The sequence below is a fragment of the Camelus ferus genome, chromosome 8, assembly GCF_009834535.1.
Source record: "Camelus ferus isolate YT-003-E chromosome 8, BCGSAC_Cfer_1.0, whole genome shotgun sequence".
Classification (NCBI taxonomy): domain Eukaryota; kingdom Metazoa; phylum Chordata; class Mammalia; order Artiodactyla; family Camelidae; genus Camelus; species Camelus ferus.
Genome location: NC_045703.1, coordinates 48,782,525 through 48,926,703, shown reverse-complemented (window position 1 = coordinate 48,926,703; position 144,179 = coordinate 48,782,525). Strand labels below are relative to the sequence as shown.

General features: G+C 40.2%; 1 protein-coding gene and 1 long non-coding RNA gene across 4 annotated transcripts; one reads left to right on the top strand and one right to left on the bottom strand.

Moving 5' to 3' along the window:
• Positions 1-24,116: 24,116 nt before the first annotated feature.
• LOC102517476 (spindlin-1) lies at positions 24,117-26,495 on the bottom strand. 3 transcript variants are annotated; one of them, XM_032484973.1, is made up of 2 exons: positions 26,131-26,495; positions 24,117-25,343 (listed from the first exon to the last, which is right to left on the bottom strand). In XM_032484973.1, exon 2 carries the CDS (start codon positions 25,311-25,313, stop codon positions 24,528-24,530), a length of 786 nt encoding a protein of 261 aa, XP_032340864.1. In that variant the 5' UTR covers positions 25,314-25,343; positions 26,131-26,495; the 3' UTR covers positions 24,117-24,527. The 3 variants fall into 3 exon arrangements, with proteins under 3 accessions (XP_032340864.1, XP_006188523.1, XP_014417880.1); XM_006188461.3 differs by having other exon boundaries at positions 24,117-25,340; positions 26,135-26,494; XM_014562394.2 differs by having other exon boundaries at positions 26,135-26,493.
• On the top strand, positions 25,414-117,426 carry LOC106730096. The gene is made up of 14 exons (XR_004322009.1): positions 25,414-25,870; positions 26,679-26,859; positions 27,265-30,254; positions 30,490-30,647; positions 52,204-52,354; positions 62,468-62,623; positions 87,610-87,732; positions 105,837-106,068; positions 111,216-111,395; positions 113,829-114,001; positions 114,613-114,753; positions 114,955-115,110; positions 116,636-116,728; positions 117,045-117,426. It is a non-coding gene; the product is annotated as an uncharacterized LOC106730096 (long non-coding RNA).
• Positions 117,427-144,179: the final 26,753 nt, after the last annotated feature.

Here is a 144,179-nt window from a genome sequence, read left to right as displayed (position 1 = left end):
CTTGTAACTGTCAAAAATGATGAGTAGTAAAAACATTGCCTCAGGCCAGACTTCTCACTCTCCGTGAACCTTTGCACCATATTGTTTATAAAAAGAATATGACACCCCCTGGCATGATAAGGTGAGCGTTGCTATTTCTGCCTTTTGACTGTTTTTTTGTGCTTTGTTTTCTATGACAAGCACCCAGATGGCTCCAGGACCCTCAGTAAATGCCGTGATGACTCGGGACTGTTCAACACGCTCTCCCACTTTTTCATCTTTCCTTCATTACAGGAAACACCTCCTTTTGTCTTAACCAGCCCATTTCAGAAAAATTATTTAACTCATTTCTTTTGTTTGACAACAAAAAAAAGCTTTGTATATCCTACTTTGATTGCCTTAGAGGTCAACCATCCAGAAAACAACATTTCATTTTCAAGCGTTGAAGAATCTTAAGGTGGTCTGGCTCTGCTTTCCTATTTTTTATGATATATATGTATATATAGAAACGTATGTAAGTATCGTCTCTAGGCTTCACACGCAGTGCTCTGAAGATGAGTTTCAACACCCTTCCATTCTCCACAGAGTGCGAACTCCTGGAAGGCAGGGCTCTTGTTTTACATTAGGTACATGTCAGGATTTCTTTTTTCCCCACAGATCCTAGATCAGTGCTTTTGACAGAGTGGAGACTGAATACAAGTTTACTGTACTGAATTTAATAAAAATAAAAATCACGGTATTGAGACGGGAAGGAAGGAGACAGGGCACAGCCTTTCAAGAAATAACACAGCAATTAACACCAAGGTGGCGGAAAATTCAACTCCCAACAGGCCTTGAGGCCCAAGATGGCCAGAGATTTGACTTCCAGGAGACCTTGAGCTTTCTTATGCGCTCGTTGTAATATACTTACATGCTAAGTGGCACTCCCACAGGCGCTATGACAGTTCCCAGGCTGGCCATAAAAGATCAGAAAGTGGGTGGTGGCCCAGTTCCTGAAAATCCCGGTCCCTTTCCCAAAACATGTGAAATTACTGAGCCCCTGAAAACCAACAGCCCCGCACCTGGTGGCTGCTCTCCCTTCTGAGTAAGACAACCCGCACTCTAGCGACAGTGTGTCACTACTTTTACTTTAAACTCAGCACCCAACCCTCGCACCTCGTGGCCTTTCTCTTGCCGTCTGAGACAGCCTGCACTCTATGGAGTATGTATCTCTCTATAAATCTACCTTTACTCAATTGTGGCTCACTCTTCTGTTCTTTCCTGTGTGAAGCCAATTACACACATTTGGCAGGACAGGTCCCAGGGGCTCAACCGCGACCTGGGACATAGCCATCTTCTCGCCCCACGTTCATTTTCCTGTATCAGTATGACTATACGAACGGTCTTGTGTTCTGGAGAAAGAACACACTATCTGTGATGAGGCTGAATGAAACCAAGTTGTAATGATTAAGTTCGTCTTTAGTGATTTCTGGGCAGGCTTATTTATCTCACAAACAAGAACACAGAGGCCAGGCACCCTGGCCCCTCAGACGGCACAAAATGCTGGGTGCTTGTTTCTTGGCAGAGGGTTGTAGGCCAAGCAGTGGGGAACGGAGCCAGGACCCTCAGACCACTCAGGCAGGTGTGGCCTGGCCCAGCCCATTGTTCAAGTGTACTGTATTCAGAGAGTTCATTAAATGTGACACCCCTGACCCCCCTTCAAGGGCCTAGGCTCCATTGTGTGGCTGAAAGGCAGTGGTTGGGCCAGCACTGCCTTAGTTCTCCGAGAATGAATCACAGAATTTCTGTAATGCTCTCCAAAGTGTGTGCCTGGGTTCTGGAGGAGAAAGAAACACTTTGTACTTGAAAATTTAAGAGAGAGTGTAGGTATTAATAAATCAACCTAATAACAAAAAAGTCAAGTTGGCAGCATGAACTAACATTTTTGTGGGAATTTAAAATCAGAAATGCATTGACTCCAGTGTTCCAGACTAAATTAACTAAAGCAATAAATTCATACCTTATAAAATGGAGCCTTCTAGTGGGATGACCTGGCTATTCAACAGAAGGTGACCTCATGGGCCAGAAAAGTCCCTGGGGCCAGAGCTTGGACGTGTCATTCTCAGTTTCAACTTTCAGCTCCTAAAGCCATTTTCCCCCCTTTCCCCACCCTTTATTTCTGTAATAGTTCTGTTAGCACGGCAAATAGAAAGTTCTGAATTCAGTCCATGCCTGCAAAACAAAAACTTTCATCTTATTTCTGTAGGAGAGAAAAAACTTTTCCTCTGTCTTCATAGGTTTGTGCCCGGAGCCTGTAAATTAACCTAACCAAAGAGCAACAAGAAAAAAGGCATAACAATTATATTTTTAATTTATTGTGTATGAGGACTCCAGAGAAAAGAAATAAAACCCCCCAAAGCAGCTATATTTGGGGAAAGGGGCTTATATACCATTTTAACAAAGGGCAATAAATTACGGAGAAGTGACCAAGCGAAGGAAAAGGGTTAGGGCTTTCTAGGGATGGTAAGTTGTGGGCAGGTAAACACATGGGGGAAACCAGTGATGGATAAGGAAGGGTATTTGTTTACTCAGACTCATCTGCGTGCTGCTTCCACCTCTAGTGATAAAGGCGGTCCTCTTCCTGGTGTGGGAGAAGGCAGGGGCCCCTCACAAGGGGAATTTATGCCCTGCTTTTTGATAGGTATTTTGTTTTTTGTTCAAAATAATAATTATGCCAAAATGGTGTATTTGAGGATGGCATATGCCAATATATACTGATCCCCTTAGTTTCATGTATTTCCCACCTTTTAAAGAAAAAAATGCCCACGATGGTCTAAGTGAAGAAATATTTGGATGTTATGCTTGGATGAGAATGCTCTGGGAAACATGCTCGGGTGGAGGGCAAGTAATGTGGATGCTGCGAGTAACTGGGATTTTTAAACACAGGGTTTTCAAGACCCTTTGTTCTCAGAGAGCAGCATGTGAACCAGGATAAAATGCAGGTGCCAGTACAAATTCTGGGTTCCAGGCTTATTCTAGAACAGACATGAAAAAGGTGAGCTCCAGTGGGTAGAATCATCATTCTCAGAAGGTCTGTTAAAAAGAAAGAGTTGAACTAAACCACAAGGACTTTACCAAGTTTCACTTTTATTAGTCTGTTGTGGTAAAGTGGACAGGAAGTCCTGGTCATAAGTGTGGACTGGAAGTGGGCATTTTTCATATTTTTCTCAAGCTTTAGTGTCTGAAAGGAATCTTTTCAGTAATAACTTAGAACAGAAGTTTCTATTTTTATTTTTGCTTCTGCTTTTTTGGGAGGAGAGGGAGGTAATTAGGTTTATGTATTTCATTACTTTTGGAGGCAGTACTGGGGATTGAGCCTAGGACCTTGTGTATGCTAAGCATATGCTCTACCACTTGAGTTATACCCTCCCCTCAAGAGTTATGTTTTTAATGTGTGGTACTTTCAATACTCAATGGGAATGTGTTGAAGCCCCTGTTTATTTATAGGATCATACAGCGGAACAGAAAAAGGAGAGCAGATTCTGAGTCCATTGCTTCCCAGAGCTTCTCAGTGAGGGAGAATGGAAAAAAATGACTAAGGAATAGAAATAACATTAATAAAACAAGCTCATGTAAATCAATAAAATATAATGCAAGATGGAAATTATCACAAGGCGGTATTTTCCTCCTGAGAAACCGTCAGGAAGGTCTGGATAAGCATAGCGTTTAGCTGATGGGTGGGACACTGGAATGTTAGAAAAGGAAATGAATTTACAAGCCTGGGGACAGTTTGAGTAAAACATTATTGTGATCATGTTACCCTTTTCTAGAGGATGATTCCATTCTTCAGGAATTGGTGAGTTTTGTGGCTTTTGCAAAAGAGGATTGCTTCTAAACAGACACCTCATCTATTTCTTTGCCTAGCTGGAGGTAACTGTGAGTGAATTGTGTCCAGTGCGAGTTTCCTTAAAGAAGCCGGGCCCTCTGAGGGAGGATAACTAAAGAAATGCATTCTGGTCCGTGGCGTCTCTCTTTAATCTGGGGACACTCACTGTCTTCTGGGGAGGTATTTGGTTCACGATGAATTTCACAGACTCATTTCATGTCCTCCAGGAATTTCTGATCCCCTGTTAACCTTTGCTTTGCCTGTTAGATATTTATTTTATAGTATCCCCACTTGGATATTTATTCTTGACCAGATTTTTTTAACTGAATGTATATTTCCTGAATTAAATAATCATGACCTGGAAGCATATGTTTTGTAAGGAAAACTTCCTTGCTTTTAACAACTCCTCTAGTCTTTTATAGCCTGAGTGTGCGAACAGTTACATTTCTCTAGCAGGGTTTACTTTAAAAATGTTAGCGTGTGATTTTAAAATGCAAATGTGTCTATACCTACCAAATGGTATTGAAGCTGTGAAATGATGTCCATATTGGAACTGGCCAGATTCAACTCGCCTCAATCCTATTTAACCTTATTCAGTTGATTCCCGCTTGGCTCTTTCCGATTATGGTGGATGGAAAATACCAACGCTGAGAGGCTCCCTGCAGACCTGCGACCGGCTGGGAGGGGGTTCATTTACCATGCTGAGGGGATTGGCAAGTGGCTTTAAACTAAGGGGAAGAGACTCCAGAGGTGGACTAGTTCTCCACAATCCCAAATCCTCATTGGGAATAACATCAACGAACTGCGTCTCACAACTGCCATGGGAGGGCGGGACGTGGGATGGGGGTGGGGGCATCGGGACCACAGCGCTCACCTTCGTTTGCTTTCAGAGCCTCAATGTATTGGGACAAAATTGTCCGTTTTCCCATCCTGGTGACATCTGTCCACTAAAGTTGAGGAGGCAGGGATTGCTTCTCTGACAAACATCATTAAACCCTCTCTATAGGATCAGACAGGGGTTTGCCGTGTTAACTGCCTTGGAGTGTGTGATGCCTGTGTGGCCTCCTCAACTGGGAGTGCGGATGTGAACACCTTGTTCTTTTTTACATTTTATTTTGGTTACAGAGTAATTTTATTTGTGTGCCAGTCTCTGGAATTTTTTTTAAATATCTGCATCATTAAACATTCTCCACCCCCTCCAACTCCCCCACCCTTAGGTATTTCTCAGATACGGTCGGAACAGCCTGTGCTCAAAGCTCAAATCATGGGGCTACCCGGTGATCTGCGCACACATTTCTGTCACTGAGTATTGCTAAATAAGATGAAGTGTTAAGATTATGGGGATTTGTATTAGGTTACAGATTCTTGAGACATCATGTGAGGTGGCGTGACAACGAATGTTCCCTGGTACATTTTTCTGCAACCTGTGCAGTTTTCAAGGAAACAGCTGAGTGGTTTTGTTCTGGTCGAGTGGCAGGGAATGGGGACAGATAAGGAGACACATCTTATCTCCAAATTGTGCCAAAGAGGAGGAACAGAGAAAAAGAAAAGTGCAGCCTGGCTAGTTGCCCTTGGCATTAGCCTTGTGTTTGAGCTGTTGTACTCTGAGGTCCCCTTCTGCTATGGCAGGATGCTGGGGAAATATGGGCTTCTTTTGAGCTGGCTGTTTTCCTGCACAGGGCTGCTCTGTATTGGGAAGAGTTGATGCTTTTTATTTCTCTACTGCCTTGAGGGCCCTGGGGTGGGAGAGCCCTGAGGTGGGAGTGTCTTGGGGTGGAGACCTGGGTGGGAATTGCACCCATTTGTAGCCTTTCCCCACAGGAATCCCGGCGGACCTCAGGGAAGGGAAGTGAGTGAGATCTGGTGGTATCTGTTTGTATACCCTGATCTAATTATCACGGATCCCAACCATTTGATTTATGACTCATGGTCTCTGTCAACCTGTGCACAATGTGAGGTTCATCAGGCTGAAGATGGCTTCGTTATGAATGTTTCTTCACCAGTGGAGGAAGTACACACTGAGGATGACAGTGCTCCTTAAGTAATGAAAAGAAAATCCCTCTCTAATCATGAGTTATTCTTTACATCTGAATCAGAATTCACAAACCCAATTAACACAGTTAGATTTATGTACTAGTTATAGGAGTTGGATGGAGTGAGAAGAGTCCTGGCTCTGAGGGTAAGAAGAGGTGGCTCTGCTGTATAGTTCAGCCCAGGGTCTGGTGCGGCTGCCACATGGCCTGATTAATTGTTGAAGACTAGAAGACCCTGCCCTGGATGTCCCCAAAGGGGTGGAGCACGTACTGAAGGGCTAGATGCCTAGCAGAGGTGGGGTAGGAAATGAGAGCACAATTGTTGGCCACTAGGGGGCAGTCACTGCAAACAGCTGGAAGCCGAAGGGCGCCTGTCCTACCAGGGGCAGACATCACAATGGCAAGTACAGAGCAGCAGAGGTTACCAAACTCTGGCAAGCAGAGCTGGCCTCAGGAAATGTGGCTGTAGACAGAAAGGCTCTGCTGGACTTCAGGGCTGGGCTCTGATTCCCAGAAGGGAGACAGGAAAATGCAAGCCAGAACCCTAATGCTAGACAGTAACACCAGCACCAGGAAGGTTAACCAGAGGAGGAGCTGTCGCTAGTGCCGCATTAGGGACTTGGTTGTGAGAACTGAGGCAGAAGGTCGGGGTTAAGCCAGCTTCCACGTTGGCTTGAGCCTGGTGCTTTCTTGACCCCTTCTTTCCCAGCCCAGAGGATGCTCAGCCCAGTGGAGCTGAACCTGTGTGTGAAGTTCAAGTGGATGGTGTGTGTGTGGAAGAAGGAAAGGAAGTGGACCGAGAAACAGACGCAGACGCTGGGACCGAGCCCAAACCTGATCGTTCTCGGTCTAGCAGAGCTGTTGTGAGTTCTGCCAAACCCCTTTCTCCCTCAGCCTCCAACTGGTTCACTTAAGTAACTCCTACCCTGTCTACTTTTCTTTTAAAACTCATTGCAATCATCCTTTCTAGGGGATTGAAGCCTTTTCTGTATCCCTGGCTGGGTGACCTCCTCCTTCAAAGTTGCTCAGAGCACTTAGCTGAGTTAGAATTTTACATAATTTTGCCTGATTATTTAATTACTTTGGGTCTTTCCCCCAGGAAAGTAAGTTTCATGAGGACAGAGAGCGTGTCTGTCCTGTTGGCTGCTGGGTGTCTAGAAGCTACACAAGTTCTTGGTGTATTTCAGGTGTTTAATAATTATTTGTGGACTGAATGAATATCTTGAGAGAAAAGGGACTTATTTTTGTGGGTGAAAGGAGGGTGACTGTCGGCATTTGGTACTGCAGAGAGCTTATGAGAATAGATCATTCTGCAAACACATTTCAAAGACCACCAACACATTTGGGGAGACCAGATGGGAGGGAGTTATAAAGCCTCTGAATGCTGACAATTAAGTCCTTATACAGTAGGTCCAGGTTTAACATAAAAATAAGCAAAAGTGAAGATGAGTAGGTTCTTTAAGGAAATTCAAGTTCACTTCAGAGCAACTAGATGCCAACAAACTTCAATTTTTCCTTCTCCCTACCCACTGCATGCTGGATCCTGTCCAGACATATCTATACAGATAAATAATATAAAAATAGACATTGAATACATTCTTTAAGGAGGCCATATGACATGCTTGTAACTAGAACACAGGCTGTGGAAGTGGGGTTCCACATTCATCAAACCCCTCATTTGGTTTTGATGAATGTTAGAGTTCTTTGGTTTCTAGTAACAGAACCTACTGTTGGCTATGGTGTGAGTCACATAATCAAAGGGAAGGCTGGGAGACCAGGCTTGGGAATTAATAAAAACTGGAACATCTCTATATATCCCAAACTACTACTCAGTCTTACCTGGTTAGGGCTGTATTTTTTAACCCTCTTCCAATTTCATTCTATTTATCATGTTGCTTGGGTTTCAAATTCTAGAAGAGAGCAGCTTCTTGGGTTGTTTCCAGACCAGAGCATCTTAATCAGTACTTCTACCAATAGGCAGAGGTAATTTCTTAAAAATAACTGAAGTCTTATTTCCCAAGGAAGGAGGTGAGAATTCAGGGCACCTTGAACAAACGAATAAATAAACAAAATGTAGTGTACACATACAATGAAATATTATTCAACCTTAAAAATGATTGACATTCTGATCATTGCTACTGTATGGATGAACCTTGAAAACTTTATGTAAAGTGAAATCAGCCAGACGTACAAGGGACAATAGTGTGTGATTCCACTTATATGATGGGCCTAGAATAATCCGATTTATAGAGACAGAAAGTAGATCAGTGGTTACTAGGGAATGGGGAGGAGGAAATGGAGAATTGTTGTTTAATGTGTACAGAATTTTCAGTTTGGGATGAGGAAAAAGTTCTGGAGGTGGATGTTGGTTGCACAACAGTGTGAATGTACTTAATACCACTGCACTGTACACTGAAAAGTGGTTAAAATGGTAAATGTTATATTATGCATATATTTTACCACAATAAAAAGAGAGTGAAGGATAGATAGCCAAAGTCAGTCAGTGTCAAGAGAGGGCTGATAGAAGGTCTCGGTCATTGGAAGGAGAAGGAAGCCCCCGGGCCCCAGATGCAGGGGACCAGAAACCTCCACCCAAGCCCAGCTCTTCTGTGAACTCTGAGCAAGTCACCAAACCTTCCTGAACTTCTTTTTCTCATTTGCAGTTGGAAACCACGACCCCACATCCTACGTCACAGTAACGGGTTGTCTGTGAAAGTATTCTGTAAACTTATAAAATTCTACACAAAAGCGCTGCTACCTGAGGGAATGAAAAAGACTGTTGGAAACCCATATCTCAGTGACCTGGAGGTGAGTGGAGACCACCTCTTCCTTAGGCTGGTATTCTGGAGGTGGTTGTCCCAGAGAGATGGAAAGGGTTAGAATACAAATAAGAGCAGGACAGGAGACAATCATTCACAGACACACTGCAAAATTGAAATGCGCCTGGACCACCCTACGGTGCTGCTTCCCCATTAAGACTTACAGTGTCAGCGGGGCGTGGACACATCCCCAGTGTCAGTGAAGCCGCCGCTCTTTCCAGCTGAGTGTCTCTAAAGTGACTGCCAACAATGAAGCTGTTAATTAACATCCATAAAAACCAGTGAGGTGTGCCTGTTGGATACACCTGACCTATGTCTGGTACAGGGGTTGGACAAATACAAGAATGATTGATTCCAAGCAAAATTCCAAAGACTGGGCTTTAGAAACCAATGGCCTGTTTCTGTGCTAAGTGCTTATTTGCTAATGTGAGATGCAAAATACAGAATTAAAGCAGGTTTCATTGCAAGGTTTCTCTGGTTCTGTCATCCGCATAGATTAAAACCTTCAGCGAGGGCTGTTATTAGAGTTAAGGTTTGATCAGCTTCAAAGGTTATTGGAAGAAATGCTAGCAGCTTTATAACGTTAGGGTTGAATTTTCTGGTCACTCATCAGGGGAGACACTTGGCTTTTTCACTCTTGGCTTTACATAGGGAGCCCAGTTCCAACCACCTGTTCAGTAGCGGTTTGGGGCTTCAACTTTAGAGCTCCGGTTTACAGACACATTGCTCCTCCCAAAACACCTGAGAGCTACCTGGCCCAAATGCCTTCTCCCAGCTGGCCCTTGGAGGTCTTATTCTCAAGATGTCATTTCTTTTTTTGAATTTGAATTTGACTGTATTTTATATTGTATAATGCATATACATGTATTATTTACAGCATATATATATATATGTTTTATCTACTACTTCTACCTCATCTATATATTGGTAGTAGAAGAGGTTTTCCCTATGTATGTCCAATTTAACATATCAATTAAGGATGGAGCTTGGGCATCCATATTATTAAATTCTGTAGATTTTGCTACTTGGCCATCCCGGCAACTGGGGAACCAGGATGGTGCTGCCTTTTTGGAGCTTGGTGTGTCCTCCTTGGGCTGGTGATCCCTGCGCTCATGGTGGCCAATCTGTCACCATTTGGACTCACTGCAGCCTTTCAGGAGGAAAGGGCAGACCCTACTTATTACCATAAAACTGGTCTTTTTATGAGACTGAAATTATTGATTTATATTGATTGAGAGTGACTTTATTTCTATGTATCCAGCAATAGACAGACCAGGGCTGGAGTTGAAGATTAGGGGGCAGAGGGATGGTAAAGGGGGAAAAGAAAGAGAAAAAGGATCAGAGAAGGAGGAATAAGAATGAGGACAAAGAAAAGGGAAGAAAGGGAAAGTGGATGGTCCCAGACAGAGAGGAGAGTAAGTGAGGAAAAGAGACGGGGGTGGGGAGAGGGGCTACTGCCTTCCTCTCTCCTGCTCTCTGGAAGGAATAAACTACCTGCTCTACAGCGGGCAGCTTCCAGCAGCAGCCGAGTCTCGGTCTGTGATTCCATCTGGAGGTGGCAGCTGGCAGGCGGATGCACCCTCAGCCGCATCCTTTCTTGTCCCCTCCCTTCATTTGTCAGACACCCTCACAGTCAAGCTCAGATCCGGGAACCCGCCTTGGTTTAGCTGAGGGACGCCCTTTTTCCGTGGACACATTACCCAGCAGAGCCATCAGTTGCTGTTTTTCACAATTTCCAGATACTGATTTTAGGCCAAGGCTGCTGTCACCACATTTGTTTTCCTTTTTGAACTGGGGTGGGGTGCGTTGGGGAAAATTTTTAACCAACCCAACTACTGTGTCTCAGGGAACATCAGTGAAAATTGCACCTGCAAACATTTGTAATGAAAGGATTTTGACAGTGTTCTTGAGTTCTTGAAGATCTGAAGACGCAGTCCGTCTGACCCACCTGCATTCACATAACCTGCCATACACGTTTTGCGCCAATGCACAAAATTAATGTGAGACATCTGAATCGTGAAATTGATGGATTCCAATTAGTTCTCTCTTTAAATAGCTACGTTTGGTGTGTGGTGCTATTTAGAAACTTCTCGCATCCCCATGCTATTTATAAACTGCTTTTATAAAGCATGGGCTTTAAAGGCTGAAAGAGACCTTAGAAATGCTGTAATGAAAAGAGCACTTTCCAGCTTCAGCTCTGAAACCCAATTGTTTGTGACCTTGAATAAACCACTGATCTCCTCTGTCTGATTTTTCCCCTCCGTGAAATAAACTGCTTGAACTGACTGTGAGGTTACTTCAGTTCCCACACTCCTTTGTGTATTGCTTCACGGTTGTTTCTCGCTGTGAAACGGAGGCTGGGGTGTTCAGTGTCCTGGCCAGGGCTGCCCCCTAGTTAGGAACAGGCCACCGTGATACAGGAAAAATGAATGTGGGGTGAGAGGAGGGCGAGTCCCAGGTCTCGGTTGAGCCCCTGGGACGTGCCCCGGCAAGTGTGGGTCCTTGGCTTCCCACAGGAAAGAATTCAAGAGTGAGCCACAGTTGAGTAAAGATAGATTTATTTAGAGAGATGCATACTGCATAGAGTGTAGGCTGTTTCAGAAGGCAAGAGAAAGGCCACGAGGTGTAGGGGGTGGGTGCTCAGGTTAAGGTAAAAGTAGACACACACTCCACAGACAGAGTGCAGGCCGTCTCCGAAGATGAGGGAGCAAGAGAGGTGGCCATGAGTCACATGTTGCCAGTTTTTATGGGGTTGTTAGCTTCACATGCCAACAAGTGGGAGGACCATTCCAACTACCCTGGGGAAGGGGCTGGGATTCCCAGGAATTCGGCCACTGCCCACTCTTTGACCATTTTTGGTCAGCCTTGAAGCTGTCATGGCACCTGTGGGCATGTTGTTTATCATATTAATATATTCCAGTGAGCATATAACGAAGCTACTAGAAGTCAAATCTCCTGCCATCTTGAGCTTCAAGGTCTACTGGGAGTTGAATCTTCCACCATTTTGGTGTTAATTGCTGTGACATTCCTTGAATGGCTGCTTCCTGCCCGCTTCCCTCCTGACTCCCCGGACATATCAGATACTGAACTCATTACTCGTGCCTGCCCAGCCCCGCTGCTCCCCCTTGTGTGCCTTCTGTACCCGTCATCACTGGCATCTGCCCAGTGGCCCAAGCCAGGCATATGGAGGTCATCTCTCATCCCTTCCTCTTCTCGACCACACATCAGTTGGCCTCTGCATTAGTTTTCCAAGCCTGCCCTGACAAAGTACCACAGATGAGGTGGCTTAACACAACAGAGATTTATTCTCTCCTAGTTCTGGAGTCTGGGAGTCCAAAATCAAGGTGTCAGCAGGGCCATGCTCTCCCTGAAGGCTCTAGGGGAGAATCTGTTCCATGCCTTTCTCGTGGTTTCTGGTCACCTGGCATTCCTTGGATGGCAGATGTATCACTTCAATGTCTGCCTCAGTTACCAAGTGGCATCTCCTGTAGGGGAGGGGCAACTTCCCCTATTTCCCTTCTTTGTTCTTCTGCTGGCAATTAAAATGACATAAAGCAGATTAATGGAAGAAAGTCAAATTTATTACACATACAGGGCAATTCACATAAATACGAAGAATTCCAAAGATTGCCAGGTAAGGTGAAGTATATATTCTGAACTAAGGAGAAAAAGGTAGGGGTCTGAGGCTTTAAGAGGAAATACGATAATTTGCAGGAAATAGAGTTAGTGTTTGGTAAAGGAATGCTTGCTGGGCCCTCCAAAGACAATGGGACACAGAAAGGATGTGGATCAAATGGACTTTGCTGGGTTCCTCCCTGGCCATCTCATCTAATGCTTTACATGGTTATCTGTGGTGATAGCTCCTTCCCGGGACAGACCTCCTATCTTACTTTCTTCTAGGCAGTGAGGGGGAAGTTCAAAGGTTCTTCCTGAGTCTTTTGGGTCTCTATTGTTTTCAGCTTGAAATAATCTGCAGGCCAGTGTGGTACATCTTGGGGCGGCCTGCCCTGAGCCCCATCAGTCCCCTGGGTTTCTGGGTCTTTTCTCCTCTTCTCAGAAGGACACCAGCCAAATTGGATTAAGGACCTGCCCTGACTTACTATGACCTTATCCACTACTTGGATGTCTCCCTTTCTCCTTCCACGAACCTGACCTTCTGCTTCTCGGGGATGGATGGGGCAATGGGGTGAGGGTCAAGGGTCACTTTGTCCAGCCCTTTACAAGGCTGAAGGGAGTTGGGGCAGCTCTTTGGCACTGTATGTACAACGTGCGGCTTTGCTGAGACTACTGGCTTCAGCTCTGGAACTTTAGCCAGGATCTCAAGGCTAAGCAAGAAGACTCCGGCAACTTTTTGCTCCATATATAGTTTTAGATGTACAAAAATTTAAACATTAATAGCTCACCTTTGGGAATCTCCCTTTTACTAGGCTGTAGAAAGCAAAGGTATCAAAACGGTGAAAGATTTTTCCTTTCAAAAGAAAAGTACTAATTTTTCAATTATTTTCTAAATGCATGTCCTATGCACACCTTTGGAGCAAGGTCTATTGTCTTTCTTTTTTCTTTTTTGAAGTTCTACAAGACCTTGTATAGGTATTTCCAGATAGGAGGTGCTCAAGGGAGAAAGCAAGGAGGGAACGAAGAAACGAAGGAAGGGAGGGAGGGAGGATGGGAGGGACTGACTAACCAATGACAATGGGACCCTGAGGACTGTACAGAAGTGAGCTGGGCTGTCTCATTCTCAAGACTCCTTAACTTTACATAAAAGAGTTCATTGTTATTTAAATTTATCTTGCAAAGATTCTATTGCAAGTTGGATTCTTAGCTCAATAGGGAGGAACTAATCTGATCACAGTCTGCAAGGTCTCAGAGATTTTTTTTTCTCCTCAGAGTGGCACAGAGAGCTCTTTGAAGTTTTTTCATTAAGTTATGTATCCCAGGGCTATCTGTATCCAGAAATCTACTGTGCTTCAAGAGTTGGGCGAGTGCTTGATTTGCAAATTTAAACAATGGATATAATTTGCCACCTATCATTCTAACAGATTTAAAAAAGGACAATATCCAATGAGGAAGGAATCAAGCACTATGGTATACAGCTGCTAAGGGTTAATTGGAACAAAATTTTTAGAGTGTAATCTTTGTCTGTTCACATATGTGCATAAATTTGAACCAGCAACAACACCTTTAGGAGTTTATTTCAGAAAATATCTTAAATATGCACAATGGTTTAGCTACATGTTGCTTACTACAGCCTTATTTAGAGAATTGGGGAGGGGGAAAGGTATGGTTCAGGGGTAGAGTGCATGCTTAGCATGCGTGAGGTCCTGGGTTCAATCCCCAGTACCTCCATTAAAAATAAAAATAAAAAATAAATTGATAAAATAAGCGAAGGTTTAAAAAAATGACTAAACAAAAAACAAAAAGAATGAAAACCTGGACATAAACAATATTTCCTACAAAAGAAATACTCTTGAAAATTTATGGTTCATGTTTTGGGACATATGGGGAGGCAGGTTGGTGAGCCAGTGACATGCGGATTGGTAAAAGATTTTTACCAGAGATAAAGCATGGAAATAGAAAAGAGTTTATTAGGGTACACAGTCACAGACAAAAGCAGACCACATAGACAAGAGGAGCCTGTGTGAGTGCCAAGGGCCAGTTGCTGGGTTGTTTTATAAGACTGGTTCACAAAGTGCCTGATTGGTTGTGGGTGAGGTGAGAGGTTTAGGGTCTGTGAAAGGCGGTGGGGTTTAACTCTGGTCAAGATGGGCTGGAGCAAGCCAGACTGAGCATTACCTAGGGCTATTAGTTTGTTAGGGGAAACATACCCAGTAAAGAATGTATTTATCTATTGAGGAATAACAGGCAGACATCTGAGAGCCCAGAAAGGGGGAGTCACTGGGCTTTGAAGGACATCAGTTGGCCCAACAGTTCATCCATCAATAAAATGCAGCTCAACCGTTAAGATGGATGTTGGCATCACCACCCCTCCAACTGTACTCTGTAGGGCCCAGGGGTCTCATGCAATGATCTTGGGAAGGCTGAGGGTGGGGGGCTCCAAGCCTCTCACACCCCTCTCCAACCAGAATAGCAAAATGGGGGGAATACTAGATGTGAGAGCTACTGCCAGCACAAACCAGGAATTTTGATACAGTGAAACATGCTTCCGGTATTCCGGTATATGAAAAAGGAAAAAGGCAGCAGAGCAGGGTAAACACCATTAAAGAGAAAACCACAGGCCCCAAGTGGGGTCACTTGTGCTGAAGCCCATGATCTCAAACTCTCACTGCAGATTCCATCTTCCTGAGAAATATAGTCTTAATCAACCAGTCTAGAATGCTCTGGTCATTCTAGAGGTGATCTGTCACACAGGTCCTCTCCACCCACCCCATCTCCCACTCCACAGAGAAGAAGAGCCAAGGGGTGGGGTAAAACCCTTGCTGTTCCCTTCTCCCACCCCAAGACGTCCTGACCTAAAAATAATCCTTTCCTTTCTTTTGCTAATAGCTCCCTCGCCCCACCCTTCTTCCTATAAAAACGTCCCATTTTGTACAGCCCCTCCGAAAGCCCTTCTGATTGCTTGATGGACTGCTGCCCCACTCGTGAATTGCTGAATAGAGCCAATTTGATTTTCAAATTTACCCGGTTGCATTTTGTTTTTAACAGCACCCTAAGTCTGCTTTTTTGCTGGCCTCATGGTTTTGGGTTTTCCTTCCCAATTTTCCCTTCCAGAAGCATATCTGTCTCAGGGGAGGCAGGGCATATACAAAGCATATCAGAAGGGAGTCCCTCAAATGGAACTCAAAGAGGAAATGAGAGAGAGAAAGAGAGAGACAGGCTTGCAAACACACTAATGAGCAAGAGTTGTGCTAAGAAGTAATCACACTGGCAGAGGGAAAGGTCTGTTTTTATTGTCCTTTTTTGTTTATTTGTTTTTGGGACTGTTGCACTTGCCTTCCATCATAATTAGTCGGACTCTATGTCTCTCATTCCTCTGGAACCCACAGGATTAAAATCGGCTACAGAATCCAAGTGGTGTGCTTGTGGGAAGGTCTGTGGTGGGGGAGGGCACAGGGCTAGTGAAGACAATGCCTTTATAGTTTTTTGTCAATGCTGGCGCTGGAAATTTCAATCTAGGTACAATGACGGGTCCACTGAAGATTTATCTGGAGGGTAATGTGCTCTTCAAGTGTGGCTATGCTCTCTGTACTCAGAACCTGCTCTGCCGATTCAGATGTCTGTCTCCTTGGGACTTCATGCAGATAGGTGCTGCTCCTTCTTAATGCTGACAAACTTCCAGACACCTAAATCGACTTAAAATCCATGATTAGGGCTTATTTTGCATAGTATATAATATACCCTTTCAAGTGATTTTTTAACTAAATTTTCCCAGTTGGGCAAGCATCACTATAAATCTGTTTTAGAATATTTTCATCCCTCTAACGTGCATATTTACTGCTAATCTCCCTTTCCCCTCCCTCGCCGCTGCCACCAGCAACCAGGAATCTACTTTTTGTCTTTAGAGAAGGAGGACGAAAGCAAGTAAGGTAAGGAGGATGGATCTGGAAAGAAAGAAGGAAACTTGGTTCCCAATAGCATCACTGAGCAGCAGCTCAAGCTTCGGCTGCCTACTTCCAGATTTCTCATTACACAAGAACAATAAAGCTTATTTGTTTATCTCTGTGCATGAATTTTTCTGTTTGTTTTCTGTGCTGCCAAATGCATTTCTAGCTGATATAATAAGCTTGTCAGATTCTTGGATGTTTGGATATTAAGATGAAGGGTAAATACATTTGATGGCAATTTAAAATTTAAAGGTACATTCATTTATTTATTCCTCCACAAGGTATTTATGAAATATTTACCAGGTATTAGATCTAGTGCTAGGTGGTGGGCTGAAATGCTCTCAAAAAGATAAAACTCCATAGGGAGTAACAGATAAAATATGCCATCTTTAGGTTCAGCACATTCAAGTGTGCAAAACAGGACTGAAGGGACTTTGCTCAGCTGAGTATCTAATAAAGGGTCTCAGCCATGAGTCCAGCCTGGACCCAAGCTGAGGACCACCACAGGCTCTCCTCTGTGAACCAAGGCAGGAAGGCACTATCTCCTGTTGAATGCTCTGATTTTTAGGGCACTTCTAGGGCAACGTGCTTACGGAGCTGGTCCCTCAGTTTTAGAAAGACATTGGCAAAATAAACAATCTGGAATGATTCTGGTGATCCAGCCTTGGTGAAAAGAATGGGTGTTGGAAGGTGTGGGAGTGAGATTCAGTGCCTGCCTCTGGGTGTGCAGAGACCTCTGGATGGTCCACCTGGCACAGCATTGAGCTCATGCCATTGGACATGACACTGAAATTGGAAAGCTCATGTGGATGTTGCTTAAATTGTCACTGTTCAGAGGGAGATGACTTCTGTTTCTTTCCTACTGAAACCTCCGTAATGAAAACATATTAAACAATTAACCAATTAGTTCGTTCCTTCGTTATTTATGCATTATCTACAATGTGCCACCATGTCTAACCGACTCTCTATTCTTATAAATCTAGATGTCTCTGGGGCCTCAACACTTATTCCCTCCCTCAGGCTTTGAGTCAGGATCGCTCTGTATTGTAGCTTCCTCCTCCTCCTCTTCTCCTTCTCCTTCTCCTTCTCCTTCTCCTTCTCCTTCTCCTTCTCCTTCTCCTTCTCCTTCTCCTTCTTCTTCTTCTTCTTCTTCTTCTTCTTCTTCTTCTTCTTCTTCTTCTTCTTCTTCTTCTTCTTCTTCTTCTTCTTCTTCTTCTTCTTCTTCTCCTTCTCCTTCTCCTTCTTCTTCTTCTTCTTCCCCTTCCCCTTTTTTTTTCTTTAAGGGGGGGTTAGTGGGGGCTCACTTTTCTCTCCTTCCTGTATAATGGGCCTCCCCTCGGTTTAATATTCAGAATTATTTTGTTACTACATATTCCTTGATTCAGAGGAGTATTGCAGTCAGATTCCTTTTCTGCTTTTATGCACACATTTGTGATCTCGAAAACCCTTTTTTTTACTTCTGTGTCTTTTACACATTCAGGGTATCTTTTTATATCTTAGAATCATTTCATCCTGTATCTGATGGTCAGGTGAGTCATCTTAAAGCACAGTTCTGATCATTTTATTTTCCTTCCCAGAAATCTTCAATGTTTTTCGACTGCTTACAGGAATAAGCTCAAACTCCTTATTTTTGCATTTACGAAATCACCTAATCATGTCTCAACTTCCCTTTCCTGCCTTATCTCATGCTATTCTCCTAAAAAGTCTTACTCAGGTTAATTTGATCTTCCTGGTGTTTATCAAACACATTGCATTTCATTTTTCTTAACAAAAAAAATCAACTTTTAACATGTTTTCTGCCTCCATTTTTTTGTTTGCTCCGTTTTTTTCCCCCATCATCTTTGAACGTTATCCAAATCCTAGTAATTTTGCGGATGCAACTCAAGAAACTCTTCCTCCATAAAACCCTTTCTGGCCCCTGCCTGGCCCCTGCCTGAAGTCCTGGATCTCAAGGTGGTTAGGTTCATTCTACTCTGGGACATACTTTATTTTTTGATTGGCCTAGTTATTTACTTTTTATAATTGCTATTTATGTTTGTATTGTTTCATGCCAGTTCTCTGCAATGAGAGATCAGGAATGTGTTTTATACTGTATAAAGCCTTTAATATAGAAAATGCCCTGAGTGTAATGGAACTCATCAGATAACACGATTTTTCTTTATGAGGCAGAATTCTAGAGCTGGAGGGAGACTTGGAGATCTGACAAGTTGGTTGGTTGATTAGTGGAGTCTGAACTAAGAAAACTTTAAACCTTTGAACCTGGCTATATACTCAAAATAACCGATTTTGAGTAAGTGGCATATTATTTTGAATTAGTACATATTATTGAGGCTGATCTAGAAAGAAAGATGTATAGCATACATGAACAGTTTGAAAAAGTAAACCTAAAACATGGCTAAAATTAACCTGAGGAGAAATCTTTCCACAGTCTGATGATTTCTTCAAAGTTTAAAGTCTCAGCTTTTGATTAAGACTAATGCTCCCGATTCTGTATTCAGTGAAACCTCAGACTGGCGACTCATCATGATTTATACTTACCACGTGCAGCACCACAGTGTCCCAGCAGGTGGCGCTGCTTATCTGCAGAAATTTTTCATGATCCGTTCAACAGCCTCGCTCTCATTCACACTGCTGCTGCAAGGGGACTGACCCCGAAGAGCAATTTGAATATTTTACATTAGTGGAAATAAGAACTGCTTACATTTATTATGTATTCCTTGATAAACAAGGATTTCAAAAATCATACTGGTTTCTTCCAAGGACTTTTATTTTAGCATTTCTGACCTTGAAAGTCTAGGTTCCTCATTATTATCCCTGAACCGTTTCAGATCTTTCAGATTTTATAATCAGTTGAGGAGACAGAGGTCTTGAGTAGGTATCCAGGCCCACCTTTCATTTCTTCAGGCGAGGAACTTACAGCCCAGATACCTGGGCGAGGTCATTCATAAAGTCAAAGGCAGAGCCGGAGTCAAATCCAGATCTCTTACTATCCTGTCTCAGCCGTTAGTTTGCATCAGGTGTGCCTACACTTGTGCAGTGTAACGTGACAAAAGCCAACATCCCCCTCATTCTGAGAAGCTGCTGGGGTTGTCCCCAAATAGGAGGGCGTGTGTGTGTGTGTGTGTGTGTGTGTGTGTGTAGAACAGAGATTCTGTACCAGGGTCTGTCTCATTCTTCTTTGCAGCATGTGACCCGGGGTAAGCCCTTCACAAGTATTTTTTGAGTGAATGGAGGGTGGAAGGAACTGAAGAAAGGACGGAAGAAGAGCAGGAGGAGAGGGAAGGAAGGAAGGAAGAAAAGAAGGGAAAGAGGACAGAAAGGGAGGAGGAGAGGGAGGCAGGAAGCCCAGCGACTCGTAGCACTGCTAACCACCACCGACATCCGGTAGATGCTGCGATGATTCACGCTGGTTGAGAGCGCTCTGAGAAATAGGATGTAGAACACTGTCTGGCCAACTGGGCTATTTTATTAGCTCTTATTTCATCCTATTTTGACGTAGGCAATAAATTCAAAGGTGGCTGCAGCGGCTTGTCCATCTCAGTGAGGATAAATCTCCACCTGCCGCTCGTGTCCGGCAGCGGAGACCTGGCGTCAGGCGGCTCCCCACGCCCAGTCTGCAGACATCCTGGAAACCGGCCATTCATGAGGGCAGAGGGGACGTGGAAGATTTTGGGAACAAGTCCATTTTCAGAGTAAGAAAAATTCCAGGAAATCCAAACACATGGTTTTATTAGCTTCATGTCCAGAATGAGAATTATTGCTCTAAGTGGAAGCAGAGCATCGAAGCTGTGACCCAAGACAGGAAGTACACCCTCTCCCGTTTCTTTCTCTTTTCTTTCTTTTTCCCCCCAGCCTCTACTTATGACTCAAATATAAAGTGTTGGCTTTTCTCTCTTATGATGGATCTCATTCTACAGGCAAGGCCTAAATGCCCTGAGTTTTATTTCTGTGAATCTCTCTTTAGACCCAGTCCCTCCGTGGGATTTTATGTTTTAATGCCACGGATCTCACTTGACCTAATCAGCCCTCAAAACTCACCTATCCTAGGCCCCATTCAGAACCTTGCTAGTTGACCAAATGAATTAATCGGAAGTGATAATTCTTATCTTAGAGGATATATTTGATTTCTTTTAATATAGTAGTTAGTATCTGCAAATCTTGAACCCCCAATTTCTCTCTCTCAATACCTCACCCCCACCTTTCCCCGCTGGTAACCGTAAGTTTGATTTCTAGAGGACATACTTGATTTTTAACACAGGCCTCCTGGAAACAAAATGCTTTACCCCAGGAGTCAAATCTACTCTGCCCGTGGAGATTTCTGGCATTGTATCACATCAGGAGGAAGGTGGGTTTGAATCACTTCCGTACTCTGGACGCCTGACAGTCAGACCACCTGGGCAGCCATATGTTCTTGCAAATGCATGAAGAGGTTGTATAAGAAAATCATTTATTTAGCAAACATGATTGAGGACCTGCTGGGAGCCAGGCCCTATGCTGTCAGGGCTGAGAAGGTAGGTGGGTGGGTGGGTGCCTTTAGGGAGGAGACAGGTAGGTGCCTTTGGGGATGACATGCAGAGAGGTGCTGCTGGGAGAGACCTGCGGGGGGTCGGAGAGAAGGGGATGGCATTCAGGGTTCGTAAAAAGGTAGACTGCAGCATGAGGCAGCTGCCCAGTGCTGATGGGCAGAGGGAAGGAAGAACCAAGAATGACTTCTAGTTTTGTTTAAGAACCTGGCAGGTAGGATGAAGAGGACTACGGACTGTAGTCATGTGAGGGGCCACAGTTACACAAAAGTGCCTGTGTGTGTGTGTGTGTGTGTGTGTGTGTGTGTGTTTAAGCATGTGTATGAGAGAATCTGAGGATGTTGAGGAAGGAGGTTGGTATATTTTCAGTTTAGGGAACAGAAGACTTTCAGCCTAAAGACAAGCAAGCCTCAGGTGAATACAACCTATGTTACAACTTAAAAAAAATTATTTTTTGGCACACATAGGGTTTATTTTAAATGTTTTAAGGATAGTTACATCATAATTATGAAAACTGCTTACAGAATTAAGATTTATTTTGTTTACACCTCTAAAGGCAGAGAACTGTCTATTGTCTAAAATAAAATTAAAATTAAAAAATATATTCGAGCTTGAAAGAAGAGGCCATTTACCTAATTTTAAAATGCAAACATGAAGACCTCTTAAACTGTACATTTGTTCAAACCGCACTCATGATGGAAAATACAAATGTGCGGCATTTCCAAAAAAACCACAGGCATGTTGGCCATAATTATTTTCTGTTCTAATAATTGTTCCTGTCTTTGGAGAGATTTATTTTTTTTAAAGACAATTAGCTTAAGGATGTTTTCAGGCACTACAATTTGTGACAATCAAAACAGTCTTTTAATGGACCACAGCATTCAGAGCTCTAAGCCCAGGGCACTTGGGTGTATGGCCTGTAAAATAGTAATAGAAATGAAGTCTGGTTGAGAAGTAACTATAATTGTTTTCAGAATGCACAGTCCCTTCAAATGCAGCATGACAACTGAAAAATCAGCTTTGGCTGGCACTGCATTTGCCTCACCAGGGCATTTTTATCCTACGACCCCTGAAACAGCACAGTAAGCAAATACACAAAAAACTGAAGACAAATAAAAACAAAGAAAACAAAAAACCCCAAGTATCTTTCACATGCAATTTTAGTTGGTTACCTTGAACATTCTACTTAGAATATCATGTAAAAAAGATGGCCTGTTTTTAAGGTTTTCCTTTGAAGCCTTCCAGGCACCTGGATGTCACACACGCACACACATGATACAATAATGGTCATGGAGAATGGCCAATACATTTTATACAGAGATTCACGTCTTGTGTTATCACAAATCCCACTGTAATGCTGGAAATTAACGTTGAATTTCTAGAACAAGGAACCAATATTCAGATACCAAGAAAATGCAAGCCAGGCACAGAGATCTGAAACACAAGAGGCTAAATGAAGCTTGAAATATTTGACTGGGGTGCAGAGCTAGTCTCAGCATCAGAAAGTGTGGTTTAAGCCACTGAAAGAACAAAGAATGGGAGGGGGATGGAAAAACAACAGCCCTGGCCCCTTCCCCTTCCTTAACCCTAAAGGCAATAAATGGAACAATAATTAAAATAATGATCATAACAATCACGTGTCACATTCATCTAGAGTGTGGCAGATAATGTGGTGGTAAAGTTGCTAATGGTACTTGCAGAAAAACCACAGTGTGAGTCATTAAGTGATGCTAGAAATGTTTCAACTGACTCAACCGTCAGTCTACTTCTAAAGGACTTTATTTTTCAGTCTGAAGTCACTGCTGTGTTTGTGCTGTGGGAGCAGGACACACTGACTCTCTGGGCTGCACGTGTCTGCTTGGGCTCAGGGAGCCAGGCTGGGCTTTGAGATTCACACACAGGGATTCTTAGGAGAGCTACTAGGAAAACTGGTGACAGATTTGCTGCATGGGAGAAACATCTCAGATCTGAGCACTCACTACCTGGAAAAGCTCGTCCCTGGTTGCCCTTGTGGGCACACTGCAGAAAACGGAGGTGCTGTGTTTATGAGGTGCTCGGGGTTACCAGCCAAGAGCAGAAGGCACAGCCTTCCTGAACTGGGCATCCTGCAAACTGCTCACGGGAGGCCTTGAAACTGCAGGATCTCTAACATCAAGAATAGCCACGATGGAGCTTTCAGGGACCTCTGGTGTTTGACTGACAGCATATGCATTTAGACTTCTGCCCAAATCGAAGGTCAGATTTCCAAACTCCACAAGAGACTGGTTCTGCATACTGCCTTTCCCCTAGCTTTCAAAAAGCCAGGGCTCATTCAGAACAAAGTGACAGATGGCCATTTCACTGCTAAACCAATCACTTTTGCAGTTCTATTTTGGTTAAAACAATCTTGCAGGAATAAGCCACAAAAGGATTCTGTGGCTCAAGGCTGCTATCAGTCACATCCACAAGCCAGTGCAGGTGACAGACCCTGATGGGATGGGGAACACTCAACAGGATGAATCCACATAAATAGCAAGAAGACACAGCACCACAAAAAGATTTCGGAAGTTCTTTGTCCAAACACTCTTCGTGGGGAAAAATCAGGGAGAAAAAGCCTTCTGACCATAATCATAGTCTCAGTAACAATAGGAATAAAAATAAAAGTGTCCTAGAGAACTGGTTAGAAAGCAACAACTTGCATTCTTAAACTTACACTTCTTACATAAAAGCACTATATTCTCCCAGGAACTTACCACATACACCCAAGCCACTGGTGTACTGTTTCCTTTTACATCGTGTACTAAAATCCAGATTGCTGATTTATACAAATAATAGACCAAAAGCACTGTCCAAAACACACCTACATTACACTGTGTGGACCAGGCACCTGGGCTTTGCTAAAAAAAAAAAACCCAGAAACAGTATTTACGATAAAAATGTAAACAAAAAAATTTATAAACTGAGAATCAGAGGCAGTCTTTCACCCAGATTTCTAACTGTTTGGTAAAAGTCTAACATGGGTCATTAATGGTTCAAAAGTGATTCATGTTTGAACTTCCAGACTGAAGTGATGCTCTACACTTCTGACTTTCAAAGCAAACGGAATGTCCTGGTGTGCTTTCTGTGTTCAAATTTAATTTTAAATAAACAGCAGTGATATAGTCAGTATGATTGACTTGGGTCAAGCTTTCCTGTTGAACTGGAGACAATTACTTAACCCCCGTTTCAAGCCACAAAGAAAGGATTGCAGATGAAGTGTGTGTGTGTGTGTGTGTGTGTGAGTGTGTGTGTGAGTGTGTGTGTATAAAATACATATATATAAAATAAATGTAAATCCACAGATACAGACAAATAGGTAGCTATAGATACACGTTTATCTCCAAAAAGGCAATAACAAAAATACCAAACTATGCTTGCATTGTGGCGGCAGAATAAGAGAATGTTAAAAATGAAGGGGAAAACTGATAAAATCTATTACAGTTTTAAACAACTATGATAATAGCTTAATTTTTTTTTTTTTTACCAAACTTGCCTGTAACTCCCCTCCAAACAGACAGACTTCTTTTAAGAGGAAGGAGTTCCTTACACAAAATGCTTTTGTATTCACATAAATCTATACTATTCAGAACAAAACCAGTTCTGTTGGCAGAGACTGTGGATTCGCAGGGACATTTAAGCTCTCATGAAAATGGAAAGCAATCAAGTCTTTATGTCTACAAATTACACATTTAACAGTCGTAGAAATTTGGCAAAGTTCGTGATGACATCTAGGATTTCACCAAATCGTAGACATAAATATGGAAATCATTATCAAACTTGATGAAACAGACAGACAGTCTGGCCTCTACTTGGTGGATGATCGTCCCAATTCTTTTAGAGCCATCTTCTTTAGCATATTCCACCTGTTTGCCTATCAGGCTCTCCATGGTTTTTCCTTGTTCCCCTTCTGCTGGAGGTGAATCAGTATAATCAGACATAATGTGAAGGTTGCCTTCTTTATAATCATCTAAGAGCTGGTACATATACAAGACAGGATCTTTCTCATAGGTGATGTAAAACCACGTGCTCATTATAGGGACGCGTGCTAGGACCATTCCGCTCCACTCGTCTTTAGAGCCATCCTCGCTGTCAAACACGTGCTTCACTGCTTTGCCAATTATCATGTCGGCTAGGTGTGAATCACTGATTTGAGATGTTGCAATTCTATCAGGGAGGACTTCAAGCTCAAAAATTCTTTCATCTTTATTAAGTTCCAGTCCATAAACACAGTCAAACCCATCGTATTTTACAAGATACAAAGAAGGATTTACAGGCACCTGATCCAGAATGGTTCCTTTCCACTGGGTGACAAGGCCGTTCCCCTCTTTCCACCCATGCCGAATCCTGCAGCCTATCATGCTCCGCCGGGGCCGGGAAACAGGTGTGCTGGGCCCCACACCGCTCCGATGTTTTTTGTGGGACGTCTTCTTCTTCATCATGCTTACAGATACACCGGCGTGGCCTGCATCAGCTCTGGACCGCTGGCCAGGTGTCTTCCTGAATAGAGTCGTCATTCATCTGTATTTTGGTGGGCAGCAGAACTGCTGGAAGAGGGTGGAAAAGTCAATATTCTCCAATTTGAAACTTTTTACGGAATTTCAGTGTTCTTATTAATCCAGCATTCAAGTGCCTCTTCTACAAGTTCAGCAAAAACTCGAAGCCTTCAGGTCTCTGCGGGGCTGCGGAGGCCAACGTCCGCAGCCCCGCGGGCCCCGCCTTCCAGCGTCGCGCTCCAGCCGGGCGACCCGGTCGGACAGCGCCGCCTCGCCCCCGCTCGGCCCCAAGGCCGCCGCTCGAGCGGTCGCCCCGCTCCGGGCCCCGCCCCCGGCCGCAGGGCGCACGCGCGCTGCGCCGGCCCATTGCGTCGGCCCCGGCTGCTTGGACCCCGCAATCTTTATCATCGTTTAAAAATTTTAGTTATTAAAAGGGCATGCTTGGTTTTCTCTTCACCCTATAAGAGGTCAGGTGTACAGAGTTCTTATATTTGAAGCTCTTATGATTAAGGACTACTGTACAGATAAGGATCATGGGACAAATGAGCCCGAACTCCGAGTGACAGGAAACAAGAGAGGTCGGGGAGCGGGGAGCGGGAGCGGGGAGCTGGCAGCGGGGAGCGGGGAGCGGGGAGCGGGCAGCGGGGAGCGGGGAGCGGGGAGCGGGGAGGCCTTCCTCAGGCCTTGGCATCAGCCGGCACTAGGCCGGGGCTCGCAGACAGGCTTTCGTGCTGCGCACGTAATTCACCCACCCACGCTTCTCAGTGGTTAGAGAATGAAGTCACTTGCTTTGTCCTCCGCAAACATTTATAAACAAAACTTTTTCGCAGACCCTTACTTACGGTCGTTGGGGAGGTGATAGACCTGTGCTTGTAGATGTCTCCAGCACCGTCAAAACTTCCTTCTGACTCCATTCGACCTTCTCTGTGCCTTATATGTAGGGGCTGTAAACTCCTGTATGATAGATACCCAAATCTGGAAGAAAAAAAAAAAAAAAAAAAAAAAAGAATGAGCAGGAAAATTGAGATCGCGATGTGTCTCAATGACTTTCTATTTGGCTGTGGGCGGGGCAGAGAAGTGGGAGTTTTTCAGTTGTTCTGTAACGGCTCACGATGAACATGAGTCAGTGATAAGACTCAAGGGTCTCTCCAGAAACTTGTTCTGAGACTTCTCTTTTTAAAAAAAAATAATTATTTTTAATGGATTACTGGGGGATTGAACCCAGGACCTCGCGCGTGCTAAGCACACGCCTTACCAAGACTTCTTGATGATAAAGAAGCCAAAGTAAAATGCTCCTTTTTCAATCAGAGTCCATAATTTTAGGAAAGAAGCCTATTACTTGGAGGTAGTTTATAGTAACGATATTTATAGTTGACTCACCTTTAGGGAAATCCCATGCCTTTGAAGCTACTCCATGAAAAAAACTCAAATGATTTCATAAGTTTGGGAAACCAACCCTTCCCTTCCTTATGGAGCGTCATTGACATCTGAAGGGTTCTGAGAACTTCTGCAGCAAAGAACCCTGGAAGACTTCAGGCTAAACAAACAAACAAACAAATGTCTAATGGTGAGTATTTCAGTTGTCTGCTGTGTGAGTGCGTATTATAATCGTTCCCTTCTAGCTCCTCTACAAAATCTTTAGTAAAAAATTGAGGTGAAGAGGGTGAGTTCATGTTTTGGGTGAATGTGAAGAGTTGTTGGGGGTATGGTAAAAGGAAAGGATGGCTTTGGGGGATGGCTGACCTATGGGTTCCATGGACAATGCAGAGTGGGGTAAATCAGGGTGCTGTGGTAATTCAGAGGAGGGACTTGCAAGGCAGATTTGACTAAATCAGAGAAGGCTTCCTAGATGTGATGGTTAAATTTAAACTGGCCGATGAATGGGAGTGATCCATGTGTTCCAGTTATCATTGCTGTGTAACAAGTTACCTCTTAAAAACTTAAAGCCTTAACCATTTCGTTTTGCTCACAGTTGGAAGGGTCAAGAAACTGGGAATCGGATGAGTCTCACCTGGAGTCTCTCCTGTGTTTGCAGTCATCTGAGGGCTACTGCATTGGCTTTCCAGAGCTGTTGTAAAAAAGAGTCACAAACGGAGTTCTTTAAAACAACAGAGATGTTATTTCTTGAGATCTGGAAGCTAGAAGTCCACAATCATGGTGGTCAAGGTGTTGGCAGGGCCATGCTCTCTCTGAAGACTCTAAGGGAGGATCATCCTGGCTTTTTCCTAGCTTCTAGTGGTTGCCAGCAATCCTTGCCTTATAGATGGAGCCCGTCCATCTCTGCTTCATTGCTACATGGTGTTCTCCCTGTCTGTCTCTTCACAGAGCTGTCTTCTTGTGTGTGTCACTGTGTCCAAATTTCCCTCTTCTAGTAAGGACACCAGTCACTAGATTAAGGACCACTTTAGTCTTAAATGACTTCATCTTAATTTGGTTATCTCTCCAAAGACCATATTTCCAAATAAGGTCATATTCACAAGTTCCAGAGGTTAGGACTCAACATGCCTTTTGGGGGGACACAAATCAACTAGAATAGTTAGTCAGAACTGAATATCTAAGATGTCTCACTCACATGACTGGCTGTTGAGGCTGATTGTCAGCTAGGAGCTCAGCTGGGCTATTGACCAGAGTGCCTAAGTGTGGTGATCTGAGAGAAACTGAACTTCTTACGTGGTGGTTGACACCCCCAGCCCCAACTCCCTCCCTCTGCAAACATCCTGAGAACTAGGAGGTCATTGCCTTTTCTAGCCTTGCCTCAGAAATCACAGAGCATCACTCTTGTCTTACTTTATTGGTTGCAGCAGTGACAAGGCTGCCCAGATTCAAGGAGAGGGGACACGGTCCACATCTCCCAATAGAAGGAGTGTCAAAAAATTTGCGGGTGTGTTTGACAGTTGCCACACCAAGGAGAAGGGAATAGTGATGGAGCTGGTGCTGGTGAGAACCAAAATGGAAGGTCTAGGAGGACGCCAGATCAAGGGTACTTTGCAGTTCTTGTGCAGTTGTTTCCAAATGGTTGCTCAAAGGCTAACTAGTATGAGACCTTAAAGAGAGTACACAGAAAATGAGATGGACATGCAATTTTCTGTAAAGATATGATTAAACTCAGGAAAAATAACTCCTCCCTCCTCTTCTCTCTTTATTCTCTCCCCCTCTCCCTCCCACTTTTTCTTTTACTTCCCCAAGCATGTAGTAGAAGCATTGACATTTATTTTATAATACAGAATCAAGCTGAGGCACTACATATGTGTCCAGCCATGATCCTTACTTATAATACAAGTAAATAGTGTCTTAATTCATGAATTAATAAATTGATATTCTCTAATATATATTGTAGTACCAAACAAATGTGCATATTTTAGAGTTAGGCCAATCTAATCACAGGCTAGTTGTGTTGCTTCAGTTTAAATAACAAAGCTATATAGAAAAAAATCAACGAAGGCAAGACATCAAATATTAAAGGTAGTAATTTGAGAGTGATGGCATTCTGATTTTTTAGTTCCTTCTTTACACTTTTCTATAGTTTCTACAATCACCTCAGTAGACACATATCACTTTTAGAACATAATCAACTATTAAAATGTAATGACTCTGTTGCTTAAATTTTTGCTTCAGAGTTAGAAACAATATATTATTTTTCAAAAGCTAGTCAGCTCTGCCTTTGTAGGGAGAAACAGCCACAGTATGTAGATATATGAGCCTGGTTCTGTTTCAATACAATTTGTTTCTTGCTTTGTAATTTTAATATCGTGTAATTCTCACATGCCATGAAACGTCCTTTTGATTTTTTTCAACTACTTAAAAATGCAAAATTCGTTCTTGTGTTATGAACTATACAAAAACAGGTGGTAGGCCAACTCTGGCCCATGGGCTGTCATCTGTTGACTCCTGCTCTAAGACCATTTGTAGAAAAATGTTAAGGGATGTGGAGAAGCTCTTTGTCATCATTTCATTCATACTTTTACAGAATTACTTTGGAGACTGTATGGAGAGCAAGTGTAGTGCAGGGGGCTGTGAATGTCAACGGAGAGGCATGTGAGGATGCTGGAGCAGCGGTCCAGCAGGATGGTGAGCTGGACGAGGGTGGCTGTGAGATGTCTGGACAGCTATCTCTGTGTATAAGAAAACTAATGAGAATTCAGATGCTGTGGTGTACCAGGCCCTGCACTGGGACCTTCCATAATCTCCTCTCGATTTGAAGCCAAGTGCAAATCTCCCCTTTCCATTAAACGTTCCTATTTCCAGCTCTAAAAGAGATGCCTGAAATTCTTGCCATTCTAGTCCCCCATTTCAGTCACGGCTTTGTCCCCAGAAAGCTCTTGTTACCTGGGAGATTGATATACTCAAAGATATACTTGAAGGAACCAAATATTGTAGTTTTTAATTTGTCTGATAATTTGCCTGTAGTATTTGAAAATAGAAAGCCTGGACTAGAAGCAAGGAGTGATGCATTTTGAGTGGGTGAAGTCAGGGAAGGCTAGAGCACAGTGTCCTTCCTTGAGGAAACTAGGGTGTGGGTGGTACCAAGGAAAGGCAGTTCACATTAACTGTTATGTGTCCCTGTACATTGAAGTCCTAACCACCTCAGAATGTGACTGTATTTGGGGATAGATACCCCCCACCCATTTTCCCTTTGGCTGGGAGATAATTGGCCTTATTTATTTGATGGAGGTACTGGGGATTGAGCCCAGGGCCTTGTGCATGCTGGGCATGGCACTCTGCCACTGAGCTATACATCCCCCCACCCTCACCCCGGAGACAGGGTCCTTAAAGAGGTAATTCGGTTAAAATTAGTTCATTCAGGGCCCTAATCTAGTGACTGCTGTCTTTGTAAGAAGAGGGGATTAGGACACAGACAAGCACAAAGGGAAAACCACATGAAGACTCAGGAAGGTCCTTCTACAAGCCACGCAGAGAGGCCTCAGAAGAGACCTTGACCTTGGACTTCGGCCCTTTGGAACTGTGAGGAAAATAATTATCTGTTGTTTAAGTCATCCAGTGTGTGGCATTTTGTTACGGTGGCTGTAACAAATAAAAACACTCACCAAAGGCAGGAGCGGAAGTGTTGCTTATTTTGCAGAGATTCTTTGGGCCAGTGTTGGTTACGACTGTAATTTTGCTGAATGCTCTTAGGGCTAGGACATTGTAACATCTTTTATGACTTTAAGATGCATTTTCTTTAACTCTGTGCCTGTAGGAGGCACATGAAAGCTGGAGGGCCCGTTGAGGAGGCGCCGTGGAGTGCTGGACTCAAAGAGTATCCTGAACACGCTCACGCTAAGAGACTCCGAGTCTCCATTTGTCAGGCTGGGCAAAATGGCTGGAATGACACTGCTGTTCTATGTCAAAAGAAGGGTATGTCTTAGCTTCGTTTCACCGTTCAAGTTGATTCTAGAATTCATTTACACCATCCTTCTATTCTGCACTTTTAAGTCTCTGTGGCTTTTCTAAGTAAAATATGAAAAATCCTTTGCAATTTAAGTTCTGTTGAAAATTACAGCTACAGCAAGCTCACCTCCTCCAAATCTTTTCTTTCTCTCTGAGTCCTCTCATAGGATTAAAAAAAAAAAATTTCTTTCTTTTTTTCAAAACCTATGACTGTGGGGGAGGGAAATAGCTCAGTGATAGTGTGCTTAGCCTGCACAAAATTCTGGGTTCAATTTCCAGTACTTCCATCAAAAAAAAATGAAACAAAACAAAACAAGAAACTCGGTAAAAACAAAAACCAAAAAACATGTCACTGCGATGTGAGATTATCATATTAAATGAAGTGAGGCAGACAGAGAAAGACAAATATCATATGGTATCACTTATACGGAGCCTAAAAGAAATGATATAAATGAACTTATTCATAAGCTGGAAATAGACTCAGACATAGAAAACAAATTATAGTTACCAAAAGGGAACAGGGTGGAGGGAGGGATAAATTAGGAGTTTGGGATTAACATATGCACACTACTATTTATGAAATAGATAAACAACAAGGACCTGTAGAGCACAGGGAACTATATTCAATATCTTGTAATAACCCATAATGGAAAAGAAGCTGAAAAAGAAAAAAAAAATATATATGTATATGTATAACAGAATCACTTTGTTCTACACCTAAAACTAACACAGCATTGTAAATCAACAATACTTCAAAAAAAAAATCCTCCAAATAACAACAACAAAACCCCCTACATATGACTGTGCAGCTAAGTGGTTCAGTTCCCTACTCGCTCTTGGGGCTGCATGGAGGTAGAAAAAGGAATTTGAAATAAGGGAAAGGACAGCCTCAGAGCCCGGGCGGATTATTCGCCTTTACCTCTGTGTCCCAGCTCCGTCCTCTGCCCCTGCATGTCTTATGTTGCTCCCTGAGAGTTGACCTCAATGGACCACATCACTTAAACTCTTACCCTCTGCTTTCTGGTTGGCTGGTCAATGCCAGGCACTAGCAGGGAGGGAGGGAAGCACCGAGAGAGGTCTGGATATTTGTCCCCTATCCCCCCAGCTTCTGCATGCCTTGCTTTAGTTCTGGAAGTTTCTCTGCCTGCGGCTAGAGCTCCAGTTGGTTGGTTCCAGGAAGAGCATTTTCTCCCTTTTTCTCTTCAGACCTAGGAGTAGTATCAGCTCTGATCTCTTCAGTTGCTAGTCCCTGGGTACTTCCCCATTCCTTGTTATTTTCTTCAACTCTACCTGGCCTTCTGCAAACAGTCTTTCCATTAAACTATTCTCAGTTAAATGTTTGAGAATGCCAATGCTAGGACCCTGACTGATACAGACTCATGGCTCAGAGGACATTTATTTTCTTATATTAGATATTTAAAGCAGTATCATGTATTCTGGCAAACTTCACTGTCCTTTTTCCTTCTGCATACCTTACTGAGAGGGAATATAGCCTAGGTCTCCCTCACTGATCTCTAGGTGAATGCATGTTCCTTTTGAATAATTCATTCATATAAACCATTATGTCATTCATACATAAATCATTCATGCTTATAAATTCATGTATATGCATTCTTGTGGTTTTCATCAGGCACATGTCAGCCAGGCTGGGAAAGAATGGGGATGAAGTTACTTGTGTGAGTAGTAACAGTTGTGTATATAGCCAGTGGTGTGCTGGTAAATGTTTAAAAACCAGCTTTCTTGGTGGGGGAAGCCCTGATTTGTAGCATTTGCCATTTTCTGTGGTGTAAATATTTCCACTGTGGCCGATTTCAAACCACCAGCGTGACATCATTGAACATAAACTGGGAAGAGATGCTACCTAACATCAGCTCTTGCGTCAGCTGGTACAAGGCGGCCCCAGCATCCCACTGTTTATATCCAGCTGTAGTCAGACTGGGATGAATACATTTATACTACAGCGGGAATTTAATAGTTTAAAACATTATGGTAAAGCAATTTGTTGGGAAAGTCATTGAGAGTCAAGATGGGGTTATTAATTAGCAGGTGAACACAAATAAGAAGCACAGGTGTGTTTGTGTTCTTGGTGGAAGGTACCACTGCTGTTTGATCATTCCAGGTTTCAAATGCAAATTAAAGGCAGCCTCATGATTCCAGAATCCTGGTACACTGTCACGGTCTCTAAACTACTGAATGTGCTGGCTTATTGCTGCAAATCAAACTTCAGTTATTGCTGGAGGGTTTACTTTTCCCCTTTCTCAAATCAGTTTTATGTCTGATTAGCAACGTGAGGTGGGAGGGTGAAAAATTACTTGAAAATGATAGAACAACCCACATGGTTTCATTTGACGTTCTCTGAATATATACCCGAAATGTGACCAAAATTATGTAATCAGATTTTGGAATCCAGAACCCAAGATACAGCCCTTAAAGCTTAAAAGAACAAACTTTGGAGAGAATACATAGATATAGTAAATAGCAAACATTAAAGCCATAGTACTTACAAGTCCCTAACATGGCCCATAATGAAAATATAAATAGGTTCCAAAAGTGTTCAGAAAAATTCTAGGATGAAAGGAGTAACAGAAGTTATTATGGAAAACTGGTTATATTTCAAGTTAATACCAAACTTCTTGAAGTGAAAGACGTGCCAGTCGTGATCTCCCGCATGTTCTATATCATATAAAGAAACTGTCAAAAATCCAATGACGGAACATTGGGAATTCATTCCGGTATTTTTAAACTTGTGTGTAAATTCAGTTTCTGCAATTACATACTGTTGTAGAGTCTTTATTAGAAGTCGGTGGTGTTCTGAGGGTGGGGCGCTAGGAACAGTTTGCCCTCTGTGCGGCAGTATGGAAGGGCATTGTCTGTAGGGAATTTAAAAACAGTAATTAACGTGGCTATGGGTTAGTCTGCTTTTTATCATCACCATGTGCTAGTAATTCTAAACAATGGCAGTGATGAAATGCTCCTTGAAAAAGTTCTGTTGTTGGTTTAAGTTCCAATTTTTATGGTTAGTACTGAATTTTAACAGTATATATATATCTCTAACTTTGTATGTATTTATTACTTGTCCTTTAAGAAACATTGTATTCTACATAGAATTCAATTCTACATAGAAGTCAATGTGGAGAATTCTCAACTATCTTGTTGGCTCCAGCACATGCGGATTTAGCTACAAATGCCTGTGTCTAGAATAAGTTCGTAATGGCTTGGAATTGTTCTAGCCTGCTTCTGACTGAGTTTGTGTCTCCAATTCCTGGGGTACTGCGTACTCCTGCTTTTAAGCAGTAGAGTTGATATAAATAATGATAATAGAGAGATTATAAAGAGGAAGAAACAGAACTTGAGTTCTTTCAATTCTTTGTTTTTTCTCATTTTGTTTTTAATTTGTGTTTAAATTAGAAACAGCAAAACAGTGCCAGCTATGCAGTGTAATATTTTTGTTTGGTTACCACAAGTTTAATTCCTGTAGGAAATATTTTTCTGAATTTGACTAATACTTTAAAAATAGAATTTTATTCTTTTAAATTGTTAATTTTCTTAAAACTGAAAGAAAAAAAGAAAAGAAAACATTACATTAATGGTAGGATTTAGAATTAAAGTAAATTTTAACTTTTGTGGCTGTTTCAGCTTTATTAAAATCACTCATTAATTTTATTGGCAAGATATACAGAATTCAGTAAAAGAAAATGGTAACTGTCTGCATTTACTTTCTGTCCATTATTATTTATTTCATTTCATATTTGTATTAAAAGTAATTTTACCTCCAAAGAGGAAGAAAGTGAAAAACGCTGTGTCTGGTGTGTTAAATACACTAAGGTATGTACGCAAAGTAAATATGAGTCTTGTATAAGTTATAGAATCATCCCCTATTATGCTTGCCTATGTTATTGTAATTGTAATGTTTTATACATTCTTTTAAAGAAAATCATCCATAGAGGGAGTGTCTAGCTCAGTGGTTGAGCTCATGCTTAGCACAGATGAGCTTCTGGGTTCAATCCCCAGTAACTCCATTAAAATAAATAAGCAAATAAATAATTTAATTCCCTCCCCCAAAAACAAAGCAAAGAATTAAACAAAAATAAAATATGTATATTAAAAAAAAGAAAATCATCCATAGTAAGCATTAAGATCCTACTCTAACCAGAAATTAACACAACATTGTAAATCAACTATACTTCAATCAATCAATCAATCAATCAATTAATAGATCCTACTCTAAAGGATGCCAGGTATAATAGACCCCAGTGACTCAGACATAGAGACAATATCTTTCCCCAGGAGCCTGCAGGAGAGGAGCCCCGAGCACATTCAGTTCTTCTCTCTCACATAGTGGTCACCATGGGCTTAGAGGCTGAATGTCCCTGAAGGACTGTGAACTTAAAACTCTGTGCTCAGAGGCTAAGAGAAAAAGAAGCAGATGAAAATGTCCATTTAGGCCACCTGCTTTGCACAGGCATGTACACACATAATCATAGTTTGGTAAAAGAGCATCTTTTCCTCCTTTGACAGCACTGTCACCCCATGTGACCTCTGCCCATCTGTAATTCCCAAATGAGTGATATGAGGAATCAGAATGTCCCATCACCAAAACTACTGATCAAACCTCCAGTCTGTTGCTTCCTGCAAAATATCACACCTGAAGAAGGAGTTGATCCTTGGAATCTCTTACTAGAAATCAGTAAAATGAAACTGCTGCTACTATCATATTTAAATATATATTATGTGTATATATATATATGTGTGTGTGTGTGTCATACACACACACACACACACACACACACAATGGAATACTACTCAGCGATAAAAAAGAATGAAATTTTGCCTTTTGCAGCAACATGGATGGACTTGGAAGGCATTAAGCTAAGTGAAATAAGTCAGATAGAGAAAGACAAATACTGTATAATATCACTTGTATGTGCAATGTAAAAAATACAAAATATTAGTGAATAAAACAAAAAAGAAGCAGACTCACAGATATAGAGAACAAACTAGTGGTTACCAGTGGGGAGAGGGAAGAGGGAGGGACAATATAGGGGTGGGGGGAAAAGTCTTATTATGGGATTATATGAAATTGTGTGTGAAACTTTTAAAAATTGTAAAGCACTATAGAATTTAAAGAATTTTTCATTCAATTAAAAAAAAGCATTTTTCATAACAAAAAAGTGCACATTCAGAAAAGTTTACAATCAGGACTTTGTTTAAATTTTTAATTTGTCCTTTCTTTTGAAGAACATTTGTTCCTAGGACAGTGTGTCGAATTCCTAGTACTAGTTGAGGCAGGTTAGTTAGTTCCTTGAGTTCCTAATTTAATGTGCTTTAATTTAATCACACACGGAATCAATATTCTTTCTTTCTTTTTTTTTTTTAACATTTTTATTGATTTATAATAATTTTACAATGTTGTGTCAAATTCCAGTGTTCAGCACAACTTTTCAGTCATACATGGATATATACACACTCATTGTCACATTTTTTTCTCTGTGAGCTACCATAACATTTTGTGTATATTTCCCTGTGCTATACAGTATAATCTTGTTTATCTATTCTACAATTTTGAAATCCCAGTCTATCCCTTCCCACCCTCCACCCCCCTGGCAACCACAAGTCTGTATTCTCTGTCTATGAGTCTATTTCTGTCCTGTATTTACGCTTTGTTTTTGTTTGTTTGTTTTTGTTTTTGTTTTTTAGATTCCACATATGAGCGATCTCATATGGTATTTTTCTTTCTCTTTCTGGCTTACTTCACTTAGAATGACATTCTCCAGGAGCATCCATGTTGCTGCAAATGGTGTTATGTTGTCAGTTTTTATGGCTAAGTAGTATTCCATTGTATAAATATACCACATCTTGTTTATATTCTTTCTTTCTGAAAATTTAATCTATCAGAGGCTGGCAACCTCTTTTGAATGATGGAGCATATGAAAAAAATAACTCCTTGATGTGTCAGGTTATTTTTTAAAACAGAGAGACAGGAACATTTCCCATAAGCTTCAGAGAACGTAATCTCTATTTCTCTAGTTTCTTTCTTAAGCAGTCTCTGAAGGTAAATTTAGAAGTTCAGGACTAAACTAAGTAATTTTTTTTTTAATTTAAAAATTATTTATTTTTTGGTGTATTTATTTTTTTAGTTTTCTTTTGTTGTTGTTGTTGTTTTTCTTTTGTACTAAGTAATCTTTTTTTTAAAGTACACTATAAAAGGAAGTATCCAAAGTCAAACCACTCAACCTCAAGTATATCAGTCATGTTGATCTGAACAAATATGCCTTTCTGGTTCCAAGTTAGTTCCTTTGTGTCTTTTATGGCTACTGATGATAATGGGCTGGACATGGCTGAGGTTTGGGACAACCTGATACACTGGCTCCAGTAATAAAGCAGCATTCACTGAGCAGGTCGGTGTCTGTGGTGGGATAATAAACTTGAGAATCAACCTGGATATTCTTTTCTTCTTTTTGCAACCATATCCCAGCTGGGCTGGGAGATTTGGGGAGTTTGTTGGACTGTCCTTGAGAACAAAGACAGCAAGCTTTTAATCTTCTAAACTTAAATGCTACATGTCCAAGTGCAAGAGAGAAAGATACCCGAAATAGACTATGGTGCTGATGTTCCAGAATTGTTTCTTTGCCCTTGACTCCCCAGACAGGAGAAATCCATCTTAAGCTGGGACGGGAGTGAGAAGGGAGTTTGGAAATGAAAAGGGTGGGAACTGACATACCATGGAATATTCTTCTATTTGGGGGTTCTGACAGTTGAGTGGATCTGTTTGTTACTTCCTGGTTAAATCCTGGGCACTGCGGACCTTGTGGAGAACTCCTCCCTGCCCCCTAAAGTGGCTGTCATTCATAGAACTGGTGGCAGGGGTATTCTAAGCTGGAGATGCTACGGAGGTTCCCGGACCCCAGAGTGGGTGAGAAGACATTTGGAAGTTTCTGGGGCACTCGGGTAGCTCCATAGACATGAATGAAAGCACAGTTCAAACCCAGGTTCTTGATCCTTGTGTTATAAATTTGACATAATAAGTGATTGATAGAATTGTGATCAAACTTCTGTCTTCTGCTTCATTTTCCAGGGCTCATCAGTACATGTGAACTTTTAGTGCCTCTCTGAGAGACTTAACTAGCACAAATGATGGAGCAATAGTCAGAAAAATAGAATATGTTTCTTTTTGATGTAATAAACCCTCATTGAGCACACAGTGTCAGAAGATTGCTCTCTGTTTATCATAGATAAATCCTTGTTATCTGAAGGCCTTGTGGAAAGTTTGTGGTGTTTTTGGGCTGTCACCATCCAGTATTGCCCGTGTATGAAAACGACAGGCTTAAAACTTTCCTTTTCAAGGTGTGTAAGAGTAAAACCTAAAATATTCTGTGTAATTTATAGCTTTAATAATTCCAAATGGGAAATTTTTGCCTTTTGTGATTTTTTTGCTTGCTGTTTTCCACTCATATAAATTAGAGGATTTAAATCAGCATTGTCCAATAGAATTTTCTGCGCTGATGGACGAGTTCTATATCTACAATGTCCAGTTTAGTAAATCACTAGCTACATGTCATTATTAAGCACTTGAAATGTGGCTAGTGGAACTGAAGAATGAAATTTTTAGTATAACTTATTTTACTTTAATTAAATTTTAATTTAATAGCCACACATGGCTAGCATCTACCATAGTTGGTCAGTGCAGATCTAAACCCTTTATTTTCCCTCCAAAGTCTATGTAGAAAATAATTTATGAAATATCTATAACAGGAGTAAAATCTGCATAACTTTTATATAATGTGTACTGTCTCCATCATGCAGTCAACACTGGCTTTCTCCTGACCTCACTGGTTATCATTTTATATAAAAATGGTCTGACTTCCCAATAATCTATACAGTCCTGGAGGGAAGCTGTTATGAATTACATTTTTTGCATTCTTTAAGCATCTGCCATAGGACCCTGCAGCGAGAAGTAGGCATCAATAAATATTGACTGAATCATAATCTAACTATACTGACATCGATTTTGTAAATATAAATATATAGAAACACACACACACATATGTATTTAATCCTCATTAGTCACAGATTTTATATTTGTGAATTCACCCACTGGCTAAAATTTATTTGTAGCCCCCAAGTCAACACTCACAGTGCTTTCACTGTCATTTATGGACATGCACAGAATAGTGACAAATTTGAGTTTCCCATCATGCACGTTGAGAGTAAACTCTGCCTTCTCGTTTCAGCTCTCACGCTATATACAAGCGTCCTTTGCTTGGCTTATTCAGTGCCACGTTTTTCACATTTTTGTGGTTTTCATTGGTGATTTCCCTGTTTAAAACAGCCCCTAAGCTGAGTGCTGAAGTACTTAGTGTTGTAAAATGCAAGAAGGCTGATGTGCCTTACAGAGAAAATACATATGTTAGATAAACTTCAGTCATGAGTTGCAGTGCTTTGGGCTGTGAGTTCAATGTTAATGAGTCAACAATATATATGAAATGAGGCACCTTTAAACAGATACACTCATAAAACAAGGTTCTATATTGATTGGTTGATGAAAATTTGACCTGAGATTTGCAGAAACCCAACTCTGTATACCCTGTATTTCTCCTTAGGAGCAATGCTTCAGTATTTGCTAATTCAGTGTTCACAATGACTTTATAGAATGTAACTACCATGAATGATGAGAATCGGTGGCATATGCTTGCATGCGTATGTGTATATATAAAATCTGAAAATGTGTTTACACAAATATGTGGGGTATATGGAGCAAGTTCATTACTTTACAAGTCCACCATGCACATTATTCTGAGACAGGGAAGGGCTGATTTTAGTGGGTGATTTGTGATGACACTGGAGCGAAGAGAGATTCTAATAGAAGATTGTCACCGCTTCTGTTGGCCTTGTGATTGATCACTGCTATAAATTTCATTTGTATCTTTCTTCCTTCCTTCCTGTTCCTGGAGATCTAGCTCTGCCCACCCGTTCCTTTCCCTGAGGCTCTCTGATAGTGAACAAGATGAAAGTACGCCTGAGATAGCACTTACTAAATACAGAAGCATGGCCAGCCTTCTATAGTTTAGGTTGATCCCAGGGAGATTTATAACAAGGCTAAACACATCACTCCTCAATGGTATCACCTTTCTCAACAGAGTGCCGCCACTTTTACATCCCCCTGGGGAGAAGGTAGGACTTGCCTGCTCTCCTTTCGGTAATTGCAGTTGTGCAGGTCGATAGCAGAGGAGCTGGAGACCCAACGATCCTGTTCTGCGATAGCTCAGCAGCCAGGACAGAGAAACTGGGTCCCTTGTAATAAGCCATGTTGTCATTTCTCTCTGCCCCAGAACACCTTGTCTTTGAAAGGAATGAAGGCACGAGCCATGACTGGCTTTGGCTGTTGTGAATGTTTCATTCATAAATTAAGATTCTGAAGATGGAAATGATAATCATATAATCTGTATGACTGTGGCAGAGGACAAAATAGCTATTGTCCCATCACGCTGTTAAGGAAGCTGTGTTAAGTTACAAAGAAATTTGGATGGAAGCTTGCTGCTCCTTAAAGAGGTACAATCGGTGTAAACCAAAATTAATTCCCAGTCTCAGTAAAACAAACTTTAAAACTGTCTTTCCTTTGTATGAGCATGAAATTTATTAGCCCTGAAGACTTTTTAGAAAACCAACCCATTCTCTTAATTGCAAGCATTAAAAACAAAAAGCTAGCATTTCCCCCCACCGCCCCCTGCAGCTTGCATTTATCAACACCAGTGAGCATGAAGGATTGTGCCTGCTTGAGCAACTTTGGAGTGAGCCAATTTTAGTGCCCTTGTCTCGGATTTGAGATGCACTCACTCTGTGTACCCTCAGCATTCATCTGCCTGGAGGTTGACCCTGTGCCAAGATTGTAAGCAGCTGCCATTTCATTTGTATCTACTAGCCATCTTTTATTTACTGAGGGATTTGTTTTTTTCCTTTGTGAAAATGCATACATCGTTTTTTCCTTGTGGCTTGTTTTTATTTTAGGAGGGCATCTGCTACTTTATTTAAATCTGGAAATAATTTCAAAAGTTAGTTGTCAAATTTGTCAGTAGCCCTTATTTTCCCTTGGTTTTTTTCCCCTCTCTTCCTCGACACTTTGGAAACTGGGTAAGCATTGAACCAGCATTTTCAGATGGAGGGTGGTTCTGGGCCATTAAGCTAAATTTTCCTATGGAGATGTGGGTTTACCATTAAAGCGAATGAAACTTAACCCAGAAATACCCAGAATTATGTCTAGCCAAATATCTAGGCACTCTGTGGCTTAGTCAAGTTGACACATAAAATTAATCGTATTCTGTCAGGTAAGTGAGCTGTTATTTCCATGACTGGCCTGTTTCTACCTGGGTTCTTAATAATTCATTAAAATATATATATATATGCAATTCCATTTTAGCACACATTTTTGAAAAGTTATTGTATGTCCATGGACAAAATGTAAGGAATAAAGGGGAAAGATAGGATCTTGCCTTTGAAGAATTTGTTCTTTAGGTGTAATCCTGTGATTAACCTATCACTGAAAGAACTCCAGGAGAGTTCAAAGGCAAGGCAGTGATTTAGTTCAGCTCAATGCAGAGATTCCAAGGGATCTTAAAGGGAGGCAGAGCTCTTTCCAGAAAGAAATACTTAGGAAAGACTTGAGGTGAATTTTGAAGTTAGGGTAAAAAAAACGAAACAAAACAACAAAGCAGTTGACTTGATGGGGACCAGGAGGTGGGAATTCCTGCTAGACACAAACATCTGTAGGAATGTCCAAAGTACAGTGTGGTGGCCTGATTGCTTAAAGTTGTGGGGCCATGATGACACTGAAGAAGCTGCTAAAACACAGGTTGGTGAGTCACGGATTGGTAAGATAGGAATTTGGTGTAGTTCTTGTGAGGTTTTGAATTGAGAGTTGGCTTCTCACAGCAGAGAACTGTTACTTAATAATCACTTCTAACCAAATACATGGAATAAGAGTTTTGTACAATAAACAGAATTTTCATTGCAGTATTGTTTGTTCTTTTAAGAATGTAAGAGAATTGTTCTTGCTTTATTATGTTAGCCTATGTCTGTCTTTGGAAACTATTAATTTTTTTTTTTTTTATGAGGCTAATTGAGAATTTGCCACATAGAAAGGTAGTCATTTTGACCTTAAAATGCTTATGAACCTTTCTTATATCATTATGCCTCATGTTGTCTATAATAATTAAAAATTTACAAGTTTAATTTCCTTCTGTAGATCAGTGGTTTAAAATCTGCTTCAAGAATCACTCCGGGGGAGAAGAAGGGAGATGTCTTGTTTCATAACTTGAATTTCAGTCTGAAAATTATTAGAAGAAAGAGGTCCCCTGATTTTTTTTTAAAGAATATCACTGCCATAGGTTAAGATTAAAAGTAACAGGTTAGATTAATAAAGCTCAGAATGTGTGTTGCATGTGTTTTGAGGGTGGGGGGAGAGGGGAGGGTGGTACAAACAGATCTTTAGATTTGCTGAAATATTTACATACAGAATCTTATCTGTTATAGCTATAATATACACAATGAAGCACAGTTGTCTAAGTAGCATAGGTCCTCAGAGATTAACAAAGTGGCCATCAGCTTTGTGGGCTTAGAGCAGAAAACTAAGAAATTAATGTTTTAATTTTTCTCATTCTATCAGCAATATGTTGTAGAACATCCAAAGCAAAAGTTGAACCAGCTTTACTATTTAGTCTAGAATTTAGTTTTAATTATTATTTAGTTGATTATTTAGTCTAGAAAACACTGTATCTTAAGAAGAGTATAATTTATTTCACTCCTTCAGATAAGTCAGTTGCTTCCTTAGGAGCTTCCAAAACAAGACCGTGATGTGTTAACAGAGCTTCTAGATTGGAAACTCCTAGCTTTCTATACAAATCTTACTATCCTTTGTATAATTTAGAATGTTATTTTGATTGCTAGAAATCCATTTCATTGTTTTCATTGTCGTTTGTCTCAAGGTATTTTTTAATTTCTTCTTTGATTTTATCACTGATCCATTGTTTTTTTTTAACTTTTTAATTTAAAAAATTTTTGATCCATTGTTTTTTTTTTAGTAGCATGTTGTTTAATGTCCAAGTAGTCATTTTTTTTCCCTCATTTTTCTTTCTGTGGTTTCATACCATTGTGGTCAGAAAAGATGCAAAAAAAAACCAACCCCCAAAACAATGAACTCACTCTTAAAAAAATAGAAAGGACTTAAATTTCCAACAAAGGAATGGTCAAATAAAGTAGTATATAGACACAGAGTGAAATATTATGCAATTATTAAAAACAAAAACAAAAGAAATCCATTTCAGATCCTTTAGCAGACTTAATCACCACACTACCCTTCCTCTTCTTCCCCCAAACAAGCAAACAAACCACTCCCCTAAGTCTTTTTCCATCTAAATAAGAGGTTGCCAACCAAAGGTGATTTTGCCCCCGGAGGCTGTTCGGCCACGACATTTCTGTTTGTTGCAGCTCGGGGTGAGCTGCTGGCATGTAGTGGAGAGGCAGGAACGCTGCTAAGCAGCCTACAATGCACAGGGGGGTTCTCTCCAATAGAGAATTATCTGGCCCCAAGTGACAATAGTTTGAGGTTGAGAAACCCTGGCCTAAATAGATGTACCCAGTCTCATTTTGTATTCGGTGTCTGTTGGGCTGTCCATTTTTCAGTGCATTCTTTGCTTTGAAAAAGCGAAAGGCAGCATCCCTGATCTCAGCAGAGAAACATGCACACCAGTGTTTGGCCTGGTTTTGAATTATCAACGCTGCCCCCCTGAATGTACTCTTAAAATAATGATGTCAAATCACTCCAGTACTTGCAAGTAACGTTTCCCAAGAGGGGAAAAAACGATTTAAGGAATTTCCAAGTAGTGAGAATCGCAGAGTCGTGAAAAAAGCATGGAAAAGGCAGTTTGGGACTTCACACTTGGCCTCTATTGACCTTTACTCTGGAATTGTTGACTGTTCTCATCTCATGCTCAATAAAAAATGATCTCCCTGATTCTTTGAAAAGCAGAGACCAGTTTACATAAAATTCCACCACCTGCTCCACTGTAAACGGTAACACCCACCCATGTCCTTCAGGGGATGGGGGGAGGGTCTCAAGGAGAAACTGTTGTGTTTTTCTAGCCCTGGCGGCAGCAGCTTCTCTGCAGGTGGCAAATTAGATGTCATTTAATGGGTGCTTGATAAATATTGTTGAGGGACTGGCTTCAGACCTGGGGTGAATTTCTTCCCTGACACGCTAATTCCTTTCAGTCTAGCCATGATCAGCATTTTCTCTCAGCCCACTGGGGCTGTTCCAAAAACGAGAAGCTTACAAACAAGTAAAGAAAATGAGACGTTCAGTTTTGAGCATTTGCAGATGTGTTGAGCCTGAAGTTTGCTTGACCTTGTTCTGACATTGTGTGGACCCTCTTATCTGCCTCATGAGGAGAATTTTTTGTCAGCTCCTGCAAAACGTTTTGACTGTAACGAAAGCTGAAAGCTGATCTCTCCTGTTTGGCTCAAGTGAATTGGGAAACAAAACCATGTGAAAATCTTGGGGCTAGAAAAGCAGCCCAGATGGATTAGGATTTGCTTTTAATTTGTGAGTTCTATGGCTATAGGTCACCATTTAGAAACTGGAAACTCAAACTTCCTTAATTCCAAAAGGTGGTTTAAGCACATGCGTGATTTACAGATCTGTTCCTGAATTTTTACAGTGTGCTTTTGAATCTCCGTTCTAAAGAAGTTAGAAAGCAGGGCACCTCCCAGCCTCAGGAGTAGGTACACTGTGTACAGTAGACCTCGTATTGCTGCTTCGACTGGCCAGAGTCTTAATGTGACCTCACGGCTGCTGATAGCCTCGGTGCCATAAAGGAATGAAAGTCCAGAGACCATCACTGGGTCCTTTGATAAAAAAGGCTAATCTAGAAGAAAGAAATCCCAGCCAGCCTGAGGAGTCACGTAATCAGAGAAACCACACGGGCTCTAGGGCACTAGGACTCTCAGCCACTGGCACAAAAGTCAGAGTCCCCTCAGGTAACAAAGCGGGCTTTCCCAGGTCATCCGGTAGGGAAGGGCAGCGAGTGCCTCGTACAGTGGGGCCCAATCCTGGGCTCGTTATATAATAAGCTCGCTGCTACTCAGGGACTGATTCCCCAGCTGATGTTCCGGGCTCTTTTCTGTTGCTTGACTGTTGGCCCACTTGGAGCTTCAGAAGGATGTTGGTTTTTCTAAAAATATGTTAGAACATTTTAACAAGCCACAATTAAAAAGCAAGGCTGATTAAGTATACCTGTATTCTTTCTTCCCGTTGTGACATTAAAAAAAAATACTTTCCATTTTAATCATACCTTCACTTGACCAAAGACCAGTGGTGTTCCAGAAGTTTTGTTCAATTCTCAAACCCCTTATGATGAGCAGGAGCTCAGCGGGCCAGAAGTTACCATTTACTTTCCCCTCCTTGAACTTCAGTCTGACTAGGGGAAAGCGTTAGTCCTGCTCGTGGTATTGGTGCTACATTCTCACATTAATGGGTTAGTGAGAGAAACGCTGACAGATTCTTAGAGCGGAAGGTGTCTTGGGGATCATCGAAAACGTCCAGGACAAAGAAACAGAAGGAGTTGTCTAAGGTCACAGGGATATTGAATGAGTGAATCAAGATTGTGCAGTTTAAAATATGTTATGAGGATGGATCTTCACGTGTTCCTACCACACAGAAAACCCAAAACGAACAAAATCACACACAAAAGGACACAAGGGTATTTCTGGAGGTGATGGACATGTTTAGTACCTTGATTATGGTAAAGGTGTCATGGGTATATGCATATGTCCTAACTCATTAAGATGTATACATTGAACATCTGCAAATTCTGTGTGCTAATTAGACATCATAAAAGCTTTTTTTCTCCATTTTGCCAAACAATGCTTTCTTTTTAAAAAATCTTTCTTTCCCTCAGCTTTATTGAGATATATCTGACATATGGTATTGTGTTAGTTTAAGGTGAGCAACAATAAAGCTTTGAAAAGAAAAAGGAAATAAAAAGACAAGCATTGATTGAGAGAACATATTTGCAACTAATATATCTTTCAGAAGACTTGTATACAGAATATATAAATAACTCTTGAAATTCAACAATAAAAGATATGTAGCCTATTAAAATATGCAAAACACAGATACTTCCCAAAAAAGACATAAAATGTAACAATAAAGATTAACAATAACTTGAAAAGAAAAGATTTGCTCGAAGTATTTTGGGCCAAGTTCACAGCTCTTTTTACTGCACTGTTCTGAACAAAATTATATAGTCCCATGGTTGGATAATGCAATCATCATAATATAACAATAAGTAACAGTAATTTATACTCAGGGGTCCAAAAGACTCAGCTACAAAATATAAATTTAATTTTGCATGGTTTCTGTGAACGTATATCTTTCATGGGCTTTCTTCAAACTAGACCCCTAATTGATTGGGATGACTGGATTGGCAAGCTGCTCCTCATGGCTCTTTGTGGCTCTCTGGCCACCAGGAGAGTCCAGAGATTGATGCTGTGTTCTTCTGTGAACGCATGGCTGGATGTGTAAATCGACTTCCTCCCCTCTGTCCTGTGGTTCTCTGCCTGCAGTGTATTCCAGATCACAGGGATTTGAGAAACTAATAAAATGCACCTTTGTCTTCTTCTCAAATTGGGAATGAGTATGAGACATCCTTTATTCTGCATTATTTGTTTCTCTCCAGAGCAATGTTGGGGTTTTCTTCCTCATAAGTTATTAAGGAACGCCCCTCAGGCAGAGGACACAACCTCAGTATATTTTAAAGCAGGAGCTGCTGCTGGTGTGATTTAAGCCCAGAGGGTTACCTAGCCTGGGGCTTCTGCGAGCTTAAGAATTTGACATTTTAGGAAGTTTATCATCAGTTTCCTCCTGTAGGTCAGGTCTGGAGGAGTTAAGTCTCCTGCCAGGGGAGATAATTGGTTGGTAATGAGACTTAGTCATCGGGGGTGCTCTGCTGATCTTTGTAGACAAACCAGAGAAGAAAGAGGCTGGAACAAGAGGCCTGCTGCTCTGCGTCTCTGCTGTGTGACGTGGGATAGAAAGTGGACTGTTGGGCTTAAACCATTTCAAAAGCCCAGGTCAAGCTGAGCCTCCTGCTGGCGGCTCACTGAGGGGCTGTTGGCAAGTAAATGCAGCTGACACATCATTATTTTTTTTGTTGGGGGAGGGGGGCTCTTATTCTGCTTCTGAAGTGTAAAGGCTGCTTTTACATTGTGTCATCTTCACAAAAGGCCACATATTTTCAGATTCCGTTTATATGAAATATCTCAAAAAGGCAAATCCACAGAGATGAAAGATGGAGGGGATGGGGAAGGGGATTCAAGAGGCACTGCTCATGGGTGGGGTTTCTTTTTGGGGTGATAAGAAACATCCTGGATAAGACAGCGGGGGCAATGGCACAACACAGAGCACGTATCCTACAAACACTGTATATTAGAAATGGTGAGTTTTATGTAATGTGAATGATATCTAAATAAAAAAATAGACAGTGTGTCATCTCAAGATGAGGACTGGTGGAAAGTGGCATTGAAGGTGAGGGTCCTGTCACGCTCTGGATGATAACAGCACCTCCTGCTCGCTGTGCGCCAGCCATTGTTCTAAGGGTCTGACACGTGTTCACCCATTTATTCCACACAACAGCCCCCTGAGATGGTGCTGGCTATACCCACACTTTACAGATGAGGAAACTGAGGCACTGGGAGGACAGATCACACAGATCACGCAGCTCAGGCACGACTGAGCCAGGCTCCTCACTGGGCTGTCTGGTTCCAGAGTCAGTGGCGGGACCCCAGTGCTGTGCTCTGTCTGAATTCTAGCCAGGTCACTGCAGGATCCTGAACAAATAATCAGGGAGACCACGTGGGTACGGGAGCTCAGGGTGACCCAGTCTGAACGTTGGCACAAGCTGGGCCTCCAGCAAAGGTTATTTGCACAAGCAGATTAGTCCACCCGGCTGTCGTGCCAACCCTGGGACTGACGTCAGCCCGCTCTGGCCCCTATGTGTTCAGAGCTAAGGGACACAGGCATTGCTTGCTGTACATTGGTCTGTGTGGACACGCCTTGTCCTCTCCCTGATACTTCCCAACAGGCCGGATGGAGGAAGCTTGGAGCCCACTTATGATGCGACACTGGCAGCTATCTCAAAGCACGTGCCCTTGAAGGTTAATGTGTGCACACAACGCCATCCAATTTAGGTCTTTGGTGAGGAAGAGCCTTTAAAACAATTTTTCATACTGTTTTATGCTTTTAATATCAGACAGACTGATCTCTGAAGGAAGGGAAAATGAAGCACTTTGAATATCTTCAAATAATCCTCATTTTAAGTCAGTAATACGTTAGAAATAAGGATCTATTTACTTTCCATTTTTTGAATACTTAAAAAATAATTTTAGTGTTCTAATTTCTCTTTAGAACTAGTTTTTTTTTGGTAACAAGTGAAACTAGACACATATTTGGCAGCTGGAACTCTAAGTCACATGCCATGTGGACTGAGAGGTGAGAAACAATAGTGGGGTAACCTGCTCCTTCACTAACCCACTGGAAAGGCCTCTCCAGGTGGAGGGGCCGTGGGAAGCAGGGGGTCCTCCTCCCAAGCTTTATAAAGCCTGAGGCTCGTGTACGTGCAGCCAGCTCACAAGCAGCCCTCCTCTCCGGGATTACAGCGAGCCCTCTCTCTCCTGTACTCAGCTCTTCTGCTGCATCTTTTCCCCACCTACCAGCAGATTGGGCCAATCATGAACTTCTCTGTGAATTAGTTTCCCCACTTGTAAAAAAGGTACTATTCTACCCATTTTATTACTTTTATAAGAAGAAGAAATGAGCAAATAAATGTATCTGGCGCAGCACAGTGTCTGGTATACAGTTAGTATAGTTGATGTTATTATTATTACTGCTCTTCAGATTCATTTTAATATAAATAGAAACACTTGTTGGTGGCAGTGAGGACAAGAGGTTTGTTTGGGGCTTCACATCCCTAAGGCTTGGGTCTCTAGAATTCCTCCTCTCTGGTTTACCCAGCTTCAACCCTCAGTGTTCTCAAGTGAAGATTTCACTAGCCCTTTCTTGTTGAATCTCTAAAGTTACTGGTTTGAAGATATGATAAGAGACAAACTATACTCATCCAGAATGCTAAAGAGAGTTATGCAGATTTCCCACTGAAAAGAAACATCCTCACTTGGCCATGGAGAGGTATCCAGGGAGGTGCGGAGGGGTGGTGGGCTGTAGGTTCTGTATATCTTGGCCACACCCTGCAGGGAGCTGCGCTCAGGGCTGGGCGCACGCCCACAGTACGGCATATGCTTTTCTCAGGAGGGGTCAGTCTTTGCTGTGTTCTCCATGTTCTCTCGCCCAGCTCCTCTACCGTCAGCAGCACACAGTATTTAGCATTCAGGGCTCAGCACAGGACTTTCACACTCCTGATGGTCCCCTTGCTTGCCTGTGTCTCCTACAGTCTGTACACCCTATATCAATAGAGATATCTTGTTCACCTTTGCATCTATAGCTCCTAGCAGAGTGCTCAGTACACAGGAGGTGCTCAGTAAGTGCTTTTTAAAATAAATCACTACTGAGACAAACTTCAAAGCAAAAGAGGCACCCGTGAACATGAGGCAAAGAATGAACCTTACTGAACTTTCCAGGCATAGAAAGCAGGAGTTGGCACCAGCTGGCCTCTGTCTTATCTGGCATTGCCCTCCTCTCCGCATTCAGTGTAACAATGACCCACTGTCCTTTGATTTCCTGTGCTCATCAGGTCCATTCCAGCCACTCAGGATATGGTTTGCCAGGCTGTGCACTTACACAAGGCCACTCCACCAAAGGGCATGCCCATGCTGCCAGTAAGAATGTCACGCGAGCCACAGACCTGAGTCAAACAGGGACTTTTAAATTTTCTTGTAGCCATGTTGAAAAAAAAAAAAAGAGGCAAGTGAAATTAATACAACATTTTATTTAACCCAATAGATCTGAATAGTGCCATTTTAACATGCAATCAATGTAAAGATAATTGAGGCGTTGTATATGTATTTTTCACACTGAATCTTCAAAACCCAGTGTGCATTTTATATCTAGAGCACATCTCAACTTAGACTAGCTGCATTTTAAGTGCTCAATAGCCAAATGTGGCTATTTGCTGTAATACTGGGGGCTGTGTTCCAATACTGGAATTGACAGTCCAGATAATGTAGAATTGTATAAACAAGTTTTTTGGAAGCTGACAGTGAAGACTTGTTCTAACAAAACCAGTGAATTATAACAATTTTCCAACAGAAGCAAAGGGCCTCTAGGAAATGGGGCCTTTTTTCTAATTTGCACAAAGATGCTTCTTGCTCAGTGATGACCTTGCTGTCATGAGGCTTTTGCACATGCTGTTCCCTCTGCCTGGAGTTCCATCTGCTGTTGACTGGTGGATACCTGCTCATGTCTCTATTAAAGTGTCAGTCTTCCATGGGGCCTTCATTCCATTTTCTCACAGAGTCCAGCTTCTTTGCCTCATTGCACTTATTTGGATTTGAATTGATATATTCATGTGTGAGATTATTTGATTTAGTTCTGTCTCCAACACAAAACGGTAAACACAAGAAGGGAAAGTTCTTGTCTGTTTCTGTTCACCATGGAATTCCTGACTCTGATCATAGTGCTGAGTGCATAGAAGGGGCTCTAGAAAAATCACAGAAGGGGTGCCTGCATGTGTCAGGGTCAACCAGTCCCAATGGTTTGTGACGCTCACTTATGTATCATCCCAGATATATCTTAGTGTCTGCCAGCAGGTTCAGGCAAAGTCTAGAATGTTGTTCAAGGTCTCTCTAGGGAAGCGAGCTGACAGTCTTCTCTCTCACTTCTCAGATGTGTTTTCTGTTCCAATTCTGTGAATTCATCTGATCAATTTCCCCTGAACCTGTTCCTGGTCGCAGCTGCTTTATGTCTCTCTAGAACTGAATGACTCTGTGTTTTATCTTGGACTCATTCAGGGGATTTAATCTTTAGTGGCCACTTTAAAACAAACACATTTAAGATGTAAGTTAGTTGGTAATGTGGAGAGCCAGCAACTCAGGAGATAAAACCCTATGCATTTTGAAGCATACAGGGTTGGGCAAGTTCTTGTTGGAAATCCAGGAGCTGGAGGCTAGGAAATTTATTTAATTGTTCCATATGGTGTCTTCTCCCTTCCATCCTCATTATTTCCACCAGTAAGTAAAATCAACAGAGGGGGCAGTTTTGAATAAGAGATATAAAATGAATTAGGAGCACAAGGCAAAATGATTGCTCACCAGTTAGCAATAATGATGTATGTTGTATTAAGTGGATTGGTTAAAATTTAGAACTCTGATGTTGTCAGACTGGGTTGAAATCCTGACCTTGCCATTTACTAGCTGTGTGACCTTGGGCAAGTTATTTAACCTCTCTGACCCTGAGTTTCCTCATCTGTAAAATGAAGGATTGAAAAAAAACCTACCTTGTAAGTGTGTTGCAACACTTAAGAGAGCTATTGACTAGACAGTGCTGGCATAACATTATCTCAGAAGTTATTTATTTTTTTGAAGGAGTTCGCACATGTATGACATTAAAGATCCAGTTAAAAATGGACCCTTTGGGTGTTACTGTGCAGACACAACCTTCACCTGGGAAGAAATGAACAAGGTCCAAAACCCACTAATATTTTGATTCTTTCTTGAGTCTTCTTCGATCAGGCCTTGCTGAAAAAATGTTCCAATGAAACAAGACCTCCCATGAATAAAGTAAAAGCAGAACTGATAGCTTTACAGTTTAGGGCTGGATCTCATGAAGATCTTTTCCTGTCTCTGAAATTTAGATGTCTGTATCTTGTGGCAAGTGAAAAAAATAATAAGAGGCATAAAAGGCCGTAGAAGTAAAGGCACATCTCATTTTATTGTGCTTTGAGATGCTGCATTTTTTAAAAAATTGAAGGTCTGCGGCAACCTTCCATTGAGCGAGTCTATTTGTACCATTTTCCCAACAACATTTGCTCACTTTGTGTCTCTGTGTCACATTTTGGTAATTCTTGCAGTATTTCAAACTTTTAAAAATTATTGTATTTGTTATGGTGATCCATGATCAGTGACCTTTGATGTTACTATTACAACTCACTGAAGGCTCTGTTGATGGTTGGCTTCTTTAAGTAATAAAGTATTTTTTAATTAAGGTATGTAAATTTTTTTAGATACATGCTACAGCACAGTTGGTAGACTACAGTGTAGCCTAATAATAACTTCTATATGCACTGAGAAACTGAGGAAGTCATGCGACTCATTTTATTGTGATACTCTCTCTATTGTGGTGGTCTGGAACCGAATCTGCAGTATCTCTGAGATCTGCTTGCATTTCATAACTTGGGAAATGCTTAGTGCTCAGATCAGCCGGTTTATTCTAACTGGACTCTCATGAGTCTGGTGGATAATCTGACTCAGCTGGGGAGGTGGAGCCTCAAGTCATTCATTAAATGCTTTCTGCTCTGTTTTCCAGGCCTGGCAAGATGCATATAAGGTGGTTTCCAACACAGTGAGATTATAAGGAAGCTGCCTGAAGCTCTCTCCCTGCTCAGGATTGTGAATCTCACAGATCTGCCAGAGTGCCCACAAATCCCACCATTAGAGATGCACTCCTTTGCATCAAGGTATGGGGTCCCTGGCAATGCCATGTTACAGTGAACGTTTCCCTCCTCTTTCTCCCTAAGAGAAAGAGTGCATTAAGCCATTCCCAGCTATAGCCACCTTAGTTGGTCTTCAACACGTGTCAGTGGGGATGGTCAAAAAGATACCGACTCCTAGGTTAGAGATATCTGGGCTTAAAACCAGGCCTTTAGAAAACTGTACTATTTTTACAAATTATTCAAGTTATTGGGGCTTGTTTCCTTACTTGTAAGGAGGGGCGATGTTCATGGGCTACTCCACAGGGCTGTCATGCAGATTAAACTATGTGATGGCTTTAACACAGGGAGCACAGCGATGCCTGTAGTAGCTGTCATTTCCCTGAGAAGAGGTGAGGTAAATTATGAAAGAAGAAGGTGAAAGTCCAGAGTAGGGAGTCCAGCCTGGACCTGAAGCCCTGGGAGACAGGAGATGGCCTGAGGCCACGAGTGCCTGAATGGGTGGGTGCACTGGGGTGGGGTAGGAAGAGGAATAGGGAAGAGCATATGACAAAGGGAAAAGGACACTCAACAAATGTCACCAGCTGTAAGCTTCAGACTTATCACAATGCCTGGGGTGGGGGTGGGGTGTCCCAGAACTGATGGAATGGGGATGCTCCTGTCATTACTTCCATCACAACGAAGGCAGGAGAAAAATCATGTACTACATGCATAGAGAGAACTTGACATGTGTGGATTGGCTACACTGTGCCATCCAGACACTAATTTAAATTTACTTTCTAATTAAATTTACTTGTGTAAAACAACCTCTTTGAGAGCTTAGTCCATGCCGGGGCGGGGGATATGATACAGCAGTGAACATAACAGTTTGCTGCCGATGAACTCATGTGTCGACGGGGGGAAAGAGGGACAAAATCAATAAAGAAATACAAAATACCATCAGATGATGATGAATGTTAAGAGGAAAACAAAGTAGATAAAGATAGAGGGAATGTAGAGGGGTAGTATTTTAGGCAGAGTGATCAGGGGAGTCCTCTCTGGTAAAAATGGAATTAAAAAATTTTTCATTTATTCCTTTCATTCAACACCTTTAGTGAGTGATGGGGAGAAATAGACATAAAAACATATCAATAAGCAAGATTACTTCATATAGTATAAGTGTGTAAAGGTAACAGATGATAAAATCAGAGATATGATAGAAGAGTGATTGTTGAGGGTGGGGGTAAGATAGGGGAACCAGAAGGCAGAATTAAAATCTCCAGAGAACTTTAGCATATATATGTGCAATAAAATTATTACCTGTATATTACATATAATGTGTATCTGTAGTCCTAGAATGTCTTAAATACATCAGAATATGTTAATAAAATTTGTCACAATTAGTTTCTAGGTGAGAGAGTATGAAAAAATATTGCTGGATTATTTTATATATTTCCCTCTATCTTTCCATCTCCTGATTGATGAACCCAATCTCCCGCATTTCATTGTTCCCCCACAACTTGAGTGTTTATGGTTATCACCCATTTAAAGTACTCTAGAGGCCAACGTTCTTCATACACTTTACCATTTGAACCATTTCAGCACCCCACCGCTTTCTGTACTCTCCAGCTAAATGAAGTATGCTTCATATTGTAGTATAAGGCATTCTGTTTATTTCCAGAATTATCTCGAGATTTTTATGCAGAAACATGGCTACCTTCTTTTTGCCAAAATGAAGTCTCAAAGTTGGCTAATTCAGATCTATTCTCTGATACAGGGCAGTTTCTAAACCATTTTGTAAATGACCCCAGACTCAACAATCCTGCTAAGATTTTTTTCTCAATAGAATTGGCTATAAAACTGTAGGAGAGAATCCTTCCAGCCATCTTTAAAACTAACTCAAAGTCTCTTCTTGAGAGGGGGATTTATTCTTAAGATATTTTCCCCCATGACATAGTCACGCAAAGATACACTAGTTTCCCCTTCCCTTTTTTCCTTTGCCTGTCCCTTTAAAGTTCCTCTTGTTTTCTTTCAATTCTCCTCTTTTCAGGCTTTAGTTGCTTTTCCAGATGAACAAGTCTATTTCTATACCTTCAAGTAATGATAAATAATATGCTATTGCTTTTCACATCTGTAAGTCCAGACTTCATCTACTAATAGCCTACGTGCAGCTCCACTTGGATCTTCCTTATCCTGAGACTTGACATCTGAAACGAAACCCACATTTCTCCTCAAATTGGTTCCATTTCCTGTGTTTCCTTTCTTGGCTAATGGTTTTCCCACTTTGGTTACTTCACCCAGAAATCTAAGGGTCCTTTTCAACCATATCTTTCCCCTCCGACAACTGTACGGGACCAAGTCCACTTGGTTCTACTTCTTTAACATCTCCGCGGTCTGTCATCTCCTCACCATTCCCCCAGCTGTTGTTTCCACCCAGCTGTCATCGATCATCTTGTGCTAATTTTGATTTTGTCCCTCGTACAGCTGCCTGGGGGATCTTAACATGCAAATCTGGTAATTTAGCATTTTATTGCTTAAAATTCTCCCATGATTTTCTATCAGCTTCTACAGATTAAATTCCAAACTCCATGGCACGCTGTAGACAATTCTCTTCCATTCTTGTAGGCTGGGCCATGCCTACCTATTCAGACTCGTCTTGTACCGTGCCTCCATGTTATAGCCCCAGCAATCATCATCATTATCACTATCATCAAACTCATGATGCTCCAGATACTGCATCAAGGACTTCCAAGTATTGTTTCACTTACTTTTAGATTAATTTTACTTAATTTTCACAGCACTCCTACCAAGTAGTTACTATTACTATGCCACTTGACAGCAGTTGTAGTGTTCCCAAAGACACACAGGTAGAGAATTAAAATTTCCATAGAAGTCTGCCTTCTAGAGCCTGGGTTTGTAACAACTATGCCTCAAATTACGTCCATTTCACTTAACTACAGCACACTTCTTCTCCATAGCATTTGCACAAACAGTCTCTCTTGGTTGATTCTGCCTTCCTCTACCTTGTTACCATGCTCGCCTCTCAGGACACATCTCAGGAAGCCCTTCTACAAGGAAGCCTGCCCCATTTGGACACACCATGCCCTTCTTCAACGTCCATCCTGCCCCACTGCTCTGTTGTCCCTCCTGTGGCTCTTGATGGCACTTATATTTTATCTGATGCCCCCTCTAGGCTATACATTTTTTGAGAGTAGGAGTATATTTTATGATTTGTGACCTTCCATGCCTGGCCCAGTCCCTGAAACATGGCAGGCACTCAACAAATATTTGTTAAATCAATGAATGAGTACTCAAATGAACAAATCAAGTGTGGGAACAGGGTCAAGGCTGAACTGACCCATCAGCTTCACAAAAATGAGTTGATGTAAGTCTTTACCTTTTATCTGGTAAGCTTCCTTCCTGGATTTCCCAGCACATGTATTCATTCATATACTCATTCACTCATCCTTTAAACATGCCTTGACTGCTACTAAGTCACAGCTAATTCTGTGGATGCAAAGATGACTAAAAATAATTATTTTCCTTGAAGAACTCACAGTGTAGGGGGATAAAGAATACTTGTTAGTAGATGATTATAATACAATTAAATATATGATATAAAAGGGTTTTATGTAATATAATAAGATAGCATGAAGAAAGGAGTGCCCACTCCATTCAAGGACACCAGGGAGAAATTTACAAGAGGACTTAGGAGCTGAGTCTTGAAGGATGTGTAGAGGCCAAGTGGAAAAGCAGCAGGAGGAATGACTTCAGGGTTGTGGAAATATTTAGAATAAAGGGCATTTGAAGCAGCAAGAACATAAGTGCAAAAGCACAGAGGTACACGGGTTCATGATGCTGCTGGGGAGGGTTCTCCTAGAGGGAGACCTGAATAGGGAGTAAGGGTCCAGATCCAGACAGATTTTGGGGTACTCCAAGAGGGGTGGATTTGACCCTGTAAACACTGGAGTACCACTGGAGGAGTTTGAGCAGGTGAGTGAAGTCATCAATATTGTTGGCTTTTACAATGATCACCTTAGGACACAGGGGGAGAATTGATAAGGGTCTGAGTTAAGACAGCTTCTGAGAGAATGAAGAAAGGATGGATCTGATGGGCACTCAAGAGTAGAATGAACAGAACTTGATAACTGAATAAATGCAAGGCCAGCTCTGAAGAGAGATGTGGAAAAAGAGGAGTGAAGGTTAGTGCCATTAACTGAGCTTAGGGTACACGGTTCTATCTCTTTAGGAAAAATAATGATCCAGATATAACAGTAGGCTAAAGAATTTTCTTTTTAAGGACCCCTCATTGAATAAATTCATAAGATTAAAAACTTTAATTTTTTTTGCATATGTTGCCTTTTACATATTTAAATACTTCGGTGGCAGAGATATGTTGCAACAATCCTTTTGATGGAGTCAGTCTCTCCCAGTGTGTGTCCCTTTGACTCAGGGTCTTCAGAGTCTTATGCCCCAAGGCTTCCCCGGGGACCGGGAAAGGCCCCGGCAGGCTGTGCTGCCGGCCACGTCTCCGCTGCATTCACCACGGCACCTCCACTCTCACTTGTTCTAACACTGGCCTTACGTGGGGCATTTTAGAAAGAGCTCTGGAGCTTCACCAGCTCTGAAATCACTAGTGAAATATCAGTAACTCACGCAGTATGTTTTCTTAAATTTAAGTGCTTGGCTGCAGTTCCGTGTTCTAAGGAGCTTCTTTGTCCTGTTTTGTTTTTGTTTCTTGTTTGGAAAATGGAGATCATGTCAGGGGAGAGGTGGGGAGTGCCCAGATTCACAAATCCACTGCATTGTGCCTGATTGTTTTTAATTGCAGATAAGATTGTTTTAATCGCCACATATTCTGTTTCCTAGTAAACAGACATCACACAATGATGCCTGTTTTTCTTAACGATGGAATTAAGCGTCTGCAGCCAAAGCAGAGCCACGGGGCCCAGGCTGCTTTTTGGCCACCCGTCCCAACAAGGTGAAAAGTGAACGCCAGCCACAAATCAGCTGAGAATTAACACAAGCTGTTGTTTTTGAGTTTTCCAAATATTTTCCAGCTCCCTTTGGGTGTTTTTGTGTTTTGTACTCAAAATTCCCTGCCAGAAACCTCCCCCAATGGCATTCCTTCCTGGGTTCCTAACTCATGTGGACAGCAAACCAAACTTCTCACAGTCCCTAATCTTAGGGAGAGATATTTGGTAAATATGAGATGAACAGTATACATATTTTTACCACTTTGGGGTTTACAAATTCATTAAAAAAAAAAAAAAAAAGAAGACCTCTCTCACTAACTGAGCTGGTCATCTGCTTCTGATTTGCATCTTTAGGATAGTGTTCAGAGACTCAAAATGTATCTAAGACGAAAATCACGACCCTGTGGAATTAGAAGGTATAGAAGTTGAGGAAAGAAGGCTAGAACAAGAGAGGACAGAAAGTTGGATAACCTTAAATAGAAGGAACAGATATATGCACATTGCTCTTTTTCTGATTGATCTATTTATTGCCCTTGGACAGACTATTCTTGGAAAAAGTCTTTTGCTTCTAACCCTTTTGTTGAATACTGTGAATTTTCAGTATGCCTTTTCCCCAATGTAATGATCATTAAATTCTCTAGATAACAGCAAAACAGTTTTCCTTTTTTTTCCCTCCCTACATTTATGGGTACTGCATTAAAATTGATTACAATAAATCATGTGTGTTAAGTACTAACCTCATTTTTCTTTCTTTTATTCCTGTGACCAATGGAATGGCATAGATAGGGCTGCCTTTGTGCCTCGGGGAAACAGAAAACAGAGGTTGTCCATCTTTGCCAAGGAGATTGATGTCGTAGTCAATATCACTGTGGGACACCCGGGAAAAGCTGCCTCCTTCCTGCCCCACAACTCCTTTCTGATTATTAGCTCAACAGCAGCGGTAATCTCGTTCCTTTTATTATTATGGCGAGGGAATGTTAAGCTTTCCGAAGTCCTTATTCAAAATGTTTGAGGAAAGATGGTGAGGTGTCAGAAAATAACAGATTCTCATTATAATTCTTCCGCAAACCTCTTAAATGTCCTTGCAAAATGTTACTGTATTTGACTCAGTTTCCCTTTCACTTGGGGAGAGCAGGTGTTATGGACATCTAAGGTCTTAACTCAATCAACACAGTAGTAAAAGCTTTTCTATAATGTTCTTTTCACATTTCATATTGTCTCACTGAACTTCAAAACACTGAATAAAACCCACTAACAGCATAATCTAATGTTAGCTCTCCGCTTTGCAACAAGCCAGTTCCATCTTGCAGCAAAAAAAAAAAAAAAACAAAAAAAAAAACAAAGGGGGGGAGGGGAAGAGGAGAGGAGGTGTTCTCAGGGTTAGACGGTTTATTTGTATTATTTAAAACCTATGTTCCATTTTTTTAATTTGCTGATTTTTAAACTTGGAATCTGTTCTGTGACACAGAATATGAACAGATTTGGAAGGAAAAAGAAAAATATCTCTGAATACATGACTTCAAATATTTTAACCCCCTTTGGTATGCACAGATAAAATCTATTGTAGCTTGTGTGTGGGATCTTGATTCTGTAGTTATGAATTATTTAAACAAAGTTTATGCAACATAAAGAACAATTGTCTGAAAATATGAATAACTGTTTTCTTCCTTTGGTGTTGTAAATTCATTGGTGTTGTGAATGCCATGAAGGCATCCTTTATTCTCTGTCAGCCTAACTTTCTGCCTTGTTTTTCAGTTGGAATTTTTGGCTGAGATTGGCAGAGTCAATTAGTGAGTTTCAGGTTCAACCTGTTGTTCAGGGAAATGGTGTCATGTTGTGATAAAACAGTGACCTGTATGCCCCAAACAGCCTCAGTGACGTTTGGCTTGATTGTTGTTTCAACAAATGTTTGAAATTACAGCATCTGATTGATTGCTTTCCCACAAGGGAAGCAGGAAAGTGGCATAGGGAAGTAGCCCCAGGCTCTAAAGCTGTTGGAGCTTTCCCTTTGGTTTGGCTTTTTTATATTTTAGGGTCCAGCTTAGCTTTCTACGAATACTATTTATTTTTTCTTTTCGCTTCTAAAATAACTCATTATATCTGTGGCTTTTCCCTTCTAAAATAACTCATTATATCTGTGGCACACAGGCTTATTGAATTTCTTTATTGTCCATAGAAAAGATTCGGAGGGGAGGCCAGGAAATGAATGCAGAGTCATCTCTATCTCTTTTTGACCTCTGTCTTTGCCACTCTGTGGACTGGAGGACACATACATTCATTAGTGATAAATATTAAATTCTGCCTTTAAAAATATACAATGGGGAAGATTCAATTTGATGAGTTTAATAGGGAAAAAAGGCCCTTCTGGGCTAGTGGTGGACCACAAGTCCAAGGTGAGTGAGCCGCGTGGCTGCTAGACCCCCTAGGGGTGGTCTCCCCTAGGGGCGCACCTAGAAAAGTGTCTTATAGTCACTGGGGCAATCATTGAGACATATTCAGGCTTTCTGACAACTGTCTTTGTTTCCAGGCCCTACATTTCAGATGGAATTTGCCCGAAACTTAGCTCAGTGAAGAGTGACAGGAGAATTGGGATAGTGGTACTTGAGTGATGGGCTAGGAGCCCAGAAGGATGAGATTTAGGATGGTGCATAATTGCTCTTCCAGGTGTCTGTTTGCAGGCTACCAGGAGAAGGTCTTCATCATGGCTTCACAGAGCAGAGTTCTGGCCAGCAGGTGGAATTATGGAAAAGTAGATTTCACCTTAAGGAAAGGAAGCCTTCTATCGGGCCAGGCTTTCTAAAGTGGGTGAGCAGAGAGGGCTTGGGTTCTTCTGTTGGGAAGACGTGATAGGGATTGGACTGGACGGTCTCTGAGGAGCCTTCCAACATCAAGGTCCTCTGATTCTGGTGGTAAACATGAATAAATTCTCTATGTCTCTAATTATGCTAAAATCCACCTGTAACAGGCTCTCTACAAAAAACAAAGTGGAAATGTGTGTGAGGGAAGCACTTGGAGTAATTCTGGGGTTCTAAAACTAGGCTGGCTGGATTTACTACTTATGAGACAATACACTTAACTTCTCAGTTTTCACATGTGTGGAGTGTAGTAGAATGCATCTATAGGGTTGTTGTAAGGATTAACCAAGGTTATTTCAAGGCGTTAGACAATCCTGGCACAAGAAGCCTCTCTAATACTATTAGCTAGTATTGCCATCACCTGGGAACTTGATTGCACCAGTCATGCCTCAGCATCCTCAGGGGACTGGTTCCAGGACATCCAAGGGATACCAAAATCTGTGGATGCGCAAATCCCTGTCTAAAATGTCACAGTACAGTTGGTTCTCTGTATCTGCAGGTCCCGCATCTGTAGATATAGAGGACTGACAGTACCAAATTAACAGCATCTTAACCAAATTCAAGTAACTATACATTCATATTGTGGAGTCTTGATGAATGAGAGTCTACAGGGAAGGCTGGTCCAAGTTAACCCTAAGCTGCCTGTGACTGAATACAGAACGTCTAACTAGAGAACTTTTTGTACCATTAGCGGATAGTGATTTTTTTCTGATGAAAGAAATGCCAAAATGCGTGATACTGTTACTCAACTAATTGCCTTCACACTGAGCCCATAAACAATTTAGTTAACATTTCTGAGTCTCACCTAAAATATCAAGTTTTCCAATTTACTCACGCTGGCTAAACTCTCATTATTATTCTAATAACAAAGCTGGGGCCAGTTCGGGAAATCAGTGTGAAATGACTCTCCCTGAATTACAACCTAAATAAATAAATAATGCCTGATTTAGAGCTAAGTGAATTAGAGAATGTTTAGTGCAAGCATGGACCACAAGCATGACATAGCACAAGGGAGAAAGGGACAGTTTGGATCGAGAGAAAAACAATAGCGTGGGTAGTAGGTTATTAACGCTGCACCATTTGTCCACTCTTTCAGTCGTGTTTAACGAGACTTTCCTGATCAAAATAGCCTTGATTTGTACATGGGAACAGAGGATTACATTGTGGGTACCAGACTAATCCTTGTACATACAGCATCCTCAAGCCAAAGACTCCATTAATAATTGATTTTAGGGGGATTGTACAAGCCCATATGGGCCTGTCTTTTGCCAGCATGCTACATCATGATATACTGTTTGATTTATGAATAATTGTAGGGTGTTAGCTCTGGAAATAACCATAGATTGGAAGTTGGAGCCTGAATCAGGTGTTCTGACTCCTTTTGCAAAGCCTTTTATACTAAACATGTGTGGAATTTTTCATCAACAAAATCTGAACCTTGGATGCAGTTGTGAAAATATGACTGTTCAATAATAGAAAGCACTTCTCCAAGCAGCTCACTGCAGGTGACCTTCAGATATTCTTGACTGCATCTTCCAGGAAGCTTCCCCATGAGGCCAAATGTCTAGATCAGAGACCATGAAGATTAGGTTCAGAATTGTTCAATGAGACACATACAGTCCCTGGTAAGGAGGGAAATGTCTCAGGTAGCCCAGGCCACAGCCCAGAACTCTGTCCAACATTGTGTAACATACCCACCTAGAAACTATAGTTTTATTACTCACACTAACACCCAAGATGTCAGGTAGATTAGCAGACCATGACTCATCTGGTTTGCCTGCCTGCTCACCTACAGAGAAGGCCACAGGTGTGCACCAGCAGCCCTGGGGCTCTCTCTGAGCTCTTCCTCCAGCAGCATCCAGCCCCTCTGCTTTCTAACCTCTTGCCTTGGATATTTGAGGGTCATGCTCCTTCCTTGTCTATTTCAGTTGCTCTTTCACGTTGACTGCCTGCTGGGTGTTCAGTTTAGCCCTGGGTCATTCTCAGCTCCATGATTTGGGGGGCCAGTACTACATCACTGCTGGCCCTATCTGGCCTGTGTCTGGCAACCCAGACTCTCATTGTGTCTAGGAGGACATTCAATCCCTGAATTGTCAGTTGTGTGAATTTGTCCTAACTTACTGCCTGTGGCTGGAGTGTTGTCCTTGGGCTGCTGTGGCATTCCTTGCTGGGGGTCCACCTTCAATACCAGCTGATTCCTCATACTGCTAAGCACTCAAGGGAACACAGGGGGCATGGTACCCAGCCTCCTGTGTCAATAGCAGCCACTGGCAGCAGGAGATGAGGATGGAACTCATGTTTTCGGGACTTACCAGCGCCTTTCGTTATAGGGCAGACAAGTGTTCCCTAGGACCACACAATGCCATGGCTCAACCTAGCAAGAGACAGCCAACAAGAAGCACCCACAGGCTCTATCGCGGGGGAGTGGATGCACTACTGTGGCATGGAGCCTGGAAGCAAGAATAGGATGCGAGCTGGGACCACAGGTAAAGCCCTGGGAAGACCTCCTGAAAGTTTGGAGAGAGTGGCCCAACACCCAGAACTTCCCAGCCTTTCCAAAGCTCACGTTCTGTGAGTCAAAGCCCACCTGACCCCTCTTTTGCACCCTCTACAAACATGGTGATTCCCTGCTCCTTCTTCTCAAAAAGGGGTATTTTCTTGCTGGCTATAAATGTCCATGGCCTTTTCACACCCACAGTAGGGGTCCGTCATCATGCTGGGTGGCTAGCCTCAGCTGGGCAAGGGGTCCATTTTTCATTGCTTAGCCCTTGGAAGTTCCCTCACTCTGCTGGCTCTTGCCCTAATCATACCCCAGCTCTTAGCCTCAGAAAGAAGTGTGTCCCATTGCACTGAAGTGTGAGACTTGGGTGGTGTCATCAACCAAGGTCTGATCCATCAGATTGCTTTCTACCTCCTGGTTGGCAAGGACCCCATCACCTCCTGCTGGAGGAAACCAGTTGTCTGTGGGAAGACTGTGTCACAGAGTTTTATCGTGAACTGCCCGTGCTTCTCTCTGCCCCTCTGATGACCCAGCCATCTTATGGAGAATCACAGCCTCACCTTTTGTCATCGTTGGTCCTTCTTGCTCCAGTCAGCTTCCACCCTCTCTGAAGCCATGGTGCTAGGGATTCCTGTCAAGCTGGGCCCACACAGGAAAGCATTTCCCGTTATAAAGGAAGAAAAATCAATCCATTGTCCAGAGTGCTATTGTGAAATCACACTGGTGCTTGGCCTGTTTTTCTGCAAAGTGGAATATACTCTTCTGAGTCTGAAACTGATGGGTTCCACAGATATGTGGATGCCAGCTCATAGATGGGGTTCATCTGGCCCCCCATCACTTAGAGCCAACGTGAGACTCTGTGAAGTTGCTTGTCCTACGCTGTCTCAAGTTTCATGTTTGGCATGTGACCACCCAGTCTACTTGGGGACCCCTGACTAATATTTCACAGACTTGGTTCACATGGTGTCTATCAGCCATGGCAGGCATTGGCAAACTTTTTGTATAAAAAACCAGGTTACTAAGTAAATATTTTAGGCTTTGTGAGCCATATTTTCTCTCTTGCAACTACTCAATTCTGATGTAGAGCAAAAGCAACGTAACAAATATGTGAATGGATGGGGTGGCTGTGTTCCCATAAAACTTATTTATAAAATCAGATGGTAGGCCAGAATTTACAGATAGCTGAGATACTATAATACCCTTTCTAGACTGCCCCTGAGAAGTGTGCTAGTCAGGCTTCAGTAGAGTTTGGGGGCCACATTTTGTAAAGTTAAGCAAGTCATATAATAATAGAAAGACAAAATGTCAGCTGTTCCAGAACAGCTGTCCTGCCTGGGTCAATCAAAGACATCCAATAGTTTCTGGAACTTTTCCCTTTGTTTCTATGCCATAAGGATGCTGCTTTCCTCTACCCCTTTCTCTTATTCTCTGTTTAAATATCAGTTCTTCTGGGAGGCCCTTACTGATTCACACCCAAGAGCAGACTAGCTCTCTTTGCTCTTTGTCACCTGTAGGTTCCACAAGAGCAGGGCCAGGGTGATTGTGGAGTGCAGTGCTCATGGTAGATGGCCATTGATGTTTTGATTTTTTTTTTAACAGTTGTTCAGTTGAAATCATTCCCCACACATGCATCTCACAAAAGGGAGCCCCAATGAAGGTGAACTATTCTACTTAGCTATGGCACCAACTTTGGCACTGTCGCCCTGGAGGTCTGGCATCTCTGCCTTATAGTGTGCTGGCATCTGGAACCAGGGCTCTCAACAGACAGTCTCAGTCTACTCAGTCCCACTTTCTTTTATGAATGCTGAGAGTTTTCACTTCTCATTTATTAGGCAGTGATAACCACAAAGCAGACACCCTCTCTTGGAAGGCCAGGTATGGAGAAGAGATTCTCCAGCTGAGACTTCCTTAGGCTTAAGGCTCTGTTCACAACTGACAGACGGGAGCCAACATGGCCCCAGGCTGACAGCTACCTAATCCAGCTTCTGAGAGCTCCAGGCTTCAGAGGCAGCTCCGAGAAGAGCAGAGTGCCAGGGCTGCTTGCTCGAGAGAGTGGGAAGCTGAGGAGGCAGCCTGGCCCTGGGTCATTCCCACCTCCCTGTGGTCCACCTGGCTACCACTCTTCTGGGAAATTTAGAAGTGACACACTTGAATCTATGAGCTGACTGTCGGGCTGGACCAAGGAGAAGCTGTGAGTCCAGTGACTCTTTGTGGTCTGGCAGCTTTAGCAGCCTGGCTGTCCATTTTGTTCTCTATCCCATTGTCCCACTGAGCATTCACTTGATGGATGGAATGTTGACCTCGACATAAAATATTGTGAAAACAGCACTGGCCAAAGTACGTCTGCCACTCATTTGGAGAGAAATACCAGCTGAGACACATATCTTATATTATCTTTGCCAAGGCGTGGGAAATGGAGAAGAGCTTTGTAAGACCTGATGCTTGAATGAACATAGTTAGAAATAATAGCAGGAGTGGCGGGGTGGTCTCTTGAAGCAAGATTCTTTCCTTGTTGTAACCAAAGTAGAAATAGGTAACACTGGGCCAAGTTCAGAAACAGAAAGTTCTTAAAAAGAAACATTGGCCTCTAGCTTACCAAGTTAGAGTTGTTCGCCAAGGCTGTCTTTTGATGATACCTACTAGTGTATTACCTTTTCCTCTGACATCGATGGGACTGTTGCCTTCACAAAGCCAATGGAAACAGACTTCTCTACACACAACTCTGCTTTTCTGATGCTTAAGGTGACCTTTCTTGCTCCCTTACTCTTCAGCCCACAGTGGTTTACATTTGCCTTATTCTCTTTTATCACGTCTTTTAGTCTGAAAAGTTTTTATTTCTTTTATGAGTGCTTTTAAATAGAATGCCTATCAAATTATTTTCTCATTTATAAAGCGGGCTCATGTTGAATGAGAATGAGATGATTAAAAAGGACGATTATGAATATTTAAATGTACTTTTAGAAGATTTATACAGGAACAAAATTGGAAGAAAACCCAGGAAGTTTCTAATTTAAAATTATTTTATCCTTCTAATAAATATTTCATGCTCTTAGCTGTCTTTCTTACAAAGAAATGGATTGGGAGCCAACAGTTCTGAGATCTTGCCCCAACACTGGCAAATAATTCATGTGTGGGGCCTCAGTTCCACCAGCTGTTCAATGAGGGGGCTTTTTTTCTTTTTTTTTTTAGTGAAGAAAATAGCTAGAAAATGGCTAGACTGAATAAAGTACTTTTACTTCCTGGAGACCTCGAAACACAGTCTTTTGCTGTCCCCCTTGCTATGATGGTATCTTATTGCATGTAAAGTCCAAGTTCTCCAGGATGGCATTAAAACATCTTTGTATTCTAATACTATACTGCCTTGTGCATCAATTCCCATTTGTCTTCTTGGGCCCCTTATTTTGTGAATACAGTCGACTATTTGCTGATCCTTTATCACACGTACTTTCTTGATTCTGGATCTTGTTCTTACTGTTCCCCCATGTTGCATGCTGTTCCCATCTTTCTTTCTTCACAAAACAAAGGCCTGACTACCTTCAAAACTCAAGTCCAGTGATTTCACTATTGTGCAGCTTCTTCTAACCACAGCAGAATGATTCTTTTTCCTTTCCCTTTGAACTTACTTTAAAACAGAACATTCATCATATAAGAAACTTATTTGTTGATGTATTTTGTGTTCTATCTCCAAAATTAGGGTCTTGAGGGAAGGGGAACATAGTAAGAGATTGGTAATAGTTGAGAACATGAAATATGAATAAATAAATATACTTGTCTGACATTAACCTGCATATTTGTTCACAGAACTGTCCTGGGCAACACCCAGAATTATGTCAGACAACAAAAGTGTTCTAATTTGTTGGTAGGAGGGGAAATGCAAGTATAATATCAGCATAGCTGAATGAAAAGCATAATCCGGATCTTTGTAAGAAAGGACAACACTTCTTTGATTCAACACATCGATTGGCAAAAGGCCTGAAATCGTGGTTAAAAATGTTATTTTGCTGGAAACTCAGATCAAGAAACACTCAAAGGACAGCAGCCTGATGGTTATGGTCCTTGAGGAGGATGATTCCTGATGGCTGTGTTGAAAGTTTGGCTCGAGAAGAGACTGAAAGATGCCAGTGGGCAAAGGGGTTATGGAAGGGTACCGCCATGGGAGATATTTGGGTCTTGGAAAATTTAAAGAAGGGAAAACGATTCAGAAATATTGTCTTGGGCAATCAGGGACATCAGAGATGGGAAAGGGAGCTGTTTTTCATTCCCTTGCATTGAGCTGGAGCACAGCTCACTTAGAAAACGGATAAATTGCCACTAGATGACGCTGTTTCCTCGTTAGGCAGATGGGACTTGTCACCCGGGTGGCCACACACCACACAGGCAAGAGTGCTGGCTTCAAGGCCTGGGATCTGCTTCCAGTCTCCTCTCAGGAGAGCCAGGCCTGGAAGGAACAGACCTCTGAGTCTTGCTGGGATCTCTCATTTGTAAAATAAAAAAATCCTGGGCTGGTGATTTCTGAAATCTCTCCTATTACTTTCTAAAGATTTTATTAAAAATTTTTTTTTAATTAAAAAAATTTTAATTTTAATTTTTTAAATGAGATTATTTACTTCATTTCTTTCTTTCTTTCTTCCTTTCTTTCTTTCTTTCTTCCTTTCTTCCTTTCTTCCTTTCTTTCTTCTTTTAATGGAGATACTGGAGATTGAACCAAGGACCTGGTACATGCTAAGCAAATGCTCTACCACTGAGCTGTTACCTTCCACCTAAAGTTTTTTATTTTTTAAATTTAAACCTCAGCAATGCCTTTTATGTAAACATACTCTGTACAAACATATCAATTTTTATTTAACTAAATCTCGCTTAGATACTTAAACTCTGTAAAAGATATGGGGCAAGAATCAAATAAACAGTGGCACACCTGTGTCCATGGATATCCTTCCTGGACCTAAAGCACATTTCTCATGTTAAGGCTTATTTCTGTACTCAAAGAATTGTGAAGCTAGAGAGAATCTTAGAAGGTGTAAGTTTCTATCCTTTGCTTTCTGTATCTAATATGTAAGCAGAAGCGTCTTGGGGAGATGGGGGGAGGGAGTGGAATCTTAATCTTTCCCATCATCGCTCCTTTCTAAGGGCCGTAGCTCTGGAACTATGTACTTGTGCTCCAGGTCAGCTCTGCATTGCCTTCTCTAATGCAGGCTGTTTGATATCACACATGGGTTTTCAAGCTCTCTTAGACCTTATTGGATCCCTAAATAAACTCAGTGACATAGAACACCTAGCTATTGCTTCTGAGCTGCTTTTCTTGCCTACTCTTGGAACAGGGTTCTATAAAGCAGTGCTTTGTTCTGTGTTTGCTCTAGATGTATTCAGTTAGGTGGGAATTAGACTCCAAGGCAAGAATCCAGTGATGGATCAAATGCTATAACTTTGTCCATCCCCTCCTCGAAACAGAGGAAGTACCCAGCTCCGTGTCCCTCCTCATGTTTACCCTGAGTGGAGCCCATATCATTTGAACACACAGAAGGGCTCACTACTTTTCCTGGCGAGTCCTCAAGGTCATTGGTCTGCTGCTTCCCACAGTAACTGTAACAACAATTTATCTCTTGTGAACAAAATAGCATACCCTTAGCCTACATACCATTGTCAAAACATTATCCCAGTAGGACAAGAGAGTTGCTGACTGTGAAAGAGAATTGGCAAAATAAGGGAAAAAGAAAAGATTTGAAAACTCAGATGTTTTAGTCTAAATCTTATAAATGTCAGTGATATGGATTTCTATCTGAAAAAGAGGATGGACTTCAATTTTGTTCTTCCGTCTTCTTTCTGTATCTTAATGAAGACAGTTTTTAGTAAATATTTAAGGAAAAAAGACAAGAATGGCAGTGATCTCTGAATGTACCAACGACCCCCTAACGACCTCCCAGTGACCCAGCAAGTCCTCTCACTAGATAGGTGCAGGCCCCGTGTTCACAGTTAACGAGGTTTCATTAGGGCTGAAAAAAAATTGCCATTGCTTCCAAACATGAGCTGAGTTCTGAGAGGGCCCCAGCAGGGAACAGATTTCCCTTTTTCATCTTTTTGCTTCCCCGGTGTGTAATCTTATCTTTTGAAAGAGTTGCAATCAGAACAAATTACCTAAAGAGTGGGGAATGAAAAGATTTCACAGTCATTGTGGGCATTTTTTAGTTTTCTTTAACAATTGGTACCTTCCCTTAGTAATTGAAAATGATCCAAGAAATCTGTATGTACTTGGCAATGTTTTTCTAAGTGTGTGAACTAGAGAGGGCTCTTAAGGTGACAGAGATTGCTTCAGGCCATGCTCAGGAGCTCTGGAAAACCAGCCACCTGCCTTGTTGCCTGGTTCCCTGCCTCGACAGGGACCACAGGGAGGTTGGGGGACAATTGCTGCTATGGGGAGGGTCACAGCCTGAAAGGGGAGGGGCTTTAGTGACTGGTTTACGGCTCACTTTCCAGATGCAGAGTTTAGTGGGGTTAGTGTGCCCCTTACAATCCTGAGAAGAGGATGAAGAATGATGCTCCTCAGAATCGCCCTTGATTTTTTTTGTCAGTGCTCCAGTCCCACTAGGACCGTGGTCATTGTCAGGAAGGCAGCCTCACCACATCTCTGAAATGCACGGGGCATTCTGTACCGGCTGGTTCATGCATCACACCATGTCCGTTCCGTGGGTTTTGGAAAACGTGTGTCTGCTTCCTGAGGTTCAGGGAAATGAAGAACAGGCCCGAGTTCACTAGGACTCAGCAGATATTTGAATGTCTCAGAGGAGAGATTTCAGAGCAGGAAGGTGTTTATGATGTTCCTGGGGGATGCTTGGAGGGGACATCTGCCACCTCAGGTGTCATTTATTCAGCTTTATACTTGATGAGTTAGAAATGTCTGGAATAGAAACAGCCATCTATTTGAAATGTTATCTTCTAGACAAAGTGGCACTGCCCGGGCGTCACTCAGAAGATTACAAGAAGAATGTTGGAGCTACGTGTCAAGAAAAGGTCCATGGGAAAGAGGACTTGTTACTGATGGGAAGTCAGGTGGAGAACGCTAACATGTAGTGCCTTGAACGTATTACCATTGACTGAATGACTAAACAAGCAGAGGTTAGAAGGGCCCTTAGTAGGACTGAGGACTTTCTGAGCCTCCTGTTATCTCAGACTAAGGTGCTGATGAAATCGGCCCTGTCTTCAAAGCCCAGGGAGACTTCCAGGGGTGACAGTCTCAGCTCTGGGTGTGGTAAGGATTTAACAAAGAAGAAAATTTGGACAGGAACTCAAAAGAGTGGATATCAGATCCACACTTTCTAGTAGATAAGGACATGAGCACCTTAAGCAAAGCAGGTGTCATAGTCTCAAATGGCGGTATGTCTAAGTGGAATCAGTGCAGGTCATCTTTGCAGATGTATTTAATCTAACGGAGGCATTGGAGGCTGGGAGAGTGTAGGGTCTGAGATACAATCCTCAGTCTTTCAGCAGCTGAGAGGCTTTGTTCCTGCCAGCGAGCTCACTTGTTAGGAGTCCAAATGCAGGGTGCAAAGCTATTGGTGGCTGTGGACTTCAAGTTCAGAGCAAGACCGATTTTTATCATGGTTCCTAGATGAAGTTCAAGATAAGGCCCCCAAAACTTCTCCTTTCCCTGGGAACAATGCAGAAACGCTATTTACTCCCTGGGTTACTTTAACGCTGGGTGATTCAAACATTCATTTCTGTCTTCCTTTAGTCAAGCCAAATTTTTCATGTGCTTAGCCAAAAGCTATTGGAAAATCAGGATGATAGCCAGGTTCAGAGTAATTTCTAAAATACAAGACAAAATAGAAAAAGAATTAGACTGCTCTTTGAACATAAAAACAAGTAACATTACCAATGCAGGTTCAAAGCCAGCCTCATAAAGAAAGAAGTATAATTGTAAATTTTAATAGCTGCAACTGAACTACATTTTGCATGGATTTGTAAAGCAGCCTGTGCAAAAAGGGAGATTATGAGTCACGAGCGTGACTCTGTCAATCTCTGAGTCACACGTCAGTTTCTGAAATTGATCTTGAGTGTATTCATGTCAGAGTCACTCTGGTATGAGTCTCGTTCCTAAAGAGAGAGATTCTTTTGGAGCTGTTCTAACTAGGGTGTCCTCTTGAGCAGGGCACTGAAAAATCCTCTATCATTTGCCATGGTGATGGCAGTACGTGCAGTTCATCCTGTGTCACAAAAATCAGGTCATCTCTCGCTGGGTCGGTGAAGTGCTACGGGTGGGGGGGAGGAAAATCAGTGAGGAGGTTGTCTGGTGAAACTCTGCTGAACAGCTCCTTGATTTTGGCGTGTGTTACACGCTTCTGAAATTTCTTTGGAGGAAAGAACACCTGCAGAATATCGACAATTTTTGAAGCTTGATGGTAGATAAAGGGGGTTCATTATATGATCTTTACTTTTGTTTAAAATTTTCTATTATAAAAGCTAAAATACTGCTCCAAAGCATTCCTAGGAAATCTTTTTTCTTTTTTTTTTTTTCTTCTTTTAATAAAAAGCAGTTTAAGGGATTCTTGTACTCTGGTTTCCTTAATTGAAAATCAACTTAAAAAAGAGAAATATACGTAGTTAGTTATATAAGCCTATTATTTTTGCCTCTTTTGCACATTTACATATGTTTTTCTCTAGTATGTAAGAGAAAAAGTGAACAAAAGGGGGATTTTCCCTAAAGAGACTATTTTTTCTTACCACACTAGTGCTTGTGGTCTGAAAAATTCCATTAAGATATGGCAAGGAGACAGCTAGAGTCCACTTTCCATTTTATGGAATGGGGTTAAGAATTGACTTTTAACTGAATCCACACATACGAAAGTACACACACTTGCCTTTCATTATCTTGACTACCTTTTATGCAGGGAAACTCCAATGAGCATTGATTCTAGCCCTGAGGTGCACTCTGAAATATTCAGTGCAGCAAGATTTCCTGATAACTCATGTTCAAGAGGGAATAGACCTTGGTTTAGCATATACACATTATCTGCATTTTAATGATTAGGTGCAGCTTGAAGCTACAAACCTCAACCTGACATGTCTGGTTATGTATTTTAAAGATATGTGTGAAAACTCATTAAGCTTCTGTGTGTGTGTGTGTGTTTGTGTGTGTGTGTGTGTGTGTGTGTGTGTGTATATTCTCTTTTGGTGCAGGGAATATAAGCATTTGAGGGAACTGAATTGCTTATATTTTACGGAATATTAAGTAACACTTTAGATCCATCAACTTATTAATTTAATAAATTCACTCAGTGAAGAAATATTTACAAAGTAGTTTTATGAGTCAGACGCGGTGGTAGGTGCTGTGAACAGTAACAAGCAAAGCCATGTGAGGGTCTCCATCTTCGGGGGCCTTCCGGGCTCGAGTGGGAGCGAGCCTTCATCTAGATAACCAGGCATGTGACTATGTGATTACAAACGCTACAAGTGCAATGAGAAAAAGTGAGGGTGCTCTGAGAGTGTGTGATAAGTCAGCCCCACATGGCGTGAGGTCAGGGAAGGCATCCCGGAGGAGGTGACATCTGAACTCACATCTGAAGGGTAGGAATAGTGCTCGCCGGACTGAGGGAAAGAGAAGAGCTGGATTTCTGGGAGAAACACGGCACTTTGGAAGCACTAAGAGGCCAAGGTTACTAGAGGGTCAAGGGCAGAGGGAGACTGGGCAGCAGTGGCACCGGAGAGGTAAGTCCACGCCGAGTCCTGCAGGGCAGGGCTGTATATGCCATGGAAAGAATTTGGTCTTTATCTTTAGAGCAATTGGAAAGTCTATTAAGGGTTTTAGGTGGGGAATAACATGATCCGATTTACACTTTTAAGAAAATCACTTTGACTGGAGTCTGGAAAATGGATTAGAATAAGACAGGAGTGCCAGCGCCCCCGGAGAGGTGGTGATTATAGACTATTAGGAGCCAGCCTCTTAGCTGTAAATTGGAAACGGGGAGGTGAGTAGAATATTATCCTGACTCTTCAAGATCACATACTATGGGGAGTCAGACTTGTAAACAGACAATGATGATACACTGTGATGGGCTTCCTGAGAGAGGGGAGCAAAACACTTCATGGGAACACAGTGGTGAGACAATTATCTTGACTTGCAGGATCAGGTGAAGCTGCATGAGGAGGCAGCATCCGATCTGGGTTCTGAAGCATAAGTAAGAGCCCAAGAGGAGATTCAAAATTATTCCAACAAGAAGGAACAGCAAGAACAAGTTTAAAGGTAGTTTGAAATGCCCTGAACTTCAGGGAATGGTAGGCAGTCGGAGATGGCTGTCTCGTTGCCAGCCACACTGCCTCCAGCCCAGGTTAGATGCTTCCAGATTGCTCCCTTTAGGACCTTGACTTCGATAATTCTTTGATCACACCAGGGCCAGGAATCCATCAACCCCTCCCCAGCTTTTCTCTGTGCCCCACACCTTGTCCTCCGTGGCCCAAACTAAATCCATGAACCACCATCAGCATCATTTCCTGGTATAGACTCTCAGCCCCTGCCCTTCTCTAACTTTGTTTTAGAGACCCAGTGACCCTCACCCCTGGTTTGCTCTAACTTTACCTACTTCAGCCTACAGTTAAACAGCTTCTCTTGGCTGGAGAGAAACTCAGGGCCATGGGCTCTGGTCTCTGTTGGCACCACTGAACTCCTGGGAGCTCAGTCTAGCCAGATTGTGCTACTACATTTTCCTAGTTTTTTCACTCCCCCACTCTCCTAAATGACCACTTTATACATTCTGCTTTCTTCTAGAGTAGCCATACCCCCATCCTCACTCTCAGTTGACAACTTAGTTTCATTTCAAGCAATCAGGAGAGACTTCCACGTGGTCCCAGATCACATCTGCCCACTAGCTGGTCCATAGATGCTGTCTTCCTTCCCACAGTTAAGGACCAGCCGTCAACTCCACTCCTGTCAAAAGCTAGCTCCTTTACTGTGCATATTTCCTCCCCTCCTTCAAGGACACGATTCTGGGAATTCTTTTGTTCTTTTACTCCACCACCGATTTCCCCCTCTCTACTGAATCATCTCCATCAACAAGAAACGTATTGTAATATCTCCCACCATAAAAAATGTTGACTCTCTCTTGACCTCACATCTATGAAGACTGTCCCATTATTCTGCTCCCCTTTACAAGGAAGTTCGTCTTTACTTATTGATTCTAGTCCTCTTATTTCCATTCTTTCTCAGCCCTACACTAATCAGATATCTCCCCCAATCACTTCTCTGAAATTGGTGTTATCATCTCCAATCAAAATCTGCACATTGCTAAATCCATATGAAGATTTAGTCTTCATTTTACTTAACTGTCCACACTATTTGATGTAATTCATCATCCCTTCTCCTTGAAACACTTTATTTCCATCTGGGACCCAAAGTCTCCTGGTGTTTTTCTCTTTTTCATTGGCTGCTTCTCTTCAATCTCTTTACTCCATCTTCTTCTCACTAATTGCCAAATAATGGAGGACCTCAGCGCTCAGTCCCTGGACTTTTTCTTTTCTCTATCTACATCACATCTAAGAAATGAATGTAAAAGAGAAAAGAGCTCATCTAGTAAAGAGTTTATCAAGTCTCTTAGATTTAAAGACCACAATACACTGATGAGTTTGTTTTTTTCTCCAGCCTGGATCTCTCTACTGAATTCTATGCTCAAAAGTGTCTGCCTCATGTTTCCATTGGAATCATCAAGATGTACCTCAAACTTAGAATTGCTGCTCTGTAGCGCCAGACCTGCTCCTCACTTTTCCTCACACCTCATATAATTCATTGCTAATTCCTCTGAACTGTATCTTCAGTAAATATTCAAGATGTGACCATTTCTTGTCACCTCCTCTGCCACCACCCTGGTGGAAGCCACCAGTGTTTCTCACCTGGATTTCTGCAGCAGCCTCCTAACCTCTTCCACTTTTGCTCTCTCCAACCCTGCACAGCATACTTTCAACTCAAAATCCAGAGTGATCCTCTTATAGTGTAAATAGTATCTTGTTACCTTGCTGCTCAAAATCCCCCAAGGATATTCCAGGAAATGTAGTTCCTGTCTGGGCCCCTGTCAGTGACAGCTTCACTCTGGGAATGCTGATGGACTGAAGGCCATCTCTGTCACATACCCTCTACATGTGTTTGTGTAGTGTCAGTGTTCCTTCATTGGAATGTGTCCCCATGGACAAGTGATCTTTTTTCTGTTTCTAGCTCTCTTGTAACTCCAGGACAAAGAACAGTTCTTGGCTCCTGGTAGATCTCTGATGAATATTTTTAAAATTTATTTTTAAAAAGGCCATAGATCAGAGGAGGGGAGGGGTTATTGCCAGTGTAGGAGGAGTGGAGGCTGAAAGGATAGAGTCAGATCATGAAAGACCGCGGCTGTGTACGTTTGAAGCCAGAATGAACACGGGCTTCCTTAAAGCACAAGGATGCCCAGGTCTCAGGCAAGCTGGACTAGAACCAAAGCATTGGGCCCCCTTTTTTTTTTCCATGAAACCATTTGGACAACAGTTGCACAACAGGAATTTCTCTATTGCCATCCTGTGGCTTTGGAGATAATCAGCCGAAACCCCAAAATGTAATTCTGTTTAATTTAACTGCATTTGTATGCACACAGCCCCTGTTCCTCCATGGGAAAGTTTGTCTTTGTTCAGTGGACTGCGTGCTAAATCTGTGGCATAATTCCAGATCATTTCTTTGGTTTTTTCCTCTACATATCCTCCTATTTTAGGCTTGATCTGTTATTACACAGGTAAGTATAAAGTGTGAAACATCATCAATGCAATTCGGGTTGAAGTGATGTTGGAGGGGGTGACTTTAGACTTCAAACGAAGTTCCCGGGCTCCTAGGCAGCCTCTCCCAGTGTCACCATTTGAGATCAAACCCTGAACTGGATGGACTGTGTTTTTGATTTAGTAATTCATGTTGGGTTCCTCTGGAATACAGCATGACCATGATATGTCAAACTAGGAGAAGATACATGTCTATGTAGTCAATATGTTGTCAAATATTCAGATATTTGAAAATGTGACATAATTGACTGAACACTAGTTATGCTGACATCATCTTTGTACTTGTGGGGTTTTTAATTGGCCACATAATTTATTTTTGCATCATAAAAATCGCCCATGTGATGTGCTCTTTAAAACAGGTTGTGTAATGTGAAAGATCAAAATATGTATAAAGTGCTGGTTGTACAAAATCTTTTATTCAGTCTTGGAAAGTGTGCTTATTATGAAAGGAAAATCAGTCCAGAGGATTTGTCAACTAAAACATTGGGTATGTGGTTGCAAAGATGCCACGCAGAGAGGAAGAGAGAGGAACTGGCAAATGCCTGACAAACCCCTCATGCTCTTACTCTGGAGTATTTTTGTTTGAAAGACCAAGTCATGTTAGGTTCAATTTATTTCATTAGATAATTTGCATACTGGGTCAAGATTCTTTCTGAAACATCTACATGGACTTTGGGCCCCATCATATGATGTTGACCATATAATTGAAGAGGAACTGCTTCTACCCCTCAGAGGAAGGGATGGAAACAATGTAAAGCCCCCTTATCCTGGAAGCCTGGGGGTGCCAGGATGTAACATTGGGGGGTAAGTGGAATGCAGTTTTGGTTCATGATTGTCTATGTTACACAACTGCCTTGAACACAATTAGAGACATAAATTGATGTTTTTCTACTAAATAGTAGGGAGAAAAAGCCTAAGGGTAGGATGTGTGAGGATTTTTTTCCATTTTATTTTTTTGCTATTATTTTTCTTTCTCAAAACACCAAAAAAATCATTTGGACTAAGCCAGCTATTTCTCTGAATTAATTCATTACAGAGATAGTTGTATCTCCTAAGAGTGATAACTATCACAGTTGCCTTTCAGAAACCTATTGATAATTATTTGCTAATATTTTTGCCTCTAATGGAAACACTAACAAGTAATCTGATCATCAGGTGGGAGGCGTTTTCTATCTCTTAGTTTGCAAAAGAGGCCATAGCAAAGTATCACAAACTGAGTGGTTTAAATAACAGAAATATTTTCTCACAGTTCTGGAGGCTAGAAATCCAAGATCCAGATGTTGGCAGGGTTTGTTCCTTCTGAGAGTGAGGGGGGCCCTGTTCCATGCCGCTCGTCTTGTTTCTGGTGATTTACTGGCAACTTTTGGCATTTTCTTGGTTTATAGGATCACCCTGATCTCTGCCATCAGCTGTGTATGGTATTTTCTGTATGATAATGAAACTGAGGCTCAGAGAGGTTATTTGCCCAAATTTACATTTACTAAATGGCTATATAAGCATTAAAAGTTATATATAGAACCAGAAATCAAATCCAAGAACACCCACTTAACACATACTGCCTTCCTGAATTCTGTAGAGGGCACCATTACTGGAACCATCAATCAGTATTTTTCCTTTCGTGTGAATAATAAAGTTAAATATACATTACTGAGCTTCAGTTTCACTACGTATAAAATGAAGATAATAATGCCTTCCTTGCAAGGATGTTGGGAGAATTAAATTGGATAACTTTTGAAAAGCCACCGGAATTAAACAAGTCTTATTTAAAAGATCATTTCTTTTTTACTCTTTAATTTATACTTTAATTTATTTTGAGTCACTATCTTTACATTTTTGTAAGTGGGAAACAGTCAAAATTGATTAACTGGAACTATCCACAATGCTCCACTTTGCTCTACCTTTTATCTTTTTAATCAATATTCCTTGGATTCAAAGGTTTGAATGTGGAATTATGATTGCTGGATGTTTTCAGAGTACACCAGGTTCTAACAGTACTAATTAATATTGTAGCAGAGTGAGCGTGTTAGCAGTAAATCGTGAATTCTAGGCAAATGGGTGAGCTAACAAAAATCCAGTGCGATGAATGACCCATTAACTTGTGAGACGCTTGGGTACACGCTGCAGGGCAGGACAGAGCTGAAGGCACTGGACCATAATATGGTTAAGTATTAAACTTTGAGTAGCGTGTAGAAGAGATCTCCATTGCATTCCCTTCGAATGTTTTAAGTAAGCATCTAGCTTTTAAAGAGTCAGTCATTATTAGTGAATGGCCTGTTTTTCCTTCTCAGACTTTTCATGTGATTAGTCTTCCAACAATGCCACTGGTGTCCTAAGAATTCTCAAAGTTGGAAAGAAAATAGTAGAAAAAAGGAGGGAAGTGAAAAATTTATTTGCAATCAGTTTGGTCTTAGAGACAGAGCATCAACTTTTTAACTGCTGAATCTGGTCTCTTTCCAAATTAGTTTAGACACACTCTGAGGTACCAGATCTAAAATTCTAAGAAAAATCCGATTTCAGTTTCTTTCTATGCACATTATGGCAGATGTTAGCACCTGTTTTTAGAAAATTTCTCTGCCTCTTGAAGTGTTCTACATTCTTGCATAAAACTACACAAAACAAGCAGGAAGCCTACCCAGAACATGGACTGGCAAACTATTTCATTACTGACTGTGAATAGTTATAATCTGGCTGGAAAACGTCAAATATGGTAGGCACTTCCATTTTTATTGGTTGGTTCTAAGCATGTATTTCAGAAGTTACTGTTCCATCCTCTTATGTGTGAGCCATAATAATGGATGTGGCAGCACTACATCGATGGATATTAAAAGCGTCATCAGGTTTTCCTTCAGCTATAGACAGACTGTGATGGCCTTTCGTTTCTGCGGCAGATAAGAGCAAAGGGAGTTCTGTAAAAAAGAAATGGAGAGATAAAAAACTCCACAGAGAAAGGAGCAGACATTCTTTATAAGAAGACTCTGAACTGAAGCATTTTTTTTCCCTCTCTTAATCCATAGGGGCAAGATAAGTAGCACCTCTAGATATACTGAAAAGAGCAGGAATGGGACCCAGACTCTAGAGAAGGACCATCATAGTTACTGACAGGGCTGAACAACTCTCAGACCAGAAGAAGGTAAGGATAGGAGACAAGTCTTGAAATGAAATGGATCAATTTATGGTATCTAGTATTTCTGGGGAGTCACCAGCAGGGAAGAGAAGGTTGATCATTGAAGACTTTGACCCTACGGAGTCCAAGGTGAAGCTCTTTGTCTTTAAGAAGGAAGGAGCTGAAGGCAGTGCTTTTCAGAGAAGGCATAAAGTAGAGAGCCTGAGGAAGCCTGGACCCATCATAGGGTAATAAAATAAATACATGTTGAGCTGAACCATCGACCTGTCCAGTAGCCAGAAGAGCAGAAGCAGAGAACTTTTCACGATCAGGCTCAGACGTAAAAAACGGGGAAGCTGGAACCCTTGCAGTTTATCCACATGTCAGAGGCTAACAGCATAGATTAGAGATGAAAGGAAATCACACCTAAGAGCAGGCCCTAGAGTTTTGCTTTTAGATACTCGCTAGCTTAGAAAAGTCAGGGCTTAATTTTCTTGATTTCAGAAAAGCAGAATTACTGGTTAAATAAGACCATGTTTGCCCTACCACTTGAAGTGAGCAAATACCAAGAATGCTGCAAAGGCAACTCTTTGCAATGCAAATTGGTGCCAGGGGAGACTTTTGCTCAGATGTCTGCTATAAAATGCCTGTGAATGTCTGTGAAATGGTACTACGGCTGCTGCAGCGGGGAAAGGTTTTCCATAACTTCCAGGCTTTATGGGTGGAAATAATAACTCTTAGGTTAAGTGTCATCTGGAAAATAATTTCTTATTATTCCCAAGTGAAATATGTTTTCTGCTACAACAGCTCAGTGTTTCACTGTTGAACTGTTTCATTCATTCATTCATTCATTCGTTCATTCACTCATTCAACATTTAATCGGGGCACTCCCTGTCTAGCAGCCTGGTGCCTTCATGTACTTGCAGATTGCATTTGCACTGACTGTTTCCCTGCGACTAGGATTTAATACCGTTTAGACAGAGACAGAATATAAATACGGGGGGACGTTATAAATGAAGTCTTTTCCTTTTTCGATGAAGGATTTTAGAGATTTAATATCATCAGTTATTTCTATAAAAGTCACAACATAAAAAGCTGTCTTCTAATAATGTGATATGAAGAAAGAGATTCATTGATAGGTTACCAGGGCTTATGATCCGCTGGACAATTCATCTTTGCACAAAGAAATTTCAGAAGAATCTGTCTGATTTTGAGTTTCTTCACATCCACAGAGGGAGGAACCATCCAATTTATATTTACTTTGTAAAAGTCTCTCAATCATGCATCACTTTTCTAGAGCATAAACCTCAGAATATCTCCCAGGCTTCCCCTGTAACATTAAACTGAAACAAAAATTGAAAGTAGAGTCAAGGAAAAATTTTAAAAAAAAAGTTTAAATTCTTCTTCTTCCTTTTTTTTTTTTTTTTAAATTTGGAAAGCAGCAACCTTTATTGACTGAGATAAGAGCTTGTCTTGCCTGGTGTACCAATAGCCAGTGTTTATTGTGCTTTACAATGTGCTAAGTGCTTCACACATATTAAGTCATTTAATCTTCAGAGCAACGCTAGGAGATTGGCACTGTTTCTTTCCCTGTTATACAGATGAGGACCTAGAGGTGCAGAAGCCAGTTAACGTGACCAAGGTCTCAGTGCTAGAAAGTGCAGTTTGGGGCTATGACCCTGGACAACATGGCTTCAGAGTCGGTGCTCTTGACCACTCCCCCGGGGCAGGGAAGAACACGGGCAAAGTGGGCGGTTGTTACATGCCAGTTCCCTTCCACCGCTCCTGTCTTGATTTATCTTCAGTCACTAGCTCAGCCTCGTTGAAAATAAGAAGCAAGTTACAGATAAAATGCAAGAACTAAAATGACACACGGCATTCCTGTTACTCTTTGCTCAAGGGCTCTATTGTGGGAGTTCACTGGGGGCTGAAGGTGGGGAGAAAGTGGAGGCAGAAAACAGGAAGCTACTTAAGCCAGATGCCAGCCCCATATTATGATCATAGAAGTGTGAGCCGTCTGAACTGAATAAAGAACAAATCTGGTGCTGAGCTTCTCTGCCTGTCTCTGACCTACTTCAGAGTTTATCCTGGTGGTGGTGATGGTTGATGGTGAGGGAAAGAGATCGAGAGAGTGATAGAGATAAAGACAGAGATAGAGATAGATAGATAGATAGACAGACAGACAACTGATACCTGATATTTAATATTGGGTTACTTTCAGATCAGATACCTTCAAGAACAGAGAGATGTGGGAAGTCTAGGTGGAATGGCTAGAAATAAAGAACGTCTTTTTTTAGGTTGAAGGAAACTGGAACTAATCATTGGTGCAACTTGAGATAATCCTCATCTCCGTAGGAACAGAAATGTGTGAGAGGAGCTCTAGGTCAAAGTGAATGTCTTTGGTGTTGGAAAGGAGAGAGGACAGACAATTGGTGTTTATCTGGAACTGAGTTCACATCAGCAACCTGCTAAGGGCTGAAAGGGCCACAGTGAGAAAGGATTCTGCCAAGGGAGGGCTTCCTGAGCGTTGCATAATTTTGTTGTATAGAGAAGGGAAGAGAGCTGCCTCACCAAAATGAGGCTCTCTAGTGTCTTCCAGAAATATCCAAGCTAGTTAGTGAATATGTGAGCCTGACACACATCACCCACGTAACATGAGTCCCCTTGAAAGCACAGCTGGCACCTTTGGGAGGCTTCCTTCCTCACCGGCTACACGAAGATTAATTTCCATCCTGAAATCTGAGTGCAAAGTAAAGTGTTAGATGTCTTACGTTTTGCTACCTGCACGGCACACAGACTTCAGTGGAGGGAACGTCTCTGCCTCTATGTGTCCTGGACATGCTACCGGCTTCTTATCTTCATTCATGTCAAAAGGAGATTTTCATCACTTTCGAAGGCTCTCATGTGACCTGCAAGAAGTTGGCCTCAAGTCTGGCAAGCAGGCTTCCAAACAAATGTACTATCACTGAGTAAAGAAAACAAGTCAGCTGTTGGTTTTATTTCTTCATTAACATCTACCATGTTTGCCTTTTGCCAGTCAAGTTTTAAATAAATATACTTAGTGATGGACATTTACGTCAGTAACTTCACATTTTCCTCTGAGGATTTCGAGCCTATGAATGAGGCCAGAATGAAAGCCAACTATCTAATCAAGCCTCTTTTCTTCGACTGTCTGTGATCGTCTCTGATCTCCTGAGATTTTCTATGATGTGAAAAGTCAGCCCTTAGTAATCCAGGGGCATCTCTTTCAACATTGTAAACTGATTATACTTCAATAAAAAATAATTAAAATTAAAATCAAAACAAAAAACCCCCAAAACCAACCCCCCCGCAAAAAGAGAAAGATGTTATAGTGTTTATAAAAGACTTTGCTTTGAAAGTACTCATGTGTGTGTGTGTATGTGTGTGTATATATATATATATAAAATATATAAATATAATATATAATATATTTGTATAGCTGAATTACTTTGGTGTGCACTTGAAACATGATAAATCAACTGTACTTCAATAACAAGAAATAACAACTGGAAAAAAAAGTACTCATGACAATTCTTCTCCAAATAAAGCTTCTCTCTTTGCTTTTGGAAAGCACTTGCACGCTATTTTGCAGGAACAAGTTTACTTAGACTCTAGAACTCATCCTGAGTAGAGTGAGAATGTTCAGGAACTCTGAGGTGACTGGAAGGATGCCCTTTTGGGGGGCCTTGCTGTTTAGTGATAAAATCCCCATGGGTCAGCATTGTCCTGGCTTCCTTTGTGGCCAGACAGTTCCATTCTGACAGGGGCTCTCTGAGGGCTGAGAACCAGTACAGAGGTGAGGTGCAACCAGAGGCCTGGTGGGTATGAGGAACCAACCCAGCCCTGGGCTTCAGTTGGCCTGAGGATGAGGCCACATCCACCACTGATAGGATTTGGAAGATCAGGTAGCTGTTTTAACCCCTATGAGGTTTGCTTGCCTTCCTGGGAAAGTAGAACCAGTCATAGTTAACTTCACAGGTTTGTGGCCAAGACTAAACTCCCCTTCCCTCCTGACCTTCAGTTTTGCCTTCAGTTCCCAGCTGAGATGTCAACTCCTCCAGAAGCCTTCACTGAACTTCTCTGGGGACAAATCCTCCTACGGACCCCAACTTCACCATGTTCTCCCATCACAGCTCTTTTCATGTCATACACTTTGTGTCTCTTGCCTATTAAACTGCAAGTTCTGTGAGGACAGAAAACTGACGTGTCTTGTTTATCTGGTACGTATCATAGTGCCTGGCACATTGTCAGCTCTTGATATGTGTGGAATGGAATTGAATCAATGCATTTAAAATATCTAGTGCATGTGGTAGCCTATGGTGGTGGCCCATTTTCTGTCCTTGCTCTTTTTTTTTTTTAAATGGAGGCGCTGGGGATTGAACCCAGGACCTTGTGAGTGCTAAATATGCACTCTACCACTAAGCTATTACCCTCTGCACTCTGCTCTTGCTCTCTCTTGACTATCTTACAACTGTAGCTGTACTATGATACGCTAATGTTCATTTGCTCTCACAGTTGGATTTCTTGTCTACCTGAATTGATACCTAAAGCTAGAATTTCTTAATTTCTCTGTCTCCATAAGCATATTTTCCATATAAAATTGCTTACTGTTTGCATCAACACAGCCTTGTTTTGGAGCCTTCTTGAAACTAAATTAAAAGCTGACTATCTGATGTGGTCCTAGTCCTCCTGGGAACCAAGGATTGTCTGGTGTTCAGCGGTTAGACCCTGGATAAGTAGGCCTCAATGGTGGGGAGAAGAAAGAAGAGAAGTTTGGGAGGCAGAGAGGCTGGGTTAGATTTGGGAGGGGAAGATCAAACTGGGGGGAGGGGAAGAGATTTGATACAAGAGATGCTGACCTGGCACTCAGCATACATAGTTAGCAAACAGAAACACTGAAGATAAGATGATACGTGATGATTCATTGCTGATGTTTTCTTCTGAATAAAAGGGCAAGGAAGAGGAAGAGGTGAGACAGGAGAATTGTGGCAAAGAGGAAACAAACAGCTGCTGCCACACTAGCACTTGGCCTTGAGTCTTGATGAGGCCTGTCTTGCAATAACTGTGGTGCTGATTTTCCCCACATTGGGCGGCCCATCTTACTCACTGTGGCCTCACCTGGGCATGCATGTTCCTGTCACCTGCTTCCCACTGCTGACCAAGGGGAAACTTTTCTTTTCTTTTTTTTTGATTGCTGCAAAACTGCAAAACTTGGCTGCGTGTGAAGAGCTTAGAATTCTTTGAGAAAAAGTTCAGTTCTACTGTCAATTCTAAGAGATAGCAAGCTTCTTTAAGAGTAATGATTAACTTCAGGGCTAAAGACCACAGACAGATGAAAACTGAAGTAGTTCTCAGGCTATTTAAAGTAACTCCTACCTTTCTCCAAGGATTCTTGGGAAAATTCACTGAGGAGAGGTAAAGGGGAGAAAGAAGAGAAGTCTACATGTTCACAAAGGATGAAAAATGAAGAAGTTTCTCTGTAGTTTAGGTTAATAAATAGTTCAAACCACCTGCACTAAGATCTAGGTCTTCAGAAAGGGCATAATGGGAGAGGAGTTGAAGGTTCCAGTGACCTGGGTTTAAGGGAGCAGTGGTGAGGGGTTGAGTGCTGAGTACTCGGCTGGTGAAATATGAACAAAGTGTATTCATTCAGCGACTCTGTGACAGAAAGTGTAGGGAATGCCACCAACCAAAACAGTTCTCCCCTCTTTCTTACGTCACATTTCCCAAATTCTTCCTTCTAAATTTTTTCGTCTCACTGGAGAGATGAAAAAGAATGTGCCACCAAGTAAACTGACCTTCTTATGTGTAGGTGTGTATTTCCAGGACTGCGACCTGCCAGTCCAACAGTCACCATTGTTAGCCTTGAATATTCTCCCACCTTCACTGACTCCATGCACCTTCCTGTTCTGTGCTCCTTGAAAGGCCACCTTTAGAGATTTGCTTCTCCGTGCTGAAGGCATTACATCTGGTTTCCAATACGTATACTCCTAGCGACCAATTCCTTTAACTTTTATCAGCTTATCATCATTGTAAATTTGCTGGCTAGATATCATAGATCTGGGTACAGAGAGAAAGGGAAGGGCATTTGGGAACCTGGAATTCTTCACACAGAAGTGCAGGGCAGAGTAGACAGAAGGTGATGTGATCAGCATAAGAACTCGGTGCCGGATGTACCCTGGAGCTTGTCCAAAGGGCACTGAGAGGAAAATGTGGGCCAATCAGAAAGGAGTGACCCTGCCTTGCAATCGCCCCCATAAGGGGGCCCTTCTGTAGGTTAGCAGTGAGCAGCACTTGTCTGACCACCTCGCTGGATTGTTCATTCTCTTACAGTGAGAAAAAAAGTTCTAATGTCTTTAACGATCTAATCATTTAAAATATATGTATATTTATATTACTTGAAAGATTGAATTCTAAGGGGGATTCTAATTTAATCTATTCTGGAAAAAAAATCTAAAGGAGAAAAATGTAAAGATTCCCTGCCAAGAAATTAAGGCATGTAGAATCTGAAAAAAAAATGTATATGTATAACTGAATTGCTTTGCTGTACACCTGAACTAAAATTGTAAATCAACTACACTTCAATAAAAACTAAGAATTAAAAAAAAAAAGAGAGAGAGAGAGAGATTAAGGCAGGAAATAGGAAAATACAATCTCTTCATCTAAATGAGCATCCCTTAGCCCTCCCCAGCTTTGGGTGCAGGAGGTAATAATGAGAGAGAAGAATCAGGAGATGAGGGAAAAGACAAGCATCTTTGTCTACATCCATGGCCTCCTCCAGGCTGGGTACCACACCAGCGTGAACAGGCAATTCTCCTAAGAGTGGATCTAATTTGGTTGTGAGGCTGATAGTCCTGTAAAGGCCCTCGGCTCCTCTAGGTCTTTTTGTCCTAGACAACTTCCCTGTCGCCGTCCCTTAGCTCTACGTGTTGTGCACTCCTGACTGTTATGCAGTAGCTCGCTCATATTCATTGTTTACCAAATAGTAGTAAACACACCAATTGCTTACTAAATCAAAGGGTAGTTTTCTAACTAAAATATACCAACTAGAATATTATATAAAATATATCTAGAACAGTTTAAGGTATAAATGAGAATCAGAACCAAATCTTTCTTTATTTCTACCATTTGGATTAAGGGCAAGGCAGACAATGAAGTTTGTTAGTCTCTTCTCAGCTTAAATGTTCACTTATTCAGTCAACGAACAATCACTGGGTGCCAGGGAAGGGCCTGCCACCATGCAGGGCACAAGAGTGTGCCAAGTAAGCACTGTGCCTACTGGTTAGGCACCTACGTTCTGTTGGAAGAACCGACGTGAATTAAATAATCACACCAGTGTATGATCACAAGCTGTGATGTGTGCAGTGAAGGGGGAGTGCTGTCCACTCACAGATTCCCCTGCAGAGGACAGAAACAGGGTGCTGATTTCCTAGTGATGTTAGGTCCTGGATTAAAGGGGCTGGACCCTGTGGAGACCTACATCCCAAGGTTATTCCTTCTGCTGTGAAGTTGAAAAGAAGAGAATGAGGATGAACTCAATTGCTGAAAACCTGATTGGACAGTGAGAACTTTATTAGACTCAGGGCAATATTCCTTTGCCTAAGAAAGCTGCTAGTAATCCTCTTCTTGGGTCACTGAGCATTCAAGTTAAATCGACATGAATTTGGCTCCAAAGCTATGAGGTGGAGGGAATTTTAAGATTCACCTTTAGAGAAAAACAAACTTTACAAAGCTCCACCAAATTTCAGATGGCATTAAACTGCTTTCCTTCCATTAGAGATGACATTTAATGCATTAAAATGAGCACTAGTAGTAAAAAACTTAATTAAAATAATAACTGGCATAGCAGCCAGAGTTTAAAAAAACACTAATTGAAATAAAAGTGACTATAAACATATATTTTAACCCTTTGGTGGGGCTTTAAAAATGTCTTCAGTAGATTCTCAGGAAATTAGAATTCTAATTTTATGGCAAAATGATAAATTCTCAATGCATATAAGTGGCGGTGTTTTGTTTAAATTCTGGGATTTAAACAATATCTTTACTGTAAGTTGATGTGGTCATCCAGGATTTTTCATGTCTGAAAGAAATATGAGAAAGTCAATTTGAAGACTGAAATCTATTAAGTTCTATTATGATCAGAGTCTCATAGAATTTTAGAACTTTAAATTCACAGGGTTTACATTTACAGTTATCTCCCCATCTGTTCACACTGTAAAAATTTCACTTTTTCTTTTTCCTGATATCAGACCCCCATGCCTAGTGTCTCTTTACTGCATTCACATCCCTTTCTTCCTTCACACACTAATCTATATAATTTGATTTCAAAGGTCTGCAAACTATTAACTCAGTAAAGGAATTTGTAATTTATTTTAGTGATAGACCCTTTACGGATATTTCCTTCTTGATCTCCATGAGACTGAGTCTGTAAGAGACAGTCATTCAGTGCTCAAATGAGGGCCTGAGCCGTGTGGCTTCACATGTTGAAGAGAGTTTATTTGGTAATGTCTCCTGGCTCTGTTTTAATAACTTCTTTAACATTAGTAGCTTGATGCTGGCCAGGCTGACTTTTTATTTATAAGCTAAATCATTTACACTAATCCAGAAAGTCTGGACATTCTCAGGAGGCCACCAGTCTCTGTAGTCACTAGTGCAAGATCTGCACATGTCCGCAGTCTTTTGCATTATCCAAATGACTTGCTTTCCCAGAGATGGACGATAAGGTGGTTTCCAACCATATGTGTAGTAACAGGTTATGAGAACATGGTCGTCATATGGGATCCCGCTCCTTTCATCACAGACCACGCAACCATGCCTATGAATTCTGTCTCTGCTGCAGCTTGACAGTGTCAGACAATCAATCAACAGTAGATCTTGTCGCATCCGAGAGCTTGATGTGCACTGCTTGTTAGCAAGTCTGCCGTATCCACCCGCCCTCTACCCCTCCCGATGATCAAATCCAGCTGTGAGACACATGTCCATATACAATCCAATACGAAACTGTATCAGAGGAATGATACAATCCCCTGTCAAGGGGATATAGACGTACTGTTTCTATTTCTTATTTTCAGTTGTGCTTTTGCCTGTAACAGAGGAACCACAGGAAACCGCCAAGGAAGATTGCTTTGGCATCTTTCCCCCACCCCCAACTAATATGATTGAGCACATCGGCCATCATAATTCTCAGCATCCAGGTGAGTAATTTCTTTTAGATTTAAGCACTGAAAATGTTTTGCTGTCTCTGGGAAATTGGTGTTTTCTCCTGGTGGAGGATGTGCGAAAACAATGAAACTGAGTGTTCCCATTTTCACTTTGGGTGGCAAGAAACTCAGAAATGATTTGCAAACCTACTATTGTTACCTTCTTGGACTATTTGGCCTATAAATTGGAGTCTTGTTTTTTCTCTGATTCTAACAATACAGTCTGAGTTGTATCTTTCTTGGTGTTTACTTTCACTGTAGTCTGTTTACTTTCATTGTAGTCTTTTGTGGCACACCTTCCTTTTAAGTCACCTCAGAAGCTTAGTGATTTAAGGAAGATTATCAATCAGTTATAAGAAAGCTAGGATAAGAGTTTCCCATCATTCTCATAAGTATACTTTTCCTGCACCGTTTCTGACAAGCAGTCAGGTTCTATGTGTTTTGGGACCAGTAAGTCAAAAGGAGGAACCTGGGAGGGAAAGGTCAGATTTTCTTGACACTGGCTTCATTCGACACCTCTCACTGTTTAAAAGGCCAGCGTACTTGTCTCCTTTGAGGCAAACTGCCAGGATTCTCAGAGCCAAACCTCCTTCTTTGGAGGGTAAAGGGATTTAGGCTTGAAAGAGGCAACGTATCTCTCATAGGAAAGCAAAAAGATCTACTTTTACGGTATAAAATCTGGAAGTTTTAAAACTATTGTGTATGTAGAATTCTTCTGTAGGTAGAGTTCCAGGTTTTACAACATAAAGAACAACAACACGTATCCTGGATGCAGGGACCCTGGACGCAGTTTGCACAGTCCAGACTGCAGGGTAGTCCCCCACCCTTGCCTGTGAAGGTCTGCATTTAACCCTAGGTATCGCTACCCTCGACCCATCCCAAGCCCAAGGAATGTAACATCAAATAGCAAATACAAAACACAAACACTATGACAGGTTGAAGAGAGACCACAGAAAAAAGGACGAAGTTTTATATTTTAGCACCCTCGAAGGCACTTTTTCCTGCTTTTTGAACAAGGGGTCTTGTATTTTCATCTTGCATTTGTCCCCACAAAATTTTATACCTGGCTAGGCCTGAGAAGTTGTAAGAAAATAGAATCTCCAGCCCCATCCCAGATCTTCTAAATCAGAATGTGCATTTCTAAAATTTCTAGGTAATTCATATGCACATCAAGGTTTGAGAAGCAATCGCCTAGATGTGTTCTATCCAATATGGTAGCCACTGGCTGCATGTGGCTATTGAGAGCTTGAAATGTAGCTCCAACTGTAGGTACAAACTGAGATGTGCTTTAAGTGTAAAATACCAGATTCTGAACACTTAGTTTGAAAACAAAATATAAAATATCTTATCAATGACTTTTATATTGATTAATGTTGAAGTGATGACATCTTGGATATATTTGGTTACATAAATTTTATTTAATGTAATTTTACTTGTTTTTGAAAAATTTATTTTTAGTGTGGAAGCTAGAAAATGTGACATTACAAAGTGGCTTGTATTTGTGGCTCATATAATCTTTGTATCGGACAGCACTGGTTATGTCTCTTTTTGTGCTTCTTTTTCCATCTAAGCTTACTTATCCTCTGTCCCATTCTTTCAGGAACAGCTTAAATAAAAGTTGTAGAATAGATAACAAGATTATACTGTAAAGCACAGGGAAATATACACAAGATCATGGTAGCTCACAGAGAAAAAAAATGTGACAATGAATATATATATGTTTATGTATAACTGAAAAATTGTGCTCTATACTGGAATTTGACACAACATTGTAAAATGATTATAAATCAATAAAAAATGTTTAAAAAAGTGCTAGAGTCAGTGAAACGATTTAACATGTTACTATTTCTAGATAACACTGAGTTTTAACCAGAATCTTTAATAGTTTATTCCATCGTATTATTTTATAATTTTAGCTTACATCAGTATCCCCGGGAGGGCTTGTTAAAATGCGAATCAGATTGTTGGATCCTGTCCCCAAAGTGTCTGACTCAGTCCATCTGAGGTGGGGTCCAGGAATTTCATTTCTGACAAGTTAGTTCCCAGATGATGCAGAAGCTTCTGGTGTGGGACTGTTCTTTCTCATGGCCTTCACTCCTGGCCACACATCAGAATCACCAGGGTAACTTAAAAGAATTACCAGTGAGTGCCTAAACTCCACCTCCAGAGATGGTAATTTAGTTGGTCTGGGATTGGGCTTGGGTAATGAGATTTTTAAAAGCTCCCCAGGTGATCCTATCATGCAGCAGGGTTGAAAATGGATTGCTTCATTCAAAAGCTTCATTCCTGTAAAGTGAGAATTACAGGTACTGTTGGCACAGGGCTAGAGTAGAGATGCTTTCCTTTTCTCTTTTTTCTTTGGTGGTATAGAGAGCAAACCAAATGTTCAATCTCCACCCTAACCTGATGGGACATGTAGGCTAATTGGCATCACTTTAATTTATCCAGCCATGATTCTGGGATTCGCAAGAAAATACAGTGATCTGCCCACATTACAGGGGGAGAAAATGGGAACTCAGCACTCCTTCTTCCTTACTTTGAACATCTTTTTTAAGCCCTTGATATGCACGAAGGTCGAGACCTGGCATTTCAGTCTTTCTCTCCTGTGTTGCCCTGTGTGGTTGGCATCTGTCAGTGGCTGTTGATAGACGTGGCTCAGTCCGGGCTGTGCAGAGATATGTGATTTACTTCAGAGAAGCTTGGCATCAAACGAAGTTACCAGCTTCACTCGCAAATTTGGTGTGTTTGTCAAGAAGATGGGTTTTTAAAAATAATTTAATCTCTCGTGTTTGCCTTCAAGCGACAGGAAAAACGTGAATATGGATGCAGTATAATGGTGAATCACCAGTTTAGCAGAGCCTCTGATTTGACTGACTCACTCGGTGTATGACTCACATGTTTGCTGGATTTCTATTGCTTGAAGATGGATGGCTATGACTCCTGGAAATTGTTGTATTTTTTCTTAATTTTTGAAAGCCATTATTTGCAGTGTATAAAAAATAAGAAGGATATATAAATGATTAACAACAAAATATTACTACAGATACACACTTAGATATACACCAAGACTCTGGCAGAGAGAGAGGTTGTAGTTCTTCAGTTATGGCTGTAAGGTAAAGTGGGTTATTTGCTTGACTAGATCAATAATATGTTTTGTTTCTTGACAGTATGATTGATGTGCATGAGCAGCCATAACCAGGATATGTATTTTGAGTTGCTTCTCAATGTTTTGGATGAGTTCAAATGATAGTTCATTTGTTCCGGTATTTTTGGTCCCAATAACGAGTGGTAAAGATTCACAAAGTGATTATAAACATTAAGAATGTAAGCATTTTTTCAGATTTACCGTATGATCCAGCAATCCTACTCCTGGGCACATATCTGGAGAAAACTCAAATTCAAAAAGATACATGCACCCCAATGTTCACAGCAGCACTATTTACAATTGTCAAGACATGGAAGCAACCTAAATGACTGGATAAAGAAGTTATGGTGTGTATATATACAATGGAATACTACTCAGCCATAAAAAGAATGAAATAATGTCATTTGTAGCAACATAGATGGACCTAGAGATTTTCATACTAAGTGAAGTAAGTCAGAGAAAGAAAAATATCATATGATATCACTTATATGTGGAATCTAAAAATGATACAAATGAACTTATTTATAGAACAGAAACAGACTCATGTAGAAAACAAAATTATGGTTACCAAAGGGGAAGAGGGTGAGAGAAGGATAAATTAGGACTTTGGGATTAGTAAATGACACACTACTATATATAAATATATATAAACTAGATAAATAACAAGTTTCTACTGTATAGCACAGGGAACTATATTCAATTTCTTATAACCTATGATGAAAAAGAATATGAAAAAGAATATATATATGTATAACTGAATGATTGTGTTGTATACTAGAAACTAAAACAACATTGTAAATCAGCTATACTTCAATTAAGAAACATTTTTTTTAATTAAAAAAAAAAGAATGTAAGTATTTTTTAGTTCAAATTCCTTAGGCTTATTTCTTGAGTTTTGGCTTAGATCACAGGAGTTATACTAATTCTCAATACTGAAGGACATCTTTTCTTTTTTCCGTTTTCAATTTTTTCTTGCGGTATAGTTGATTTATAATACTATATAAATTTCAGGTGTACAGCATAGTGATTCACAGTTTTTACTGTTATGTTCCATCTGTTGTTATAAAATATTGGCTATATTCCCTGTGAAGGACATTTTTTCTATCTCGTCGTCTTTCTTAGATAGACAGTAATTAATTTCGTGTTTTCTGGGTTCTAAATTTAATATCAGACTCTTCCATTGGTCCCTTTCTTTCTAGCAGAGATGAGACACAGACTGCAAGCCAGTCACACTCATTGCAGATGTGAGGCTGCCCAGCTTTGCTCTCTGGAATGACTATTGTCTTTTACCTTGATGATTATTCAACTCATGGAGATGATACCTCTTTTCACAAACTAAATGGTAGGTTGTTGGATGGCAGAAATCAATCTGATAAATCAAAGCCTCCAAAATTATCATATGCTGATAATTTTAATATCCCTTGAAATGTCTGGAAGTAGGTATTCTTTTCTTGTTTGAGATTCTGAAGTAAGCACCCTAAGTGAAATTTAAACATTTACTGTCTCTAATATAATGGGTAAATAAAATCTCTAAATAATACAGAAAACTCATTTTAACTCATACTATTTTCTCTTGACACGCTGTTTCACAAAGTTAATAAAAACTATGGGAATGGTTGGTTTGAATTTTATCCCCTTCTTCCCCAAACTTCTATTGATAAAGATATTTTGGTCAGTAAAATGTTTAAAAGGACTCTAGTAGGTATGCCAAGAGCCTATGTAATTTTTTAAACAAATAATTTAGAGTTTATCTGAAAGAATTGAGTGTGTAAGACTTCTCAAGCATCATTAAACCAACTCAATGTCAATAATTTGTAAATACATGAAGTTTGCTAAAACAATCTGGAAAATCTTTAAAATCTGTCCAATGAAGGCCTACATAACTGGAAACATGGGGAGATATCTTAAATTTTTCCCGAATTCTTCTTCTTTTTTTTTTTTTTTTTGCTGTATTTGTTTTCTGGTCAAGAGTAGACAGAGACTTTTAGCTGCAAATAACAGAAACCCAATGCAAACTCTTTAAAGCAGAAAAATAAATGCTATGAATTGAGGGGCCCAGGTTTGTGTGTTTTTGATGCTCTTTCTTTCTCCATCCTGCTTCTCTTGATTTCTCTTACATATTGGCCTCATTCTTACCTATTACTTAAAAAGAATGACTTATTGCTCATGGTTAGGAAAGATGATGGTAGGCAGCTCCAAATTTAATTTTTCTTACAACTTGCCACTCTAGAGGGAGGGAGACCCTTTCCTGTACTATTTCTATGTAGGAAATCTCAGCAAAGACCCAGACTAGTCCTTCACAGGTCATAGGTCCATTTCTGAACAAATCATCATGACTGGGGGGACTTGATTGGGTTTGGTCAGCCTCATTATCACTACATAAACTATATCCTTTTTAAAGGAAAGATGTGTACTGTTGCCAGAAGAAAAGGGAAAGAGGAGCTGGATGGACAAAATACAACAGATGTCCACTATTTTGTGGCTCTTTTATTGTTGCTTTGGTTTTTAGTTCCACAGCCCTACTTGAAAACATTTTAAGCGTGGCAGACTGTTTTTCTCCACTTCTGCAAGAGCACCGTAGATTATTTGGCCTATTTTCTCAGTTTATGTAAATGAAATCATACCGTATATACTCTTTTGTGTCTGGCTTAACTTCACTCAACGTTGTATTTGTGGGAGTTCTCTATGTTGTTAAACGCAGTTTGTTCTGTTACTACTCTTTGGTATCCCATTGTATGAATATGCCACGTTTTACTTAACCATTCCCATTCTGTGGTTGATGGATATTCGCACTGCTTCCAGTTTTGAGCTACTATGAAGTGCTGTTACATATGTTGTTTCATGCTGTTTGAGAAGCGTATGTATACATTTCTCTTGTTTATACACTTAGGAGAGAATTGTTGGATCATAGTACGGTTGCCGCTCCATACGGGCAGATTAAATCAACTGCAGATCAAAAATATTCGGGAGGAAAAATTTTAGAACGTTCCAAAAAGCAAAACTTGAATTTGATGCAACTATTTACATAGCATTTACATAGTATTAGGTATTATAAGTAACCTATAGATGATGTAAAGTATACAGGAGGATGTGGTAGATTATATGCAAATACTACAAATACTATGCTCAGAGGGACTTGCGCATCTATGGATTTTGGTACCCACAAGGGTCTTGGAATCATTCCCCCACAGATACTGAGGAACTCTATGGGTATATATGCAGCTTGAGTAGATGTGCCAGTTTTATTTTTCAAAGTGGTTGTACCAGTTTATACTCCTACCAGCAATAAATGTGAATTCTAGTTGTTTCCACATTCTTACTAACACTTGATATTGTCAGTTTTTAATTTTAGCTTTGTTAAAGGGTGTGCATATGTTTCCTTATTGTGGTTTTAATTTGCATTTCCCTGATGATTAATGTGTTTGAGTATCTTCTCATGTGTTAATAGGACGTTTGTTTATTTTTTTCTGTGGAGTGCCTGTTCAAGTCTTTGGCCCATTTTTCCACAGAGTTGTCTTTTTTTTCTTACGGATTTTAAGGAATTCTTTATATATTCTGGACTTAAGACTACACACACACACACACACACACACACACACACACGCACACTTGTGGCTTGCTTTTTAATAGTCTTAACGATATCATTAGATGAAGAGTTCCTATTTTATTGTATTTCAATCCAGCACCCTTTTCTTTTACCCTTGGTGCTTATTACATCTTCTTCAAGATTCTCTTGGGCATTCTTAGTCTTCGCAGCACTATATACATTTTATAATCAGTTTGTCAATTTCCATAAAAAGCCTGCTAGTTTTGGGATTGCTTTGAATCAAAATTTTTGGATGATCTTTCTTAGAAAGTCACATTTAGGCTGAGACCTAAAGGATTAGAAGGAGCCAGTTATGTAAGGTGGGTAGGGAGGGGGGCAGAATTTCTAGGGCAAGGGGAACATAATGTGTAAAGGCCCAAAGTATAAAATATTGGTGAAATCAAGAAACTAACTGCAAGATGACTTGTGTGGCAGAAGGAAAGGGACTGAGGTGAAGCTGGCATGTGGGTCAAAACCCAAGTCCTACAATCTTGAAGGCCATGGTAGAGGGTTTGGATTAAGAAGTGATCAGTAGAGACTTAGAAACTGTTGCTTTGTTTGCCTGCTATTAAAATGTTTTTGCTAAGAAAAGATTTTACTTTGGCCTTTATTCTACTTTAAAAAAAAAGATGATTTAATTTGAAAAGCCCTCAGAAATTCGCAAAGCTATAATTTGATTCTCTTTGATTCATTTGTAAGTTTTGTTGGACTCTTTGACTCAAATTTGGGCTGAATACACCCATGGGTACTTTCTGAACCCATTTAACTCCCACAGTTCCCTGTATTTGAACTCAGTGCACTACACCATTTCTTTGAAAGCTAGGCAAAAATTGCCCTCCTGCCACCCCGCGACTCAGTATATGTTCATTTTATGTCTATTTCATTCTTCTTTATTCACTGGGAAGAGTCATGAAAGAGATGAGTCAACTGTAAATGAGGGAGTGTGAATGTGTGCCCATTCTCCTCAAGCATCCATAGAAACACTTGTAGCTGAGAACTCTTATCAAAAGGCCTTTTGTTATTTCAGGGGCTGTGCTAAAATACACAATGATTATATGTTTTTATTGTTTCAAAGGATCTTTGCTGTTCTTTAGAAAGAATGCAGCTGCCTTAGCAGTTGCAACACCCCTCCATGTATAAAATGCTCTCCCAGTGAGTCCAATCTGTTATATTTATGTCAAAATGAGCAACCTTTACAATGGTACTTTCTATCAGAGTGATAACATAGGGCTCTCAAAAGTAAATCCTTGTTAACTTTGTCTTAGTACCATAGAAAAACAATGCAGTTCAACACATAGTTGAGTAACCATGGACAAGTTATGTTGTTAGACTTGTCTGAGGATGCAAAGATGATCAAGGCTGAAAAACCAATATTTAGTGTCTGTCTATTCCAGAGCACAGTGGGGTAGGGTTCTCTTACAGAAAATGGAATGGGTCAAGGTGAGAGGAAATGGAAGAATAAGACACAAGTAAGGGAGAGTTTAACAGGCATAGATGAGCTATAAATAAAGCAATGGTGTTAATCCTTGCTTTCCCAACTCTACTTGGCCTTGGTAGCCCTGGCCTCACCAACATGTGTAGGCTGGAAAAGTCTTGTCACCTGAAGTCTCTCACTCAGTAGGTTGGGGTCCGTTTCTTCAGATCATATAGTTACTCCTGGATCTGAGCTCCACTCTGAACTCCTGAGCCCTTGTTAGGGTCCAGACTCTTCTCTGAGGTCATGACCACACTCCCCAAATACTCAGCCACTGTCTGGGCTGTGTAACAAATGAATCAGCCCCCCTGGGGCTCCCATGTTTTCTCCTGCTTGATTTGTTTATGTGCTTCTGTCAAAAGGTTCTCCTCCTGTAGCCCTTCTGCTAGACCTAAGGCCCCTTGGGAAGTGGTGTTGGCATTTCCTCCATGGGTTGCCAGACTTCCTTAGGCACAGATGTGGATGGTAGGCTTACTTCCTTGCAGTGGGGTCAGTCTGACGGCTTTGTCTGTCCTTTAGCTCTAGACCCACCAGGTTCTAGTTCTCTTCCCATTTCTTAACCAGCCATAGTTAGAGCTCCTTCAATTTATCCTCACTACAATAAATAATTATTCTGGATTTTGTTTGCCTTTATGGCCTTTTAGGTTTCTGCTATACATTTATGAAATGATTTCTATATATTCTTAGTGTCCCACACACGACGTTGCTTTTGATTTAGGAACTCACTCTATAGAAGAAGATTTAAAGTTGATGTCCTTAAGGTTCATAGGTTTTATGTACCCATCTCTCAGAAGTACCTGGCCTTAGAGAACAGTTGAAAAGCCTACTCAGAACAACTGAAAACTATTAAAACCCCAGCTGGAAGATACTATCTTGGAGAGCTAGTGTTTGTCCTGCCTAATGCAACACATGCTGTGAATCAGCAAATGATACATGGTGCTATTCTTCAAGAACCAGAAGATGCAGGTGTTTGTACAAGGGATGTAAATTAAAGTGGTTCTTTACATGACACTCTTAATGATACACCATTTACAAAAATCTTTCATGCAACTTTGGTCTCAGCTGATTTAGAGATATCCGATTTCAAGGGAGGTATGTGTCCACTGAAATGAAAACTGAACCTCTCACCTGTCTATCTGGTCTCCTTAAAAATTGTTCCCATTTTATTGAGAGAAAACTGACATATAACATCGTGTAAGTTTAAGGTGTACATTTTGATGATTTGATATATGCATGTTAGGAAATGCTTGTCACGATAATGTTAGTTAACACATCTATCACCTCACATGGCTACCATTTTTATTTATTTATTTTCTGTGCTGAGAACTTCTAGAATTTATTCTCTTAACAAGTTTCAAGTAAAAAATGCAGTATTATCAACTATAGTCACCATGCTGTACATTAGATTCTCAGAACTGATTCATCATATAGCTGAAAGTTGATATCCTTTGACCACCTTCACTTATTTCCCCCATACCCCTACCCCTGGCAACTACCAATCTACCTCTTGTTTCTATGAGTTGTTTTTTCTCTTTTTAGGATTCCACATATAAGTAAGACCAGATGGTATTTTTTTTTTTGTCTGACTTGCTTCACTTAGCATAACGCCCTCAAAGTTCATTCATGTTGTCTAAATGGCAGAATTTTATTTTTTATGGCTGAATAATATTCCATTGCATGTAAATACCACATTTTCTTTATCCATTCATTTGTTGATGGAGACTTGGGTTGTTTTCATGTTTTGACTATTGTAAATAATGCTGCAACAAACATGGGGGTACAAATATTTCTTCAAGATAGTTATTCTCTTTTGGATATACAACCAGAAGTGGGATTGCTATTTTTAATTTTTTGAAGAACTCCATTATTGTTTTCCATAGGGGCCATACTGATCTATGTCAACACTTGTTATCATTTGTCTTTTTAATAATAGCCATTCTTACTAGTATAAGGTGATATCTTATTGTGATTTTGATTTGCATTTTCCTGATGGTTAGTGGTGTTGATCATCTTTGCATGTACCTGTTGGCCATTTGCAAATCTTTGGAAAGATGCCTATTCAGGTCCTTTGCTCATTTTTAAATCAGATGCTGCTGCTGCTGCTGCTGCTGCTGCTGCTGCTATTGAGTTGTATGAGTTCCTTACATATTTTTGATATAAATCTCTTATCAGATACATGATTTGCAAACATTTTCTTGTATTCTGTATGTTGTCTTTTCATTTTGTTGATTGTTTCTCTTGCTGTAGAAGCTTTTTAGTTTGATATAGTATTATTTATTTTTGCTCTTGTTGCTTGCACTTTTAGTTTCATATCCAAAAGATCTTTTTGCCAAAGCCCATTTGAGGAACATTTTTTCCTGTTTTCTTCTAGGAGTGTTATGGCTTCAGGTCTTATATTTTAGTCTTTAATCCATTTCAAGTTAACTTTTTGAGTTGTTTGAGTTGTGTAAAGTAGGGATTCAGTTTCATTCTTTTGCATGTATATATTCATTTTTCCCAACACCAGTTTTAAAAAGATCCTTTTCCCCATTGAGTATTCTTGGCTCTCTTTTCAAATATTAGTTGACCATACATGCATGGGTTTATTTTTGGGCTCTGGATCCATTGGACTATGTGTCTGGTTTTATGCTAGTACCATACTGTTTTGATTATTATAGCTTTGCAATATAGTTTCAAATCAGGAAGTGTGATGATTCCAACTTTGTTCTCCTGTCTGAAGATGGCTTTGGCCATTTGGGATCTTTTATGGTTCCATATAAATTTTAGGATTTTAATTCTATTTCTATAAAAAATGCCATTGGAATTTTGGCAGACATTGCATTGAATCTACAGATGGCTTTGGGTAGGATGGATATTTTAACAATGTTAATTTTTGCAATCCATAAATATGGGATATATTTCCAGTTATTTATGTATTTTTCCATTTCTTTGATCAATGTCTTATAATTTTCAGTGTACAGACCTTTCACTTCCATGGTAAAATTTATTTCTAAGTATTTTATTGTTTTGATGCTGTTATGAATAGGATTTTAAAAGGTTCTTTTTCAGATATTTCATTGTTAACATATGGAACTGCAACTGATTTTTGTATATTAGTTTTGTATCTTGCAACTTTACTGATGCAGAATAGTTGAAATACTTAAGTAGAAACATTTATTATTTACTTATGATTTTTGAAGGAATGGTTTGGGAATGAAAGCATATAAAGATGTTAAGGGCCAAAGGTGAGAGAGTGATATGACCATTTGCTGTGCTTTTGGCTGTAGTCATGGAGCACCTTCCCTATTTGGGAGAAGTTTTACATTAGATTAATCTTGGTGAGGGCAATACCCTGTTTCTTGTTAAGGAGGCTGAGGGAACTGTCTCATGAAGGCTGATGTACAAGACTATAACCTGGCTCAACCAATCAGAAGCTTACATCTAGGCATGGAATTCTGAGTGGGAGCATCAGAGATGAGGTGATGGCTAGAATTCATTTGCATCAGGCTGTCCCATATTTTAGATGTTTTCAGGAATGTGGAAAAATGGAAGTAATCTAGATACCTACTTCAAAACTCATTAAGATTAACCCATGGATGTTACATAGTAAGAGTATTTTTGGTCTTCTTGCTTTTTAAAAATATTTATCACTCCTCCCCCCAATTGACAGTATGGTACAGCCAAAATAATTGCAGACTATTACTGACATGTGTGTTGTGTTTTTTTCCTACTTATTCCCAGCACCTAATCTGACACATTGTAAGTACTGACAAATGTTTGTATGAATGTTTTTCAAGAGAGAGAAATATGGCGTTATCAACAAAAAGATCTAATCTGTTGCATTCTTTGATGAAATTTCTAGTAATATAAAACTTTGACCATTTTATTTCATCTTGTTATATTTTTTAGCAGAATTATCATGTTTATTACCACTCTATTTATTTCTGCAACCAATACTTAAAAAAATGTTTTTTTTTTTATTGAACTGTAGTTAATTTACAATGTTAGTTTCAGGTGTACAGCAAAGGGATTCAGTTATATATATACATACATATATATTTTTTTCTTTTCAGTTTCTTTCCCAGTATATGTTATTATAAGAAATTGAGTATATGGTTCTCTGTGCTATAAGTCCTTGTTGTTTATCTATTTTATATACAATAATGTGTCTGTTAATCCTCAACCCCTAATTTACCCCTCCCTGCCCCTTCCCTCAACCAATAATTTTTACTTGTTAGATTTCCTAATACTTAACCTTTTTGGATCTGCCTGGTAATTCCAACAAAAATAATCATTTTTCTTCAGTTTAGAGATTAAACTGGTGACATTTATTGCCAGAATTCTTTGCAGTATAGATGGCCCAGTGATGCTACATATTGATGAAACCATCATCAGTTTGAAAATCACTGGTGTGCCATTTTAGCTCATATCATCAAGGGCACTGATGTTCACAGTTCATTGTCCTCAAAATTTCATAGAGTAGTATTACAAAAACACTTTGAAGAAAATGTCTGAAAGCCATCAGGCTGAATATCCCCATCATTTCCCTAAGAACTAGCTTTTTTAGAAACAGAGAGGTAATCCATGCACAGCTATACTGTATCAATCAGAGAAAGCAAAATGGAAAAAAGCAAGAGTTGAAGTAGATATGCGTTCATTTATAGAATTTAAATACTTTCCTTTTGGAAAAAGTTCCAGAATCCTATGGTAGAAGTTGCTTTCCGTAGCAGATAAATCTAATTGGTATCTTCTGGGGTTATAGGAACATCATTAACATGGGATCATCTTGCCCACGGTAAATATTAAAAATGTGATTTCTAAGTTAGTCAATATATTTGAAAATGGCTATGTGACTTGAACAGGAAACTTACAAAACTTATTTTTTTCCCTTCTTTTTGGGTCATATTTACTGAGATTTTACTTTTTTTCAGACAGAAAAATTGCTGATAATTTCAGTGTTAAAATCTGGACTGAAAGAAACAGCATGTTTTTTCCCTAGCTCCTACCTCATATCTAGCACACATTCTACAAAGGTACCTAAGTGATGAGATTGGTAAAAATCCAATAAACTGCGTAATTTGAATATACTTTCCCCAACAGAAGAAGTAATTGTAGTGAAGTTAAAGCAATTTAATTCCAGTCATGGAATTTGTCACTGAGCTGCTCTCTGATAACAGGCAGCAGCATTTGTTCCAGGATTTGGGGATAAGGAGCCAGTAGAAACCACCCCTGGCACCTTCTGACCATCTGCAGTTACCTCGTAGATTCCGATTAAATGACAGCGTCTGAGCTGCAAAATTAAGCTTCCTTTGAAAAAGTGAGTAAGAGGAAGAAAGAACCCAGTTAGAGGGAAAACGAGGGCTCATGCAAGAACTGGTGAGGCACAGAGAAGGGACTGAAGGATTAAAGATGACCTCCTCTGAGGACACGCTCCTCTTCCCCTGGACGACTGTCGCGCTGCCCTGGCTGATGCAGAAGCAAGTCACAAGGCTGAGGTCATGTGAGTGCCGGGCTGTGGGGCGGATGGCACAATGCTTCCATGGAATCATGCACGACAGCCCTGTATGTGGGCTGTTCCACAACCAGGCTGAGCTGGAGGGTGGTTCTGCCTCTGCTAACACACTAGTGGGAATAGCCTGACACTTAGATGTACTTTATCCTAGCTCTGTCCCTCTAGCTAGCTGCATAGACAGTTTACTTAAGTATCATTTTCCTAGAGGGGTTGTCGTGAGGATTATGTATAAAGTATCCAGTATAATGCCTGGAGTTAGCAAAATTTTGATAAATGATAGCGATGATGATGATGATGATGATGATGATGGTGGTGGTGGTGGTGGTGATGAGGAAGAGGAGGAGAAGGAGGAAGATAAAGATGAGGAAGATGATCAAAAGAACCAAGCATTGGCTAAGGCTGGCTTTTATTTAAACTTTGGGTAAACCCAGCTCACTACCCAGATTAAGTATTTTCTTCATGGCACTGAATTTGACCAAGTATTACAATACACCTTCCTGCTTTTGTAAGATTTTACATGCATATAGATACACACACACATTTGCTGTCATTTCTAATCTTATATTAAAATTCATAGAAACAAAGAATGGCAGCCTTCAAACAAAACTGAGTTATTACAAAACACATTTGGATGAAACAATTTTAATTTTAAATTAGATTTCCCTTATTTACAATTTTTTAAAAAGGAATAGGAGAATTTGCCATATGTAAGAAATTTCAAACATTATAAAAGAACAGGAAAACACGTAACAAAATTAGCAGATTTTAGCTTTTGACTATTTTCTGCATCAAAAAAGTAAAATCAATAAATATTTTTGCTTAATCTTAACAAAAATGTTCAGCCATGTATATCATTCAAGAAGATTTCTAGTAGTATCTTCTTCTGAGAAATCCTCAAATGAAGGCATCTAACTTCATGGTGGTGGGTAGAGACATTGAGGATCAGAGAGTATAGAGCAAACCTATAACTTTCATTCTTGGAATTCTTCAGGTGCGGGTAGGAGTGTGAGATTATATAGATATATATGTGTGTGTGTATATATACACACACACACACTGCATATATATATAGTATATACGTATTCTAAGATCATATTGCAAGTTCAACTGAATTTTGTTCTAGTCATATGGCTGCTCATATCTCTACTAGTGCTTACTTACTTGCATCATAATTAACTGTTTTCTGTTTCAAAGGACTGAATGTTTTTTGCAAAATAGTGTCTCAGTGCAGGATGGTGTAGGGGGCTTAGGTGGCAAAATTATAGTTAATTCACTGTTGTGTTTTCTGGGCTGAGTCTGGTTTGGCACATAGTAGGTGCTCAATGAATGCATGAATAAATCATTGAATAGATGATTGAATGAAAGATACTTTGAGAGACTTGAAAATACCTTGTTCTTTAAATGAAAAAAAAGCAACATGCTTCCTGCTTTCATTTTCCCCTGATACATAATTTGGTGAAGCTGATAGCAGCCCACAGCATGCCAGGACTTGGCTGTCTTGTAACCAAATTGCTTGTGAAAGTGGTCTGAAGAGGTGGTAAACACTATGAGACTAAATACCAACAATGCTGTAAGCCAACAAGTACCATTAGGAAGGGGAAAAGAGCTTTGAGGAAATTTAATAAAATCCAAGATTCCCATCAAGTTTAATGACTCAAAATTCAAGAAGATTATAATTTTCAAAAATGCTTTTAGGGCAAGTTGTATACTGACAGTTGAGTACAGAACAGTAAAACTGATAATTAAGATTACGGGTAGAATAAAAGCCATATTAGGGTTATTACATTGGAACTTTTTGAATGAGTGATGTACTGACAGAGATAAGCTTTATTGCAGAAAAGTGATTAACAAGTTTATCGTCTGTACAGTCAATGTTCTTGTTGAATGCTGAGGCTACTGGAAAATAAGATGGAAAAGACATTTGAAATGTGTTCTCTTTCACATTCCTTGATTAAATCTTGTTTGCCTAATATCCTTATATGTGGAGAAGATAATATCTGGAAACTTCCACTTCTATATCTTGAGATGCAAACATTTTTCTCCTCATGGTCTAAGTCAGCATCATTTTGGAGCATGGTACAAGTTGTTTTGAATAAGTTTACCTTCTTTGGTCACTTTGTAAATTGTTCTCAGCTGTAAATTGTCACAGATCACATTTTGTGACTAAAGAATGAAGAAATGAAACTCAAATTTAGGATGTGGATAATCTCTCTCGAGTATCACTCTTTTAAGTCAGGCATTTTTAATGGGTTCATCAGTGAAAATTAATTCTGAAGACATTTCTGTGTTTCCAAATTCCCCCTCTCAGATGGGTATCAGATTTGGGCTTTCTCCAAAAACAGGACAGCAAATTGTCTATTATGGTACGATTCAAAGAAGAGCTTCTTTGAGCAGAGGGTCATGATGACTCCCTCTCAGTGCAGAGGACTGAAAGTATGGCTGATAGCCCGTGCCTTGGAAGCAGTCAGTATCTATGGCTAAACTCCCCTTGCTGAACTTTTTCATATATCAGGTTTGTAATGTGGTGTTTAGTTATTGTCTCCTGGTGGCACAAGCAAAATTTGAAGAGGTGACAAGAAAAATCATAGAATGAGGCATGAACCAAATTAATTCTGTTAGGCCTCACCCTATATTAGGGGACAATGAGCTATGGGGTAGTGGGAAGCACACCATCCTTGATGAGTATCAGGGTTCTGACCCTAGCTCTGCCATCTGGAAACCATGAGCCAGTCACTTGGTCACTCTGAGACTCAGTTTCTCCATCTGGTGTATCAACGAATAGGATTCTCATGACCCTTAAGTGAGATAACTTATATACAATTACCTTGTGAAATGTAAAAAGTTGTGTAAGTGTAAGGTATTATTTTCCTAAGTTATGGTAAATCTATATGTTAAAAAGCCACATAAGAGTTGTTTTTTTTTTTTTAACTGAATTATAAACATCCTAAATGTCCTCTTTTTGGTACATCTACTTTGTCTTAAAGAAGATTCCTTGGTAATCTGGTTAGGAAATTTGCAGAGCAGAGCTAGAATGTTTTCATTTCTCTTGGGGTTTTGCAGTCCTCATGTAAGAAATGTCTCCCTTATCCTTTATCACAACTGCATAGAACTGGACAAAGAGCCAGAGGGAGGGCCCGGGTCTGTGTTCAAATCCATCATTAACTGGATGACTTTGGGCAGGTCTTATCACCTTTCTGAGCTTGTTTCCCAGACAGTAAGACAATAGGAACAGTGCTACCTGACTTGCTTTTCTCACAGAATTATTGTGGAAAGCAAATGAAAAAAATGGATGTAGAACACTTAGCTATAATAAAGTTCTGCTCAGACATAGCATTCTGAATTATCCCTCCAGCATTACTAGTAATGGTTTGCTATATTATAAATGGGCTTGACTATAATAAAAGCAGCTTTTCATTTTGGGGGGATTTCTTCCAAATGTACTGTTAAATGAAACCATTATATCAATGTTTGCCGACAAAGCCAGCAAGAAATGGCACTAAAATATGTGACATCTTAGCTTTAGTGAAGTAGTTATTCAAATAAATGGAAGCATTATCTCAAAGTGTTATTGTTAAAATAGTTTTTTCCCATAAGTAGAATTATCTGAGTATTATGAGCAATCATTTTCAAACTTTAGAGCAACTTGGTGTAGGTGACTGTTTTACACAACCTAAGATGAAATGAAAAATAGACAATTTCCCCAGAAAAATCCAGACAACTAGTACATATAATTTAGCACCATATTCCAGCTAGGAAAGTTGACAACATTTTAAAAATTTCCTCGGTAGCTGACTTAAATCACTATTCAAAAGGCTCTTTGGGCCTTAGGTTATCCAATACAGCCTGTATTGATCCCGTAACTCAGATAATTGGTGAATAAATATCAAATTTTCTTTGTGCTATGCTGATACAGCTTCTAAGGTGAAATTAGTTTCAGAACAAAGATTCACATGGAAAGAATAGCACATAAGGAAAATGATTTTATCCCCCAATATTCCAGGCCTTTGATACTTTCATTTTAAGAGGAAAAAGCATTTAGTAAATCAAAATTACATATCCATCTTCTCTCCTCTGTGTGCTTCTAAAATAGTTTACTGCTAATATATCTTGAGATAATACGCTGATAGGTTCTGCGTAAATATATACTGTTAGCAAAAAAAGGCTATGCATCGTATGCTGTTGGGTACACAGTCCTTGAATGGTTTTTAGTGGACTTTGTAGGTAAGAGCCATAAGCAATATTAGAATGTTCTGAACACTTAACTGGGAGCCAAGAGGAATGTTAAGTAAATGGAATGGCTCATTTGGAATGTGCCAGTTTATACCAGTTCAGCTCTGGATAGCAAGAGTTAGTGATTTCCCTTCTTATCAACTAAACACTCTTTCTAATCTCTTTTTAATAGGCAGCACCAGGCATGAAGACTTCATCCAACCATCTATCACCTTGTGCCATTGATAGTCATGAAGAAAGATCAGCTAATAGCCCACAAGTAGTACAGACTTCAAGAGAGGGAGTCGAGTGTGCTGTTGGCAAAGCAGGGTGTCTTCTGCTGAGCCCTACAAGGAATTAGGAAAACAACCCTGGCAACCTGAGGTTGAAATGTTTCAAACACAAGGGCAGATTGTGGCCATGAGGTGAGAGCCATTTGCTGGCAAAAATTTACCACTGACATTTAAGGGGGAGACCAATAAACATGGTTAAAAATAGTCTTTGTTTATGGCTATATGTATGTGAAAGTCACAGAACGGATTGCATCTCTGACCACTCCATAGGGTAGAACAGTAAATAAAATATTTGGGTTATCAAAGAACTGAGTAAATAACTGGGACTCACTTATATACGGCAACATCTGTCAGTAAATACTAAACTTGCCATCAAGAGAGTTCTCAACTTTTATTTCCAACTCTGAGCTATCTGTAAAATAAAGATGACACAGTATAGATTCAGTGAAGCTGGAAGTAGACCACAAGAGCTCTCCACATGATGGACACCAAGCAGGATTTGTCATGTAGGTTCTTCCATTTGATGGTGACGCTCAGGTCTTGAAATGCTTGACACTGAGAACTCTTAAGTGAAGAAGCGCAATCATATTATATTCTGTTGCTTTCGTCCTTGTCTCTGCCCTGTCTTTACCTTGGCAAGGGCTCACTAAAAGCAGTCCAGGATTTTACATAATTCATATAGTTTGAGATAATTGAAGCTATAGCTCTAGTTTTAAATCTCAAATATTTTAAAAAAATCTTATGTTACCTACATCAAGTGAAGCTTCACTATGGAATACTGAAGATGGTCTTTGGCTCCCCTGATCATCCCATTTAAGGTTCTACTGGGGAAATTCTTTTGTTCTGTCCTGGGATTTCTTTGACAGCCTTCTGTTAAGCACTGTTTCTCAGACTTTCATGTGCAGACAAATCACTTGAGGATTTTTTAAAAACATAGATTGTAATTTAGTAAGAATGGGGCCTGAGAGTTCACATTTCCAGGAAGCTTCCAGGTGACCATCCTGGCCCAAGGATAGACTGTGTAGCAAGACACTGAACTTTGGCCTTTTTCTATACCACTTACTTCTCCCATGGGAGGAAGACTGATTTATCTAGTTGATGAGAGAGCAAGAATCTTTTCATCTATGACCCTCCTGTGAAGGGAGATATGGGGGCAGAGGCCACTTGTTGCATATGGCGGCCTCTTTTGCTCTCTCCCTTTGCAAATGCCCTGCCAAGGAGTGGAAATTTTCTTCTCCATCTGACAAAGCTCCTGGGAAGTTTCTGCCTGTGGGGGCAGGAAACCTACCCTGGGCTCTAACAAACAGGTCTGGAAAGTCAGTGGGCTTAGTGAGGCTGCATATTAGGAAGTCCCTTTGGCATTGGTCCAAATCTTGTTTTCCATCCAGCTCCATCAGCAATAAAACTGACCTTCTGATCTTCCAGTTGAAGTCTCTATATGTTTCTCACTTTGTTCTGAACTTAGTAGGAAGAGAAGGGTAATTAATTTGTCCTTCAAATTCCAGTGAATGCTGTAGAAACCCTTGCCTCCTAATACGGGGGCTCATCGTGGCCTCTTGGATAGGAGAGGGTAGTTATATATGGTGTTGGATCTTCAGCTCCTGCTCCCGCGAGCGTCAAGGGGAAGACAACGATGAGGGTTATTCTGAATCAAGTTTGAAAAATGAGGTCAACTGTCCTGCTGTCGCTGGGCTTCTTACATCTTCAGAACCTGTTGAGCAGATTTAGGTTCCCTTATAATGCTGGGATTCAGATGAAAGGAGAGGCCTGTTTTATCTGTGAGCTCCCTGGGAAAGCCCTAGGGCTCAGAGCGGCACAGGGGGCCCGCTTCTTCCTAAGAGAGAATAGGCTGCTATTTTAAGGAGGTTAGAGACTCAAAGAGTTAAGCCATAACAATAATGGCTCAAGTTTTATTTAATTCTATCCCATTGGGTCTCCTCTTTGGACACCTGTAGTACCCAGTTACTCCTTCTCTACCAGCTTGCAAGGCTACCCGTCACTCAGCTTTGCATGGTGACACTGCCTTTCACCCTTGTCTGATGCAAAGTCTAAACCCTCAGGCAACCATCAACAATCACCCAGTTTTGAGTTCTCTTTTATGGGAACTGGATTTGTGCCATATGTGCAAGTATGTTGGCTAAAGTGTCAGACCAAGATTCAAATATCAGCCTTACTTGTTATTAGCTGGATGCTTTAAAGTCTAGGACTTGTTTAGCCTCTCTGAGTCCTGTTTATTCATCCAAAAAGTAAGAAAAATATTTACAGTTAAATGAGATAGCATATATAAAGTACCTGGCCTAGAGCAGACACCTAATACATGATGGCTATGACTATTAATATTATAACCTTTTTACTTAGCCTTTGTTTCTTGCTATTTTCCACACTTTAGGAAAGCATTACCTCCAATATCCACTTCCTGCCATAATCCCCAGGAAAACACAAATACACACACACACACACACACACACACACTACCTGAATTCAGTTGCTTACTAATCTTAATATCAATCTATAAAAATTAAGTCAAATAGTAATGTGCCTCAAAACGATATGTACGTGTAGGGGAGGAAGAAATTTTCCTCTACCCTTCTAGGTTCTCCTGGCTAGGCTAAGAATTGAACTGACATGAGACAGATTAACAGGAGAAAATCAAACAAAAGTAAATAACATACAGGAGAGAGACACAGGAGAAATGAGTAATTTGCCAAAATGGCTGAAAATCTCACCTTAAATACCATCTTCAGCTAAAGACAAAGAAAGATGTTGGGAGTAATGGTTTGGGACTTCAAAGGGGAGGCAGGCTATTCACATGAAGATAGAAAACAAATGTTTGGTAAACAAATGTTTGCTGGGCCATGCAGAAACAATGGGACACAGAGTAGACTCTGAACCCTAGGCTTTGCTGAGTTTCTCCCACCACACTTAGCCCATATTTTTTACAGGTATCTCTGATGATAGCTCTATTATGGAATGGGCCCTCTGTCTAAAAATTTTTAGGCAGTTAGGGGAAAAGTTAAAGTTCCTTTATGAGTCCTTTGGAACTTGATTTTTATCAGCTCAAATAGTCAACATGACAAAGAGACATTTTGGGGTGGCAAATTTTGCTCCCCGATATACAAAATTCAGAATTATCTGTTATATCAATGGTTCTACTGCTCTCTTTCACTTTCTTGATCTTTTAAGTAGAGTCTCTGAGGATTTAACATTTGAAGTCAAAAGCAATTCTATGGGTCTCTCTTGCTCCCTCCTCTTCAGAGACGGCTTGCACTCTGTCTATGGAGCATGTGTCTACTTTTACTTTAACCTGAGCACCCAACCCCACAACTTGTGGCCTTTCTCTTGACTTCTGAAACAGCTTATACTCCATACAGTATGTATGTCTCTAAACAAATCTACCTTTACTCAAAAAAGGAGAAAAGTGATTCTATGAATTCCAGTCTTAATAGATAGCCAATTTCAATAACTGAAGTCACTCACCAGATAATTTAAATCCTTCCATATTGAAAGAGAGCAGATACTCAAGCTTGGTAACCGGATGTTACATCTTATGATTGAAAAGATGAAGAAGTTATTAAGAACATTAAAATATGACCTGACAAGTTTCACAGTAATATGCAAAGTAGTGTGTTACAATGAGAAATATCTTCGTTTTCCTTCTTTAAGTGTCCATAAGGAAGGCATATAACCAGTCTCCCAAACTCCCCACTTGTTTTAATTTCTTCAACAACATTTGCTGCTATCCCATCTTCAAGGGAAAGAACACCTGTGGGAACCAACAATAGCCTCACTTTTAAAGACTTTCTGGTCAGCAAATATAAATTGTTGTAACTCTTTAGAGCCAAAGCTCTAATCTCATAGAAAATCAAGAGGTACATATATTTAGCAAGTTGTCTTTTTGTAGGTGGGTGATGCCATTTGATAAAGAGCATATTGAGTATAAAAATATGGAGAAATTGCTTCTTTTTTTGTTTTTGTTTTTGTTTTTGGTGGGGAGGTAATTTGGTTTACTTATTTACTTACTCATTTCAACGAAGGTACTGGGGATTGAACCCAGGACTTTGTGCATGCTAAGTACTCACTCTGCACTGAGCTATACTCTCCCCCACAAAATTGCTTCTTTTTAAAAACTATTTGATCACGAGAATGAGTGTTTTTAAAAGAGGAACTGATTTAAGATAATTTGGCAATTGACAGAAGTGAATACTCCTTCAGGGCAGGGGTCTTTATTTGTCTTCTTCTCTGACATGAGCCAAATGCCTAGAACAGCACCTGACACTTAGCAAGTTTTAATAGATATTTGTTAAATGAACTCATGTACCAATTTTTCACATGTGAGCAGTCTTGCTATTAATTCAGTCATCGAAGGAAGAAATTATTATTGTTTAATCATCTTAAGACAAGAGCATTTACTCTGCTTTTTCACTTGCCAAACTGATGGCTTCTTTTACTTTTTTCTTAAAAACAGAAAAGAAAAGAAAAAAGTGATTTCCATTTTCACCAGTGTGACCAAAGATTCATTCCTTTAAATGAAAAGAAATATGAGAACACACCCAAGAAAATTCAAACCTAACTGCAGCTCAACTCTGTCCTGCTCTTGGCACAAGATGAGACAAGCCAGGCAGGTCAGCTCAGAGCCTCTGCTCCAACAATGACTCAGGGATTTGGGCTGCTTTCACTTTGAAACTCTGTCATCTTGGAGGGCTTTGCTTCTAGCCACATGGATAGCAGAGAGGGAGTATGGATGACTCACAAACACTTCAATTGCCTTGGACCATCAGGGACATACCACTTCCACTTACATCCCCATTGGTGGGAACATAGCCACATCATTTCCACCTTGCTGCAAAGGCAGCTGGGAAATGTAATGAATATAGTCTCGTTCACAGAGAGCATCAATAGGTTGGCAGTGCAGACTTGATATTGCTACACAGCTTAAAACATAAACTGCTACATTTTAGAGGGGGAATCTGGTAGTAGGCAAGGAAAGATTCTATTATTTGCATATGTTGGTATATTCTATTTTTTCAGCCAACTGAAAAATGATTTCAGATTTTTATTCTCAACAGATAGCATTTCTTTTGGTCCTAAGTGTATCCCTTCCACTGGGCTAGTAGCTTCGTATCAGCTTCCATTGTTTTTTCTCTGCTTTTATTAACAGAGTAAGCTCTTTGATTCATTTGATGCTGCTTTCAGCCAACCATACTGGTGTGTGGTCTGGATGAATGTGTCATTAATTTTCTTTAACTGATCCTGGAACTTGGCTAATTATATTTTCACAGAAGGTATACTTTACCTCCAGAATATGGAATGAGAAACTAAAAACATTTTACTCAGCAATGCAAGAGAACATTCAAAGGTTAAGAAACAGTAACAGCAATGACAGCAAGAATAAGAACAAGAGCAAACAATTCTTCGTCCTCGAAGGCATGAGGTCAGAGCACACTTTTCCTGCTGCTCAGGTACCTGTTTGTCTTGCTGTAGACTGCAGAGAATGGTTTGAGTGCTTTTGTAACTTGCATCTGTTCGGGTCTTGAACTATGGTTTTATAGGTTGCTTTGTCTTCTTATCAACCTGAAAACATTTTTCTGTATTAATGGAACTGACTGATTTGCAACCGTGATTAAATATATTTCCTCATCCCAGACTAAAATTCTGATCAAATTCCTACGTGATTATCACCCTTTCACCATGTATATTATCTCAGTGATTGTGTAGAGAAGCACTTAGCGCCTATTGGATAATCCCTACAATCTAGAGAATCTGACTTGCACAGAAAACTTTCCTTAAGTTATCTGGAAATAATCATTGGGCCAAAATATGAGGCTAAAGTGCTACATTTTCTTCTTATCTCTCAGTAGATTGCATCAAACTTTTCTCCTGTTTTCATGATATTGTTTTGGCATTCCAAGTCCAAGGGCAATTTTTGCTACAAGAATTCTGGCTTTGAATTTCCTGGGTATTTTTTTTGTTTTAGAAAATTTAGAGCCTTGGATATTTAGGTCTAGCTCCTTTGGTTATATTTTGAATATCTCCTAGCTGATCTTGTACAAATATTTTGAGTTAGATGCATGTCTACATGTAGGAAACTTGCTGGCTCTCATATTTTCTCACTTTTTTTTTTAAGTCAACACGGTTTTACTTCTAGAGGTTTCCTCTATATAGCCTGCATATTCTCTATGCTGAGCTATCTTGTATTTTAAACTATGTATCACAGACTATTGAAAAGACAAAAGAGTAATTGTGGATTTCACAATATGGAATCTCTAGGGATCTAATAATTTGGAACATTTACTTCTCTCACCCTCAGAATAGAGACAGTAGAAAGAAAAAAAGAAATTGAGAAACAATGTGACAAATTTAACACAGAAATATGTTATGAATCTCTGATAAAAATGAATAGAAAAACTTGAAAGTTGTTAACTTGAAAAATGTTACATAACATGGCATGGGAATCTATTTGGAAAGTTTTTGGCTCAGTGGTAAAAGATTTTTGATGTGCTAAACACAATTTTCTTTTTAGATAGAGGGCAGGAGATGGAAGGGAGACCAAGGAGAAGAAGGAGAAGGAAGGTTAACCTTGATTAATTTCTGAACAATATAAGTTGTCTTGTTGTCAGCCTGTTTCTCTTAATCTAATTTCAGCTGTCGCCAAACAACATGTATATTATGTTTCTTTGTGTTTTAGTCAAGCCTAACTTACATTATTGACTAGGAGGCAAGTGGCAGACATGCTGGTTCCCTACACCAAGTCTATTTCATCCATCTTCTTTAGTAAAAGAATTCCATGCTTTTATTTGGAGTGGCAATGTGCCCAGAATTATGTGTAACTAGTAGTGGCCTTGTGACCCAATTTTGGTCAATGAAAGTCATTGGTGGAGCTTCCAGGAAATAAAACTATAATTTTTCTAAGAATAAAAGGGGAAAAAAATCTCAGCTGGCATGTGTCTTTTGTCCCTTGCCCTTTCCCCTTCTTCCTGCCTGGACTGAGAAGTTTATGTCTGAAGGTGTGGCAGCTGTCCAGTGAGTATAAAGACAAAGGTCACATGTTAAGGATGACAAAGTGTAGTATAGAAGGAGCTTGGTTCCTTGAACAATTGTCTTAGGCCTGGGCTGTCCACCTTGAGCATCCTTGTAAAATGAGATCTATAGTCTTCTGTTTATTTAAGCTGCTTTAGCTGGTTTCTGTTCCATGCAGCCAAATGCAATCCTAAATGACTCAGCTTAATTAGACAGTGGTAAGTAAGTTGGGCAATAGGATCCCTTCTCCTGCTTCCAGGTAGGCTAGAGACCAGCTGTTCTATTGTCTGCTTCTGTCTGTGCATGGAATTGGCATTACTGATACACAAAGGCTAAAGTTATCATGAGGGATATCTCCTCTCTGATAGTTGAAACAGTTGACCGAAAGAAATGAAAATGCAGTGCTTTTTGTTTGTTTGATCGTATTTCCTGCCCTCAGTCCCTCTTAATTGATCTTTTGGAAAATGTTTCGGAATGTACTCCTTCCCTGGAGTATGTTTATATCCATGAATGCCATCCTTGACATCCCTCTCCCACCCTGCTGTCCTTCATTCTGGGTTATTACAAATGCAGAGTTCTCTGGACACATTTCACAACCTATTTTAGAGCTAAAAGGACCTTAGAGATGGTCTATTTCAATTCTATCATTCCACTGAAAAGGAAATGAGGAGAAAGAAGAGTAAAATAAGACCTCCAAGTGAAACAAGACTTATTGGCAGTCAGTTGTGTGTGATAGGCACTAATTACAATGGTGAACATTTATGGTGTTTTTACTACACGCCTGGCCCAGTGCTAAGCATAATTCATGCTTTATCAGTGTTTCATCCTCCCAACAGCACTGTGAAGGAAGGTTTATAAGCATCTTTATTTTACAGATGAGGACATTCCAGCATGGGAAGATGAAATAACTTTTCAAGGTCATATGCCTAGTCATGCTTTACTCCAGGAGAGTCTGAGAAATGAAACACAGACTGCTCATCCTTCATCATAACTGATGTCAAACAAATCAACCTACAACATCCTTCAGAGTGGAGACTGAAAATACCATGTGATTAGTCTGTCACAGATTAATAAAAACTTGAACAATTGCCTTGTCACACGTTAATCACTTATAAATAGTTTGAGGATAGTAAGATTTCCATTCATTCACTCAATAAATGAGAAGTTACTATAGTTCAGGCATGAAGCCAGGCCTTGGGGATGTAACATGGTACAAGTTCCAGTTCTTGCCTTCAAGGGAAGGCCTATAAGGGAGACTGGGAGATCAAAAGGCAAGTAAGTGCTCTGTGTTCTGTGCAGGCAGGAGAGGAAGGGATTTAACCAGTGAAGTGGGAAGAAGGCATCACAGTTGTGGGGGGTATTGTATGCTGAGGACAAAAAGGAAGGAAGAGCATGGTGCATGGCGGGATATCAGGTGGGCAGGATGGCTGGACTGTTAACTCAAGGGATCACAGAGCCAGAAGTCAGCTGGGAGTCTGGTTAGCTATGAGAAGTGAGAAGCCATCCAATGGCTTCACTCAGGGGAGTAATGTCATCAGATTTATATTACAGAAAAATTTCCCCAGCTATTCCATAGAGGCAACATCAAAACAAAGTTCTGATTCTGTCTTTGAAGAACTTTACTTCTTTGTTTTTCACATATTTTTGTGTCCATACCAGGCATGACAAATACTCACCAGAAAATTAAAAACAGAAAAAAAAGCAGATTCTTGGCTTTATCGTGAATATAACAGGACCCTGGGATCAGATAGAAGTTGGATTTCTGTGTATATTTGGACAATTGGGTATAAATTGCCTTAGGTGAGTAGGAGCTACTCTTATTATGGATTTGGAACAGAATGATCTGTTGAGTTTAGTGCATGCATGCACGTTTGCCTGTGTTTGTTCAAAACCTTCTATGGCGAACAGAATATGCAATAAAGTTGGTGCTGACAAGTAATGCCCTTTGTTTGTCCAGACAAACATGTAAAAATGAAAAACTTTTCTTGTTCTTTCTAAAAGGTCAAGTGCTTCTTCCTGAAGGACATCTCTTTAAGCCGCCTTCCAAGGCATTCTTACCACAGTTGAAGACGTTTTTCTGAAATAACAAAAACATTCCAGTGACTGCTCTGTGTCACATCAAAGTTGTGAGACACATACATACAAAAATGATGATAGGTAATTATGCAGATGCAACCTGCTCCAGTTGTGCTAAATATTAATGAGAGTCTCTGTGTTCTGTGATTCATTGTGGTGCTCAGATCCATTCACGTATCTCTGACTGCCCTTTCTGAGCAAATGAGGAAGAAGAAAACAAAATCTCATTTTCGGCATAATATCCAGTAATGATGAGTATCTGCAATAAAGTTCATAATATGACATAAGACACTGGTACAATAAACACTGAAAAATAGGGAGGCATGCTGAAAAGATGTGACTGTTTCACTTGTTAAGGCCATTTTTATCTGCAGCAAATAGAGAACATTTAACTTGATCAAATTCTAAAATTGCAGTTCCTGAGTCTGGTTGTGATGCATGCTTACCCATCTCCAGATGATGGATTTCTTAATTCAAGTATTTAAAAAGTCCGTGATTTGGTGCTGTTCTTTAAAAAAAAAATGCTAGTCTCATTGAGCGGAAAAAGGAATTCCATAAGGTTAACCCCATATTGGGTACAAAGTTATTAAATTTTTCTTGAAGTTCATAACAGGTTAAGTGAAAATTGTCTAGTTCTTAGTGCTATCTTCACTCCGATATTTCACAAACATTAATAATTGATTATTTGGGAGCATTTTTGTCTTCTCTAAGATCTGTCTGTGCTATTTATCAGCAATGTGACTTTGAGCAACTTAGCCTAAGATCCCAGTTTCTAAACTTATATTCTCTAAAATGTAGTCAAGTAATACATCCACAAGGGATTGTTATGAGGATCAAATAAAATAAATGAAAATGTTTAACACAATGTCTGACATGTATTAAGTTCTTGGTGGAATCTGAGGTAAGACATTGCTCTTTAGAAAGTGGAAGTAACATCTCAAAGTTAAACGAAGGTGAGGATGGCAACAGACACAGACAGCTTAAGTTCTTTTCATCATATCTTTTGCTCCCTTCAGCCAAATTCAAAGTGAGAAAAGTCAACAAAATTCTTCTTCTTTTTTTTTAAATTGGAGTGTAGTTGATTTACAATGTTAGTTTTAGGTATACAGAAAAGTGATTCAGTTATACATATTTTTTTTTCAGATTTTTTTTTCCACCATAGCTTATTATAAGAAATTGAATATAGTTCCCTGTGCTATACAATAGGTCCTTGTTGTTTATCTATTTTATATACAGTAGTGTGTATCTGTTATTCCCCAATTCCTAATTTATTCCTCTCCCCCACTTTCCTTTCTAGTAACCATAATTTATTTTCTATGTCTGTGTGTTTATTAAAATTCTTTTTTTTAAACAAAATTCTTTATTACTTTCCTTAGACACTTAGTTTTTGGAAGGTTAATGGGGAATTGAAATAATATGAATTAGTTAAATGAGCACTTGCTATATGCCAATAGTTATGCTATATTTTTTTCTAGTTATAACTGATAATGAATTTCCTTCCTAGCTTTTAATGATAAGAGATGTCTCATTGCTTTACTTCAAAAGTATCAAATTCAATCTGATTTGGAACTTCCAGTCTCTAAGTTGTCATGGTTTGCATCCCTAGGCTCATACAAAGACCTGTGTGAAAAATGAGATCAAAGCACAGTGGCAGTTGTCTTTACCATTGCTGTCTTCAGGCCCAACCCTGCACTCTATGGTAACAAACCTTGTATGATTTTTCCAATTCTCCCAGTTACCTCCTCCTTCACCTTGCTTGGCCAGTGTGGCACGTGAACCTTGTTGACCCTGTATCTGAGGCTTGGATGAAATATCCACATCCGGCAGGATACAGGATGTGATTTTGTGAGCATCACCAAGGGCCTGGCTGGAGGAGAAACCCAGAGGTTCAGGGAGTTACCTTCCTATGAGGTGAACCTTGACCAATGAGAAATGGAGACAGGAGGAAGCCAAGAACAATTACTGGTCTTTTTTGGTTCTTGTGGACTGCTATAAGGTGCCATTTCTCCTTGCAGACCTGACTGGAGAAGACCTTCATGCTAAGTGGACATGCCTGCTGAACAACCTACAATAACTTCCTGATTTCTGAAGCAATATTCAGCTGGTAATTCATTGCATGACATTGTTTCACATCTTTCTATGCCTCTTCTCCCTCTTTTCCTTACTCTCACTGCCCTGGGCTTGCATCTCCCAAGTAAAGTTTTACTACCTTAATCTTTGCCCTGGACTCTGTTTTATAGGAAACTAGGCTAAACAGCCATTCGCCATCGTGTGCTTCACGGAAGTGGAGTATGAATCTTTGCTATAGGATGGAATGCCCCTCCCAAGTCAATCTCTTCCCGGTCTTAGGATACTCATCCTCTCCAATAGGTTCTTTTTTCTCTATTCAAGCATCAATATCAGCCTTTTTTTTTTTAGCATATCTTTTTTTTTGTCTTAATCCTTTATTTTTAATTTAAAAAAAATTTTTATTTTTAAACATTTTTTATTGAGTTATAGTCATTTTACAATGTTGTGTCAAATTCCAGTGTAGAGCACAATCTCTCAGCCATACATGAACATACATACATTCATTGTCACATTCTCTTTCGTTATGAGCCACCACAAGATCCTGTATATATTTCCCTGTGCTACACAGTACAATCTTGTTTATCTGTTCTACATTCTGAAATCTCAGTTCCTTCCCACCCCCCTCAGCCTTTCTTAATGAATTCAGATTTCCAAACAAAACCTGGATGAAGAATTGCCTTCAGATGGCTTCACAACATCTGTTTTCACCCCTGAACACCAAAGTCATAAGGTACTTTCTGTGTTAGGGAATACCAGCTCGGATCTCAAGCTTGGCTATTGTCTAAAATGGGGATGGGAAAAAATACTTTTTTCTTATATCTCTGAGAATACAGTGGAAAATAATTTCTCACTTGATTATCTTGCCACACTAGCAGCTCTCTGTTTCAGCACTCGGCATAGACATCCAAGCAACTGAAAAAATAAAGGAGACTCATTAAAATCTAATGGAATGATTCAAAAGTGCCAGAGGTTTTCTCTAGCTTCCTGGAAATTTAAGATTTGTGCTTTCTCTATGGACACTAATCTTTAAATTTAAACTACCAAAACTGTTTTGGCTAAACAATTTGGATAAAACTTCTACATAAAAAAGAACTGCTTCTCTGTTTCTTTTTTCCTCCAAGTTAAGATGTTAAGTTTTAGAAAAGAAAAGTATCATCATTGTGGGAGAGAAAGACAATATTTCACCACCTAGATATTTACTAATGTAATATTGTTAGGGGGTTTGGCTACAAATGGGCAATAGAGTCTAACATTTTTTGTTGCTGTTCTAGAGATACTAGTCAATGCAATTAAATAACATTTTAAAAATTAGGTGTATAAAATTAGAAGGAGGTAAAATGGTGGTTACTTGCAAAAGATGTAATCATATACTTGAATATTCAAGATAATCAACTAAAAAGCTTCACTGATAAGAGAACTAAGGAAAACATTTACAATTAATAAACCAAATCAAGAATTTTGTTACACAACTGGCTAGAAAATAATACACTGGAAGGAAATGTCCCTTAAAATACCTAGGAATAATATAAAAAGAAAGTATACAAGATCAACATAAATATAATTTTTACATTATTTACTGAAAACACAAAGTAAGTGAATAAATAGAAAGACATAGCCTACTCTTGAATAAAAAATTTCATATCATGAAGCTATTAATTCTTTCTAAGCTTTTAGATCTATTCAAGCAGATTCAAAATTTCATATGAGAAAATAAACATGCAAGAATTGCCAGGACGATTCAGAATGAAAAGGAATAAGGACAGAAAACTTGCCCTAGAGAAAGTAAAGCTGACCATAAAGTTACAGCAATTTAATAGTGTGGTACTTGCCAATGGAACAGGCTAGAGTCCAGAAATAGAGCCCGGTACAGAGGAGGAGAATCAGGCCCTTTTAGGTGTAGTTGGTCCTGGCATAAAAATCTTTTTGAAGGACAGTTTTTAACAATTCTAGCTAACTTAAAAATGCACAGACTCTGCTTTGGCAGTTCTATTTTTAGGAATTAATCATACAGACATACTCAGAAACTTTCAAGTATATACAGACATATTTTGTCCCATTTCTGTAATAGCAAAAACAAAAATAGAAGCCAATAAAAATCTAAATGTTCAAAAGCAGACAACCAGTTAGGTAAACTGTGAATGAGCCATACAATGGAGTATTAAGTAGCCATTTTAAAAAATTCGTTAGGCAGCTTTATATGCATTGATACGGTTTGACCTCCAGTAAAGTTTAAGTGAAAAAACCAAGAAGCACATATGCACATATGTATATACACATGTACACACACACACAGATACATATACACACACACTGTGTGTATGTTTAAGAGAGCTAGTCAACTCTCATGTTCCACGATACCATGAAATGAGTTTAAAAATTCCCAGGAATTTGCTTTTGATAACAACATCAAAAATTCACAGCCAGCCATTCTTCTCTGTCCACACCCCAATCTCACGCCATTATTCTGTTAACTGAATATGTAAGTGTATTCATATTTCAGAGATGAAGCAAATTTGCCTAATTAAAATTTAACAGCTTGCACACATATTTAAGGCACTAATGCTTACCTTAAGGGCTTATCTGTCTCAGTTTGCAATATATATTAAATAGCAAAAACTTCTGAAAAATATTCAGGTCTATCTACACTCCTAAAAATATTTCTTTGCTAAGAGGAATAAAAACATTTTCCATTTCTTTTCAAGAGAATAAATTGTTATTACTTAAAATTTGTTATTTTACTCATATTTCCTTCTGTAGATGTTCAAGTTTTCAAAAGTATATTATACAGCATGTTCACGGACCTTTTATTTTTTGATCTCATGGGTAGTCTGTTTCCCATGTTGTTATATTTTTTAAAATAAACCCAAAAGACTGTATCTGCTGATATTTGAAATGAGACATCAGTGACTATTCAAAGGAAGTGAGCATCTTGATACATGAGTTAATGAGAAAATAGGTATTATTGGGGATAGTCTAATAATCACATTCCCATTTATGAGCTTTTATCCATTACATAATTTGTCTGAAGCTACGTATAAGTTAATCTCCTTGGCAGGTTTTCCCGGGTTCTTTTACATCACAAATCTTTACTTAATCATGTTCAGCACTTTTCAGGAATTACTTTCTGTTTTTGGAAGCACTGACTTATAGGGATGATAGTTTATTGGTCCATTAGTAGATCAAAATTTAGTTGCTTCATGTTGTCTCCCATTTTTTAACATCTGTTTTGTCCTTTAGTGCTATCATTACTCGAATAAATAGTAGAACCTAAAATAATGGAACAGAAAGAAATGTCAATTGATAGTAAAATTGCTTCTTGGAGAGCTGTAGTGCACAGTAGCATCCTGAAGGCTCTGCGAAATCCTGCACAAAGACATCAGTCTTTGTTTAACCCAGTTTTTCTCAACTTCATTTGGCCGCAGAAGTCCTTTTGTGTGTCAGGAAGCTTTGAAATGCTGGTGTGGGCTCATCAAATATAAATATCTACCATCTTCCTTATACTTCGCTGCCTTTTCTATTTAACGTGTGTATGACTTGACTATTGATCTGATCTGACATTTGTCACGTCCAGCTGGCCTTGCTCACCCCTGTTCCATCACTGCTGCTGAAATGACATCCCTGCTGGTCACTGACATCTCATTTCAAATATTATCAGCAGTCTTTTTGGCTTGGAAAAAATGGAGAAATATGGGAAATGACTAAAACTATGACTCCCATCTGCTTTTGCTGTCACACAGTCACTTCACTGTTTGTCACTGAGAACGTGATGAGCACGATGCCGTGGTATGGAAGGTCCCACACTCCCCACCTATGGGCCATCTGGGGCAGGCAGCGGAGGTGAGCCAAAGATTCCAGTCCCGAGAGGTAGAATTTGCCAGTGATGAGATTTCCTGGCAACACATCCACAAGAACTCTGATTTGTATTTCATGTTTTATATGCTGTCTGCTGACCTCGCTTTACAGTTGAGCCAAAGTATGTGTGGGTGTCATGTGAAACCAAGTTTAGGTCCTTCAGCCTGTCTTAAACCGTGGCACAGGGAAGAGGTAGGGTGGAAACTGAACTTGCACTGAACTTGTCTGCTTCCTGTTCACTTGGTGTGAAAGTGTTATTGAGCAGAAAAAAAAAAAAATCTTTCCATTGAGACTTAAATGGCCTGACTAAAACCTAACCTGGTCTCACTGCCACCATGACTTCCACTCATCAGTGTCTCTGTGTTCCCAGGGTCGTTTCCTCTAGCTGTTGGCAAGACAGGCTGTGTAAAGGAAGTGGACAAAAACCAAGGGTAAAGGGATGTTGGTCAAGGAAGCTCTCACAGTGAGGGCCTACATAATCCACTGAGCTTCCCTGGTCACCTCCCTTGTCTGAACTCTAAAATCCCTTCCACCACTTTCAGCTGTGAACTTCTGACAGATACCCACCCCGCTATAACTGTCCAGTGCTTTCCTGTAACATCCCACTAAAAGTGCCATCTTGATGTCTCTGCTGGGGCATAGCTATGATTCCCAGATCCCAGACCCTATAAATCATTCATCTATGTATCCTTCAAGTGGTACTTCAGGGTGTCCTACATCACAGACCTCTCATAACTCCACTGGACTGAATCCTGCCAGGAAGTATACATCTGAGAGTTCCTTCTCTTTAATTTTTTTCTCTCATTAATGAGGAATTTATTTTAAGCATCAGTTTTAAGAACCAAATCAACTAAAGAAGGAATAAAAATAATAGCATTAACATATTTAAAATTTGGGAAGGAAGTGGAAAATGTCAAAAATTCTAAGTTGTACAAGTAATTTGGTAACCTCTGGGTATTATGAAATCTAACTCTGGTCTGTAGACAGGGCTGAAAGTTGTAGTATCTACTTGAATGAAGACAGAGCTTGGACTATCAGCCGGCCTCAGTGCTTGCATTTTTAGAAATACCGCCTGCAATACTGGTCTTGGTGGGAAGTTCAACCACAGTAATACACAGCCTGATGCCTCTCCTGCATCCTTACACAAACTCAGAGATGCCCAGGCACTTTCTGACAGTATCTTCTTTCCCTTCTGTTGTGGAACGAAAATAAAGCCAATGGAAGCTTTCTTAAGTCCGCCAAGTGCTCCTGGCACTGTATGTAATACAACCCAGTGGAAAATGGAACTTGATACGGGATTTCCAATTCTCACACTTACTCAACCAGATACAGTGAGACGGCCTTGCTGTAATTCATCCCTGATCTTCTCTTTGGCTCATCTTTCACTTCTATCATGTTATTAGCTCCAGTTTTGCTGCTCCAGTTTCCTTCATCGTGAACGGGTATGAAATCAGGTACTTGGTCAATTTCTTAGAAATTTGACAGTGAGTGTAATGATCAGGACCTGGAAAAATTAAAGTTTACTTCACTCTTCAGTGTTAACATTGAAATCCTTCCCTACTTAATACACATCTTTAGAGCTTTCACGATATTTGCTTACCCATGCAGTAGTGTGTTCGAGTGCAGATGAAAAAGACCCATATTATTTGAGTGGAAGAAGAGGTCTGAAGCCTAGAGGAAATTCTTTATTCAGTGATATGTGGTCAGCTTTCCTCAGTTACTAATGACGAGAATGGAGTTTGGCAGGAGGTCACAAAGTTCAAATGCTGTTAAGAATTATTTTAGGTTGCATGAGGAAAACATACTTCCTTTTAAGAAGAATTTGAGATAAAACCTCAAATGTGGACAGGAAGGATAGCAATGAGTGATTTCTCAGTCCTCATCACAAGTTGTAGTTTTGGCTTCACTGTCCTGCATTTTGGAGGAGAATTGTCCCTAATATCAACTCAACAGCTAAGAAGAGAATGTGCCTTAACGCAAAGTGTAAGACTGGGCAGAATAGTGAAACAGAGATAGGGGTTAAGGAGGAGAACCTGGTTTCTTCTCTGAGCCCAGGGAAAAACACTTAAAGCATCACTCTAGAAACTTATGGTGGGGAAGCCCAGGGACACAGTTTTCCAGCAGGGTGGGGAAAGCGCTGGGCTGGCTGTAAAGAGGCTAACATTCCAGTGCTGAATCTGTAAACCCATCTCTTGTTTGTAAGACATAAGGAGGGCTGATGAAAGTGGTCTTTAAGATTTCTGTTACCTTTGTTCTTCAGCATAGCCATGTGGCTATGAGGTAAATGATGCTGCAGATATTTTTCTCAGTGATGAATCTGTATTTTTCTTCTAACACATAAATTGGCATATTTTAGTAAAATATTAACATTTTCAGGAGAAAATAAAACAGATCACCATTTCCGCAAGAGATTGCAATTACATATATAATATTTATGTTGCCATACTTTCTCATTTCAGATGGAACTGAGAGCATGAATATTCAAATGAAAATGGCTCTAAGTCTTAATGGAAAGTGGCATGCTAAAAATCTTATGAAATTTTGGGTGCTAATGAGAATTTGAGTCAGAAAGAGAGATCCAGTAGATACTGATCAGATGAATAGCAGGCAGATTTATAACTATTAAGTCACATATGCAAATTTGAGAGTACTTACCTAAAATGAAATGAACATCTGTTTTTTTTTAAGTTGATCTTTGCTTATCATTCTAAATAATATTCTCTTCTGTTACTTTTGCCCCTTTTTAGTTTGCTGTGTAGAGAAACTGGCTCACAAATTTTTTTTTCAGAATTACACATCTGCCTTATTTAAAATCCAAGTATAATGAAATTTACATCTTTATATGTTTTTGGTAACAATAGAATTTTGGTTCCAAAACATATTAATTGCACAAGATGATAATCACTCTTATGAGAACTCAAACACATGTTTTCCTGGTTTTCTTCCCTTGACTTAAGACCTGTGTGAAGTTGACTCCCTGTCTTTCCAACTATTTCTGGGGGTCCCCAAGGAGAATTGTATATGTTGTATTTGGTTTCCATGAAGCTTCCTTGATTTTTATACTCTCTTTCCGCTCCAGCATCTTCTTCCTGGGTATCTCTACATCCACCACAGCCACTAAACTGGGTGTTACAGGACCTGTCTTTTATAGGGAACTGCCTTCGCTGAACTACTGGAGACCATAGGTGCTGATGGTGTTGTGAAGGCGATGTTTCACAAGTAACTTTCTCGCCTCTGGCTATTACATTTTGCTGAATAGGCACTGCATCTCTGCTGTTTGTGCCCCAACAGAACTCCTGGTAAACAGAGTTTTAGTTTCTCATCCTGAATACTACCATTTACCATTAAGACTCAAGGAGATAGGCTGTCAGTAACTACCTTGTTAGAGTCAAATTCTCTCTCCCCTCTGGCAACTAAGTCATTGTCATTCCTAACTCTTCTCTTGAAGTGGAAGGCTTTTCAGGTCCTTATGCGCACAGACTTCTAGCAGATCTTCTCACCACTTTACAAACAGGCAATGTATGTCTGAAACTCAATGGAGAACACAACTTACATGTAGTTTGAAGCCCTCTCCCTATAAAAGTATAAACAGGGAAATAAAAAAGATGCTGGGAGCTCAAAAGTGTGGTGAAGCACGTGGCAGAGAAAGAGAGGCTTCTGCAGCAATGCTTTGTGAAAGATCAAGGGAGTTGTGGGACTACTGATCTTAAAACACTACTGTAGGGCCGCCTGGGATGGGACAGAGGGAGTGTTCATGAGGGACCAGTTGAAACAGAGAGAAAGGAAGGGAATGAGAGGCAGGATGCATCGAAGTTAATAATTCCTGGGCCTTGCACTTATAAAAGCATAGATGATCCACCGTTTTCCACTCACCAATTGATAAGGATTCAAGAAGTGATAATATTTAGTTTGGGGAAGGGTATGGTAAGATAAATTCTCTCTGTCACAGCCAATTTATTGCTTTGCTTTGTAATCCTGTTTTTTTTTCCCCTTTCAGTTTTCACTGATAACAATTTCCTATACATCATAGAAAGTAAGAAGTAAAATATCCTCTCTGCAGTTTTCCAGGCAGGAATTTAGGTTAGAGCCACGTGAAAGCAGAGACTTCTGTTCTGAGCTTTTCACGTATTTAGTGGTACTTTATGAATGATGACACATCGGTAGCTGCTTCTCACACGCCGGTGGATGGCCCGGCTGTGGGCTCCTTCTGCTTCTCTGTAGAAGGCACTCTGAGCCAGCTAGCCTCAATTTCTTGAAGGCATTTAGATTCTCAGGAACTTATTTCTCTTTAAGCTTTTGGTTTTAACAGAACAAAGTAGAGAGAGAAATGCAGTGGCCTACATTAAGTTGTCTGTGATTAAATAAATGAATTCACAATACCATTTGCTAATTACTGACAAAATTGCTTAAATAATTTCCATTCAGATATGATACAGAAAGAAACATTTTTGTCATCATGTTGGAATAGAAAAAGTTCTGGTGTTCATATCATGGTACCAAAGAGTTTTTCTTATGCCTTTATAAACAATTTTGCAGATTTGTTTAGTTCATTAATTGATTTCCAAATATGGCTTTTAATGAGAAAAAAATCAGAAATGCATTATGTATTAATGAATGGATGAGAAAAGGAAGGACTCCAAGAATAAATTGTAATGTGAGTTATCTATATTTATCAAGTAAGAACATTCATTCTCTTATGAATAGAATCTTTCACTTTATTTTCTTGGCAATGACTCGACACAGGAAGGAAATAATATTATCTGAAATAAATGAGCCCATGTGTATCATCACAGAATATGCTTAGTATCATACTGTTCCCACGTTTATTCAGGAAAGGAAAGAAAACATTATCCGGTGTGTTGGATCAAGTAGCTGAGACGCAAGTAAGGGTCTTAGATTCTTTTAGAGATTTTTACTATATATCCAAAATACTTGTTAAATATTTTTAAAATGAAGGATGTACATGGATAAATTCTTTCTTTCTTTTAATTAAGAAAATTTTGGAAGTCACTTGCAGTCCCACAGTATGAGTGCAACTACTGTCATTTTCATGTTTCCTCCCTTTTCCACATGTGTGTACAAGGGTTAGAATTTTATGAGCATGAGGCACAGACTCCACCTGCATAGACTGATTGTAATTCTTCTGGTTTAAGCCTCCACCCAGAAACCTGGGAAACACTCACGACAGACAAATGGCTTGCTGATTTTAAACCTGCTTGGTCAAAGTGCAAAGGCCCTTAATGGTCACAGTTGCAAAGCAGCCCATGGAACATTGCCAAAAGAGCACCCGCTTCTCCTTTGGGAAACTCCGAGCTGATGTTCAGGCCCCTGCTGGTATTTTTGCTTCTCAAAGGCATATCAAGTTAGTCATCACTATCTTTACTTCCTTAATTTTTCAGCCTACTGTGGTGTGCTTTCGGACTTACAGTAGTCACCACGTGGCTTTCCTTTGCCAAATACCCCGTTCTCTTTAGCCTTGCCCTCTTTGTAGCATATGGTCACGTCCTTATTGAAACTCTTTCCTCCTTCAGCTTTCACAGCCTGAGTCTTTGGGTTTTTCCCCCCTCTTTCTATGTCTCTACTTCTCCTTCAGATCCTTTTTTTTTTTTTTTCCTGTTTTTTGTATTTGCTATCCTCAAAATCCTTCCAACTCTAAGTCTGATCTGATGTCAAGCAGCATCAGCAACTCCTGAGAGCTCTGATTAAAAATGCAGAAGTTGGGCCTCATCCCAGACCTACTGAGTCAGAATCTGCATTCTCACAAAATCTCTGGATGACCCGCCTGCACGTCATGTGTGAGAAGTGCGGCTCGAAACGATGGTGTTCCCTAAGGTCTGTCCTCTGTCCTTGTTTCAGTTTCCTTGATAATCACATCTGCATCAGACTTTAAATTTTATATCCTTCTGACTTTCAAAGTAACTCCAGCTCGATGTGTCTTTGGAGTTCCAGGCAATCATTTCAATTTTCTTAACTACGTGTGTATCCCATAGGCACAATGGACTAAATATGTCTATTATTGAACTCATTTTCACTTCTCTATCTGCCCAAACACCCAAACCAAAAACCCATTATTCTTGACCCCTCCTTCTCCCAGCAGTGGTAGAATAGACTAATAAAGAATCATCAGCTATAGAAAATGCCCTGGGAAAATTTTAAATTAAATGCTCTTATTTTATCGTAAGTCAATCCCACCCCCACCTAAAAAAAAAAAAAGGATGGGAAAAAAATTCTATCAAGGTCAGTGGCAGACCTGGTTTGCTTGTGGCTTCCCCAGAGAACTGGAAAACACTCACAAATCTGGCATGGCCTAGCTCTTTTCGCTTGTTTTTAATAGCCTGAAATCAGAGTAGAGGGAGAATTGAGTTTTAAACAAGTCGGTTAAGAAGTGGAGGTCCTTTCCTAATGCAAGAGATGGCGAAAATATATACATCCTGGTTGGCCTTCCAACTGCTGTTAAAAGGAAACGTCTATAATGCTTTGGAAATTCCCAGATGTTGGTGTTTCTTTATTCTTAAAGTCATATGCTTCTAGGAGCAAAAGTTTACTTTAACTTTTCTTAGGATTTTAGCTGCCCTCTGAATCACATCTAGAGTTGAGTTAATCTGTTTGTAATTAGTTGAAATGACATGTGTGGGGTCAGAGATGGTTAGCTGCCTGTGAATATCTGGCATCCCCTCCTCTTCAGTGACAGCATCCTGACTTGATCTGAGGAGGCCTCTGTCCTGACACGATTAGAGTGGTGAGCAGCCCGCGGGAGCGACCAGCCACACATCGCAGCATCTCTGCCTCCACGCCATCCTCCTGGCACACCCTGGAGAGAGCATCACCACGCTCAGCTGCTACCCTCGGGATGAGCTGTGACTGCTCATCCTCTAGTTCAGAACCCCCAGAGGAGCAGTCTGACTCAATCTTCAAAGCTCCCCCTGGGGCCCCAGAGCCCTGGCCCCTTGAGTGAGCAGAGCCTCCAAACCAGTCTCCTAGAGTAGCACACCTTAGTATCTCTAAGCAGATTATCATCGACAAGGCTCTTCCGTATCATCATTCACCTGTATGGAGTATACACAGGCCTTTGCTGTCTGGACCAAATAACTAACCACCATCTGTAACCCTATTTGTATGGGGGAAATGTGTTTGGCACTCCAAACATCTAATTTACTGAGCAACATTTACAGCACGGCCCGTGTGTGTAAGAGGATGCCTGCCAGGGGAAGTGGACAGAGATGAATCAGGAATCAAGAGCCTCAAAATGAAAAATGGATTTGATTCCTAAATATGGCTGTGACTATGCACAGGAACAGATTTAGAGAAGCAAAACCCATAGATGGTTGAATTCAGTGGGAAAAAAAAAAAAAAAAACCAACTAGCAATTTGATGTAATTCAACTATTTCCTCACCCACGCGCTTGGCTGAAACCAAGGCAGTTTATTCCGTCTTTTATCTAATGCTCTGAGATGTCCTCAGATGGAAATGTAAATCAGGCTGCCACTGAGTCACAAATGCATCCCCAGAAATGCCCCTGTACCGTAAGTGAGGACATATCAGCTCTGTGTCCTCTGATTTTCAAGTAGAAATTTCCAGAAGAACTGGCAAAGTCAATGTCTCAGTTTGGTATGACTTTAAATCCTTCAAACCAGTGTATACTGATTGTCCTTTATTAATAGTAGTAGAACAAGTAACTGGAAGTGTACCTGTTACATGGGATCCATCTGGGGTTTATGTGTAACTTACCAATTTCTTGTAACCGGCCAAATCCTTGAAGGGGATTAGAAACGTAATAAAACAATACAGGAGAAGCAGCAATTTTCTATAGTTTTCCTAAAGGGATGAAGATATAAAAGCTGATTAAACAAGTGCAAGTCAAAATGGCTCAAACCAAAAAGGGAACCAAAGGAAATATGATTTGAGTAAGTGACAGAGCTGCAGAGCGGCCCAGAGCCACGTCCCCGAAGTCCCAGGCCTGCCTGCAAAGGTGGCCGCTGTCACTTGCTGGCTGTTCAGGTTTAAAGAAGACCCTGAATGTGTTTAGGCCTCAGTTTCTTTCTCTGTAAATGATATTTGCTGCTTTTCCTTTTTGGGCCAAAATAATCACCTCAGGCCTGAAATGGTGCTGATGAAGACACATGTGCTTTAGAATATTATTGTACTATTGAGGGTTTTTTTTCTTCTTTTTTTTTGGTATTGGTGGACCAACCAATTTGAAGTAAATTCCATATTTGCTTTTGAGACCAGGCAGAAAAATCATTTTTAGAGAAGAAGGAGACACTTGGTTTTTTAAAATTTATACTTTAAAGTGTATTAGTCTCTTTATAGCACCTTTAAGTCTCCTCCCCAAAAGGAAAAGAAAAAAAAAAGGGAAGATGATTGGAGCCAAATCTCTCGTCACTATCTTAGGAGGGAATTTCCTATAGCACCTTGTCACTGTAGGCTCCTCCTTCACCTTAGATTTTAGTGGAGATGTTGAGATGAATGTTGGCTTGATATATTGCCATAACAGATCATATAGAATGATGGAGGCTCTTGACCTGTGGTCTTTCAAGTTTTCTCTAAGTCAGGTTCAGAGACTCTAATTTCCATGAGGGTGCTAAGGTGGTGTCATTTACTGAAAGGAGGAACATGCGGACTGAGGTGGAGAACAGGATATGGACATATATTTATTTGAAAACATGTAAGTTTGAGGCAAGAATCTGACATCCCAGAGTAGATATCATATTGACAGATGGCTCTGTGAGTCTAGATTTAAGGATATGGTTGAGGCTAGAGGTATAAATTTAGGAATCTTTAGTATATGCATGATGTCTAAAACCATGAGACCAGGTATGGTCACCTAGGGAGCAAGTATAGTCCATCAGAGAAGAGGTTGAAGAAAAGGGATGTTCTGTGACATGGTATCTGCTATTAAGGTTGATTTCCTGAACCAAAATGAACTTCTGTCAGAAGTCATATCTAGGGAGATGATAAGGTACTCTAACTTTTAAAATTTTATTATTATTTTTATTTTTTGAATGGAAGTACGGGAGACAGAGCCCAGGACCTTGCACATATCAAGCATGCACTCTACCACTGAGCTATATACCCCTCCCACAAGGTGCTCTAACTTGAAGTGAGAACTTGAAGATGTGTTTCATTCCTGGTTCCATAAGACATGGTGGTCAAAGGCAGTATGACTTGGCTCCATCCTAACAGGACTAACATAAGAAAGGATGGACAAGTGGCAGTCAGCTGAGGTGGTGGTAAAGCTGGGCTGAAAGGGTGATTCCATTGTGGGGGGGTGACCAGCAGAGGGGACAGCAGTGCCCAGCTGAGGCTGAACCCAGTGCAGAAATAAACCCAGGGTTCAGTGGGCAGAGACGTAAGTGATGGCTGACTTTTGAGAGCTGGCTGTAAAAAGCCTCGAGGAAGCACCCAAGGGAAGGGAGCCACACCTTGCAGGAGGTGGTGAGGGATGTGGAGGAAGTTTTGAAGGCAGCTGAGCTCTCGCTGGTGATGAGCCTCTGCCTTGTATGTTCTGTGTTCTCTCCATGCGCCAAGGATCTCAATTCACCTCTGGCCAGTCTTCATTTCTACCCATTCATAAGTTTCAGTAACTGACCGGAAGCTGTGGAGGTGATTCAGCAGACCGATTGCCATAGCATCGTGTTCTTCGAAGTCCTGGAAACTCCTCAGAGATCTTAAAGGGCACAGAGGTAGGGGTGGGAGTGTGACTCTGGCTCTCCCCACCTCCGCCCCACTTCAACAAGAGCACTCTTTCTTTATTCTGTTTTCCATCAGAGCTTCTATGAAGTTTCTTAAGAGACATTTCTACAGTTTAAAAATTAAAAAAAAAAGAAAAAAACCCCACTGAACTACAGAAAGGATGAAGTGGTGACTAAATATATAAAATACTATGCAGATGTGATTTGTTTGAGAAACACAAGGATGTATTGTTTGACTGATTGTCTAAACCAATTAATCTCTGAAATGGAATACAGAGGGAGAAAAAGGAACAAAACTGTCACACAACTGCAGTTAGTCGTTGGGTTATTTTATTGGCCTGATTCACTGACAGACTCTCCTATTCAATTGAATAGTCTTCAGACACACTGTATGCATCCCCCGGCTGACGTCAACTGTGACCTTTTAATACATTATTTTTTTTAACTCTGTGTGTCATGAATCCAGTACAATCTTAGAACACAGGCATTATGTTACTCCTATACTACATTTCCAGGACTTGGCTAAACAATGGACTGACCATTGTTTCCGTCTTCAAAACACAGAAGGAACATGTAAAAAGTTAGAAGACTATCATAGGTGACTTCCTTCTTCCAAAATTATTCACCTTTGAGAACGTGATGGGGTAAAATGCTAACAGAGGAAACTGTTGAACCAAAAGAAGAAGGAAACCTTCAGGTCCCTAAATCATGAGATGTTATGAACCATTATCCCATTTCCTGGGTACCTTTCTTCTAATTCTGTTCTCTGAAAGCACACCTTCCTCTTGACAATTTCTGGTCTGACACCTCTCTGCCAGTGTACCTGTACAGCCTTGACTGTGTGACTATGCTCCATTCCACAGAGGTCTTGCTAACCCATTTGAACACTTCGAATATTAGGGCCTATCTTATATTTCTTTTATTCTTTAAGAGACTTATACAATGTGTTTAAAGAACATATGGCCAGTGCCTTCCTGGCAGAGACTACCAAGAATCCACTTGTAGGTGAATGAGATCTGTTTATGACTCACGCAGTGACAGAGAGCACACACCCTGGGGGACAGAGAAGGTGGTGGGAATGACTGATCATAGGATTTGGGCTTGTGTTAAGTAATTTGGGTGAGGATTTGAGGAAGTGGGGCTTTGCTCTGCATTAGACGCTGTCAGGAAGTGGGAGTAATTCTGTGACTGAGGAGCCTCATAGATCTGATCTAGAAGGAAGGGAGACCAGACTGAGTCTACAGCTGTAATTGGTAAAGCTGCAGCCATAACTCCTATTAATCAGGACAGGGGGATTTGGTTCTTTTTTGTTGTTTGGACACTGTGTTTTTGTGTTGAAACATCATGGTCTTGTGTTTGTCCTGGTGCATCACGTTTACAGAGTGGGCTTGCCTAGTGTTGATGCCCTGTGAAATCCTCTGCATCCAATAGGAGAACCCCAGAGCTCCCAGTGTCCATCTTTCTCAATATGGAATTTAATTGCTTTTCAGAAGAATTTTATCTTTATCAAAGACCCCTGTTTGATATCCTGGGTGGGTAGAAGTCATCCCAAGAGATAGGACCTCTGAGCTTTAATCTCTGATCTCTCCTTTTTCTCTTACGCAGAAGGCATTATATAATTTCTTTTCAAGGCTGTCTTTTGATCTATGGAGGAAGTTGCGTTGAACTCCAAGCGAGTGTCCCAATTCTTTCCCTTAACTGGAATCTCCTGGTAAGGGTCAAAACCTAATTTCTTTATCCTGGAGGCTAACCCTTCATGTCCTTGTCCCATTCTTAAAAGGACCAGGTGATAGTGAGGCTCTGCTGAAGGGGGAAACCTGTGACACAATGTGGTCTTCTGTGCCTGAGGCTGCTTTCTGCACTCCACCAGGGTGGCCGTTTCATGCCACCTACACCTGTTTGGAAGGTTTGGGTGAAAATCAGCAGGAATCTATTTGATCCAAATGGATGTAAAACATTTGCTTGGTAATTTGTTTGTCATGGATCCTGACTTTTTTTTTTAATTGAAGTATAGTTGATTTACAATATTGTATTAGTTTCTGATGTGCAGAAAAGTGATTCATATATATATATATATATCTGAATATATATGTATAGGTATGTGTGTATATATATATATATTTTTCAGATCCTTTTCCATTATAGGTTATTGCAAGGTATTGAATATAGTTCTCTGTGCTGTACAGTAGGTCTTTGTTGTTTATCTATTTTATATATAGTATTGTGATGGATACTTATTTTAAGCAGTTCACAATCTTGGCTGCACAACAAAATCAAAGGAGCACTTTTTAAAAAGAAACTGGTTTCAATGACTGGCATGGGGTCCAAGTATCTATCTGTCTGTCTGTCTATCTATCTATCTATCTATCTATCTATCTATCTATCTATTTAAAAAGATACTCCCAAGGCAATTCTATCAAGACTCATTCTTAAAAAGTTGCCCTAAGTTGATAGTGTAAATTATCCTTTGAAGTGGTCAAGGAAGGTTTGTGGCTCTAGGTATCCAGGTTTGCTATAATATGCCTTAAAATTGGATGCTTAGGCCAATAAACTTTATGTGACTGGCTCTTGGAAAAACAACAATCAGCTAAAGTCTCAACTGAAAAATGAATCATCTTACAACAAAACTGGCTAATTTCTCCAAGGCTTTGGTGAGTTAAAGTCATTCTGCTTCCGTGGTCATTCTCCCTGCCCTATAAACAGGATGAGGGGGCAGCAGCAGTAAAAACGGGAGCGCCAGTGACTGGCGCTGGGTTGACGAGCAGACGTATAAACAGAGTCTTGGGAGGAAGTTGTATTTATAGCAACAGAGAGGGAAGCCCTGACCTCAGAAGTGACTGAGGGACTTTGGTGCATATAAATAGTCTGATTATTTCCAATGCTTGATAATAACTATTCATCAATAAATATCTTCCAATATGTAGTGGAAATTAATCATTGGTTCAACATTTATTCAGATGCTGATTGTACTTTGGGTTTCTGCAAAATTGTTTTAGACTAAGCCATATAATTTCCTAATGTATAGACAGCAATATATTTCAAATTGAATTACAGCACGAAAACTTGAAAGGAGGTCACTGAGGTGTAAATGTTAACTTGAGTAACTTCATCTCCTCTGTGAAGGCCAGCATGAAGGGCCTTGAATGTGTTATGTGTGTAACTGATGGTAGTTATTACTCTAGAGAGAAGAATTGTATTTATTGCAAATAAAAGAAGAGACCGAGCAATGTTGTCTGTTATATATACTCTGTATGGAGATATATCAATACATATGTGTGTGTGTGTGTGTGTGTGTGTGTGTGTGTATTTGCTGAAAATAAACATCCATGGATCTACTGAAGAGATGCACACACAGAAAGATATTGGAATCATAGTTCATTAAGTTAATAAGTTGAGTTCCTGGGCTACACTTTTACTTTTAATTACATTCTAGATGGCGGTATTGATAATTTTATTATTGTGGAAGTATGCTGTGTGATATCCTAAATTTTAGACATTAGTGTTCATTTTAGGGGAAACAAAGGTAGTATAATTGAGTAGTTATAGATGGAGGGCAGGGCCAGACTTCTTGGGTTTAAATTTTAGCTCCATCCATTCTAGCTCTATGTGATCTTGGGCAAGTTATTTAATGTCTCTGAACCTCATCCTCAACTGTAAAATGGGACAACAATGACACTCCTAGAACTGTTGTGAGAATTAAGCTGTTTGATGTAAGAAAGCACCTGCAACAGTGCTTGGCACAGAGTAAGATCTTGATTGTAAGTACCAGGTGTGTTTAGATTTTTGGTCTTTCTGAGAGTTGAGTGGTGAGAAATGGACTTTGGTTGAGCAAGGACATTGGCTGAAACAATCTCTGTCTGTTGAAGGTGATTTTTTCTGTAATAACACCTGATTCACTGTCAGTAAATTTTATGCTAATTACCTCGTCTGAGGAATGCAGCTGAGGAAACTCTTGGGACAAAGCGGTTTGCCTTTCTATCCAGTTACCTTGTACTTCCAGTGACTTCTGAAGGGGAACAGTAATTTTTTTGAACAGAAATCTGTTTCCATCTCAAGTTGGAAAAAAAATCTAATTAAAATAATTTCAAAAGATTTTTGCTTATAGTCTGAATAATATTTAAGTATCTGTTGTAGAAAGGGCTTTCATAAGCATGGAGGACATTGAAGGACAGAGAAGATGTCTGTAGTCCTTTGTCACATACTTCCTTTCATTTCAGGGGCTCTATCGGGTTGACTTCTTGAACTCTCGGTGAAGCTCACTCACAGATCTTTCTGGAAAGAAGGCCCTACCAGGAACTCTCCAGCGACAACTGTGAGTACCCGCTGCCTGGCTGAATGCGCACTGGTTGGCAGTTACTAAGCACTTTCTCTAAATGTGACAGAGGAAATCAGTGCCAAGACACCATCCATGGACCCTGGGAGACTGTGAGGAGCGTTTCACCCTGGGGCAGTCTGCTTTCCTTTCTTAACAAAGGAAATCAAACTGATTTATGATAATACATGAACTCAGATGCTACAGGATAAATGGAAAAGATTTAAAAGATTTTTGCATGTTCTCTTCTGATTTTGATGACATTTTGATGACTGTTAAGTAGCATCGCACTGGAGTTGAAACTGAAGGTTATTGCTTAGCAATCATTATCTAAATAATAATAACTGCAAGAACCAAACTGAGTATCTCCTGTATGTGTGTCACATCTCAGCATGGCTCTGTGCAGAACATATTAGGTATTACTTGTTTAATCCTCACAACAACCCTGTGAATATCACTATCAACTCAGGATCCCAGAGTGTAGGGGGTGGAGGATATTGTACATTGGAAAACACATGGCAGCGTGAGTGGTGCTGGGATTTACTCAAAGGCATAAGATGATTTAGAGATCACAAAATCTGGATCAAATCCATGTGTTCTGCCCTCTGCGTCTCATGATCTGGCATTTCTCCAACTAAAGAGTTTCAAAATGAGAGAAAGGGAATGACTCCTGAATATGGAAATACATTTATCTAAGGGTAATCCTGTCCTTCTGTTTATTTAATGCCCTTCACTGAAACAACTGTTTTCTATCAGTAGTATAAATGCACATAATATAATTCAAAGATTTTTAAACACACAGGACAAAAGTTTCGCTTGTTACATGGCTGTGTGCTAATCCCTGAAGTTATTGGGGCTTTTCTTTTCACACGAACATACTTGGCGAAGAAAAGATTTGCATAATCTCTAATACTGCCCTGTGGTCCTGAATGAATTACGTTTTCCCATTATAGTCCTTGCTTCCCCACATTCTCCTGATGACTCTGAAAAAATAGACTAATTTTCTATCAGGGAAAGGAAAAGAGGCCATTAGTTAGTGTCTGGAAAGAATGAAGGAATTATTGAGCTATTTACAAGGTCTGCACATGTGGAATCAATCTAAAATTCCATCAGATGGTTCAAAAATGTATTCAAATTATGTAGTTTTGAAATTCTACATTTTGGAATTTGTTTTTTAATGAGAGGCTTTTTAGGATGGTTTGCCTGATGAATATCCCCTTTCGTGAATCTGAATAATAAATTGTTTATAATAATATATAACCATCTTAATTTACATTTTATCCCTGTTTTCTGAATGTCAGTGCAAGTCTGACGAGGTGTATTACTGCTCCCTCCCTAGTGGGGATGTGATGACCACAGCAAATTGAAAGAAAATCAGGGCAAGGATAAATCCCTCTATTCCATTTGGCTCCTATTGTGATATTTGCCCATGAATTGGCGGTCATATTTAATTAGCCATAGTCTGATTTCTATGCAAGCTTTTCCTTAAAGAATATGATAGTGTTTAAGCACATGTGGACTTTCAAATGAGATTCCTAAAGCAATAAACTGAAAGGAAATGAATGATACATGTAGAATTGGATATCTATTAGAACTCCTGCAATGCAACACTTCAAAATTTAGTTGAACTTGGTTAAAGTATGTAAATTCCTAAAGTCAGTGAAATGCAAAATGATATTTCAGTTATGTCCCCACTAAGATCCGTATTCCTGGCTCAGTACACACTTTCACCATGTGTGTGTGATAACAAGGCTGGAGGTGTGGATGAGGCATGGAGGTTGCAGCATGGAATTACTGTTAGGCTAACTTAGCTCTACCTTTCTGTGCAGAGCTCTCACACATCGTTTCTTCTGATCTTCATAGCAGTTCTACGAAGTTAGATATTATCATCTCCCTTTTACAAATCAAGGAGCTTTTGTAGATAGCGAATAATAGGAACAGTGCATGGAAGACAGCATGGTATCATGCAAAGAAGATGGACTTCGGGATCAGACAGTTTCAAAATCCCAACTTCACCGCTTAGTGCATTGATGAACTATGAATATATTGTTTAAGTCCTTTAAGTCTTATTTGCATCATCTGTAAAATGGGATAATTCTACCAACCTCATGAAATTGCTAAGAGAACTGAAGACAGTGAGGTGTGTGGATGGCCTCACCTGTCCCAACTCAGCTTTTTCTGGAAGATATGAGTCTTAACTCTAGGAGACTCCAACCCCCCCAGTGCTTCTTGGATACTTGGCTGAGATCTCTTTTCTGACATTTCTGACACTGGGGCACACTTTCTTGGGCCCTGTTGCTGAAGCCATAGGGAGCCCCTGGTGAGAGAGGAGCAAAGTGACCTCTACCCCTGATGAAAATCATTACTTTCCTGATGCCTCGCTACACACATCTGGATTTAGTCATCATTCTCCCCAAGGGGTAAAGATCTACAGATGTGTGTGTACAGTAAGAATTACATGGTCTTGCTGCTTATAGTTTACATGCTTTGCTTTTAGCTACTTTGTGGGTACACGTGTTCACCAGCTGTGAGAAACTGCTCTACCCACGCGCAGAATTCTTATCACTCACAACATACGTCTCTTGAGGCCCCCGATGTGCATGGTTCGGGCTGTTTGTGACATGCAGGGTATCTATGGCTTCATGGCATGACCTATCTCAAACATCTGCAAAGGAAGAAGAGGACAGGCACTGGTTAAGTTCACTCCCCAAATGGAGAAGTGGGGGAGCAGGGAAGGAAATTGTGTACAACATTACGCAGGGAGCACATGATGAAGTGGACTGGGAACCTGTTACCCGTCTCTTGTCCACTTCTCTCTCCCCAGAGGGAATGACGCTGCCTCGACTCGTGGGTGTCACACTCACACCCTTATGCGTGCTCACAAGTGTACTTTCCAGGGACACCACTGCGGAGACCTCCACCCACCCCCACACAACTTATATTTAGCTCTGAAGACAAGGGTTCGCTTGACCTCAGCAGAAATCAAAGGGGAGGGCAGACTGTTGGGGCCTGGAAAGGGGAGGAGGAACTCAAAGAAGTGTCTCTGTAGAAACTGCAGGAAAATCTCTGACCTTGAGGTCCTCGGAGAGGAGGCGGTCTAGCCCCCATGATGACAGAGTTGAATTAAAATAAAAATGCTTCCAAATATCTGTTGCCAGGAAGCAGATGACATGCTAAATTACTCTGCAGATTGACTACTTAATTCAGCGATTTCCTGAGTCAGGAGTTGCCAGAAGAGCCATTTTGTCCTTTCTGGCAAAAAAACCCACTGGGATGGCTGTCTCCAGTCCTCTTTCCTGTGCTTCCTGCGTAGGAAGGCCTGTTTCCTGCAGAGAGATGCCTGATTAGACGGCACTATTTTGGTAGGCTGGGGACGAGGTAGCAAGCGAGGCCTTTCCTTTGCAATTGATTCGGGAACAGTGTGGATGTCACAGACATCACAGAAATAGAAATTCTTTCAGAAAATGTAAAATAGGGAATCCAAAGCAAATTAGACCCAGTAAGAGTTCCAAAAGGTTGTACAGTAACATTTTCATCTGTTTAATTTTAAGTGTTTTGAGATGCCTGGTTTATTTTTGTGTGTAAAGAATTCTGCTTCTGTTTTAATGCAGTTTCTTAAAACTGAATTTTGAGCAATGGAATTAATATTTACAGAGCAAATATGATGCTGCTAAGGGGTTTAATGCTGGTAAGGGTTGACTTTGAGAAGCTAGTCTGGCAGTAGGCTGGAGCTTTAAGACTTGACCCTGAGCCAGTGTGGGGATTTTATAGGACCTGATGGATGAGCTGTTTGTATCCCAGCTTGTGACTCTTCCTCTGGGTTCTTTCAGCAGTGCCTTTATCTGGTCTCTGAAAGAAGTAAAGTGGATGAATTAGATGCATATAACTCAGCAAAGCTAAATAAATACAAAGGTTAGGACCTTTGGGCAAAAGGAAATGAAGGGTAGGAAGTAAGTTGAAACCACAAATGAATTTGCTCACAAAACATAGAGGGTGAAGATCTATTTCTTCTCATACTCGTTTGGCACTGATTCCATGTGACCTTGTGTTACTGTGTGTGTGCCTTGTGGGACACTTGATCAGATTGTTAGCTTCTCCAGGGAAAGGCTGCTGTCTTGGGCTTCTCTGAATTCTGTGTCTGGTTCAGAGCCTTACTTGCAATCTGCACCCCATAAAAGTTTGCTACCATTGATGGTGATGCTTGAGTTTCTTCTCATCCACAAGCTTCTGTCACAGAATACCAAATATTGCAACATTGTTACACACATTAACCATGATTTTGGGAGTTGTTACTATGGATCACAGGGTGTCCCAAGTTAATTGCCTTTAAGCAAATTTGGGATTACTTCGTTGAATAATTTCAAATTTATACTTTTAGGCTTTTACTCCAATATCTGAGTGTTGGTTAGAGAGCTCCTGTCACTAAGAGTATTTGTACAAAAGAAAAATGTCCATTGACCATGGAATGTCTTAGAGCAATTCCTTCTCTGGTGGAGGGGGTGACTAGTTGACTCTATTAGCTGATTCTACTCATTTTATGATCTCTTATTTTACCACAGCAGTGATTTTGTGATCGAAGCTCTATAGCTTATTCTCATATTCGGTATTTCTTTAATCCTAAAGAAAAGAACATAAAATAAGTACTTGACAGGTTGCTTTCAAGTTTCTGCCCTTGACCTTTTGGGTGTTGCTTCCCAGTATGAGGACTCTGCAGGCCTGAGGGGTCTCTGGATGTATCATCTGCCAGTTTGGGGATTTGTTATCACATCTGCCAAAGAAGATCAAAAAACAAAAATTGAAACAAAAGTGAAAATCTGAAGCTTTCCTTTTGCCTTTTTTCTAACAGCATGGTTGAAGAGTTTAGGGGGAAAGAAGTCAAAGATATTAACTAAAATGAAATTTTGGCAATATTTAAATTAATAATTTTGGTAATTTTTAAAGATTTTTATTAATAAAATATTTTATTAGGCAATATTTTATCAAATTTTTATTTTTAATCGAGGTAGTATATTTTATTTAGTATTAAATTTGGTAATATTTTATTAAATTATTATTTTATTATCTATTGTATACATTATCAATATTTTATTAATAAAATATTTTTATTTTATGCTATTCAAGTGTATTAATGCAGGTAATGAATAACTAATTCTTGTATATATCAAAAATCAATAATTAATTTAGCATATATCCAAATAAAGGAGAAAAAAGTTCTTAAAAGTCATTAGCTCAGCTTGTAAATAAGGCATGAATATAAATTTATCCTGTCTTAATCTGCATTTTAAATCTCTTATTTGCATCTCATCTCCACCAGATGACCAATTTAAAATAGAGAACACATCTCAACCAGAAGAATAAATGGGAAAAATGGAATGGAAACTTTTGGAAAAAAAAAATAGTTGTGAGAGGTAAGGAGGGACTTTCTACATATTAAATTGCATGTTAGAGCAATAACATTTAAATCCATGTGGTGCTGACAGAGGTATCAACTGCCCAGTAGTCTAGAAATAGATAATATTATAAAAGATCCTCCGATGTATATAAAAATAGCATCACATATCAGTTTGAAAAGAACATTCAATAAATGATGTCAGGACAATGGCTACTTATTTGAATGAAAATCTTGCTAGATTTGCATTTAATAATACACACCAAAATAGATCAAAATGGGTAAAATAGTTATACACTAAAATGAAGTCATTAACAACTGAAAGAAAATACGGGTACTTGTGTATTTGATCTTATTATGGAAATAAGCTTTCATTTAAAAAAAATTTTTATCAGAGCATCTTTTCATTTTATTTATGTATTTATTTTAGTGGAGGTACTGGGGATTGAACCTGGGACCCTGTGCATGCTAAGCATGCACTCTACCACTGAGCATACCCTGCCCCCTAGAAATACACTTTCTAAGAAAAAAAAAGAAAACTTAAAGGGAATAGTGTTACATTTGATAACATAAATAAAGAAACTTTAGAAACTTTGTGTGTCTATTTAAGTTGATTTTTCATAGCAAAAATTATTGAACAATTTTTCAGCATATACAACAGTTACCATCAGTATATAAAAGGCTCTTATAAACCAATAACAAAAATATCAAGATACCAAAGTATTGAGTAATGATATTGAAGAGTTAATTGACAAAAAAAATGTTCAAATAGCTAATAAACATCACAAATTCAATCTCTAATAATCAGAGAAATGCAAATAAAATCAATGTGATATTATTTTTCTCTCATCAAATTATCAGAAATTTTAAATACAATGTCCTGTGTTTAGAGGCACTGCTGATGGAGATAAAAATAGATACAACTTTGTGGAGTACAATTTGAAATGTATATCTGTAAAGCCTTAAAAATTTGCCCTTCAATCCCAAAATTCTACTTTTAAGAGTTTACCCAAAGAGAACAATAAGAGATGTACCCAGCGAGTTATGTGGGAGTATATCCACGTAGCATTGTGTCTTATGTTACAATATTGGGAAAGTGTTCAACAATAGGGAATTAATTCAATAAAATTTGATAGAGCCATATCATGGCCCATTATGCAATCTTTAGAACTTGTGTTTCTAAGAATAATGACAAAATGAAATGCTAATAACATATTCTCATAGAAAAAGTAGAATAGAAAACAGTGTGATCTGAATATCGGAGGATGCGGAAGGGACAGGAAAACGAGAAAAAGGATGTGTTTATGTGTCTAAATTAAGAAAAACAAAAACAACAACAGGAACAAAAGAAATCAGAAGTGATCTGTAGTTTTTTCTGTTTTCTCTCTTGGGGGAGGATGGATATTTCTTAATATTTTTATAGTTTTTTAAAATACTTTAAATTGCTATTTTTATAGGCAGAAATGAATCTTACAATAAATGCTACTTTTTTTTTTTTTTTTGGTTTGTTTTTGCTAAGAGCACATGGAAACATATTTTTGGGTGCTGTGGGCGATAAGCTTTCCCAGAGCAGAGTATTGCTACCCTGTCACAGCTGGGCTTATCTGTTCTGTCCAGTCAGGACACCAAGAGAGCTGGCTGCAAAGTTGGCGGGGCCCTTTCTGTTCAAGTGACTCTACTCAACAATACATTTAACTTGGCAGTTTTTAGGGTCAATAAAAGGTTTGTTTGAAAATGAACCACATGAAAAATGAAACATGGCCAGTGACTGTAGAATGGCTTGTCCATGATGGGCCTTTTATTTTGTGGCCTGCTTCTCTGTTGCTCTGTCTAGATCCTCTGCCCTTACAGTGCAGGGTCATGAGGCAAGCTAGGTGGACTCTGGTGTTCACACTTTCTGAGCATGCTTTTCAGGGGTGGGTCCATTTCCATGATGAGTAAGGGCAGAAATCTGATGGAGAGCTCATCCAACAGGAGTTGCTGCCCGGCACAGAGACCTTGGCTAGTGTCCAGAATGTGTGTTAATTATTGATCAGATAGGTTTTTCATTCCAGCTCCACTGTGTCTACTATTCCCATGGGGTTGAAGGTTAGGGAGATCTCAAGTAAATGATCACAAGTTCTTTTTTAAAAGACTGGGCACTGCTTCATTGCATGGCTAGCAATGTGTAATAATTTGAAAAAAAGGCAAGAAGCTTTTTCTTTTTTTTGCCTAGAATTAGATTAAACATAATCCTTGGCTTCACATACACATACACATCATTGGTCAATGCAAAGCACTTATTTTAGTTTTGTTTGGTTGTTATTTCTAGTGCAGTAATCACTCATGAACCCACTGCCTCATCTAGCTAATGGTCCTCCACAGTCCATTCTCTGCTTCCCCTTTCCTGACATACATAACCACATCCTGAATTCTGTGTTCATTATTTTCTTGCTATCCTTTCTAATATTCTTTCTGCTAATCTCTACATATCCCATAATAGTATAATTTTTTAAATTTTGTTTTTGTTTTATGTAAAAGGGTATCCTCCTTAGGCAATCTTTCAGATTCAGCCACACGGTTGCGTGTTGCCGTAGTCCGTCTTTCTTTGTTCAGTATCCCATTGTGTGACTGACTGTGTCACAGGTTGCTCCTCCACTCTCTCATTGACAGGCATTTGGGCTACTTCCAGATCTTTGTTATTCTGAATCATGAACACCCTTGTACATATCTCCTGGTAAACATGTTCAGAATTTCTTAAGTATATGCCTAGGAATGGAATTGTTGGGATCACAGGGTAGGGGAATGTGAAACTTTGGAGCTAAATGCCAAAGCGTTCTCCAAAGAGTTTTACAAACTTATCTTTTCACCAGCAGATATTTCAGAAATGTCTTATGGATATAAATCTTCTCCAACATCAGGTATTATCAGACTCTCTAACTGTTGCAAATCAAATGAGTATAAAATGATAATCATTGTGGTGTTAATTCATATTTCCAATTGAATGGGTATAAAATGATATTTTGTTGTGAAATTGATGTATGTTTCCCTGAACTGAAGTTGAGCATCTGTTCATGTGTTTATTGACCATGTATAATTCCTCTTCTGTGAAACGATTGATCTTGTCTTTTGTCTATTTTTCTATTGGGTTGTTTTTGCTTTTCTTGTTGGTTTATTGATTTTATATATTCTTGATACTAATCCTTTGTTGGCTCTGTGTATTTCAGATATTTTCTTTCAGTTTTTGATTTGTCTTTCTATTCTATTTAAGGTGCCTCTTGATACATTGCTTAATTTCAATTCTTTAATTTTAATGTGGTCAAATATATGCCATTTTTTTTTTTTGCTTTTTAAAGTTAGCATGCTGTGTGTTTTATATCTTTTCCTACTTGAAAATCTAAAACTATTGACTTATATTTCCTACTAAGAGCCAAAAAGATTTGATTTTGACATTTAGAGAGAGGTATGTTCTTCTACTTCAAAGCAAACTTAGGTTAACATCTGTCCCTTAAGATCTGGTGGAAGTGACAGAAGTGTCTATTGACTCAGATCGTGTGCAGCGGGAAAAACAGCAGGCCTGACAGATCTAAGATACTCAGTGGAGGTGATAATAGCCCCCTTCGATATCCAGATAACAGGGCCCTGATTAAAAGTAGAAGAAAAAAGTATATCTGCATTCAGGAAGTTACACATTTTCCAGCAGACTTGATCATGTACACCTGGGAGCTTCTCAAACAGACACATGATCCTTAAAGTGCCTGAGCCTTTTTATTGGATGGGAGAAAGTCACATACTATTACTCAAAACTATTGAGGAAAAACCAAATTACGTTCATTTTAGAGATATCCATCTGTTT

Bases quoted from the DNA above. Each gene is read 5' to 3' on its own strand.
- LOC102517476 (XM_032484973.1), bottom strand. From the start codon at position 25,313: ATGACGACTCTATTCAGGAAGACACCTGGCCAGCGGTCCAGAGCTGAT.